Source organism: Choloepus didactylus, chromosome 1, assembly GCF_015220235.1.
Source record: "Choloepus didactylus isolate mChoDid1 chromosome 1, mChoDid1.pri, whole genome shotgun sequence".
Classification (NCBI taxonomy): Eukaryota; Metazoa; Chordata; class Mammalia; order Pilosa; family Megalonychidae; genus Choloepus; species Choloepus didactylus.
The window spans coordinates 226,964,758-227,103,729 of NC_051307.1; the positions used below are offsets into that span (position 1 = coordinate 226,964,758).

The following is a 138,972-nucleotide window of genomic DNA, read 5'->3' on the forward strand; positions in this document are numbered from 1 at the left end:
AACATGAGGACTGCCGGTTTGATGTGCCGAGCCCTCTATCACGGGACTTGCCCTTATGAAGCTCGTTACTGCAAAGGAGAGGCTAAACCTGCTTATAATTGTGCCTAAGAGTCTCCCCAAGTGCCTCTTTGCTCAGATGTGCCCCCTCCCCTTCTCTAGCTAAGCCACCTCGGCAGGTGAACTCACTGCCCTCCCCACTACATGGGACCTGACTCCCAGGGGTGTAAATCTCCCTGGCAACGCAGGATGACTCCTGGGGATGAATTTGGACCCGGCATCATGGGATTGAGAATATCTTCATGACCAAAAAGGGGATGCAAAACTAAATGAAATAAAGTTTCAGTGGCTGAGAGATTTCAAATGGAGTCAAGTGGTCACTCTGGTGGACATTCTTATGCACTATATAGATAAGACTTTTTGGGTTTTAATGTATTGGAATAGCTAGAAGTAAATACCTGAAACTCCAACCCAGTAGTCTGGACTCCTAAAGACGATTGTATAACAATGTAGATTATAAGGGGAGACAGTGTGATTGTGAAAACCTTGTGGATCACACTCCCTTTATCTAGTGCATGGATGGATGAGTAGAAGAATGGGGGCAGAAACTAAATGAAAAATAGGGTGGGAAGTGGGGGATGATTTGGGTGTTCTTTTTTGCTTTTATTTTTTATTTTATTCTTGTAAGGGAAATGTTCAAAAATAGATTGGGGTGATGAGTGCACAACTAGATGATCATACTGTGAACAGTTGATTGTATACCATGGATGATTATATGGTATGTGAATATATTTCAATAAAACTGAATTGAAATTTTAAAAAAAAGATGCTTTTGTGAAATGACAGCTTCAGTAGAATGGTGTGGCTGGGTTTGGTATAGAGATATATGTAAAATTAAATGTCAGCAGCCTCTGCACCCACCCCAGTTTTTTGTCTCTGACGTTAACTTGACAGAAGTTTGAATATGGAGCCCTGGAACCTGCTGCCTGCAGGGATTGCCTGGTTGGAATCTCTCTTCCCCACTCCAATCCATTTGGTTTTCCTTGAACACTAGGCCCTTCCAGCAAGACCCAGCCCGAATTCCCTAGGACAGGGCCAGCTATGTCAGGGATAGTGCCCAGAATGGGAACTTCGGTGATTCCCTGCTAGCTAACCTCCCACCTGCCATTTGATCTGAGCCCAGAAGGCATGGGCCGAGAACACTTGTAATTCAGGGTTGGAGAGAGAAGGCAACAGGAAAAAAAAAAAAAAAAACAAAAAACCCACAAATATCTTTGCTGATTAGACAGGACAGGAGGTGCCCAGACTGTGGGGAAGGCAGAAGAGGAAAGACAAGTGGAAGCCTCCTGATTAGAAAGGCAGTAGGCATCATATTCAAAATAATAAGGGAAACCAGATTGGTGAAGCAAGGAAGAAAAAAAAAAGACAACGGGGACTTATGCTAGGTGGGGACTTGAGGACATTTGTTCATTTAAGCCATTTAGTTGTCTGGTTGTTGTTTGGTTTTTCTTTCAATAAGTGTTATTTGAGAGTGTTCTATGGATAGAGCACTATAGTAGGTGCTGTTCAGGACTCAAAATTGGAACAGATAATGGAGCTTGTACTCTGGTAAAGGAGATAGGAGTTCTGGATGCACCAAGCAGAGAGCAAGTTCTCCGAGAGATTTTTATAAATTGTTACAGGAGTTCAGAGGAGGGAAATATTTCCAGCCAGGATGAATGAAGGTGGACCTCCTGGAGGAAGAGGCACCTGAATGGGGCCTTGAAGGATGGGTGAAATATGAATGTATGCAAATGAACGGGGAGGGAGAAGAGAAAGCAATGCATGAGCAAACAAAACACAAAGCATGAAGGGAAACATATGTAATAAATATTTAAGTATGTACTATGGGTGAGGCTCTACAAGCAAGAAACCCTGGCTTGCAATGGGGCTACTGTTTTCAGGGGGCTTCTGGGCTGGCAGGCAAACTGCTGGAACTAGGTATGGTAAGCCCAGGCCAAGGACTTCCAAGCTGGTCCGCCATTCCTGCTGCTGCTTACAACATCAGTCAGGAAATGTCTCCTTGGAAATGGCTTCAATGATAATAGCATATCATTGCAAACACTTAAAATACCAGAGACAGAGCCTTCACACACAATCCTAGCTAAGAATGAGGTGTGCATAGCAAAATCGCTGCCCCCAGCATTTTGGAGGCAAAAGTACTGCAGACTAATCTAGTGAGATATTTCCTGGAGGTAAATTCCTTCTTCTTCCTCTTCCTTTTTTTTTTTTCCCCCCAATTGCTTGGGCATCCAATTCCACAGTGATCCTTTTCCTCTAGCTTATCTTTTCATGACTTTGGAGAGCAGTCTTCCTTATCTAGGAAACAAATGGCCTCTACGGAGAGCTCAAAACAGCCAACTCATTTATCTGTTTGACATGTGTTTCCCTGTTTGTTTTCTCCAGCCTTGAGACAAGAGTTGTGTCAACTGTGGATGGCTGTGCCCCAGTCACTTGAAAGGCATGAATCAATTTCCCAGCTGCATTTACCACTTGCTGCCTTAAATCAAGTCTAATCAATGTCCCTTCGTTTGATATGGATTGAGACGATATATAACACACTCAGAAAGAGGTGGGAAAAGGAGCAGATCACAAACAAAAATTCCTTCAGGGATTTAGGTGGAATGATGTTAAAGAAACATTTGCAGTATTTGATTTGTTTTAATGGTACAAATCAACCTGACCAAACAACCACAATTTGTGTTTTTTGATGCTTAACTCGAATTTACCTGACATGTAATGACATTACATGACAAACGGCTTTTTATGCAGAGGGATTGCTGCATCTTTAAAGATTTTATAATTAATACATTCTGAGGGGTTAGTGTATTTTTAAAATAGCATTTTAATAACTCATTTCTATTTCTTTTAGACGTATCTGTCTTGCCACCATTGACTATATAGGTTAAGTTCAGGTTATAACATAATAATAATAAAAACTTCTCCGTAGCAACATGGATATCCAGGAGTCCCTCTGATTTAAAATAATCATTTTATAAAAGCCTAGAACTGAGAAAATTTGACCCTCTTTCTCTTCCCCCAATTTGTGGTAATAGGATTTGATCCACACAGCTAAAATGGATTTTTCATTAGCAGGTGTGAAAACCACCCTCCCAGCTGTTCACCCAATTTGGAATATGGTCCAGAGCTGCCCCATTTCATTTGTAAATTAATCTTGTACCAGTGAAACATGATACCAGCACCTAAAAACTACATGCCCGCAGCTAGTACTTGCATTATTCTCCAAGGGTAATAAAAGAGGAGAGATGGAACACGGAAAAATAGGTCAATGACTATGCCACCCCAGAAGAAGAGGCAATGCTGTGATTCATTGATTCATTGATATAATTAATATTTGTCTTATCTTGTGAACTGTGTAGACTTTTAACAATAGCATGCCTCTGAAGCATTTACCAGGGCCAACTCACATTTTCAGCAACCTGTTGTCAGGTAGCTGAATCTATCCCTGTAAGGCTCTGGGAAGCCAGAAATAATAATAAACCTTTATGTTGGTTTAATACTTTCAGTTTATAAAGTGTTTTGAACACACAGTCTCATAATCCTATAAGATAAGCAAGAAAAATAGTTGTAGTCCCATTTCCAATGGAAATATAAGAATCAGAGGTTGGCGTGCCCCATGGAGGCCAGTTGTGCTTGGGCCATGGCACTGGAACTCAAGTGTGTGTCTCACCAACCCCAAAGCCTTGATTCTTTCCACTAAGCTTGACTACACCATCACTGAGGTCTCCTTTCTGTTCTTTCCCTAACTTATTTGCTCCCCCATCTCCCAGGGTTCTTGGAAACTCATATGGTTACAGGGAATCCAGTTGTCTGGTAGGGTGTCTAGTTTAAAAAAAAAAAAGAAAGAAAAAAAGAAAAAGGCAGCACCTTTGGATGTGTTTTGGGTTATAGACCTGGTATAGTATTGTTAAACCATCTTAAACAAAGAGTAAAGTGATATAACAAAGCTGTAATCCCTCTGGACAAAGAGAAGGTAAAAGAAACACTGTGGATATGGGGTCTGAAATTAAAGAGCTCACTCATGTTATCAGTAATACTCATGAGAACTGTTTCATGAGCTCCTCTCTTTTGAGGATATCCGTGAAGGATCATGTTTGCTCTTTTTTTTTTGAGGAAGGGAGTAACAAGTTTTTCCACCCAAGACAAGTCTCACCAAAGTAGGTCCTGTTACAATTTCCAAATAAGGACAGAAGTTGATGAAAGGCAGAAAACTTCCATGGTTTTAAAATTTTAGACAAGACTGGATTTGTGCAACTGGCCTTTAGTGGAATAAATAAGAGATAATAATGCTTTTTTAGAGTTGCTTCATGTAATGTACCTCTGAAGAGCAATGAATTTTTGATGGTCAAAGGGATTTTGAAGCTCTCCTGGGAGACTGAGAAAAGTCTTTAATGTACTCTGACAAAGCTGTTATGGTGTTCAGGAGTTAACATGCATGTCAAATGGCAGAGTCACTCCAACTATCACGTTAATGCAAATTGGAATTTATACCTGAAATACAAATACTCACAACCTTTATAAACCCAAAGTAAAAGGGATCATACCCTTTCCTGAAATAAAAATGATCCCAAGATGAATACATACCAGACTTCATTTTATTTCTTCCCCAAAGCAAATTGGTTTATTTCATTTGACAAATATTTATGGAGTGCAGAGAATATGAGCAGTGAAGACTCAGTGGTAACAAGACAAGACAGATTCCATTCCCTAGGAGCTTACACTTAAGAGGGAAAACTTACATTTAAAATATTAACGGTAGGATTATACTTCCAATCAAGATGGAGTAATAGGCACCAGATTTACCTTCCCACCTGACATAACCATAGAAAGAGAAACAGAAACAACGGTTTTCAAGACACTGGACATCATCAGGCAATGAAAGAGAGTGATCCCTGAAGGATGGGAAACAAACAAGGCAAACCTTTTGACTAACCTATTTACTGCCTTGAAAGACTTTCCAGGTTGTACAGATGGAATCCAGCGCACCCCTGGAGTTCATGAGACAGGGCTGAGAGTTTGGGGAAACCCAGGCAGCAAGAGTTCACAGAACCGATTATCAGAGAGGAGAGCACTGCACAGAGAACCCTGGAGAACCTAAGAGGGTTCCCCTTGAGTATTCAACAGAGTACTTACCAATCAGGGAACTTAACAAAAGACCCAAAGGAATCAAATTATTTCCAAGTAACTTACCTGCATCCCCAAACAAAGCTAAAGAGTAGTTACAGAAATACATACACAGCACCCAATAAGGTAAAATTCACAATGTTTGGTATCCAATCAAAGATTACAAGGTGTGGTAGTTTGAAGCTGTTATGTACCATAGAAAAGACCATATTCTTTTAATCCATTCCTGTGGGTACAGATCTATTGCAGGTGGGACATTTTGATTAGGTTATTTCAATTGACATGTGACCCACTGCATTCAAGGTGGGTCTTAATCTGTTTACTAGGGTCCTTTATAAGAGGATGAAACACATACAGAAGCTAAGAGATGAAATTCAGAGAAGCACCCAGAGAAACGGAGAGGTGGAGCAGCCAGAAGCTGAAGCAGTGAACCTGGGAGAGAAGGACCAGCAGATGCTGCCATGTGCCTTGCTATGTGACAGAGGAGCCCAAGCTCACCAGTAACCGGTCTTCAGAGAAGGCATCATCCTGTTGATACCTTAACTGGGACATTTCCATGACCTTAGAACTGTAAATTTGTAAGCTAATAAATCCCCACTGTTAAAAGCCAGTCCATTTCTGGTTTATTGCATTTCGGCAGCTTCAGCAAATGGAAACACAAGGCATACAGAGAAGCAGGAAAGCACAACTCGTAATGATAAGAAAAATCAGTTGAAACTGTATCTGAACTGACCTAGAAGTCAGAATTAGTGAACATTAAAACAGTTAGGATAACTATTCCATAGCTTCAAAAAATTCCACAAAGGCATGGAGGATATAAAAAATTAAGAGGAAAAAAAGAGACCCAATCCAATTTCTAGAGATGAAAACTTTTGTCTGAGATGAAAAATACACTGGATGGGATTTATAGCAGATCAGACATTATGAAAGAAAACATAAGTGTACTTGAAGATGTATCAATAGAAACTATACAAAATGAAACATGGATGAAACATGGAGAGGCTAAAGTATTGAAAAACTTGAAAAGAGCATCAGAAAGCTGTGGGACTTGAAGTGTTCTAGTGTATCTGCAATTAGAGTCCCTGAAAAGGAAAGAATAATTGGCTGAAAACTCTCCAAATTTGATGAAAACTATAAACCTACAGATTTAAGATTCACAACAAACTCCAGGCATAAGAAACATGAAGAAAATTACACCAAGGCACACCACAATCAAATTGCTTATCACCAGTGATAAAGAGCATATCTTAACAAGCAGCCAGAAGAAAAGGACACATTATATACAGAAGACCAGAGACCAAGATGACAGCCATTTAAAACAGTGCCATTTATAATAGCATCAAACAATGTGAAATGCTTAGGGGCACATTTGATTAAAAGATACAAAAACTACAAACCACTGCTCAGAGAAATTAAAGAAGATCTACACATATGGAAAGATACACTGTTGGCAGAATCAACATTGTTAGGGTGTGAAATCTACCCAAATCGATAGATACAAAAAGAGAATGATAGTCATATGGACCAAAGCAATCAAACAGAGTCCCAAAATAGACTGACTCAAAATGGTCAATTGACTTTTGACAAGATTCTAACAGCCAATTCAATGCAGAAAGGACAGTCTTTTCAACAAATGGAACCAAAGCAACTGAACATTTATAAGAAAAAGAAAATTATTCTCAACCTCTATCTCACATTGTATTGAAAAATTAACTCAAGATTGATCATTGACCCAAATGTAAAACCTAAAACTAGAACTTCTAGAAGAAAATGTAGGGGCAAATCTTAGCAACCTGGGGTTAGGTAAAGATTTCTAAGCTACAACACCAAAATCACAATCCATAAAAGAAAGATCTGATAAATTGGGCTTCATCAAATTTAAAAACTCCTGTTCTTTAAAAGACACCATTGTGAGAATGAAAGAAACAAGTCACAAAGTGGGAGAAGAAAATATTTGCAAAGCATGTAAAAGACTTGCATCCAAAACTTAAAAACAACTCTCAAAACTCAAAAATAAGAACAAAAAATCCAGTATAAAAAATGGGCAAATGACTTAAACAGACCTTTCACTAAAGACATATGGATGACAAACAGGCATATAAAAAGATGCTGAACATCATAAGTTTTAGGGAAATGCAAATTAAAACCACAAGATACTCTTACACATCTATTAGAATGGTGAAAATTAATAAGACTGACCATATCAAATGATAAAAAGAATGCAGAGGAACTGGGACTGCCATACATGATTGGAAGGAATGTAAAATGGCACAGCCACTTGGGAAAACAGTTTGGCAGTTTCTTTAAGTCAGCATATGCCTACCATACAACTCAGTTCTTCCACTCGTAGACATTTACCTAAGAGCAATGAAAGCAAAAATCAATAAAAAAACTTGTGCACAAATGACCACAACAGTTTTATTTGTTATAGCTCCAAACTGGAAACAATGCAAATTCCATCAATTGGTGAATAGATCAATCTATTCAATGAACTACTACTCAGAAATAATAAATCAGTAACAACAAGCAGCAGCAAACTTTAGGTACATGCTATCACATGGATAAATCTCAAAATAATTATACTGTGTGAAATAAGCCTGACAAAAAAAAAGAGTACATACTACATGATTCAATTTACATAAAATTCTAAGAAATGTATAGTGGTGGAAAGCAGATCAGTGGTTGCCTGGGGAATGGGGGTGAGAGACGTGTGGGGAGGGGCAGAGGGAGGGATGACAGTGGGGCAGGAGTTCACTGGGGATGACGGATATGTCCTTATCTAGCTTGTGGAGATGCTTTCACAGGTGTGTACATAGGTCAGCACTTACCAAGTTGTATACACCTTAAATATGTGCTGTTTATTGCATGTCAAGCATACCTCAGTAAAACTTCTAAAAGTATTAATAGACTCTACATTCTAGAGATCCTGGCAGCAGAACTATGATTTTCAACCTGCAAGCCTTAATTACAGTTTGGTAAAAATACATCAGAACTTTATTTTTAAAGTTGCAATAAAGAAACCTAAAGGTATCAACATCAGATCACTTAATGTTTTATGTATCAAAAAAAAAAAAAAAAGTACAGAGTGAAAATGAGGGATTCTACTTCAATAAATGAAACCAAATGGGACACATTCTCAACAACGAATAAATCCAGAGTCAATTACTTGGGTCTGCCAGTCGCTCACCTCTGTCCTGCATGTTGCTCTGATTTCCAGAAGCAGAGCCCTCAGGTTCGGACACCTGGATCGCAGTCTTTAGTTGTTCTCCAAGCTCCTCTATCAGAGGCTGAGACATTCCGAGAGCTGGTAATGGGGCACATGGTTGTCCCTGACTAACATCAGACTTCAGGATGGCGGGGTTTCTGCACACCTCACCATCATCAATACACAGGGTCCTGCTTTCTTCTAGAAGAGGACCTTGCAAAGAATTTACTGTCTCAGATTCGCTGTCTCTGAGCTCTTCTTCTGAATCTGAGTCTTGGGTTCCACAGGATGAGTTTCTGTCAGATTCCTCGGAATCACCTGCCTCCGAACCAGAGCGAGGTGTCTGTTGCCTGCAAGCTGAATGGGCTGCTTTGGATGCATTTTCTTCCTCCTGGACAAGAAGTGCTGCTGCTTCCAGTTCTTCCAGTTCTAACCCCAGCTGGGCCTTTGTAAGAGAGACTTTCTTTAAGGCTTCTGCAAGAGCCGCCAACTTTTTGGACCTTGAAAAACATTTTAAAAAGAAATATTAGGACTATTAGTTAAATGGCCTGAGGACAACAGAGTACATAGCTTAAAAGACAGCTGGATCCTTACTTCATGTGGTGCATCAGGATAAATTGCAAAATGGAGCAAAGATCTATAGGTAAAAGACGAAATTATTAAGGTATTGTGAGGAAACACAGGAACATTCCTTTATAACCCTAGAATGGGGAAGACTTGTCCAACAATGACTCAAAATTCAGAAGCCACAAAGGAAAAGACTGATAAATTCAACTAAGTAAAAATCAACAACTTCTGAAGGACAAATAGACCATTAGAAGCAAAGTTAAAAGATAAATGTAAAATTAGGAAAACTATTAGCAACTCACAGTGCAGACCACAGCCTATCAGAGGATCCTAACAGAGTTCCTAAAAATGGATTTAAAAAACAGTAATCCAACAGAAAAAAAGGCAAAAGATACAGGCACACAATTCCCACAAAAGGAAATACAAATGACTCTCAAATATATGAAAGATGTCCAACTTCAGTCAAATGAGAGAAATACAAATTAAAATCATACTAAGAGATATTTTTCATGCTTCATACTCACAAAAAATGCAAACATTTGACAACACTCTGTCAGCAAGGCTTTGCAGAAGAGATAACATGGGTATAAATTCCTATGAAGGAGAATTTGGCAATAGCTTTCAAAATGGAAAATGTACATACCCTTGACCCAGCAATCCCACTTCCGGGGTTTAACACCTGCTGTACGTATGCAACATGATACAGTTACAAGGTTATGTAGCACAGAACTACTTCCTAATACCCAAAAATTGGAAACAACCAAATGTCCATCAATATGGAGCTGGTTAAAAAGGTTATAGTACCTTTACACAAAGAAATACTCTACAGCAGTGCAAGTAATGAAGCTCTCCATGGGCTAATCCAGATACACTGTTTTACAACAACACAAAAGGTGCACAATATGTATATGTTACCTTTCAAGTAAAAAAAAAAAAAAAAAAGGGAAAGGAAAAAAACACATACTTTATTTGCCTGCATATTTATCAATAAACTCAGGAAAGCTATAGAAACAATGATTTATGGGTATGGTATGGTGGGAACCGGAAAGATGGGGGATGATGGAGAATGACGGTGAGAGGGAGAATTTTCACTGCATATTGTTTTATTTCTAAAACCATGTGAGTGTAACACCTGTTCAAAAATTTAAAATGTACAAAAAACAAAAACAAAAACAAAAAATAAATAAAAGAGCAATATTAGAGAGCAGCATAGTGCGCTTTTTCTTTTTATCAGAAAATCATTTCATATTATTTCAGAGGGTATTTTTCTCTGAATTACCTGCTAGATTTACAACATTACATTGTACCAAATAGGTACACTTTTTCATTAACTTGAATGCACTGAGATTTGTTTTGTTTTGTTTCTTTCTAAAGAAGCAATATAAAGCATGCTGCAGTTCTTCAAAGACTGTCTCTTTACTATTCTATAGAGGAAAATCTACTGATGTGACAACTGAAAAAAAGGTGACAATGAGAGAAAATGGTAAATGTGCTGACTTGTCTTCCATGTTTCCCTAGCTCCAAAGATCAAATAAGTATTCAAAACATTCAGTGGCTTTGAGACAAACTGGATGAGGGTGAGTACACGAGATAAATTCTCACTTGTAAAAGTGCAGGCATAGTCCATCCCATAAGGTGGAGACAATGAGGCTTTACTTTAAGAGAGCTGACATGAACAGATGGTGCACTGCGAACTGCTGAACAAAGATGGTCTTTTTTCACCTAAGTGCCTAGATGTATCAGAGACCCTTTTTTCTTAAAATATTTAGAGTAGCACTGACCTCTGCACAGGAAGGCTATCCCCCTGCTACTCTTCACAGGGGTAATCCAGGCCACGAAGCACCTGGGCAGTCAGTGTCCAGGTGGGCTGGAGGACAGTGGGGTGGATCAGCCAAGGGCAGCAGCCATTGGTAATGGCTTAACTTCCTCTTGAGCGACAAAAAACTCTGAATTTCAGTATGGGAATTTCCAGAGAGCTTAGCAAAGGGAAGGTGGGGCTAGCGCAAAGAGGAAAACTTTGCCTTGCCAAAGGGTTGCAAACCCTAGTCGAACTTTTATCAGTTGGAGATATTTTAAAAAGCACAGCCATGGAATAAGATGGCTGTAATATCATTTACACTCTGGTCCAAGATGGTTGTAGACAATGTCCACATGTATTTGGAAACCTTCAGTACCAGTGGCAATGAATATGGTTAGAGTTGGTGACCCAAGGCCCATTGGCCTAGGAACTAGCTCACACCATGCAGGGGTGTCCTCTCTGGGTAAGTGCATGCAGTAAGGAACAAAGAGTGATAAACTTGGAAAGATGGCAATGCCTCTTTAACTTATAAGGAATAAAAATTTAAAATAGAAGCTTTCACTTCAGGGACCACACATATCACATTTTTAATAGCCATGACAAACACTTCGGATAATACATAAAAGTTGATATTCTGCAAACATCACCACACTTACGCCTAACAGCCAGCCTGCAAATCAGTTTCATTATTACCCCCACTTTACAGATGAGGCAACAGAAGTCTGGAGGGATGGAGAGATCTGCTGAAGTTCACCTAGCTAGCAAGCCAAATCTGGAAACCCAGCCGCCAGTGCTCTTTCTAATCCACCCCAGAGTCTCCTTTAAATATGCACACTCTTAAAAGCTGCATTTCTTAAGACCACATTCCTCATTCCTTCTCAATGTGAGCTCCACTCAACATCTTCCAAATAAACAAGTTCTGCCTTGCACAAGACCCAGAATTCTCCAAAGGGGCGCTGGTGGCCAATCTCTTTAACTTAGCAACCTTCAATGAAGTATATAACTAAACTTTAATTATATGTTGGGATAGGAGGAAAAACTTTGAATTATTTTTGTGAATACTATTGAATATATTAGATACATCAATTATCAAGTTGAAACCACTTGGATCTTTGTTATTGTCTACTGTAATAATGTTACATCCCAAGTGTCTTTTATAGCAGTATACATTTGAAATTTCAAAGCCCCTGACTCTGGCTCTTTTCAGAAAGCACACATTCTCAGGTTGGTTCTAAAAACATCCCCCAGGTAGTCCACATCCTCTGAGACTAGAAAGTGGTGAGGAGGAGCCAAGGAGCAACCTGGCCCAAACAGGAGCTCATGCCTGGCTGAGCTGATGTCAATTTTTATTTTTCAAGAATTAGTTTGCTTTTCACTTTTAGCATCTTACTACGTTTAAAGTGACCAGTTTATATGAGGAATGAAAAAAATTATATGTTCATCTTTGATCATCAGTCATTACATTACCTTCATCAAGCTCATTCTTATTATCCCTCTTTTGCTACCTGAATTAATTTAGGCTAGTTTCCTAAATTAATATTATAGTTCTGATAGAAACCAAACACATATATAAGAAGTATTTTGAAGGCTTCCCCCCCAAAAAGGCCAGAAGAAAAAGTGCTTACAATTTTCAAAATATCATTGGTGTAGAACATGACTCAATAGTCTAAGGAATGAAAGGTGCATTTGTTTTTATTCAGTTATTTTACCAATTACTGTTCACAAAAAGGGAAATCATACCTCTGGGGGAGAAATTAAGCTATGAAAAAGGAATCGTTTTGTTCTTTCAACCACTGGTACCATTAGAGTTGGTTCCAAGTCTGCCACTCCTAGTAAATTCTAGAAGCTACCTCAGCAATGGCCTTACCATTTCAGAAAACACCTCATTTAAGGTAGTTAGTAGTTTTTCCCTGTCATACTCAAAACAGACTAGGCTACTTCACGTCAAAAGCCTTGCCAAGTGACTGTTAACAAAAACTCTTAGAAAAAACCAGGTACATTTTGACATATTCAAAGAGCATATAACACTGAATTACTAGTTATAGATTATGTCTATGTGAAGAACACCTACCTGTTAAGAATGTGTTAATTACAGAGTGAAGAGACTCAGCATTTAAGAGAGACAGGGCAATAGAATCATACCAATGTCATATTTTAATAAAAGTACACTCAAAAAAGGTTTTTTCTTACAAAATCTAATCCTACCATGTAACAATGACAACAACAACAACAAACAAACAACTTTCATTTCATTCATATATGCAAGATAATATCCTATTTGGAGGCTTTTTAAAAATTAAAGTTCAATTTCTGACAAGTTAAATTAAATACAATTACCGTGAAAGAGTAATGGTAACAGCTGAGAGTGCATGCCTTGAACATGACTAAGCTGATATAAAATTTCCTCAATTATTTTATATTTGGTGACTGGGTTTGAAAAAAAAAAAAAAAAAAAAAGACCCATAGCCTTATGAAACAGCCAAAACAAAGTGTAAAGGGACCCCTGAAACGTTGGAAAAAGAAAACTGGGTATAAATAGAAAGCATACATCCTGTTTCTTGCTGTAGAGTTTTGTCTCAAACTATCAATCAACTTTTCAGCACTTGCTGCAATAGCCAGACTACCATCAATCTTGTAGTAACTGACTAGGTTTCCTTTTCTCTGCCCAAACCTGCTAACCTGTGAGGCATGACATAATGACACTAGAGCCAACAACTGATAATGTAAGACAGGACACCAGTGAAGTAATTCAAGAAGCATTTCATACTGGATGATGGGGTATACTTGCTAACTTAGCCTTTTAATTCCAAAGGACACTCCACACATAGTCACAGAATCTCAGGTTCTATCTGGGACAGACCACTGAACACTGCATAAACTTTTTTTGAGAAGGGCATCGATGATAATGATACATACTGCAAAGAGCCAGTGCCAAAGTTCAAGACCCTCTGCCCAAAATGCATTTGTGTAGCCTGATCTAAAGCATTATCTTTAAGAAATTGCTAGTGATACTATCTTGAATCTTAGAGAATCTGAATCTGAGAGTTGCCATGAAAAACAAATACCAATTAATGCCCAGATGAAGGCAGAATTGTCTGCTGTTATTCCTTAACAGTGAAAACCATTTCCAGCTCAGTCATTAAAAGAAAAATTCTATCTTTTTGAGCAAGAAACTACTGCATTAATACAGGAAGACTGAAAGGTAAGAATTATTTAGGGAGAGCATATTTAGTTTGGGCCAATGAAATGACTTTTCTCCCAATCTCCAACTGGATTTTATGCCATTTTGTAGGCCTGGTCTATGAAATACAACAACCAGTCCATGCACATCAGTAGAATAATTTTCTGCAACCCTCCTATAGCTGAAAGAAACAGTCATTAATGGTGAATAAGTAATACCAGGGGATAAAAAGGTCACAAACTAAATTGACTTAAAATGGAGGTCAAAATTTAAAAGTAAATAGTGACAAAAAGAGTGTCTTCACTTTGAAACAAAACTACACACTACAAAAATATGTTTATGATGCATTTAACACTGATAACAATATTGAGGACACAGCTACAACTATGCACTGATTCTCAAAGAATGAACCAAATATTAATTGTATTTGTAATTATAACTGTACTAACAAAATTACATTATAGTACCATATGGCATGCATCACTTCACGCTGGACTTTTACACCAGAATCACAGAAGATAATTTTTACAGGAAATAATCAAGGACATCATCAGTTTTCTCAAGGGTCTCTGTCATGTGATGGTCAAATCAATCTTTTGATATTCAAAATAAGGACTTTCTATGAATGTCATTATTATTGTAGAATTTTCTTCTTCAAGTGTTAACTGATCTCACTCCTCTGGGCTCAATGTCAGTAGTTTTGTGTGATTCAAGCACAGCTTCCATTTTCCTTCCACTTCCTTCACAAAATCCTGTATCTTTTACTCAATGTACAATTTCAATTTGCAATTTATTTGCACTGTATAATATCAGTGTTCAACAAGAGGTCAAATAACGAAAAGCTGCAGGTTGGGGTGGGAATATACTAGGGAAGGAAATGATATGTTAGAATAGGGACTAAATTTATTAGGTAGTTTGATCATTAGTGAATATTTTTGTGTTTAGATGACTATCTCCCTTTGTAACTATGTAATTGCAAAAATTCAAAGAATATTCAGAAATAAGGGTCCCCTGTACAACACATATAGGTGGTTGTACTAGAGAGATCCACTGGGGGTTTATTCTTGAAGGGAGCAAAAAAATCATCTATTCCACTCCTTCCATTATATAAATGAAGTTGTTATGATTGTCTGCTTTGATGCAGTTTCTAAATCTGTGTGACTTAAATTGGAAGATTTGGAATTACATCCTAATCCCAAAGTTTATAAGCTTAAAAAGCTGTTCTCTTTCACCTTTACTAGAGCAGTCAGTATGACAATAATAGAAATTATTTAACCTTTGGAAAAAAAAGTAGAAAACTTCAATGCTACTTAATTCTTATAAAGAAGACAACTTGACTCTGATCTAATGAGCTTATGAAAAAATACACTGTGAGGCAAGAGAAGCTAGAAAACAATCAATATCAAACCATTCTTTAAGGACATGATATTTATCATTTCACAGAAGTCCTTGGAAAAAATAACTGCTGTCTTCTTGAAATATTATAAAGCATATCAAGCTAAAAATCACAAAATTGACCTACGTACCCTTTTATGAAAATTAAGCCAATTATAAGCATTGTATAATTGGAATAATAAATGCTCTCAGAGGGACAATTCCAACCATTTTACAATTATGCCAATGACTTTCTAAAAAGTTTATGGGCTCTAATCCTGAAGCAGAGAATAAAAATATCCATTAGCTCATTGATATATATTGATACATTGGGCTACAAATTCTGCACAACCCTCCTCCAACAAAAATAGGGGAATAAAATCTTCAAATGCCCTTGAATAACAGAGTCAGATTATTACAGCAAACTGCTACTCAGAAAACTCAACCACTTCTTGGTTGCTGTGTAAAGGGACAAAAGTTCCCCAGTAGCACATTAATAGTAACAGCTCACCATCCTGTTCCCTCATTCAGTGCTACCCTATGAGACAGGCACTATTGGTTCAATGAAGAGACTCGGAGGCCCAAATAAGTTAATTATCAAGGAGAGACCATTCTAGAGTCCCCAAGCAGAACAGTTTTCCTTTTTATGTGTTAATATGTTTATAAACTCACACACAGTTTTCTTTTGGTTCACAAAGATATAGAGAATCATTTAGTTTAATCTTCAAATGATAAACTGCTGGGGTGCATGTCTAAAAAGTCTGTACCAAAAGCTCTTCTGCACAGCAGAAGTGAAAGCAGCTGAGCTAAGGGCCAAGAGATGGGTGTGGAACCAGCAGTTAGTTGAGAGAGCAGTCTGAAAGTCAACTCTCTCTTTCTCTCTCTCTCACACACACACATTTTTAGAGCAAAGTACATGATTTTATGTAAAAAAAAAGAAAAAAGAAAAGCTATAGCATTGCTACAGACTGTAGCAAACACCTCTAGCAGGAGTGAAAGTTTGCCCAAAGCTGGAGAAGCTGCCACTGCGTGGCCTCATCACTGACATCCATCTGAAAAGCAGAAGGATGAGGATGATAAAAAAGGCTAAGAAAGGCACAATGTTCATAAAGAACCTTCTGAAAGAAATGCAATCCATTCTGTCTTCAAAGTAGTTTTACATTCATGCCAGACCAAATCAAATAATCTGAGGCTCATAAATTTGACACATTTCCCAACACAAACCCTCTCCTGTCCCCCACAACAGCAGAACTGTTTTCACTGAAATGTGCTTCACTGTAATCCCAAAAGCTGATGTTCAGGGCTGATTTAAAAAACAGCCCCAAGAAACTCTTTGAATTGTGCAACTCACAAGGTTTCCCTTTCTGGACTGGCTGTTAAGGAATTCACATCTGCAACCCACCCAACAGTATGGAATGTGCTTGTACCTCCTTCCTGCCTCCATTTTCATTTTACTTCTCTCACCCCTACCTTTAATCATACCACCTAGTTTTACACACACACACACACAAACACACACAAACACACCCAGAAATGCTTTAAATAATTTCTGATACAAGGCAGGAAATAAATAATTTAAGAATGATTAGATAAAACAAAACAAAAACAGATGAACAAACAAAACATTTGGAGGACAGAAAAGGATATGGGAAAATGGTGACGACAGATGGATAGATCTTGTCAATCCATTTCCTCCTCTATAATTGTTCCATGAAGCACAGCATTTGGGTATGTTGGACTTGAACAATCCTGACAACATTTCTATATTTCACCTTATGTGAAAAGAGCAATTTCATGACAGAGGTGTAGTATGTTGATCTATTAACTTTTCAGATGAAATGGCTGGTGGGATTCAACTGAACCAAGTGGAGGTCAATCAACAAGATGGAGAAGATGTTACTCTGTGCAGGTGGTGCTGAAAGCAGGGTGTGATGGGACCAAGATTTTCAGAGCTGATCAGAAATTAGAAGGCAGCTCATCCAAGTCCCTGACTTCACAAATGGAAAACCACCAACCAAAATATCAACAGCAGCAAAGCACAAAACAGTCTTCTTCATATAATAAAATGAGAGGAAAGGATGGGTTTTTTCCTAATTCCCTCTGAGCGTCAAATGCTATGGTCTACACTTCTACAATATGACCATGATACTCCCGTTTAAAAACCTGCAATGGCTTCCTGGAACGCAGAATAAAATCTAAACTCCCCTCTGAGGATGAAACGCACCATTCCAGTCTAGTTCCCTGTGCTTTGGCTCCTCTGCCTTCTCTCTATCCCTGGGACACACTAACTCACTCTCACATCAAGGCATTAGTGCTTGTTGTTCCCTCTTGATGGAACACTCTTCTCCCAAATCTTCACATGTCTGCCCTACTCATTGAGTACTCACGGAATCCTTGCAAGAGCAGCCTCTTTACAGCAATGCGTCCCAAGCTGTTTCATGCCACGGGACACACAGAAAATACCTGCCTGGCATGGTGGCAGGGGGACTGACGAGGCTGGCCCACATGCTGCCTGCCACCCAAGGGCTGAGGGGGGGCAATATCTCCATTCATCTGTAGCCCACTCGTGGTGCCATGGAACACCAGCTGGGACGCTCTGGCCCTCACCCTCTGGCTTCTTATGGCAGGATTTACTACTGAGAACTTTACTACTAAGTGTAATAGGAGAGTTTGAGCTCTAAACAAGTATAAGTCCTGGCTAAAATTTCAAATATGTCTTTTTGTCTCTGTTTTCCCACCTTGAACACAGAACAAAAATGACCACTACCATTGAGATGGGAGTCAAAGCTTTGAAAATTCAGAATATTTATCCAGTCACTCTTATGACACACAATGAAATGTGTTCCTAAATGAATATCACAACAGCATGTGTCAGCTAAATTAGAACCATTCTATGGTCCTTAATGCCAATCCTGCTGTACAAAATGAATGAAAGCAAGGTGTGGCTTGCTCAGTGGTTTAAGTTTTCTGGAATTATTGAGCAGCTGACATGTCACATAAGCTTTGGCTTTCTTTCTGTTCACTCTGACCAACAGTTAACAGGCTCCCTAAAGAGAGTCGGGAGCTCTGCTTTCCTAGGGACAGGACCGGGACAACATGATAGGATATGGTACAGAGAGGAAGTACAGATTTTCACAGCAAGAGAGAAGGAAGGGCCTGGCACAACCCTAAGTGGCCATCTCCTGGGGCAGAGCTGCTGGTCTTGACTATATTCTTATGTAAAACACCCCCCCCACCCCCACCCCCACCGCAACCCGCCCTTACTGCACCAATCAGTATAGCTCACAGATTTAATAAGGGCAGCTTTTAACTCATCTCCCCTCTGTAGGGGAGCCAGGCTTAGGAGACTGACCCGAGGAGCCCCCCTTGCAGCCTTCTGGAAGGCAAACTTACTGCACTCCATTTAGTGGCCAGGTGTTCTGATGGCCGTGCTTTTTGACAGATCAGCAACAAAGAGGAATGTGCTCAGAAAATAAACCCACCTTTAATTCAGTCAAAAACTCAACTCTCCTCAATGTCTGACTTCATACTCCTTACATCCTACATTATCAGCTGCATTCCTTTTTAGGAGTTAAAGATCTTATGCCAGTCGTCCAGGAGATTTCTTTTAAAAGGTGCCCTAAAGAAATCTTTTTAAATAAGCCTCACTTAAATAACACTGAATGACTGAGCTATACACCAAAGAGTACACACTGTATATGCCAGTTACATAAGTTCAAAACCTGGGAAAACTAATGGATGGAGAGTACCAGAAGTGAGGATGGGAGTTATAGGGTAGGAATCATAACAGAGAGAGCACAGGGAGGGGCGTAAGGCACGATTTCTTGATTTGGGTGTTTCACCTTATGAAAATTCATTATTTATTTATTTGTTATCTGTGCATACTTCATTAGAAATTAACTTAAAAGAAAAAAAAAAAAGAATGCAAGTCCTGGAAAGGAAACCTCAAGTTTCTGGCCACTTTCTCTGGAAAAGGGGTGGAGGCAGAGCAGGAAAGAATATTAGGGGTGGATGGAATCCCAAGAACAGTTCCAACTTCCCCTCAGCAAACCGTCGGGACTTCTAATACTACGCCTCTTGTCTCCAACTTCTCTTTAAAAGACACGGCATGTTCTACCAAACACAAAGAGAATCTCAAAATATTCCTAGAGAAAGATCCATAAGTCATCTTTTTCAATGTGCGTGTTGTAAACAGAGCTTTTCTTGGCAGAAGTACAGGGTTCACTACTACAGAGGTTATTCCTGTGGTATTAGTTAAAACACTATCTGGATGTCATTTCAAAGAACTTTTAAAGGGCCTTTTCCTCCCAGGACATTTGACTTACAGACCAACCTTTGTACTTTTGGAATTAAGTATAAAATAAAAATTTCTGTTAATATTGCTTTTAATACTGTCTCCAAGCCGCCAATACTTTATCTTACCTATAAAAAATCTGAAAACCACCAGGAGTCTTTATACCACTCGTATGAATACTTTACTCAAAGTGAGCAATTTTATCTATTTTGTGTACTATAGAATAAAGCTTACTTTGTCAAAATAGATACTGTTTCTTCAAAATGAACATAAGGGTTTATGGGACCTCATTATATGTCTACAAACACAATTAAAATTTATATAATAACAACAGAAAACCTTCCCCTAGGGAGAGGGAAAAAAACATGACTCAAGTTTTCAGGTGCTTCATTCGTTACTGTTGTTGTTAAGAAACGGTATAAAAAATTTTTTTTGGTAGACGTCAGCTGCTTGGGATTGTTTTGCTTCAATCTTTGGCATTTTTATTTTGTTAACAGAAGGGCATGTTTTACCAACACATTTCTACATGAAACAATAGTTGATTTGGACAGACTTCTCTTTTTAAATAAATTCTGAAATTCAAGAGATCTTTTTTTTAAAAAAAAAATAAACTCCACCCATGTGCCTAATACCTGCATGCGCAGATACAGGAAGGACTCAATTATTTTGAATATATATAATGAAGTCTTAAAATTAATCAGATTGTCCACTTTCATTATTTAAGCTACCTATTCATAAAAAGAGACTGTTCTCACACTCTTCAAACCTGCCCTGGGGCTTTACTCTGCATGATGTACCCTCAGGACCTCTGCCATCAGATTATCTCACTTAATTTGACTCTCACCACCCAGAGACTACAACCATTTCTACCTCTGGCTAATTCTCTTCTAAACCCTCAATTTCCTCAAATGAAATTTCTATGGAAAATCTCTAAGTTCTCCTACAGGTCAACAATGCCTTATCTGAAACATTTGGACCTGGACGAGTTTCAAAATTCCCACTTTTTCTGCATTTTAGAACGGCAGTTCTGGACATATACCATACATTGCCTAACACCCCAGCAGTGTCCTGTAATCAAATACACTCACATTTCTGCAGCAAAATGTATGATTTTTCACTCTGAATGGGATATAGTTTCAGGTCACCAAACAAGTCCAGGCCAGCCAGAGCTGCCATTTGCTCTGAAAATACTTTTGTTTGCAGCACTTTTTGAATTTCAGAATTGTGGGTAAGGGATCGTGGACTAGGACCATAAACTCAAATGCCCGAGGCCAATCTTTTAACAAATATTTACTGACCACCTATTATGAGCTGGGTTTAGCGGATATAATGGACAAAACATAGTCGCTGTTCCTACCCAACTCTTGGAGGGCTCAGGTTGGCACAGCCCTAAGACCAAAGAACACACCAGGCACACAGTGGGTATTAGGACTTACTAACAGGAGAGGATCCTTGGTGGCGGCCATCCAAGGAAAACAGAATTAGTGCTCTGCAAGGGTGGGGTGCGAAGGAACAGCTTATAAGGGTTTAGGACAAAGACATTCCATGGGGTATGAGAACAGAGTTTTAGCAGGGTCTGGTGACACAGGGGTCTGGAGATTTGTACCAACAGTGATCAGGGGAGGGGAGTTTTAAAGCTTTGTTTACAATACCATCTGTACATTTTTTCTTCCCTGGGGAGGTCTGATGACCTTCAGCTTCTGTCCAGGTCATGCAGGCTGCTACATGCTGTGGGGCCTTATTCCCTAGTAGGGATGGGGACCCTAGGCCCTGGGATACCACAGTCTCTGTTGTCAAAGATCAAATCATCTCAGTCTGTGGTGGGTAAGAACAAGCCATCACAACACAGTCTCTGAGAAGGATAAGCACAGGATGCCCTGGCTGGGCAGGGCCAGATTAGGGCCCTTAGGAGCCCTGGGCACTAAGACGACTGTCCCTTTCCACGGTTAATTCTAAATGAAAGTCATTCTGAAATTTAAAATGAGAGCAAAATCCACCAAAGTCCTAGTTTTCCCCAGGTTGACTATTTCAATGCTTTTTTTTTTTTTAACGTTTCAAATATCAAATCCTTTGAGGAAAACTTTTTTTTTTTTTTTTCCTTTTTTGCCCTTCTTGTGTTCCTACTGGACCCTATACTGATGTTTGGTCTGCCTATAAGGTAATTCAGTACTGGCCGTGAGACTACAGAGGAGGGGCAGCCATTTCAGGCTTGGAGTGGCAGGAAGGGGATCAGGAAAAAAAGGGAACGAGGGCGGACAAGGTTTCTGGGACTAGAAAATCTAAACTGAAACTTTCTTAAGAACAGGAGCTGGCAGGGGAGAAAGGTGGGAAGCAGTTAGTGAGAAGGGAATTGTGGAATTACTGTACTAGGTTTCCAGAACCATCCTCAGACTGCAAGGATATGCCTACGGCCTTGTATAAAGACTTAAGAAAGTGAGATGCATAGATGATCACCTATTTACAAAAGACTATTAGAAAACAAATTCCAAAATATCCATGGGTTTGGGTCCTCCTTTTTTCCCATTAAACACTCCAGGATGGTGGTTTTTATAACGCATGGTGAGCCCTTCAGAGTCAGTCAGAGCTGCCACCCAGTCTATACCACAAGAGCAGACCTCTCCTAACCCCGATTCAGATCCTGGTGGGACCAGCCTGACCAGGGCTCAGCACTCACAACCACTTCCCAAATGCCATGAATTGGCTTGGTCTGCTGAGGCCTGGAGTATTCTGTGGCTGCTTTAGGCAGTCTTGGACTTGAAAGTCAAAGGGGGAAGAAGGGGGAATGGGGGGCGGGGACACACAACAGTGCTGGCAGGTGTTCATTTCTAGAAAATCAAAATTGGCAAAGGCTAATTTTCTTAACGTTTGCCTCTGCTCTCTCAAAAACTATCTGACCTGAAGTGAAAAACATTTGTTTATCAGAACATCCTTACATGGTAGTCCCTAGCCTATCCAAGGGGAGTTTAAATATTTTTAAAACTAAAGTCAGTTGATATCAATTACCTAATATTTAATTTCTCTCCTTGATTAATTATAAAGCCTTACTGCATAAAGTGTAATCCCTGGACCAGCAGCCCAATCACCAGGGAGCTTGATGGAAATGCATCACCCTGGACTTCTGAAACAGAATCCACATTTTAAGAAGATCCCCAGGTGATTCGTGTACACAATGAAGTTTGAGACACACAGCTCTTGTGACCCAGGTGAAATGACTGTCATCACCTTACATTGTTTTGACTTGCAGCGTTGCCGACTCGTGGTCTGATCAAACACCTAAGAGGGAGGGGAGTGGTGTGTGGCTCTCCCCCACTCCTGGGTTACCTCTTGCGAGCTAAGCATTTGATATCGCTTCACACATCTGTAAAGAACAGCCTAACTGTGCCTCCATCTGGTTCTCACCCAGAGCATAAATGTGAACCTCTACCCTGTATTCATTCATCAATCTTGGCTCTAGATAAAAGGATGCAAGGAGCCCTCCTCTCACAGTGCCCTGGCTTTGAGTTCTCTTCTGGCCTCTCTTCTGGGCCAGCGTGAGCCTGAGGCCCAGCCTCAGGAAGGTTTCATCTCATGACCCTGACTCTGCAAAGCCCATTAACTACTCTCTTGTGCAAAATCTTCCACTTCTTTGGGAACCTCTCCTGAGACCACGGTCCAGATGCCTGCTCCTGAACCCCTTTCTGTCCATCAGACCCTCCTACTTGCCTGCCTGCCCTGAAGTCTGCACATTACTTCCATATCCCCATCTATGCCACTAGCCTCCCATGTGTGGCCTCTACCTCCAGATCCCACTGAAACAATACATTAGATCTGTGTTTTTTTTTAATTCACTCATTCATTCAATAAATATTTACTGAGAGCCTACTATGTGTCCAGGCATTGAACAAAACAGGTAAGAAGTCTTGTCCTCAATGGAGCTTATACTCTTATGCAGGAAAAGATAAGAAAATAAACAAAACCAAGCAAAATACAAAGTGTGCTAGATAGTGTAAGTGCTATGGGGGGATAAAAGTGAAGAAGTTGAACAAGAAATGCTCAGGGTTGGGGTGCTCAATTTTTTATGAATGTTCAGGGAAGGCCTCACTGAAACGTGACATTAGGGACTATATACATTGAATAGCTTGAACCCTGAGAACTAGCCTTATTTTCTTGCCTCTTATTTTTTCATTTAAACCATTTCTTCCTGGCCTGATAACAACATTCACATCTACCCCCTGTTCCAAGTCCTAAATGCCACCTGGATGTACGTTCTCACGTGGCTATTTCTAGTCTCCGATCATGCATACATCCCTAGACAACTACTTCTCATACCCTCTATCTACTACTGTGGGCCAACCTGGGCCCCCAAACTCCAGCTGCCTGAGTTCATGCCATATCATCAGTTCTGACAAGGAAGCCCACAAGGTTTAGTGTAAGGGTATGAAGTAAGAGTTAAGGCTTAGTAAGTGTACATAAACTAGATAAAGCTATTGGAGGGTTCAAGAATGTATCTTTCTGCATCTTATCTCTTCTAAGAAACTAGACTGTAAATATGTCATAGGGAGGTCTCATGCTCAGCCACCAAGGAATGAGGGAGTAAAGATTTGAGTACATCCAAGTCCCTGGTATATACACCAGGGGTCAGGTAGAAGCACAGCTCTCCTTTAAGGATTGAACAAGCCACTTTGCTGAAGTCTACACAATCTCAGCATGTAAGAAACCTGACAGGCCTTTGAGTCCAGGGCTGCCCAGGATGGGTGGATTTCATCCATCGTGAAGCCACCATGATGGAAATGTTCCATTTATGTGCTGTCCAATATGGTTGCCACGAGGCACATGTGGTTACTGAGCATTTGAAATGTAGCCAAGGGACTAAGGAACTGAATGTTTAACTTTATTTAATTTTAATTAATATAGCCACATGTGGCTATGGATACCAAATTAGACCACACAGATCTAATCTCAAACCCTAATTTTTTAGAGGAAAAATTAACTGAGTCCTAGACAATTTAAATGACATAGCTAAGACCGACCACAAGCCTAGCCACAAACCCAGAGTACTAATACCCCACATTTGCATCAGACTTGCGGGTTTTCAGATTGCTGTCACATGCTCTATGCTGTCTGATCCTTTCACCAGCAGAGACATGGGCTAAGCAGGTGTGATTCTCCACATCTCACATCCTCAGAGAGGCATTCAGCACTTGCCCAGTGCCAGCATGTTCATCCCTGGCAAAGCCAGATCCAGTCTGCCTTGCTGGGTCATGCTTGGAAGCAGTGACACCCTCTGGGTAAAGAGTTTATCAACTACATAAAAGTTGAACAAGCTGTTGGAAGACAACACTTGCCAGCAGAACCACGGGAGAATCTGTCCTATGTCATAGGACCCAGTACTTGACCAGACATTTATATAAATTAAATCTCCTAGGGTATTTTATTAGGAAGAGAGCTATAATTTGTCTATTCCATGTTTTAATGAAGTGATTTTTGTGCCTCAAAAAGTAGGACTCAACTAGTTTGTTGGACAACTCTTTAAAAGAGATTCTATGTTCACTCTATCCTTACAGGGAAAACCACTTCTATAAATGTAACAACTGAAAAGTTGCCAAAATGTCCCAATCAAACCCAAATTACTATGTATGAAAACTACCAATGACTGAAAATAAGAATGAAAAAGTGGCTCAAAGATATTATGTTACTAAATACAGGAATATATGGTATAACTTTAACCTCCAGTTAGACAGTCGTCAGAACTAAACCTGTTGGCTGAAAAGCATTTCATGTTTCTACAAGAACTGGATGCAAAAGCCTAATTATTGTTTGATTCAAATGATGTTATCAAAACGCTTCCTGCGTGGGCAGAGAGATACAAGTGCTTTTCTCCTGTCATTCTTTTGTCAGGGCATCTGGGTGGGTTTTTTCTTGGAACCATCTCACTCCACAGAGAGAAATTCAGGCCTAAAAAGCAGAGAATGCTACTGGCAGGGAGCAAAGAGTGTAGCTTTGATCACAGCTGCAGATTCCACCTGCTTAAAGATACAGCGCTTCATTTCCCTGCTCAAAAACACAAGAAATCTACAGAGATGCACTGACAGGGAAAACATTACACAAACCACTGACCCTGTTTGCAGGCACAGAAGAGCTGCCTCTGCTTGGCTTTGATTCTCCAAAGCCTGAGCCTGAGGGGGGGAAGCGGTTTGACTTGCTTCTTTCCTAGTGCTCCCGATGGCAAGGTGCATTCATACGGAGCCTAGAGGAATACCAGCTGCACACGAACAGGAAAGAAATAAATAAACAAAACAAGAACACAGGTTAAACCATGGAGGAGAGCTGCCATCCACAGCCAGGAAGAAAGATCATATCCCTAGTTTAAAGCAACTAGCTTTTACAGGTTTTTGAGAAAACACACAGAAGCCTGAGGCTCTGGCTGTGATCTTTGTCATGCTGTTGTCCTGCTGTGCGAGGCAAATAAATATGTGCCAAAGGCCTTACTCATGCATTTTCTATTCCTATTATTGTTTATTGTGTGCCCAAAGAAGAAGAGAACAACCATAGGGTTGCTAACTGTGCCTGAATGTGAAGCCAGCAATAGAGCAAGGCTGGGCCAGTGGTTTTTTCCCTTAACACAAATACATAAAGATCATTCTCTGCTTTATACACAGCCAATTTGCTGCCAGATGGTCAACCACAGTTTACCTTGAGAACAGGGTTCAAAATGAGTCACCAGGTTGACTGGCGTGTGCTCAGTTGGTTTCGCTGACAAACATTCTAGAGCCCCACTGCACCTCCCTAAACTGACTCCGCTCTAACACGGTCACTGCTGCCATTCAAGTGCCACTGGCATCCTGCAGTCTGATTCAGCCCACATTTATTGAATGCCCAATATTTGCTGGGCATTTTGCTAGATCCTTGCAATGGAGGACACATATGGAAAATAGGGCTCCTGCTTGCAAGGAGCCTGACAAGTTTGGCAGGAAGAAAGTACATGATCATCGGGCCCAGTGTCAGAGCTCTCACTGGTCAGGTCAAGGTCACACACTCTGCTACCCTCAGCAGCCAGGCAGATGGCACAAGAGGGGGGGCAGGCCAGAGAGCACTTGTCCTACATAATGGAGGCAGCTGGTGCCAGCTCCAGCCAATTGTTACCATGTGGGGCTGTGGGCCCAGCAACTGCCAGACCTTCCACTCTTTCAAGAGCAGCTGTAAATCCAGACTTTTACAAAAAATTCTTCCAATTTTAAGTGTTGACAACTACTTCAAAGTTTTTAAAAGCTCAGTGAGAGCCAAATACAACCCAAGGGCCATGAGACTGCAATTTTTATATTCTGCAGACTTACTCCCTTCTCCCCAGTTCCCTAACAGATTCCACCTATCTCAACACATCTCAACCTTCTACCCCAGTGTGACCAGTTTACCGCTGCTCCCACACCCATCACAGTTGTTTTAACTTTTGTGATTAGCCTCAAGCTGTGTCCCTGCCCAACACCTCTTCCCCCTTTCTGCTTTCTGCTTAGTTGGATCTTACCCAGCTTTAGCTCCCAGTTCAAGAACCCTACTCCACTAAGCTTGAGACCACTCTGAGTTCTCCCTTCTCTGAATCATCATCTTTCTTACAACTCTATCCCTGGGAATGGGGTGGGGGTCCCCTCAACAGTCTTCTACTCATGCTATCTGCATAGCTTATTTCCCAAACCAAACTGAATGCTCAGTATCATGAGCAGTGTTCATGAGGGAGTCACATGCTCTGAAGACAAAGGGGGACCAACAGATGGTTAGAGATCAGGTTCTGAAGTCAAACAAGTCTAGGTTACTTAATCTCTCTGAGCCTAGTTTCCATATCTGTAACCTGGGCTATTATATAATGGTAACATAACCTAAATTCATGTAGAGCCTATGAGTATAAGAGAGAAAATGAATGTAAAGCCCTTACACAATGCCTAGCATGCAGTAAGCACTCCATAAATATTGGCTATTATTATCATGGAATGATTGCCTGATTTAGCCAATGTTATTGTTAAAGCAAGCCTTGTACCAACAGAGCTTTGTTGTTAACAGACATTTATTGACCATTTACTCTGTGTTAGAACTGTTGTAAACATATTGCACTTGTTAGCTCATCTAATTTTCATAATTATCCCCATTTAACAGATAACTAAAACAAAGAGAGTTTATGTAACACAGAGCAGAGGTCTGAAACCACCCTTCTGATTCCAGGGCCCATATTCTTAACCATGATACACTACTGGCTCCCCTACATTTTGAATGGCAGGGGACAACGTTGTGAGCTCAGCCTTCTCAAATCAAAACAAGGATTTGGCTTTGTGGGCCATGGCTTAAGATGCAAGAATGATTGGGGCCTGGATTGGAACAGACTACATCTCAGAAGTTCTAGGAAAAAGGAGTTTGCTTCTCTGTCAGTTTGATCAACAAATTGGTAATGATGAAGAAAGGAGAAAGTGCCCCCAAAGTGCCATAAAGTTATAGCTGTCATTATGGAAGGCAAAAACCATGACACATATTAATACTACTAATACAAAAGGTTTTTGCTGATCACCAAAAAAATAACCTAAGCAGGAATCAGAAACAATGGTTCTAACTTCTGGTGTTCATGAAGAAGGCCAGAAGGAAGCAAATGTGGTAACTTGCAAAGAGGTGAAGAAGGAAACTGAGGAAACCATAAAAGTGAACTCAAAATCCATGAAGTTAATTCATGAACTGGAAGAGCTGAAGTGGATGATCCCCAGGAGCTGACATAGGTTCATGAAAATTGATGCCTTCCCTTGGGCTGTCCTGATCCTGGGAACCCTGTGCATAGACTGTGTCTGAGTCTTGACAGGGCATATGACAGTCTCCTGTGGCCTCTTTATGGGCAAAATATAGAGAATGGGGTACATGATTATAAAGTTGACTATATACAAGAGATTGATCTCAACCTAAGGGAAGGTATCTAGTAGAAGAGTGCAAAGTTCTGACCTCAGACTTCCTCAGTGAACAGTTTATTCACTGGCTTGGGTGAAAACAGCTAATATGCTTATTCTTACGCTTAAAAGCCAGAAGCTATATCTATTTCTTCTTCAGTTCCCAGTGCCTTGTCTATGCTTAGCACAAAGTAACTGCTCTGAAAACTATTTCTGAACTGGATTTCATGACTCAAGTTTACAAACAGTATTACAAAGGTGAAAAGGTCAGCAAATAACCTGGACGACAGATTCTAGTTCCAAAGAGATTAAAACAGGCTGATGAGATAAGCCAAATCCAATAAGGTGAAAGTGATCAGGGACAAGTGAAAAATATTTCAATGATTAGTACAGAGGAGGAATTACAGTTAAACAACAGTATCTGTGACAAAGACTTTTAAGGGTTTTGGCTAATGGCAAAGTAAGAAAAAGTTATGTGCTGAGGTTTCCGAAGACGAGTAGATGAGCTCCTAGACTACAGTAACAAAGAAATGTTTACAAAAATAAAAGGTATTGTATTTAACCTGGAGAAAATTTTAAGAGAGGACAAAGCAGAGTTTGCCTAGAAAGAGACGAAGATGAGTAAAAGGTTGGAAATTTTGGACCTTCAAGAATAATTAAAGGCAGAAGAAATTGATTTAGAAAACATGGAAGGGACATAACAGTAATCCTCCAGATATTTGAGGACAAGTATTTGAAGAGGGAACAGACTTATTCTTCACGGGTCCAGAATCAAGACTAATGTGAACAAAGTGGATTTCAGTCCAGTTCAGAGAACTTTTGAGAAATCTAAATTGCTTCAGAGCAGAGTGAGTTCTCTCATTCATTAGGGAGTCTCTCATTTTGTTCATGCTAAGGCTAGGCAATCATATAGGGGCAATAGTCCAGAGGGATTTGATCCATAAAATAAAAGCTTACAAAAGATTTTGCCAGACATTTCAAATCTATGACTGTACTACAGTACAGTACAGTATACCACACCAAGAAATGTGACGTCAGTATTAGCTTCAAGACTTACAATGAAGAGACAACTTTGTTGGGGGTCATGAGAGAAAGTGCCAAGCAAAATGTACCATTTATTGTGGAGAGAATGGAATGCACAATGAAAAACTTATATCCATGACACAGATAGGGAAAGGTGAGCATATCTGCTTGGAAGGAGAGCGGGACAGTGCTTGATCAGCAGGAGTGAGGGACAAAGCTTAAAAGATGGGGAGCAGGATGCAGAGGGTATGGAACCAAGCTCAGGCATTTAGGTTTCATTCTGTGGGCAAACGGGAATCACCAAGAACTTCTGAGCAGAACAGATATGATCAAAATGGCAATTCAGAAAGATCACACTGGCATTATTATAGAAAAACAAAAAGAGGAGGAGTAAGACTCTGGTGGCAAGGAAAAGAGAAGACACTCTGGAAGGAAATGAAAAAAATACAGGCCTAAATTAAAGGAGAGGTCAGTAGAATAAAAAGAATTAAAAGGAGTTGGTGATTGATTCCATGTAGAGGGAAAAAAGAGAGTGGGTAGTCAAAGACAGAAACGTATGTATCAGGGAACCCAAACATGTCAGCCTGTAAAAGGACAAGACCAAAAAACACAAACATCTAAAATCACAGCTGGTTCCCAAATTACTGATTCATCACAAACTCACATCGTATGTTCAGACTATATTTTTCATACAACAAAAGCATCAGATTTTGTGTTTATCTTTCAATTTACTGGAAAATAGTCATCAAATGTTTATTGAAACAATGTTCATAAAAATTAAATGGTCAAAGGACAGAAAGAAAACAAACTAGGCAAATATTAACCAAAAGAAAGTAGAGGTAGTCATATTAATACCAGACAAAATAGACTTTAAGACAAAGAAAGCATTATTAGTGATAAAAAGGTCACTACAAAATAAAAGGTCCAAGTCAACAGGAAGACATAATAATTACAAACCAATAACACCAAACAACGTGTCTCCAAATATGAAGTGAAACTGACTTGACCACAACCTAGGAGATTTTCACATAACTCTGTCAATTCCAAAATTGATAGATTAAATGGACAAAATAAATCAGTAAGGATATAGGAGAAATTAGCCAACTGACAAGTTGTATCCATTGAAAAGACGCAGAACATAGTAGCTAACAACCAGAAAATACACATTACTTTCAAGTGTAAAATAGAAAATTTATGAAAATTGACCACATGCTAGGTGTTAGGTTAATTCAACAAATTTCAAAAGAATGGTTTAATTCTCTGACAACAATGCAATTAGATTAGAAATCAATAACAAAAATATTACTATAAAAACCCATCCAAATCCTTGGAAAAGGAAAAACTTATTTCTAAACATTTCAGGAGTATAATCTAACAATATTTAAAATGGAATAATAATGAAAATTCAGTACTACATTTAAATTACTTGTGAATAGCATACAAAGTGGTACTTGGGAAATTTGTAGCCTTAAATGGAGAAGGCCCAAAGTTAATGAGTTAAACATCTACATAAGAAGTTGGAACAGTATAACGAATTTCCAAAATGGAGAAGGCGTAAATAATACAGATAAAAGCAGAAAGTAAAGAAACAAAAATAGAATCGAGAGACTCAAATACTGGTTCATTGAAAAACACTAATCAAGTATATTCTCCTGCAAGATTAATCAAGGAAAATTAACCAAGAATTAATCAATAAGAAAACACACTAGGAATGGAAAAAATACATTCAGGCAAAAGAGATTACAGGATATAAGAACAACTTTATGCCAAAAAGTTTGAAAATTTAGATGAAAAGAACACATTTCTGGAAAATGTAAACCTATCAAAAATGACTCAAGGAGAAATAGAGAACCAGAATAGTTCTATTACCCATTAGAAAATTTGAATCAAGAGCTTAAAATCTTCCCACAAAGAAAACAAACCAAGATGGGCTCTTTTGGTGATTTTGACTTTCAAGAACAGATCATTTCAATCTTAGAAAAACTATTTCAGAGAGCAGAAAAGGCAACATTCCCCAACTCATTTTATCATAACCTTGATCATGGCATAACCTTGATAATGGATCCAGAATAAAAAACAGTACCAGAAAAAGAAAATTCAGGTTAGTGGCGTTCTCTCTCTCGCTCTGTCACAAACACACACAAACAGCTAGCAAGCCAAATCTAGCATATTCTTAAAATACATAATAATGAAGATGGGTTCATCCCTAGAATGAAAGGTGTAATTTAAGTTACAAATTTTATAAATGTTACTCATTATACTAAAAAATAAAATGAGAAAAATCTTAATATTTGTCGGAAATAAAGCGGTTCCTGTAAGGGAATAAACGCTCACTCGGTTTTGGAGGAGAAAAGAATTTATTTACAATCTTGCAAGATAGGGCGTCCAGCCAAACACATGGAAGACTGGCGCGCCAGAGGAAGAGAATGGCGATCTTTAAATCTCCTACTCCTAATTCGCAAGTCCCTCCCCTGTTTCCCCATTGACTGGGTACTACAGAGGTTACAGCCTATCCGAGAACACTAACTAATTCATCTTTTGAGATTTTAATTTGTACAGCCAATCCCAGAGAGCCAACTAGCTCATTATTGAGATTTTGAACTGATCAGCCTATCCCCCTCAAATTTTTATTTTTTTTTGCTGTGAGTTCCCGCCTCTGATATTACCTCATATCTCTTTACATTCCAGTAACTATGGTTACTTTTCCATATAAGGAGCAGGCAGATTCTCTCTTCTCTTTGTCTGGGGCTTGTTTAAACTGGTTTTGCCTCCATTTCCCTTATTCCATGCTGTCTCTATGTGAAAACTAAACTTATCCCTTTCTTACAATATTATCTCAAAAGATGAGGAAAAAATACACAATAAAATTCAATAACCAGTTGGGATCAAAAACTCTTTGCAAACCAAGAATAATAGGACATTTCCCAAACTTGACAAAGTCTATCTAAAAAAACTTGCAGCAAACATCACATTTAATGGTGAACTATTGAAAGCATTTCCTTAAAGATTATCAAGATAAGGCTATACATTACCACCATATCTATTCTGCATTGTACTGGAGGGCCTAGCAGGGGTAGGGGGTGGGGGTGGGCGGTGGGGGGGTTGACAAGGAAAGAAAGGATAAAAAGACAGGAAAACAAGAAACCAAACTCTCATTATTTGAAGTTACTATATATACAGAAAACTAAAGAGAATATATATAAGGTAATAAAAGAGTTTAGCAAGGTAGTAGGATACAAAATCAATATTAAAAAGTCAACTGCATTTCTATATATCTTAAACAAGCAGTTTGAAAGCAAATTTTCCTAAATGATACCATTTTATAATAACAACACAAAATATAAAGGGATAAATCTAACACAGGAGGTACAAGCCCTTTATATGATAAACTACAAATTTTATGGAAAGACATTAAAACTTAAAGTAGAGAGTTACACCACCCGACTGGAAAGAAAGAATAAATGTTTTTAGTCTCCCCAACTGATTAACGGATTAAAGCAATTCCAATCAAAATGTTTTCATGGAACTTGACAAGCTGATTCTAAGGTATAAAGCTATAGTAATTAAGACAGTATGATATTGGCACATGACAGACAAGGAAGTCAGTGGAACTGAATAGAGAACCTGGAAACAGACCCATGCATGTATGAAAACTTGATTTAACATAGAGTGAGTACTATGAGGGAAAGGATGAACTATTTAAAAATGAATCTGGGATAGGGTTATTCACATGAGAAAAAATGAAACTGGATCTCCCATTTCATGTTATGTACAAAAATCAATTACAAGTGGAACAAAAGACATAAACGCTAAAGGCAAAAGAATGAAAACTTTAGAAGATACTACAGGAGAATATTTTTATGAACTCCCAAACAAAGAAACTTTCTTTAACAACAAACAAAAAGTACAACCCATAAAGGAACATATTGATAAATTTTATGTCACTAAAATAAAAAAAAATTCTGTTTTATGAAGATACTATAAGGAGACTGAAAAACTACAAAGTAGGAGAAATGATTGCTACATATTTAATAAATAAAGGAGTACTATCCAATATACTGGAAGAATCCTATAATCAAAAAAAAAAAGACAGCCCCATTGAAAAATGGGCAGCACAAAAAAACAGAGGTTTCACAGTAGTGGAAATACCAATGGTGCATAAATATATGAAAAGACACTCAGTTTCATTAGCGAGCAGGAAAATGCAAATTAAAATTATAAGAGTAACTATATCACACCCCTTCCCATTGCCAAATCTTAAAATTTTGAACACGAGAAATGTAGGCATGAAGGTGGAACCAAGAAAATTCTCATAGATGCTGGTGGGAATAGGAATTGAAAAATTGGTACAAACATTTTGGAAAACCTTTTGGCATTAGCAATTCTATTACTAGGTGTAAAGCTGTGGTAGGTTGGGTTACGTACCCCAAGAAAACATGTTCTTAATCTTAATCCCATTCCTGTGGGGGTGAACCCACTGAAATACAATCTTTTGAAGATGTTATTTTTAGTTAAGGCGAGGCCAACTTATTATGGGAGGCCTTATAAGAGAGAGAGCCCTGGGGAGGAGCCAGGCACTGGAAGTCAAGGGAACATGAAAGAGAAAGAAGAGGACACCACCACGTGATGGGAAAGTCAAGGAAGCCAAGGATTGCTAACCAGACGAACACTACCGGCCTCAGGAAGAAGCAAGTATTCCAGTTCCAAAACCTTGAGACAACAAATTCCTGTTGTTAAGACAATCCACTGTGTGGTATTTGTCGTAGCAGCCAGGAAACTAAGACAAGAGCTTACACAAAGAGTTGCCAAGAGCACCAAGAAACACATACAATAATGTTCAGAGTAGAGTAGGATTTTTCCATTGTCCAAACTAGAAACCATTCATTAACAGTACAATCTACAGAAAAATAAACAAGTTATAGCATATTCAGGCGATGGAACAGTTGACAGCAGAAAAAAAAGGAACAAATTATACCTCTATGTATCATCACGGATAAATCTAAGAGAAAAATAACAGTAAGTAAAAAAGCAATAGAAGAATTTTTCAATATGATTCTATTTACATAAAGTTCAAAAGCAAGCAAAACTAAAGAGTAACCTGGGATACATACACAGATAGGAAAACCATAAGGAAAAGCAAGGTAATAACACAAAATTCAGGACTATGGTTACCAGAGGAGCCTCTAAGAAACTGGTGATATTCTTTTTCTTAAGATTGGTGGTGGGAACATAACAATATTAAGTTTATTATTATTCTTTAAACTATACATATACATCTGATATACTCTTTTTATATTTAAGACAACTAAATTCCATAAACAAAGCTTATAAAAGACAACCCTCAATAAATAACTGAACCCAACTGTTAACAATAACAGAGGCAAAGAAAGAAGTGACCATTACCCAAAATTACAAACTAAAGTACAGATTATCCAGAAAAAAAGGGTGATGTAGATGAGAATGTCTAAGTTCTATAGAGAATTTCTCTATCAAAAGCACAATCTGAGAATTATTTTTCCAAAATGTAGGTCTCATCATCCATTCAGCTATGTAAGCCACAAACCCAAGCAGCATCTTCTAAATTGCCCTCTCTTCTTTCTCTCCTAATCCATTTAAGCTCCTAAAACTTACTTCCCAAGTCCAGGCTATACACATTGCTCACATGGCCACTTTTAATCATCTTTGTTTTAGTTTCCTTGGCTGCTCAAGCAAATACCGTGAAATGGGACAGGTTAAAATGGGAATTTATTAGCTCCTGGTTTTGAGGCCAAGAAAATGTCCACATCAAGACATCATCAAGGCGATGATTTCTCCCCAAAGACTGTGGTGTTCTGGGACGGGCTGCCAGTGATCCTTGGTTGTTAGCTTCTCCGTCACATAGCAAGGCTCATGGCCCTCTCCTTACCTGTCCATTCACTTCTAGGTTCCACTGAATTTCAGCTTCTGGCTGCTCCCTGTGTCTCTGAATTTCATTCCACTTATAAAGGACTCCAGTAATAGGATTAAGAACCATCCTAACTGGGCTGGGCCTTGCCTTGTCAAAAGGTCCTATGCACAACGGATCCATATCCACAGGGATGGATTAGATTTAAGAACACGTTTTTCTGGGGGTATGTATAGCTTCAAACCACCACAGTATCCAAACTGGTCTACCAAGCCCCAGTGATCTTCTCAAAAGCAAATTGCATCATATGTTTAAAGTCCTTCACTGGCTTCTCAACTGCTTTTAGTTAAAATAAAAATTCATAACATTACTTATAAGGTATTGTACAATCTGGGCCCTGCCTAAATCGACAGCCTCATCTTGACCCCTCCTCGTCCCACCCCACAACACACAAGCATTCTTTGTGATTTAGCAACCCAGGACTCCTTTTAGCTCCTTGAACACATGCAAAATTCCCTCTTGTCACAAGGTCTTTGCACATGGTTGATCTGCTACATCTTCCTGAAATGCACTACCGGTCTCTCAAGTTAACTCCTACTTGTACTTCAGTTCTCAAAACAAACATTTCCTCAGGGAAGTCTTTTCTGATAACATCTCCCCCCTAGGTCACCCCTCCCCTGACAACATCCCCTGCACCCCACCCTCACCAGCTATTATAGCTCTCATAGTAACATGAATCTTTTCCTTTGTAGTACTTCGCAGTGCTACAGGTTTTAATTTTACTTTTTTTGCATGTGATTATTTGACTAACATTTCTCTATCATTAGACCATAAGTTACATGAAGGCAGGGGCCATGTCTGGTTTTCTTTACCATCGTAGGCCCCAGCACCTTAGCACAGTACCTTGCACACAGCAGGAACACATTAATCCTTGTTGAATGAATGAATTGATGGATGAACAGATACTCAAGCCTAAAGCAGTAACAATATAAAAATCTCCACTTCTGCCACTTAGGGTAATAAGAACCCAAAAGATATTAAGCAAAGTAAATATCTGGCATCACCTCTCAATTCCAAGCCTGAGGAGAAGAGCCTATCTTATACTAGCAGGTGATCTTTGAAAAAGCAGGATTTGTGGAACATGTTATATTGATCTACAATGATGGGAAGATGTGGGTGGCTTTCATTTGAAAACAAAAACAAAACTATTCTTACACAAACGTGGAGCAGTGTTGGATCTTTTGATAAGTAGGTAAAATAAACCTACTATTTACCATGTAAAAGTTTTAGAGTTGAAATTATGACTTGAAACCATGGATTGTAATAAAGCTTCTAAAACATAAGAATACATACTGCTGCTGCATTAGTTTTGCTATCAGACATAAACACCACAATTTCCTGAGTTTTGAAAGCTTAGTTTTTAACATTAATCCAGTATTTAACCAAGTGGGGAATCCTTTGCCAAATGTTTCATTCAGATGGCTTTAGCTAATACGGTGCAAGTGAAGTCCCTTTTACTGTTGCATCCATTAAAACCAGTAGATAGGACATACGCTGACAACTGTAATTCTAAACATCATCTTGAAACTGAAGTCAATTTCTTCCCCTAAGAACTAAACCCTGATTTTCCTGAAACATTAGGATGATCTAGGATAGAAATAAAATCTAAACTGACTGTCAAGCTTTCCTTGGAACAGTGCAAGGATGTTTAATTCTATATATGTGAGGTGTTTCATTCTTTGCTCAAAAAAAAAAAAATGTCTTTGAGCTCTAGTAAGATATCAAAAATGGCATCCCCAAAGGACAGCTTTGGGTGTACATGTAACCTGGTAAGTTTATGAAGCAGGGAAAAGTCTGCAAAAAATCAGGACATCAGAATAGACATCACTTTTCACATTTCACTAAAGTACACTGTATAATTAGGACTCTGGAATGTATAGGAAGTGATATTTCAAATGATACCAAGATTAAGAACAGTTCAACCAAACAAAGGGCAAATATGCCCTGATATTAGAGGGGTATTCTGTCTATAGCATGATATATTACAAAACTCCAAGAACACATGCACATTAAAGACTTTTAATGGTTTGGCTTCTTTTTTTCCTCTTTATGTAATTTTATACAAATAATAAAAAGGTGTACCAAAACAATGGCAGAAACTCCATATTTGAAAATAATGTCAAATTACTACTTGACTTAAACATTAAGCTTGTATTTGAGAAAATTCAGACAAGTACTGATGGATTATCTAATTATCATGTTAACTTCATTCGGGGCAGAAGGGCTTTCTTTTTTCCTTCATTTCATTTATTTTAGTTGGGCCTTGAGTTCAAAGCACCACACTTTTACTTTAGTGGCTTCTATAATATTCTGTTACACCTGAGAAAAAACATTATAACAAGCATTTATATCACCCTTGTAATTTCTTAAAATTCATATCTGGGGAAAATTTAAATACTTGTTCACCGTAAAAAGTACAAATAAAAAAAATAGGTATAAAATAGAAATAACCTATGATTCCACAAACCAGAGAATAACCTTTAACATAAGTGTGCTTCCTTCCAGCATTTTTTTTCCTCTGTGAATACACATATTTTTAATGTGATTGAGCCAGTTCAGCATGTGCCACTTTTCCCAGTTAGCTCTCCAGTTACGATTTTTCATGACAGTACTATATTGTCACTTCCTGAAACAACAACCTCCAATAAACCCTCCTAGAAAGTGGGCTTCCTGATAGCATAAATCTTGACATTGGTCTTCTTATCTCCAGCCATGAGTATAATGCCTGCCCCACAGCAGGTACTCAATAAATACTGGATTCAATCAGAATCTAAACTCATTTTTAAAAATAAAGTATAAAGAACAGAAACATGCTTATAATTATAAATATTTCATATGAACACAGCTTGAGCTAAGAAAGTCTCTTATTCATAGGTACCTATCTATGGGAAACAGGACTAAGATGAATGGCTCTACATGAGCCTTTCCTTCAGTTACACTGTAGATCACTCAGTTTGTCTCCTGCTCAGGTGCATAACTTTGGGGAAATGTCCTGGACTTGAAGGGTGAAGAATCTTCTTCCTTCTCAATGAGTTCACAATTCTCTCTTGACATGGTGACAGCACATGGCTGCAGATCCTAAGATTGTCAATTCTTGAGTCTGACTCTTTGGGGAAGCTGCCTGGCAGCCCCAACACTACACTTTGGGCAAATATTGCTCAGCCATAAGTAGGTGACAAGCAAGTGATTCAAACATCCATCTGACTGACCATCCAGACATCCATACACATATCTTTCTGTGTCGCTCTCTCTTACACACTTCCAACCTCTTTTGACTTTCTAGGCAAATAAGCATTCACAGAAAGTTTTGCTTCCTTTGTCAATTATCTGGACACATAACATCTGTGTATGTAAGTGCATATGTCCTTGCTTTATGACTAGGATATGAAGAGTAGGACATGCACTGACGCTCTAGAAGAGATAAGTTTAGCACCGTGTAAAGAGAAGGCAAAACTGCGTCTTTTTATTGAAGCTCTATGTTGAGTGAGAAAGAAAATTTTCAGTTTGACAAGCATTTATTGAGTGCCTAATAAGTGTCAGGCATTTCTCTGAGAGCTGGGGTATCAAGCTGAATAAGACCTTTGCCCTCTAGGACTTTCAGAGTACAGATTTTTTTTGAGGCTCTTTTCCCTTGGATCAGTAATTGACAATGAAATCACCAACTCATTCGTCATGGGACCACATACCTCTATCCCACCCTGCCCCCAGACGCAGGATCATCCATTCCCAACTTCCTTTTCTTTCCCCTCAAAATGATAGTTGGCTTTTGTTCTTTAATGTTTGAAATGAATATATAAAATTCCCCAAAGAATAAATAAAGCCAAGTTGTTTGTGCCAGGGAAATATGTATTGCCATCAAGACAAGGCTCTGCTTTCAGCAAAAAAAAAATACAACTGAAAGTAGGAAGTGAACATTTTGTACCTGGCATAAAATCTCAAGCTCTGGCAACTGAGTTCCTCGTGTTCTAAGAGTTTAAACAACTGACAGTGACTGAATAGGGTCCCTGAATCCCAACTCCAATTTTTTTAGTAGAGACAACCCCTCCGCTGCCATAATTCAGGCATTAAGAATATAAATGTATATGTTTCTCTTTGGAAATAAGGTTGGTAGTTCCATGAAGCAATGACTTTTTGAACTTTCTGATCACTAAAAAATGTCTGTATCACACCCACAAAATATGATTTTTGCCATCAACCCATATATTGACTATTAGTGAAGTTTAATTTAATTTCTTTGTTAAGAAATAAACATAAATAGAGGGTTTATTATAATTGCCTCATGCTTCAAAAGATTGTTTTATGTGCTCTCTGGCATAAATGCACCTCACTAAGGAATCCACTGCAATAGAAGATTTGGAGAATAAATGTATAAATCAAAATCAGAATTTAAGAACATTAGAAAACTCTCTAGGAAAAGGACGCAAGACAGATAAAATAAAGTAGAAACATGGGCTGCTTTATGGAAGTACTAATCTATCATTTTAAGTTTAACAAAAGCACAAAGCTCCTATGAGAAAAAGATAACACAAACCTAACAGCTAATGTTTTCTTTAGTTTAAACCTTCCAAAAGGCTCCTAAATGAAAACATCTAAAAATGGATAAAAAATTTGCTGACATACATCCATTACAATAGTTTGTCAAATCCTTTCAACACTGCTAATATTTTATTTTCTAAAATTATTTGCTTGAAAGCTGCTGAAGTTGAGAATAGTTAAAGAATAATCGATGATAAATTTATCTAAAATAAATACAGAAATCACTTAAAATATGGAAATATATACCGCAAGGTGGTCCTTTCCCAAGATCATTTCTCACCCCATGCCTGTCAATACATTCTGAGTAGCTCTATTTATTATTTTCCTAGTTTCTATTTATTCAAGAAAGTAGTCAGAGCAGGAAATGGGACAAGTCAAATGATTACAATCAATCTCATCACCTTCACAACATGCTGTGAATGTAATTAATCCTCTATTTATTTAGGGGACTTCACACCCCTTACATTAAGGCAGCAACTCCCTGCTGGCTTCAGTTGAGATAATTATGTTATAACAAGGATTGGGTTTCAATCATAATAGGCAGAAGAAAGGGGAAATTGTACTTGAAGTTGTCAGTTTTAAAAAAAGCTTTCTTGTGACTCCATTCAAAAGACTCTTGACAAAGCTCTCCTTAAACAGAGCACTTTCTAAGTATGATCACCACACATATGCCACATTAATCAATGTAAGCCTCTTCTCTGAGTTAGATGTTAAAGCAACTTAAGCACTGTGAAAATTCTACGTGAAGTAAGAGAATACTGGTTTACGAAACCAAACTAAATCAGTTGTCACTTGAACTCACCTGTGGGTCTCTTCCAAAGAGAATCAGAGCTTTGAGGTACAAAAATACATAAGAACAAGGAGGTGAAGAGAAAATACCAATTTGCTCACACGGTAGCTAATTGCACACTGTAAAAACCCATGGCTCCAGCAAGTCAAAACCAAGGACCTCAGAAATCTGAGGCCAAGTATTAGGGACCAAAACTGCAAAGAATAGAAACAAATCTAACACCAGCACCCAATCAAAGCTATAAAATGCACTCGATGCACACAAGGCTCCTTGGATGAAGACATGGCACTTTCCAGTTTGGGAGCTACCGAGTCTCCTTTTATCTATTTTATGAGAACTGCTATTCACACTTTCTCCTCTAACCTATTCTACTTTGAGAAAATTAATATAAAAATATTTTAAAGCTTTGCCCAACTTTTTATGAACCTTCATTATTATCATTAATATATCATAATCATGATGTCCACAGCATCATAAGAATTCTCAAATACGCCAAACCTATCTTTTTCAAGGTTTAGATTCATGATGATAATAATATCTGTAATGTTTCAAGCTGCTCAGAAAGGTATCCCAATATCTCAATAACATTTCACTGACTTTCAATAGCATTTAAGCTCTGCGATAATCAACATGTCTGAGAAACTGAGCACTGCTGATTTGGGTTGCAGATCTTAGTAAAACACAAAACGAAATGTGGTCTCCCTGATGGGACCTCGGAACAGGAAAAGGACAGTAGGCATAAACCAAGGAAATGCCAATACAGTATGGATTTCAGTTAAGAATAATGTATCAATAATGGTCATGAATTATGACAAATGTACCATATTAATGTAAGATATTAATAATAGGGAAAAATGGGTTTGAGGTATACGGGAACTCTATTTTTCTAAATTTTTCTGTAAATCTAAAACTATTCTAAAATTAAAAGTTTATTTAAAAAAATGTAGGATAGAAATAACAAACAAAACAAAAGCACCAAAAAACAAAAACAAAACAGCAAAGTCCACAAAACATTAACATTCAGGTATATAATTCTTTTGCTATTTTTCTCAGTAAGTATATTTATAGGAAGGCTTCATATCTTTACAAAGGGTTATATTAGACTTAAATCTGTGGGAACATTCATGACCGTATGATTTATTGGTACATTTCTTGTAAGGGAAGTCTAATGAAGAGTGGCAGTCCCCTGGCACCACTGCTGAACTACTGGTGATAAGGCAAAGAACCATTAAGTTCCTTCTGTGGAAGCTGCACTGAATGAATACAAGTGAATGGATACTGGCACGTACTAATCTTTTCTTATGGAGATAAAACCCACTTCCATCCAGGATGAATTTATGGATTTGATTAAAAATAAACAGTAAAACTAAAGAGCAACTTGATATGTTCCTTGAATAAGCACCTGACCAAGAATGATTTCAGTTCAAGGGAGGTTTAACTTGCCTGAAATTATGCACCCTTATTTCTTGAAATTTCTATATGCTAATCATTAGCAACCATTGTAACACATAACATTTTACTGTTGAGAGAGAAGTAATTTTCTGTTCAAAAGTTAAAAAAAACACAAAACACCTAGAATGCCTGATTATCACTGTGTATGGCTGAATTCGGCAGACCCTGAGATGCCTTCAATTCTACAGACTTATGAACATTGGAGACACAGGTGATGGGAGGGGTCAGGTCCCGCCCACAGCTATGGTCCAAAATAGTGCTGTGGAACTACACAGTGTTCTCTTGAGGTGTCTGAGCGGCTCACATGCAATCTTCTCTGAGAAATGCCACTCACCCACCTACCGAGTGGCCCCTGGGGTCATGTGTGAACTGCTTAGGGGAACCCCCAACCCCACAACTTACATAGCCAAACTGGACCAAGAAAAGACATTGACCCAGGCAGGGCCAATCATATTTTGCTCCCCTGCAGTTAAACATAAGGGACTCTAGTCCATCTCTACTGAAACTGAAGGACAGCCATCCTCCTCCAGGTGCACCAAGAGAGAATGATAGAAGAGAAAGAAGCACCATAGAGACCACATGCCGTCAAGAGGGCAAGCAAGCGGCCTCACTTCCTTACGACAGGAGCTCTGAGGCCCAGCTATACTTCCAGTGCCTACATTCCAGAACATACCCTGCAGCCTCCTGATAAAGCCCACATTTTTACTGCAAAAGTTTGAGTACGTTTCCCTTATGTAACCAACTGAGTGCTAAATCGAGAATATTGACAGTCTCTAGCACAAAGAATGGAGAAATAAAGATTTTATATCTGGCCCTGTCACTAAAACATCATGACCCCATCTAACCGTAGATCCTCTTTTTAATAATAAAGAGCTACTGTAAGAATAGGTAAAACAAACTGGGATCGAAATGTAAGAAAGCCTCACATTCTTGATACCTTCCAACACACCATAGCTACAACCCAGGAAATCTGTTCAGCAGTTGCAAACATGTTTTACTTGTCTACTCCCCTGGATGATGTCACTTCCCCAACCTGGAATGCATCTACTCCTGATGATTATTACATGCATATGTGTAACAATACTATGCAAACAGCATTTTTTTTTGGCTTTCCTGTTATTTCATATCCCTTATTTTCCCAAACCCTTCTCCACACATCTTTCCCAGCTGTGATCCAAATGTTCCTGGCCACCTCTTTATGATAATTCCTCAGAAATCTTAAATCAGTATTTCCAAAACTGAACACCTCATCTTCCCTTCCAATCTACACCCTCTCTGATATTATCTAATCTCAGCAAATGTAACACCAACAGCCCAGTTAGCTGGTCAAGTCAAAACTTAGATCTCACCTTTGGCTCTTCCCTTCTCACTCTCATGTCCAATCAACTTCTAAAACATATCCCAACTCCTCCTATATACCTCTTAAAACTGACCGCCAAGTCTCCTTCCCCACTCTCACTACCCCTGCTCAGGCTGCTATTGTCTTTCACTTGGATCACAAGGCTTCCTAACTAGCCTTTCAGTCTTGGGCTCTGAGCTCTGTCCCAACGTGATTAATTCTCCACAATGTGATCTGATGGTTCTTCCCAGAATGTAGATCACCTCACATCTTCATGCAGCTACTCCACAACTTAAAACTCTCGAGGTGCTCCACACTCTCCCAGGACAAAATCTAAAACTCCTTATGTGGCCAGGGCTCTATGTGATCCAGCCCCCGTGAACCTCCACGGCCCCATTTCTCTCCTTCCCATTTCTGTAATATGATCCATCATTCTGAGCTTTTGAGGTCTTTAAAAGGGCCATATTCTCTTGGCCCTATTGTCAAATTCTTTCAGGGGCCTTGTTTTCCCTTTATAATGAGGAATAAATTAGTTATTAAAAAATACTATGCTATGGATATTATGTGGTAAAGGGAAATGATGTATAGGGTACTATTATAAGTTATAAAGTATGTTATAAAATGATACGTGCAGTATTATTTCCACTGGTTTAAAAATAAATGTGAAATAAGTAAAGAAAACACCTCAAAATACTAATACTGGCTGCATTCAATGGAGTGATGAAGTAACTAGTTTGGGCAGAAGGCCAATGAGCAGTAGCGCTGGACGCTATCACAGTTCATTCATTTCTACCCCAGTTTATAGAAAAGGATGTAAACTGCTAAAATTTCAAAAGGACAGAACTATCACTACTACTGAAGATGGAATCAGGGGAAGGGGGACATTTTATACTGAATATATCCAAATATTTCAATAAAAATAACTTAGAGCCGATCTATATTTTTTCAAGTGATATAACTTTTTTTAAACCCTGAGAAATGCTCCTTTAATCAACTCTATAGCTGTGCTTGTGTGTGATGGGTAGGAATCCGCGCTCATTCACATGGACCTTAACATTTTAGAGGGGGAAGACGTGCCTAAATTACTACAATGTGAGGCAAGCAGTGAGATGTGTCCAAGTGATCCATAAACCAAGTGGTCTGGAAACATCCAGGAGGAAGGTAAAGGTAAAGGAAAAGCTCTCTAAAGGGAGGACTTGTGTCTTTTTGTTTTTCTTCCACATACCACTGTCTAAGTAGCATGCCTGGAGAAACATGGAATCTGGAACCAAAAGACTAAAACTATCTCAGATCTACCTCTTACAAGCCACATAACCTCGAGCAAATCACTCACACACACTGACACCCAGGAAGCATTTGCTGCAGTGGGCACCACAGGCAAAATTCCCAAGGAAGCTTACAGGAGGACGGCAGGGAGATCTTGTTTTTAGAAAATAATTTGCAGAGTCTGTAACTCATAATAAGAATCCAGAAGCTTAGATTAAGATTTGTAACTAAGCTCTATAAGACACAGATCTCACAAGGAAAAATAATTACCTAGTACTAAAGCAAAACTTACAATAATTGTTGCCCTAACTTCATTAATTCGATGAGTGACTCTGCTATCTGCATCCCATTAAGTTTAAAGTTTTTGCCAAAGTAAATGTCTGACTGTAAAAATAGGATGCTGTTCTTTGTGTTCATTGGAATTTAGCATTTGTCTGGTATTTCAAAATAAAATTTTACAGTCTTTATTTTTATAATCAAATCCATCAAATACAGCATAAGGAAAATACAGAACTTTTAAAACATGAAAATAAGGTATTAGATTTCACTTATATATCATATGTGGAAGAAATAGACCAGAAGGTGAAAGGTGAGGACTAAGAAATTAGTTATGAAAATCACAGACATAAACTGCAGCATAATTAAAGCCAAGAAAGTTCAAAGTAAAAATGATACTAGTAAGCTTCATTATGCTGTTCTTGACCAAAAAGAGATGAAATTACAATATTTAATAAATATTAGATAAGTAAGAAAATCTTTTAGTTCAAAACTCCTATAAAGAGGGAGAAAAAAATAGCTGGGCTAGACTAGGTTAAATTTAAAACGCAAAGTGAAAACATCCTATTTAGGGAAAGGAGAATTATATTCAAATTGGTAAAGCTGAAAAACAACTTTTGCAAAGTAATTTTTAGATAGCTCCTGCTGGTTTTTCTCTACTTCACTCCCCAATACATTATCCCTTTAAAAAAAATTACTATCATCACAACAATTATTAAGAACCTGAGAATTCTGTTTCATTTCCCACAACTTAAAACCAAGGGAAAAAACGTTTTAAAAGTGAAAGAAAGTCTAATAATCTCCACATCAACTTGAGGGTATATATACCCTTCTACTTTAATGAAATAAGATCTCTCTAGTTAATAAGGAATGCCATAAATAGAGAAATAAGGCATTCATGGACATGAGATCCTAGCACAAATCTCAGTGCTCACTACATGTTTATAAAATCCTTGCCCTAAAAAGAAAAAGAAAAAGAAAAACCCAAAGCCAAACAAATAGACTACTTCAATTTAATTTTATTATGAAAATGAAAGTAACAATAGGAAATGGCAGCAGGGTATTTGATAAGCTCAATTAGCAGGAGGATCAAATGAAGTGACGACATGCCATTATGACCTCAGGGGTTAAAGACGCAATTTTCCATCTGGCTAAATCTAGATTTCCAACACAAATGCTGACACCACCTGCTGTATGTTATTATGTGTTATCTTTAATAGTCCCTAAGCTTCTTTCATACAACAAGTATATCCTTAACTTTTTTTTCTTATTTTGCTCTGCAATATAATTGCTTCCCCATGAACAGAAATAAAAAAATAAATCCTGTACATGGCTCACTCAAAACAGGCATTAAAAGCCATACCATAGTATTCATTTACCAATCATGGTAACAGGAAAAACATCATGACAAGTTTTCTTCTAAATCACAACTGATACTTGCCTTCATTTTCTACAGCATCTAAGAACCATTCCAACAAAGAGCTCTTTTGGTATGTTCTCAAGTCTTTTGCTACTGAAATGGATAATTGGGCCATATCAGAAAGAATCAGATTCATAGTTCACAAATTAAAAATTCAGTGCATTTTTAAACTTAATAGGCAATCTATTATGTTTCCTTGAGTGAGGCAATGGCAAACAATTTTTTAAAATTTTACATAACAAATGCAAGTTGCCAATTTGTGAGTGTCCCACAACTCTTGGATACATGTGTTACCAAGAACTATGCTATTAGCTTCTGACGAAGTCTGCCCTTCTGCTCTGAATACTGGACCCTGTAAGCCAGTAGTTAGCTAATGAATGTCCAGTTCTCATTTAAATTAAGCTTGATTAGGACTGTGTCCTATGATATTTACACACACACACACTCACACACATTCACCCCCTACTATAGACAAACTATAGACAGGTTCAAATAGCTAGTCTTGAGATTCCATATTGGACAGTCATGGTACTAACAATGAATACTCACAACTGTCTGTTTTAATACCAGTTTTTCAGGCTGTGCACAGTTTTTTTTCCGGTAAAATTAAGTTTTCATCATCTGCAACTCCCTCCCTAAGCAAGCCCACCAAGCCACCCAATGTTGCTCTAGTTACTTCTTAGCATTTGGTAGCTAGCTATTTGGGTGGATTTCCTTCTCATTAAAATTCATCCCCCAAGTTATTTAATTTTCTTATGCAAGCATCTTAAAGTTCATTAGTGACTCAAAACTTACTTGGCTTTTTGAATCCATACACAATAGTCGGAGATGTAGAGATCATTTAGAATGTAAGCTGGGTCGTTTTCCTGAAAAATTTTGTGAATATCCAGGAGACACTTTAAAACTGCACTTTTACCTGAAGGAAATTTAAAAAAAAAAGACCAAATCATCCTTAGGAGAAAACATCTGATTTTTTTTTAATATTTAAACTGAGAAATTCAGATACTTGAGAGGTTAATAAATTTAAAGCAGCTCAGAGTTTTATGCATTTCTTTAGAGTATTTTTAATATTCCTTTATTGCATGAGAACATATGAGACTTATTATGTTCAAACCCTTTTATTTCTTTTCTTAAAAAGCATGTATAATCTTTATATTCTACTGTTATAGCTGACAAATTATGGTTACCATAAAAATGCTATGAAACACAACAAGCTACATTAAATGGAGAGGACAGAAGTTTTCCTAACTAAATCAAAACACTATAAGAATACATAAATGCATAATTTCAATTAGATTCAAGCCTTTAAAATACCATTGCAAATTACGCATTTTACTTTTCAAACTTCTTGATTTTTTATGCCAACATTTTTTGTCAAGGAATTATCTAGTACTAATTTAAATTTTTCCACTTTAAAAAATGAAGAAAACTCAGATTGAAACTTTTAAATTTTATAGCACTACTTCAAAAATAAGCTGACAAATAAAATCACTTGGAAAAAAAACCATCAAAGTCTTGTTCAACCTAATTACTTTCTAATTTTAATACCAACCAAAGTCTATAAAAGGAACCTCTCACAACTCAACAACAATTCTATAGGTGTTCCAAACTTCCTCACATTCCCTGAAATTTATTAACCATGGGGAAAATTACTAAATCTAAATCTATAGTAGTACTCCTTCCTTTGATCTGTGAAATAAAGCATTTTCAATTTAACAGTTTCATTCTAATCTTTACAGTTCTGAAACATGAAAATACTGTATTCTGATACCATGAAGATACTGATGGGTGTTCATGGACGTTTCCCACTTGACTTTGAGATAATAGGATAAAAGAGTCATGAGCTAGATAATGACATCTCAAGGTCACAAAACTGCTGCCACTAAATTTTTAACATAATTAACACTACAAAGTAAGCTTCAAAGGAGCAGGGACTTCTGTTTAAAGCAGGATTAATTGTGGGTACCTAGAACAGAACCTTGCAGTAGAAGGGTTTCAGTAAGAATGAATGAATGAAAGTCACGGTAATTGCCTAACTTTAAACCTTGCAAATTCTTTCATCCCATGGCCTCACACAAGTCCTGATGGTTTTTTTCTTGAAAATGCCCCTTGTATCTGCCACTGCTTTAGGGTCTGCTCTGACTGCTATACTCATCAACTCGTATCTACATTACAATAAGAATCTTCTTCCTCATATCTGATACCAGGCTTTCTCCCCTCTAACACTTCCAGCACACACTGTCAGATTCATTTTTTTATGTATTGCTTTTTTCAAGTCCCCTCCCTGCTTAGGTTTTCAAGGGTCTCTACAGACACACTATGGTCTCCAAGGCCTTTCTTTGCTCAACTGGTTCCCTTCACCTGGAGTGCCTTTTCTTCTGTGGTCCACCCAATGGCATCTTAGCCTATCTTCAAGGCTCAGCTCAAGATTTCCTTTCAAGAAGCCCTGGGCTGACTTCTCTAGTTCTTGGAGTCCTTTTCTAAACACTGCAAATGAAGAAGTGGAGGGAAAAGTAAGCTGAGCCTCCCATGACCCTTCTGCTCATTTCAAAAGAGAAGAACCTGGGGTTACTGTGAATTGTGGTCTTACTGGCTCCAGAGACTATCCCTTGTGCTTTGCCACCCATATATTCTTGGCCCATTCAGTCTGTATCACAAGATTTTTATTATTCAAGCGCTAACTAGGTAGTAAGTCCTGGAAAGCAGAGGTGATGCTTTTTCAAAAATTTTAAATTATTTATGTACCTTCAACATATGCAGATGTGAAGAAGGCCAATAAAAGCTCCATTGCTAGATTGGTTAAGAGAAAAAAATATGTAGAGGTCTAAAACTACAAGATGTCAACTACATTTGGTTATGTCAAATTCAGAGCTATGATTTAGCAAAGTGGCACAGATTAACTACATTGAATGATTAGAGTTGATTTCCCCATTCAGAAATATTTTAATAACAAAGTAAGCAATGTTGAAGGCAGAGTTTGATGGTGAGGAAGAAATACAATTAAAACTCACAGAAGTGAAGAAACTAAGTCAGCCAGGTTACCCAAGTAGAAAAACCCAAGAGAGAACTAACATGAATCTATAAGAATTTTTTGAAGAGTTTTAATTGCTACAGAAGAGAAAATTGTCAGGGCAAACATATATCAGTTTCTCTCTCTCCTTTTTTTTTTTTTTTTTTTGCGGCAGGGGAATGGAGTTTAGTTGTATAACTATCAAATTAAAGTTTTAAAAATCAATGATAATACCATATATAAAAATTGACTCAAAATGGATCAATGACATAAATACAAGAGCTAAAATTATAAAACTCTTGAAAGAAAACCTAGGGATATATCTCCAGGACCTTGTATTAAGCCATGGATTCTTGGATTGTATACCAAAAGCATGAGCAACAAAACAAAAATAGACAAATGGAACATAATCAAAATTAAAAATTTTTATGTGTCAAAAGACATTATCAAGAAAGGGAAAAGACAACAAACAAAATGGGAAAAAATATTTGGAATCATATATCTGATAAGGGTTTAATATCCAGAATATATAAAGAACTCCTAATACTCAACAACAAAACAAAAACCAATCTAATTTTAAAATGGGTAAAAGACTTGAATAGACATTTCTCCAAAGAAGACATACAAAAATGATCAATAAGCACATGAAAAGAAGCTCAACATTAATCATCAGGGAAATGCAAACCAAAACCACAATGAATTACCATTTCACACCCACTAGAATGGCTACTATTAGAAAATGGAAAATAACAAGTGCTGGCAAGGATGCACAGAAATAGGAAGCCTTGAACATAGTCGGTGGGTGCAGCCACTGTGGAAAACACAGTTTGGCAGCTCTTCAGAAAGTTAAATACAGAATTACCATATGACCCAGCAATTCCACTTTTTAGCATATATCCAAAAAATTAAAAGCAGGGACTTGAACAGATACTTGAACATCAATGTTTATAACAGCATTATTCACAATAGTCAAATGGTGGATGCAACCTAAGTGTCCATAAACAGATGAATGGATAAACAAAGTGTGGTATATACAACACAATGGAATGTTATTCAGCCATGAAAAGGAATAAAGTTCTGATACTTGCTACAACATGGACAAACCTTGCACACATCATGTTGAATGAAATAAGCCAGACAAAAAGAGCAAATATTGTATGATTTCACTTATATTGAATGACTAGAATATGCTAATTCATAGAGACAGAAAGTGGATTAGAGATTACCAGGGTGGGCAGGAAGAAGGAGGGAAGGAATGGGAATTCATGCTTAATGGGTACAGAGTTTCTGCTGTTTGGGGTGATGAAACAGTTTTGGTAATAGATGGTGATGATGGTGGCACAACATGTCAATGTACTTAATATCACTAAGTTGTATATGTGAAAGTAGTTAAAATGGGAAATTTTATGTTGTATATGTTACAATAAAAATTTAAAAAGAAAAAAGAAGTCAACAACAGGTTTTTACCAGAAAACAACTATTCACTTGTCATTGCCTATAAGTTTCTCTACAGTGTGAGACACCAGAATACTGTCTCTTAATACGATATTCGTTATTCACACAAGTAGGCTGGTAGAAAATACAGGATTCGGAGGTAGGCCTCAAGACAAATAAATCAGACAGACAGGAGGACAGCATGAAAAGAACTTAAAATGGGGTAGGTTTGGGGAACAATAAGAAAGTCATTTGGCTGGAACAGATGGTTCACACAGGGTCATAGGGATCATAAGGAGATGAGTTTGGTAGAAGTCAGATTGTAACAAAGAGGAGGAGAATAATGCAATCAGCCAGGACTGAGGTGAGAAGGCCTAAATTTAGGTGTGGGCAGTAAATTCCTCTAAAGATTTTTATGAAGAACAGTATGGGGTAAAAGTCACATGTTGGTGAGTCTCCAAAGGAAATGTTATCTAAGGGAATAATATGGTTTCATTTTGCAGACATGCATAAAGTGAGGTTGCCCTGTCACCAAGGGCCAGATGCAAATTTAAGTCTGCCAATTATTACAAAACAAGGATTACAATAAATGTCAAAGACCAAATAAGTATTTTAAAATTTAAAACGATATTAAATTGTATTTATATATTTTGATCCCTATTTTCTCAAAAAAAAGAGACAAATACACTTTAAAAATAAACAAAAACAAAAATCACACACAAACGATATTGATAATATTTATCTCTACATTCACTGAGGGCCTGACGTGTCAGACACTGTTCTACATAAGGGATTACAGTTGTTTATTCTTCTTTGCACTTTTCTCTATTTTCATAATTATCTACAATAAACATTTATAATTTTTATTTAACAAAAAGTTAGGCATACTTGCCTACACAGCCATTGACAACTGTATGATACACATTTTAATTCACAATGAAGATTATATTTTTGGACAACTAAGAAGCAATTTTTAGATCAGTTAATATTAAAAATCACATGGAAGACAGTTTTAAAAAGGAAAGCTGTGTGTTAATCGTAAACCTTATTCAAACTATTTTCACAGTATGCTATGCGACAAACAAGGTGAATGATAACTAGGTTACTGGCGGTTGACAGGCTAGAACAAAATGTACATTAAAACCATCCTCCTAGCAACAATATGTATTGTTACCTGGAGGTCATATTTGATCTCTTTTGTTCTGATAAATCACCATAGATGATTACAAAATCACAGCTAAGAGACTCTTGAAGCATCAGGCTTTTTTTTTTTTTAAATCTCTTTTGTACTGACTGCTCTTTCTATCAGGTTGTCAACCATTTATCTGACAGCTATCAGCAGAGGAAAAAAACTGGCTGTCTTCCAGGCTGTCACATGGCCAGTGTCCAGAAGCCTACAGGGATTCAAAGTACCTGGTTCCTGTTGGGACTTCATCCAGCTGTGGGCCTGTCACATAACATATGGGCATAAAAAAACGGTTAAGGACTAAATCCAAGAGAATTATTTATGCTCAAAGGCACTGTGGGAAAGTGACCATTTTCAGGCAGTTCATTGCCCAGTCCAAAGCAGAAAAAGGAAAGCACTTTGCACAGTAACCACAGTTACTATTTTCATTGCAGGAATGCACTAACAGGTTAGGGCCTCTCTAGGATGTTAAATCCCTGGAGTTAGGGATTCTCTCAGATCTACTTGGTCCTCACTTACGCCAAACCCATTCATAGAAGAAAAGCTCCTAAGACCAAGATCTCTCATTCATTCATAGGGGCTGTGTAAAGCAGGAATCCTGGTATTATAAATGACAAGTGCCATGAATGTTTCACATCAGGGAAAATATGTAATGACAATATAGAGAAAATATGGATGACAGTAGCAAGTAGGTGGGCAGGAAACAGTTATTTAACACACCCCCTGGTCACTTAGATACCTATTCATTCTCCAGCTTTCCTTTAAAGGAAAGGTAAACTAAACAACACATTTTCCTGTTCTGGACAGATGTGGCATCACAGGTTAATGTATCTTAAAGACAAGGTTGAGCTGTTCTAAATTAGAATCAATTGGCTATTGGCAATCTTCCTATGAGGAAACCAGGTTTGGCAATAATCTCTCACTGACAGATCAGATCATGGTTGGAAGCATTTAAGAAATGGCTTCCATCTCTAGCAAAGAATCAGGATATTGGATGTTTTTGCTGGCTAAAAGTCAGCACAGAAAAACTAATATGTTGCTAATTCTATACAGTAGGAGCTACATTTCAACTGTTGGTACTCTGTAGGTGCTACATGGCTGTGGTTTTTTGGGCATCTAGTTCCACCTTTGAAAAATCTGAGAGACAGAAGACAGGGACCCAAAAAAAGTAAAGGAAAAAGAGGTGGGTATTCAAAATATCAGAAGGACAACACTGGTTAATCTTTATTTGTAAAGGCATCTCAAAATATAAGACAACATTGCTAGCATCTTAAACCACACAATTTAGTAGATTCCTAGCTAGAATTATGGAATTCAGATGACAGCGTATTATCAGGAGGGATATGTTATGAATTATTTTAACATTATTTTCATATATCATTTGACCATTAGAAGGGATAAGACAGAAAAATTGTGTCAAATTAATTACAATTAAGAGAAAGTGTGGTAATTTGCTTCAATACCAGGCCCCGTTAGGAAGTAGCATAAAGACAAGTCCTTAACGATTAATACACACACATACAATAAATTTAGCACTATGAAAGCTTCTCAATCCACATAATTTTTTTATTCTCAAATTTCTCAGACGTTATTTAAGAGCTAACATTTCTGAGTTGTAATAATAAATGCATACTTGAAGCAATAAGTTATTTTTTGAGCACAAATTTATAGTACTATGTCAATTTTTAAAATATTTTTTGTTATTAAAAATACATATATTACCCATACAGTCAAAAACAAAATTAACACAAAACAAACAAACTTTGTAGTTGTTTCCTTCATCTAAAATGCACAACCCCAATCCAACCCCTAATTTATCACTCAAGTTTCCAATCAGACATTATTTCCTCTAAGAAAGGGGCTCCAGTTCTCCCTCAAACTGGTTTAGGGTTTCTTCATATTGCCTGACATACCCCTCTATTACTTAGTTAGCAGCTCTCCATTTGCTGTGCACTAAGTACTTTATATACATTATATCATCTACCCCTATGAGTTAGGTACTTCCTTCCTCATTTCATATACAAAGAAACTGAGGCTCAAGGATACAGAGTTAACCAAGATCACAGCAAGTAAGCAAAAGTCAGGATTTGAAAATAAGTATGCCTGACTCTGAGCAACTCTGCAAAAAATACCGTGTCCATATTTATCATTGTGTGCCATGAAGTATTTGACAGGAAAAGATATGACTTTTCATCTTTTCTCCCTGATCTGGAACAATGTCTAGGAAGTTGTATGGTCCTGTTCGACAGTATGGAATTCTCAGAAGCTAACTTTAAAAATACTTGGTCAAAATGCTTAATGTGTACTAGTTATAACACCTTTGTGATCTGTAGATTTTACCTTAAGCTACTGTGTCATGACAAATGTGTAATATACATTTTTGTGCTCCTTCCCCTAACATATCTATTCCCTGGCAAGAAAAAATATAGCTGTAACAACTGTCTTACGTCACTGTACCATCAAAAGTTCAAGTAATGGATTTAACCCAAGACTGCTTTTTGCCTTTTCTGCTTAAATCCCTGTAAGATTCACTGATTTAGAAGGCACAGCCTTGACATTAACTCTATCCTCCTCCTTAAGTCACCAGCGAAAGCAGTGATTGTTTCAGTTTAGAAACACACGCCGGATGTCATCTAAATTACATAATGGTAGTGTGACTAATTTCAATTTCTTTAGACAGCTAAGAAGTGAGGCATCCAAGTCCAAGGTAGAACATAAAAATCACCCATCTATACAGTAAGTGCAAAAGCAGAAAGGTTAAGAAGTTGAAAATAGATGGAAAAAAGCTCTTGAAGGCAGTGGCAACCTAAACCTGAAGGATTTTTAAAAACTCAAAGCATTTAAAACTTCATAATTCTGTGGGTAAGGTTTTAATTCAAATATTCCAGTTTAAAAATACAGCATGTATCTCAGTGCCTTGTAGCTCAATTTAAAATAAAACCTTTGCTTCTTTGTTTCCAAATGAAGACTATCACATTTCATTTTTCCAATAGCTACTACTTAATATTATGAGTTCTGACTAAGTGTTTGGAATTAGTTTAGTTTCTAATTGGAAAACCTAAACTATGATGAAGTCAGAAAGAAGAAATATAAGTTTAGAGGAAAAAAGACAAGTGTAGACTTTAACTGGCTTGTAAAAGGAAAAAACAAACAAATCCAGTCCTACCAGACTTATGAGTCCCTTTCAGTGATCTGAAATACTGATAAGCATGTCAAGGTAGAAGGGAAGGAATCAAACCTTTTGAAACTTCACTGTGTAAGTATTTGCTTACTGCTAAAGGATTTGCACACTGGTAGAACCAAGTTATGCTTCTTTATAGTTTAATCACTGTAAAGTAAATGCAATTTAGCAGAAACACTCAGATATCTAGATCTACACGCAAATTTAATTTATATTAAAACGGTATATGAAAATTTTGACTATGAAATTAAGATCTTTAAATTTTAAAAGGCCAAGGGAAGATCATTAAAATGCTACACATAAACAATTTTATGCTATTCTTAGCTAATTTCCCACAAAACACAAATTATGGCAATTGTAAGTGCTCCACTGTGGAACAGTTCTGCAGCTCAGAGCCTGCCTGTTCCTTGCATTATTTCTTAGCTGTTTGGTACTTTATCAAAATCTATTTCCACATGTGTAAATTGAGGGGGAAATTCGTCAGAGTTGCTGTGGGAATTTAATGAGTTGATGCACATGTATGTACTTTGTAAACTCCAAAACATCCCTGCCTATTCCGATTCTAGTTCTCAAGACAAGGAGGACAAAGGTCATAAGGGATGAAGAGAACCAGGCCTCCCTTTATTTGTTCCTTCCCCACTACCTGGGAGGCACCTGCGCATGTATTCCTTCCTCCTTCAAATCACTGGACTGCTCTGATCCAGACCCTATCACCTGTCCCCAGGCTACGTAGCTGCGAGCAAGAATAACAGTCTTCTCTCTTCTCCCAGCCATAATACTGCTCCCTCCAACAACAAATCTATCCTACATGCTACTGCCAGATTAATGTGATTTCCTGAGCCTATCACAGACCCCCACAGCCAACTCATCAATGGTTCCTCACTGAAGAAGTCCCACTCTCTTAGCAAGACACTACCGGCTCTCCTCCATCCCGCCCAACACACTGTTCCCACCTTATTTCCCACAATCCCCCTTCACACTGGCCACCAGAGTACTTACCACTACTTGGACATAAACCCTTTTATTTTCTTCTCTCTGACTGTCTTCACCTTCTTCTTTCTCAGTGAATTCTCCTTTCTCACATCTTCTTTTCTAAATCCTACACATTTCTTAAGAAATAACTACCACTACCTCGCTCATTAGGCCCCTGCTGATTGCTTCTTGTTGTCAACCCCCTCCCTAGAGGGTCAGAGTGAGGCATGGCGCTGGACTCCTCTGACTCATCCCCCTCCTGTCCACAGGTGCTAGCTGACAAGAGTCACAGTGCAAAGCAAGTCAAAAGAGAGTTAAGGGATCTGCTTATTTTAATTAAAAATTTTTTTTTTCTTACGACTTTCTGGTCACAGCTACCTTAGAGAATGCAGGACATCCCCTACCTCCTTCCCCTGACCTTATCTTGGAATCTGCACAGGGCTGAGACCCAGAGTTTCAAGCCTTCACTGCAGCTAGAAACTGGCAGGACCAAGAGGATGTCAGAAAGGCAGGCTGGGACTCAGCTTGCTTCAGAGCAGAGATCAAAAACTGGGGTCCCACACAGGCTGACTTGGGCTCTCAAGATAGGCTCACACAGAAAAATTTAAAATCTTTTATTCATTGTTCATATTTAAACTAAAAATATTTTTTAATTAAAGATGATTATTTTCTACTTCTTTTAAAAAGACCCCCAAATTGGCAGTCTTGCATATCCACATGGCAATGACAGGCTACACAGGGGGCAAATGTACTCCCCAGTTCTCACAGTCCTCATCCCTCCCTATTCTCTTAAATGTGGAGTGAACCGACTAGATCAGCTACATCTCTTCCTGAAGGGAGGAGTGAGAAAAAAGCTGAAATTGTCCTTCACTGGACACTATTTGGGATGGAAGCCAGCCAAAGACCTCAGCTCACTATAAGGGCTCCCCTCCAATCCTTGGTAACATACTTAAGGCAGAGGTTGGCAATTTTCGTCTATAAACAGCTGGGTAGTAAATATTCTTAGCTCTGCAGGCCATCTGGTCTTGGTTGCAACCATGCAATCCTGCCATTATAGTGCAAAAGCCACCATGGACAGTACTTAAGTGGATGAGGAAGACTGTGTTCCAATAAAACTTTACTTTAGACACTAAAATTTGAATTTCATACAAATTTCACGTCAGGAAATATTATTCTTTTAATTATTTTCAACTTTAAAAAATGTAAACATTATTCTTAGTTTCTGGGACATACAGGATGGATTTGGCACATGAGTGGCAGTTAAGATATTTTCTCCATTGTATCTTAATTATAAATACTTACATTGTGTATCTTATCTTTTGTCTTATCACTCCTATAACACAAACTCTTGAAGAGCTAAGACCAAATCATGTTTACAATAACTCTCACTGATTCTGTTGTAATACTTTGCTCAGAGAAGGGATTTGAGTTGCTTCTGTTGAATAAATGCCTGCACTTGTTATTTTTCAATGTCAACTTCTTAAACTCTAAATTGCATAAATATAATTCTTACATTTTTTCCAGATAACATACAAATTATTATTCAATCTACTTCATCTAGATCTCAATGTTAATATTGCAATAGGACCTTGATTCCTTGGAGTCAAATAAAATTTTTTCTCTCTGTTGTCCCCAAATTTCTCTCAAATATATACAACCTTCTGCCATGATACTCATAGAAAGTAAACTTGAAGTTACTTCCATAAAAATTCAGATCCTTAAAAATAAACCTTTAAAAGATTTTTTTAAAGCCATACTATCAAATCATGTAACTAGCCTCCCACGTTACTCTATATTAACACAAAAATTAACAAAACTTTTTTTAAGTGTAAACAGTACAGAAAACCAATATAGATTTAAACTTATTATGTATAGGTAAATATTTAAGAGACAGTTGATTTACAGACATCATCTATAGTTAAGCTTTACTATATGATACAAATTTTCAAAAAAGACTGACATTTAAAAATATTTAAGTGCTTTTTCTGCAGCCATAACCACAAGCTGTCACTTATTCATGGCAATTTACTATTTGTAAACCACATAGGAAACACTGCCCCTACAGCATATTTTAGAGGTCAAAGAATTTTTTCATATAAATGCAGCCTAGAAATTTCCATGATAGCAATCTAAAAATCTTTAGTGACTAACAATACTTATGATTAACAGGATTACTGGGGGTGGGGGGGGTGCTATGGAGATAATTAGAACTTGATTTTTCTCCCCATTAATGAACATGCTGAAATGCAATATCCTTCTCGAGAAAAGCACATGTATAAACCCAGAAATGCTCTGGGGAATAAAGGAATTACATAAGTGGGAAGAAAGTGCCAATTTAAGAGATTAGGAACATAGATTTGGGCTGTAAGGAATAGACAAGAGCAAAAGGAATTTGCTTTGCCTCATGGAAGGCGAATCCGGGGAGCGCGAGCCCGAGAATGGGCTCCGTCGGGAGTCTGCACAGCAGTGATCTAGTCTGCCCTTGTAGAACAGTCCATGCTTTCTAAGAGTAACTCCTGCTGCTGTCCTCTGATGCCCGCCCTCTCCTTTCTTGGATTAGTTGGCATTTAAGTGGTCAGCAAAAACAGGTACAAACAGCACTTCAAAAACTGACTCATATTCCATTCTATTTAAATTTCCTGAAAGCACTGTGATTGTTCAGTTCTTAGAAACATTTTAATTGCTATGGGGAATTAACTCGGAAATAAAAAGGTTCAAGAACAATTTAGACTGAGGAAAGAAGCAGAAAGTAAGAATTATCATCTCCTGGATGGAAGCGAGGAATTCAGTGATAGCATTAAAGAAGTAAAGAAACAAATGCTGGTGACCAGCTAACTCCTATAGGAAAGAACTATCAACTTTTAGAAGTTTCATGGCAAATCTTGGGTTCGGATAACATATGGAGTTATCTGGTTCCAGAAAACAAATTTTCATTGACAAAACTGTGCTATTCCATCAACTTTCTCATGCCATCCATTCACAAGGTATGGAATACTTCCTTCAATCCTTCAAGTCCCAACTGAAATCCCAGGTTCTACATGAAGTTTTTCCCTGAACCTCAATGAAACATCACTTTTCCCTTTTTTGAACTACCTAATCCACATATCTTGTAAGGTACTCACTACTGTCTACTATGCATTTTATATTTTTGATGATCTTTAGATACAGTACACAGGTCTAATTCATCTTATATCCACAGGGTGCTTTGCACATAAAAGCTTTATAGTAGTACTGAAAATATCTGTTCAAGGAATAAATTAATAGGTAAATTCATCAGCCAATTAACAAGTACTTTACAGCGATAGATAGGGAATTGTGATAGGAGCTGAGAATAGGAAGTCAAATAAGGCAAAGCCTCTCCTCCATAGGAGGTTACGTGTCTCAAATGACTTATGCGTAAGTCAGCTTCCCCGGCTTTATATTTTCATCCTCTGTACATCTCCTTTGAGAACTTAATACAAATGCAATTTTAAAAAATTGGGTAGTTGTGTGATATCTGTGGACCCCTCAGAATTTTAATCTCCCTGAGAGCATGAGTCACATCCCTTTTTTGTTTCATGTATTGCCAGGACCTAGCTGAGCTTTGACATAGCAGGTGCTCAACAAACACTGAATAAATCTAAAAATAGTTTTTTTTCCACTTTTTTTAAATTAATTTTTATTGAGATATATTCACATACCATGCAGTCATACAAAGCGTACATTCAATTGTTCACAGTACCATTATATAATTGTGCATTCATCACCAAAATCAATTTTTGAACATTTTCATTACCACACACACAAAAATAATAAGAATAAAAATTAAAGTGAAAAAGATCAATTAAAGAAAAAAAGAACACTGGGTGCCTTTTTTTGTTTTTTGCCCCCATTTTTCTACTCATCCATCCATACACTGGACAAAGGGGAGTGTGGACCACATGGCTTTTCCAATCACACTGTCACCTCTCATAAGCCATATTTTTATACAATTGTCTTCAAGATTCATGGGTTCTGGGCTGTAGTTTGATAGTTTCAGGTACTCACTGCTAGCTATTACACTTCATTAGAACCTAAAAAGGGTTGTCTATATTGTGCATATGAGTGCCCACCAGAGTGACCTCTCGGCTCCTTTTGGAATCTCTCAGCCACTGAAACTTATTTCATTCCTTTCACATCCCCCTTTTGGTCAAGAAAATGTTCTCCATCCCACTATACCAGGTCTAGATTCCTCCCCAGGATCGAAATAGTTTTATATAACGTACTTAGGGAACAGAAATCAAAAGGCCTAACAATTCTTTAAAATGTTCTGAATTGAGAATTTACAAAAATTAAATATAGATAATTGTCCTCAATGGAAAGTCCTACTGGAGAATTCATCTTTTTGGTTTTAAAGCTTTGGGTACTCTCCACTGTATTTCTATAAAAAGAAGCAAGCGCTAAACTGACTCTGGAATAAAAAGAATTTAAATGCTAAAAATAAATTCATCTTCAAGGTTTCATCAGGACTTAGAGCTCATACACAGTACATCTGCCACACCTCAATTTCGTGAATGGCAGTTCTCTTAAAGAAAAAGATCAGACCAGCCCTGCACTTGGTTATGCCTCTTTTCTTTCACATTGGTTGTGTTATTAAATCTAAAGAAGAGGATAGTAAAGCAGTCATTTCTGGAAAATTGATTATTGAGCCAGTTAATGATGGATATGGAGGGCTATTAATTATCTGAAGTAAAACCAGCCTTTAAGTGGTGATGATAACTAGTCTCCTGAAAGCTGTTTCTTGGATTATAGCCTACCATGCAGCTACTATTCATCAGACTTCAAATAAGAAAGGTAGGTATCTATTAGCCTTAAAAACAAAACAAATGAAATAGCCAATTTCAAATGTCTGGGTTTTATTACCCAAAAAAGGTTTTCTACAACTATCAGATAGATAATTACAATGTTTTCTACAAAATGATGAGTAAATTTAAATTTGGAACACAGAAGTATAGTGTAGTGGTAAAGGGCCTACATTTTTTTTTTTTAAAGGTGACTTTTTACAAAGGATAATCACAACATGTATAGAAAGAGAACAGTACGGTGAACATCAATGTACTCATCACCTATAAATTATCAATTCATGGCCATCCTCGTTTCATCTGGGTCCTACCCACATTCCTGTAACCCACTCTAGATTATTTCGAAGCAATTCCAGACTTCCTGTAATTTCATTCATAACTATTACCATATGTAGAAGGGCACAGACTTTGAGTCAGGTGGATCTGGAGCCCAATCCAGGCTCTACCAACTACTGGCTGTGTGACCCTGGGCAAGTGGCTCAGCTTCTTTGAGCCTATCTTCTGCTTGTAAAATGTGGGTACTCCTCTCTGCTGCTCTGGATTTCAGTAAGGATGAAATGCGAGTGTATCTAAAGAACTGAAAGCGGTTAGCACACAGCAGTTGTGGTTATTATTACTGTAACAGCATATTAAAGCAGGACTTATTCAGACTCATTTCCAGTGAGGCTCACAAAAGACAAAATATGTATCAAGTGTCCCGTATTTTAAAGAAATGGCTAAACTCCCTATACTCACATGCAGAGAACAACTAACAGCTGTTTTGTGACCACTTAGCTCAATATTCACCTTCAGGAGCTTAAGGATAAGAGGTCCAGAAAATCTCTTTGGATAAAGTTGCAGGAGTGTAGGGCTTTCCTACCACCCTTCATGGGGAGTGGGGAGAAGCTTTCCTGTCACCTTAAACCAAGAGAAAGATTTTAAGAGAGGCCCTAGTAGAGCGGTGATCATGCGGTTCAGAGACTGGTGACCGCCCCGCCCATGCTAAAAGCCCTCATGTGGAAGCTAGAGGCAGCAAGCCCTGGGGACTGAATAGGTGGGGCTGCTCTGGAAGCAAGCAGCGCCTCCTACAACAGAGAAGAGGGCCTGCAGTGGGGCTGGCTTCCCGATGTGCCTCCCCAAGGGTGGCTTCCCGACACGTGGCGCGGCAGGCCCAAGCCAGGGAAGGGAAGATTTACTTTTTTAATCAAGTTTAAAGCGGACGTATTACGGACAGCAATTAGACTCCTCTTGACTAGAAGTGGTGACAGAACTTTTGGTAATCTAAAAGCGACAAAAAAAGTTATAGGAACCTGCCTATTATTCCATCTAGAAGCAATAAGAAAGAACCCACAGAATGAGCTCAAAGGGGGAAACGGAAGAAAAGATTTAAGTTGTTCTTTCCTGTTCACCCCATTATGTTCAGCCCTTTCAACATAATTGTTACATTATTACTGTATGGTTAATAGTTGAGCAAGAGTATGGAAGTTGGGAGAGGGATACCTTTACAAAGATTAATGAAATTAATCAGTACAAATGAAGACTCAGTAAATTGTATTAACAATGTATAATCAAGTATTAAACTATGTCCCTTCTAAATAGAATAAAACTTCTGATTAGAAAAACTTCTCTTTTTATACCTTTCTCATTTATTCTCAATTGACTAATAGTAGTTAAACGATGCTTTGATGAAGGATTCTATCCACTCTTCCCAAAGAATACAATAAGGAGGCGGGAATGAAAGTTGTAGCAAAACAAGGACAGGGGAATAAAAGGGGGATGAACACATTCCTCAGGGTAACAGAGAGCAACTCCACATGCAATACCCTGAGCTGAGCATTGAAACAGTACTTCAGTGGGCAGACCAGGATGTCCTGCCCTTAAAGGAATTTGGGTTAAACATAAAGCAACAGTGAGAGATAAATGTAGTCTTTTGGCAGTGACAGATAAATGTAGTCTTTTGGAGGGGGAGGCAATGGGAGAAGGAACACAAAACTGAAAATAGCCAAAAGCCTGGTAAAGAATCCTTATAAAGGCTACTGTGAAGTCAGGTAAAGCAAATTCATGGCTCTTTGGAAACTCAGATCCTGGTCAATTAGTTCTAATAAAATATCCTATAGATGCCAAAGCATTCCTACATCGGTTTTGGAAGCTCATTCCATGTAAGACCAATATTTCTTTGGGGGAAAGAGTTATTCATTACTTTTAACTATGGAAGCACTATACTGACCTTTATAATAAAAAGTGTGATCACTGTGGTTGCATGTGAATTGTTTAAGTAGGCATAAATTCATTCTTGGAAAACATTAAGTGCCAAACCAGAGCTACCCCCACTTAAATTATGGGTTGTCCAAACAAATGAAACTCTTGGGTGGCAATAATAGTATCCCTATGCCATCCACTTGTACAAATACAGGTTACTATCCTCATCCAGAACTTGTCACCAGATGGCTTATAGTGTAAATTTGAGACAATCCAACCCTCTGTTTCACAACTAACTAGCTACAACCCAAAGTAGCCACAGAACATACTGTGTATGGTTTATAGAGTGTTCAGATTCATTTTCAGCAGAGAGGCCTCTAGCATGTTAATTCAAATAGCTGTTGCTATCATAGAACAGCTGGTAAGTCTATTTCTTGTCAGACTGATAATGATGAAAAGTTAAGTCTAAACTTCAATTCTGACCCTACTAAAACTTTTTGAGTAATTGATTACAGTGTAAGTCAAAGCAATCTAATTTATTTTTGGTTATGCAATCACAGAATTGATTACTTTTCAAGTGAAATCCAGAGAACTAGATTATTTCCCAGAATAAAAAGTAACAAGTAATTGTGTGTGTGTGTGTGTGTGTGTGCACGTGCATACATGTGTGTTTTGCCACAGTCTCCATCTGGCAGGAATGATGTAACAGGACAACTGCAAACTGCATTCTCACCGTTTAAATCTACAAATAATGCCCAGATAACCTACCATGACTTACACAAGAAATTAATTGCAACGTGGAACTGATTACTTCTCAAGCTCAAAAATCAGTCATTTATAGTAGACTGATTTTTCAAGATAATTTTAGCAGTTCAGGAAATATCTTGAATGGAAGGCAAGAAGGAATCACATGCAAAGAAACAAAACAGCTTGTTTCTCACTGTTAAGTTAAAGATAGATTTCTTAATGGTTACAATTCTGCTAGCCTATAATCAACAATCCCTCAAAATAAAACACAGCCAGTCTAAGCCAGCTGGTGGTATCTTTCATTTAACTATGATTCATTTTTATACTTAATGTCTACTTTAAAAGAATCTACTTCAAACACGACTCCCTTCCTCCCCTCCCCCACCCCAGGGCAAGAAGGCTATTTGGGTTACACAGAAGGCAAAGAAAAAATCACGTACACCTCTAGGTAGGACAAAACATTAGAGATGTGATTTTCCCCTTGGAAGCAATGAAGTCACCTGGATAAAGAAGGAAGAAAAATTTCCTTTCTTTTCCCTACTTGTCCTGAAGTCTGAAAACTAACCTCCCAGAAGCACATTTATCTAAGGCCAAAGAGATAACAAATAACGAAAGTGAGTTTTAAGTAAATGTGCCAGAACTAATACGTACAAATGGATGTTGCCCCCTTCAAAGTCATTACCTTGGAAATTATATACTTATTCCAATGATGCTGTTATAAACTCTTTAGAATCTTTTTCAGAGCCCAGAATTTTCCATTTCCTTAAAGCTAGCAAGTATTTCTCTTTCAGGCTGGAATTAGCAGTAGTCAAAGGTCCTCAGAGTTTAGTTGTGCTTCTCTCTGGAAAGCCTTTCCTCACTTCCCAAGTCTAGGTTAGGTGACCCCTCCTAAATGATCCCAGAGTAACCTACACTTCCTCCAGCATAGCACTTTCCACTCGATATAGGAAGTGCTCATCTGTCTCCATCACAAAACTATAAACTTCATAGGAGCAGGGAATTTATCTGTCTTATTTATTATTATACTCAGAGACCTAACATAGTACCTAGAAAATTATAGATGTTCAAGAAATACTGAATGATGCAATCAACTTTACAAAAATATGGTTTACTAGACTGTGTCTTCACTATTGAGACCCTCTCCACCCTGCTCAGAAAAGAGTACCACACTTCTCTATGTAATTACACAACTATGTAGAGGAACTATTACTTAATTATACCTGGGAGGGGGGACCTGGTTGGATTTGGATGATTTTCATTACTTTTTTTATGTAGAGAGAAAAACAAAACTCATGATTACATCATTACAGACTAAAACTTATAACTTTTTCTACTCCCAAATTTGCACGCACACCAATATCTTACCTAGTTGCAATATCTTTATAGTATCTCTGTAGACTTTCATCACCAGCTTGAAATGGCGATAAAGTGGATAGCACAAAACTCTTCTTCCAAAAGACACCAGGATTTCATGAACATTAGTCCAAGTCTGTGAAGTGCCATTTAAATAAGTGAATTTTCAGAAAACATATTACACAAACAAGAGTACACAATGAGATATGAAACTATTTCCCACTAAAAACTGTAAGTTTGGGTCATCATGAAGTCAAGTAGAAGAGAAATACAAAACCATGAAATGACTCTTTTTGTGCCCCTTACAAGAAAATATTTAAGCATTGTCTTTATAATTTCTCATACTATAGCAGCATGTTACAAATGCTCTTTAAAATCACCCATGTAGCAGGAAAAGTATTTAAAGTCTTTTAAGAATTACAAATAATAACCTAAAACACCTGGCATTAACAAAATACAGATGCATATAAAGGACATTTTAAAATGATATATGTTTCATGTTTTTGTCTTTTAGGACTATTCAAGGTACCACAGATACACAATGTAAAACTCTTTAGTGAAGTATGTTCACTGCCCACTCTCACCCCCACCCCACCTGTTTTTGCTTCGGACATGAATAATACAGGCTATTTACTTGAGTAATTTGCTTTCACATATCAAAGAGCAAACACTGCACTACTGATTTCTGCAAAAAAAAAGTGTTTTATCTTGAATGGTATCAAAGTGAGAATTGATTCAAAACTTACTGAAAACATAAGAGAGGCAATTTTGTAGAAAAATTGTTTTTAAACTTTTGTTTGATAAGCAAAGTATAAAAAAATGTAAACAATACATAAAACTTAAAATATAAAATGAAAACTAAGGGAGGGTCATAATTTTTTATCCTTAACACAATGAGAGATCTGATTAAGAATACTGAGTATTTGGCCAAAAAAAAAAAAAAGTTTGTATCTAAAAAAAATTATGAACTTTAAAAAATGAAATGCTTATAAAAGTTTAAAGTAAGTAATTAACATGTCTGGCGATTTTAAATTATCTCAGAAGCAATGTAAAGTTTTCAAAATAAAATCATAAATTGGAGAATTTCCATGTAGATTTGTAAAAATGGAATTAATGAAATTATCTAGCCACCAACTACTTTGTTTTCAAAATAAGTAATCCATGCAATTATTACAAAAACCAGTCCCTATATTCTGTGTTGATTATAGCAATCTGTAGAAGCCAAGCAAAGCCTAAAAAGCAGTGCTTCTCCATTTTTAACATGCATACAAATCACCTGGAAAGCTTGTCACAGATTCTGATCCTGATTCAGTAGGTACAGGGTAGGGGCAGAGATTCTGTCTTACTAACAAACTCCCAGGAAAGGCTGTTGGTCTGTATCCCATTCTTAGGGTAGCAAAATTCTTTGATATAACAATTTCAGTTCCTATTTACATCTTTATTATTTGAACACAGAAATGTCATGAAAACAACCTTGATTTCATAAATTAGAATGTACTATATCTAGGATTGAAGCTTAAAAAGAGAAATATCTAATTGTTTTAATTGATGATACAATTATCAATGGTTAAATTGACACTTTTTAAAAAGCATCTACTTTTAATTACTGTTTTGATGCATAAAGTTTGTTCAAAATTAGTAAATTTATAGATGCCATCCATTCTTTGATACTTATCGTAAGACCTAAGACAAATTATTTAACTATATGATCTAAGTTTCCTCCCCTGTAATATACCGATAGTACCTACCTCACAGATTTATTGAAAGGAATAGATAAGGTAATACATGTCAAATGATGCTTAGCATAATCCCTGATGGTCAATAAGCAGCAGCTCTGGGTCTCAATATAAGCCACCTTACACACATGCCTCAAACTCCACCCCCAACACCTCCCCCACAAACCATGTCCTCAATATTTCTCCAAACTGTGTTTCCCTTCAACTTCCAAACCGCTCCCCCGCCCCCCACCAACTTTGTTAGTATACTATGATTAGAGTAACAAATGGAAACCAAATTTTATGAGAACAAACTTGTACAATAATGCTTCCACTTTAAAAAAAGTCAAGGAGTTGCTTGACTTACCCAAAAGGAAAAATAACAACCACAGAAAAATAACTCTCACAACAGAATCTAAGAAATTGCAACTGGAAATCATACCTCAAACCAGCACAGTGTGGAACTCAATTTTCTGATATTCCATGCAGATTCAACCTTTATTTGTTTTGGAGAAAAGAATACTGTCACATTAGACATAAAGTCACGTAAAAATAAAGCAAATATACCCATTTACTCAAATAGTGTCTGAGTATTAATGTCTGAGAACTGGTTCACAGCTGCAGAAAATAATGGCTTTACTAATGGAGAGGCTATCAGGGACAACTTTCTGTCTACTTTCCTTGGGATTTTATAAAATAAAGCTTTTCCACTGATAGGAGTAACAGAAAACAAAAGTAAATAACCAAGGGCTTTGAAACTAAAAATTAAAGCAAAGTGACGATAACTCAATTTCTGTCCTTCTCAAATAAAGTAGCTGCCTCACAAACATTCTATAAATAATCTAAGGAAACAAAAATAATATTGAAGTGTAGCCTTTGACACTTAAAAAGCTAATCAAGAATTTGGCTTATGAGTAAATTCTAGAGAAGGTTTCAAAGTTGCAAGACTTCATGATTTCAAAAATGCAAATACAAGAATCAAAAATGGTAAATTGTATCAAGTGTAGCGAAACAGTCTCTAATTTTTCTCAAGCAATAATATAAAACAACTTTTGTCAAGAAAACATTTTCTCCAATTGTAGTGTCTTTAAAATGAGTAGAAACACAACACATTTTCAGTTATATTATGCCCTTGATACACTTATATACATATTAATATTCATTTTTGAGTAAAATACAATCCTCTAGAGTCACTTTAGAAATTTTCAGAAGATAACAAAAAGTTTGGCACATATCAAATTCTAATTCTAATACTATGCTAACGCTATGATTTTGAGTGACAAAAACAGATTAAGCAAAAGTGTATATGTTACGGTCCAATGTAAATACACATATACATACATAAATATACAGGTGCACACTACAAAAAGACTGGAAAGAGATATTTCACTTTGTAATGGTAGTTATTTCTGATGGCTGAAATTACAGGAAATTTTAATTATATTCTTTCCTTTTCAATGATATGAAGTATCTGGGCAATTTTAAAAGAGGAAAGAATATACTCAAGTCAGAAATAATCCCTTGAGCAAAGAAAATTATAAACAGGTGTGCATTAACTAAAAAGACTTTTTTGAGTTTTCCAGCCTTTCTGATATATGTTCAGAAATATAGATGAGAAAAAAGTTAAGCTTTTCATTTACAAAATCAAATGTGGTTGAAGAAGAGAGGCAATAAAATCTATATGATTACAAAAGATCACTTCAAAGAAATGATGCATGTTTAAAATATATGATTCATGTACAACTTTTTAGAAGCACACATGCTGTATAAATTGCAGGATATTTGTAGGTAAATGCTAAGATTCCTTTTTTTTTTTTTTGGAAATGCTATCATACCTTCAATCTGCACTGACCGATAACTTGGAAAAAGAATATAGATGGGCAGGTAAAGTTCACCCCCTTGCCAAAGCTAAGTGTCCTGTGACAACAGCCCTCTTTGTTGGCCAGTCATCTCCTAAGCGAGAACTATCCTTCTTCTCCACCCTCAGCTTTAACTCTTAGACTTCTCCACTCTACTGTTTTGTAGAAACTAATGCCGAGAGAGAAGAGAAAAAGACCAAGTAGTACCATGCCTTCACGTCAGTACCCACCACCAACACACACTTGCACCTCTGCTTGGAGCATTTCCTAAATAACTAACTGCAACAGTTTTACTGTAAAGATTTCATGTTTTAACACAGTAATACATTAACAGAGATTGATCACTTAGTGCAGGAACCTATGTCAACAGGCGCACACACGTGCACTTACATTTTTCTCCCCTTCAGTGACACGCATTTCATAGCAATATGCCAGAAGGATATCAATCAGACTGCAGTACACTTGATGATGGGCTCTCTTGTCCAGCAGGTAGGATTTATTGACAAATTTTCGTAGCTGATATTTCTCTTCTTCAGAAAAAGACACTAGAAAAAAATGCTTTTAAAAATTAGATGTTTCATTTCATTTGTAAAACTCCCCAGTGTGGAAGATTTGTCAAAAATAGAACTTTGATTATAGAAACTGAAATAAAAGCTATTTCTTTTTAAGTCTGGTATATAAACAACCTTTTAACTAGTTTGCATTCTTAGTTTATTAAGGGCTCTGTATTTGCTCAAACCCTAGTAGGTCTAAAAAAAGAAGAAATTTCTTAATATGATATACTCCTTATTTCCTGTTTTTTTTTGTTTTGCTACAGTATTGAAGGCATCTAAATTCAGGCCATTAAGTGGCTTTAAAATTAAGATAATACATTTGACAACAGAAAACACATAATAGCTAAATAAAACACTGAAAATATGCAATACCCATTTTGAAAGTTCTGTACAAAAAATATAGGAAAATTCCTATATTTTAAGGGCATAGTTCTTATTTTTTAATATTCTTTACACATGTACACAAAGTTTAACATAAATGCATAAATATGACTATATGACACATATTAGACTTGTGGGAAGAAGATGTTTCAACAGTCTTTCCTTCGTTTTCTTCTTTTGCTTGGCACCCTCCCCATCTTCATCAGTAGCTTCCTTCACATTAAAAACCTACTATATATCATTCTGTATTTTATTTCACACTCATGTAATCATGTACAGACACACAAACATGTATACAAGGAAATTTCTACCCTTTTTTTTTTTTTTCATAAGAATTGGGTCATTTTTCTGCCTCTAGCCTCACTCAACAATACCCCTTGCAAATTTCTCCAAGTCAATTAGTAGTTAGCTAATTTTTGTAAACATTCCGTGTGTGCCGTGCTTTATACAACCACTTCCCCACTGATGGACATTTACTTTGCTTCCGGTTTTCTGCCACTGCTAATAATGCTGCAATAAATGTCCTTGTCGTATGTTCTTGAATATAGGATGTTTTATTTCTATAAGGTGGATTCCCAAGAGTAGGTTTACTCGGTCAAAACGTATATTTTTTAAAAGATGCTTTACTGAAGGCTACAATAACTCTCCTTTCCAACAGTCATGAACAGAAGTTCCCTCTCCTACACATATTTCTTAATCCCTCCTGGCAAGAAAGGTAATAGCTTCTTAAAAAATCGTTTCCAGTTTAATGGATGTAAAGTGACTGTGGTAGGCAACATTCTAAGATGACCCCTGATGAGTCACATCATTGTGTGGGGAGGGAACTGTGACTTGCTCTATCCAAATAGAATACAGCAAAGGCGAAGGGACAGTGACTCCCGCTGTTACATTATGTTATTAGCAGCCTGGAGCCAGGGATTCACCTGCTGGCTTTGAAGAAATAAGTGGTCATGTTGTGAGAGGACCACGTGGCTGGGAACAGTGGGGATTCTAAGATCTGAGAGCAAACCCCAGCTGACTACTCTCAGCAAGAAAGCGGGGACCTCAGTTCTACAGACAAGAGTATAGAACTCTGCCAACAATCGTGTAAGCTTGGAAAAGCTCCAGAAAGGGACAAAGCTTCCCACACCTAGATTACAGCTGTGCGAGACCCCAAGCAGAGGAACCAGCTGAGCCATCCCCAGGTTCCTGACCCTTGGAGACAGTGAGACCGTAAATGGGTGTTGTGTCAAACTGCTAGGTTTGTGGTAATTTGTTATGCAGTAAGTAACAGGTAACTAACACAGAGGCATAACATGGTTACTTCAAATAGCATTTCTCTAACTGTAAACTTTGAGTATCACGTTTGTTGGAAATTTGGATTTGCTTTACTGGTACCCATTTCAATGTGTTTTGCCCATTTATTTTTTCTATTGGATGGTTTCTCTTGTCAAATTTGTAAGAATTCTTTGTACATTACAGATATAAATCCTAGTCATCTCTTTAAATTTACTGCTTGTCTACTACTGACTTTGTTTATGGTATCTTTTGCCATTAAAGGTTTTGTTTTGTTTTTGGTGGCTATGGAGGGTTTATAGATAAAATTAATTTTTTTAAAAGTTAATATGATGGAACACTTGAGATACGTGCATTTCACTCTCTGTAAACTTTACCTCCAAAAAAAAAAGCAAATAAAAATTAGAAACACAGGTTTAAAAAAAAAGTATATTTTAGGTAGCCAAATATGTCCATCTTTTCTTCTACAGATTCTGGATTTATAGCTTTGGTTAAGGTTTCCCCCACCCCTGGATTGTACATGAAGTCTTTTAGATTTTCTTTAAGATTTATTGTTTTATTTTTTACGTTTAAGCCTTTAATCTATCTGGAAGTTATTTTTTCATATGTTTTAAGAGTTCAGCTTATTCCAGATGCATAGTTAATTGTCCCAGCAGAGTTTATTAAGTAATCCATCTTTTTCCACTGTATTAAACCACCACCTTTGTCAAATAGGTCTGAAACTTTTGTTAAAAATTATTTGAAAATTTTTTTACATTTTGTCACCATTGTGAACACAGTATTTTCAGCATTTCTTGTTGACAGAAGAGAGAAAAGCAATTTCTTTTTAGACAGAAAAAAACAAAATACTTTATATCCACATTGGTAAGTCAAGTAAGTCTGAGACTGTGGTTCCTTCTAAGTTTCCTTTGAAGTGTATGATAAACACAGTCTCTCAACATAAAGTCTTCCATATTATAGACAAAAGGCAATGTAACATGCTATCTATTCAGTTAAGTATTTTCTTATGTTAACCAAACATAAGTGTTATTATTTCCTTTTTACAATACATACATAGTGAAATTCATCTTGTCTTAGAGCAAGATTTACAGGAGAGTAACAGCTAGAACCATAGAGGTACCTAAGTCCTGGCTATTTTAAGTAAAACGTGCCTACCACTTGTCTTACAGCAATTTTTTTTTTAATGTAAGCATCCAGATATGTAAAGTTACCTCTATATAAAAGTGTTGTCAATCCCTTACCTCCCAAACTAATTCTTAATTTTCCTTTCAAGCTGTACCAAGAACCACTTTCAAATTTACTTAAAAAAAATTTTAAGCTCTATAAGAATTCAGCTTCTAGTTCTGGTGCTTTATAGCAAGTATATCAAAATGCCTTTCACCTCTTTTTCTCCAGCTTTTAGGATTGCCCATTATATTTAGGTGGACAGGCTAAGCTGTTACAACAAAGAGACTGAAAAACACAGTGGCTTAAATAAGATGGGAGTTTCTTTCTGGTGCTATGATCCTGAGTGCAAGATCCAGGGCTGCTGGGGTAGGAACAGCCCCATCTCTGGGTCCAAAACAGCCACTCCAGGTTTTTTTCAATTTTCCAACTAATGGGAATAAGACAAGAATGGCAAGCACCTTCTTAAAATCCTGACCCAGAAATCACACATTATCATTTCCACTCAGTTTCCATCAGCCAGGACTTAGTCGCATGCCCACACCCAGCTGCACGGAAGGAAAGGAAAAGTAGATTCTAGCTGACCCACCATGTGCTAAGCTGTAACGCAGAAAGGCCTCCTGCTAAAAGAAGGGGACAAGGGATAGTAAAAGACAATTGGCTGTCTCTGCCACTTTATCAGAGGTCAAAAATTATTAAACTGTCTTGTTAACATTTCCAAACTACTTTCTTGATAGTGAACCACCAGTCTCTTTTTGTCTCTGCTCAGAGAAAAAGACTGCCTTTCTGCTCATCAAACTTGGCAAGAGCCAGAAGGAAAAGAATATGATTATTCACACATGCTGGACCTTTTTCACACGCAATTTTCTAAACTTATTCTGTCTTCTTATGAGCCTTGAATTTAACATGGTCTCTTTTTGTTTTAAAGCTTCCAGCAATTTTGAAACTTGTCCTCTGTAAAAAAATCTTAAAGACATTTATTTCAAATTACTAAAAGCAATACTCCTTTTACTCACTGAAATACACTTAGTACAAAAAAACAGGATTTTGCAATAAATGTCTATTTTTCACCCATGTGAAAAATCCTATTTAAAAAAAATGAGAATGAAAGAAAAAATGTATTTGTACAAATATTGTTCATATAAACCACAAAGAGCACTATGGATGTATTTAATTTGCTGGCCAGCAAGGTAAAAAAAATGTGTATATGTGTGTGTGTGTGTGTGTGTGTGTGTGTGTGTGTGTGTGTATATATATATATATGTTTTTTCACTTAATGCAATTAGGTATCTGATTGACATAAAAAATGAAATTAATAAGATAAACTGGGTGTTGATTATCTCATTAAAGGACTTATATGAAGACCCCTGCATTTAAATAGAAGCTCTCAGTTCACTTTAAGTGATTGAATTTAAGGAATCTGTCCAAGAACATTCTCATTTCATGAAGAAAGTATCCCTGACAAAGTATTTTAAGACCCCATGTATTTAGCAAGGTTTGAGAGAGACTATTCTCTTGGGAATGGCTTTTGAGATGTTCATTAATTTAGCTAACAGGCAAGTGCCAGGTGTTCATGGTGATATTATCTCACAAGACAAAAGGCTTTATATCCTAGTTGACTAATAAAGATCTCTGCCTCCACATAATTCTGAATCACAAAATAAGCGTGCCTAGAACCATGTAACAAAACATTAACTCGCCTACATGTTTATTCCTCCATTCTTAAGTTATAATACCTGCATATGTTTAACGATGTTTAAAGGGTGATGTGGGAACTGTAAGTTCTGAAGTTACATTACTCACGTGTAAATGCGTCAACATACGATAGGTAACTTTCAATGACTGTGTACATAAGAAAAGCCTACTTGAATGTACTCTTCTGAATTCTTGGCTGCTAGGTGCCACTGAAACACCTTAGAACACTACCAACTTTTTTCTGAGTGTTTTTTAAGTTGCATTTTGGCCTATTTAGTTCATTAACAATACAAAACATATGTAAATTCTGAATCCAAATTAAGAAATTAGGGATGACAAAGAACAACCACCACCACCACCACCATCACCCAGGAAATCACTAGAGAAACCGAAAGTCTGAGCTCCCTAAAGCCTTTTTTATTAGAGCTGAAAATCATATCACCCAGAGGGGAACCTGGGGAGGTATGCACATAACCCAGGTCTAACCAAGCAGCAGTACTAGAAATAACTACAGATGCAGTGCCAACAATACTTGGATGATTGCCACCATGAGTAACATTTGTCAAGCGTTTGTATGACTTAGCTACACTACAAAGCAGCTTTGCTATATAGTTCAGTTAATTATACTTCCAAAAATAATCTACAGTGAAACAAAAGCCAGCTGAAAGCTCAATTCATTTGGGGAAGAAACGATTGCTTTTGCATTGAAGAATGTAGCCTAGGACCACCTCCCAACATTAAAAACCCCATCCATTGACCAAAAGGGGGATGTGAAAGGAAATGAAATAAGCTTCAGTGGCAGAGAGATTCCAAAAGGAGCCGAGAGGTCACTCTGGTGGGCACTCTTACGCACACTTTAGACAACCCTTTTTAGGTTCTAAAGAATTGGGGTAGCTGGTGGTGGATACCTGAAACTATCAAACTACAACCCAGAACCCATGAATCTCGAAGACAATTGTATAAAAATGTAGCTTATGAGGGGTGACAATGGGATTGGGAAAGCCATAAGGTCCACACTCCACTTTGTCTAGTTTATGGATGGATGAGTAGAAAAATAGGGGAAGGAAACAAACAAAGAAACAGACAAAGGTACCCAGTGTTCTTTTTTACTTCAATTGCTCTTTTACACTTTAATTGTTATTCTTGTTATTTTTGTGTGTGTGCTAATGAAGGTGTCAGGGATTGATTTAGGTGATGAATGTACAACTATGTAATGGTACTGTGAACAATCGACTGTACGATTTGTTTTGTATGACTGCGTGGTATGTGAATATATCTCAATAAAATGAAAATTAAAAAGAAAAAAAAAAAAAACCCATCCACACCTTTGAGAACTGCAAAGGGCTCCCATCAGGAAGGAAACAATGTCAGTCAGGTCTCTTTCTCTCCTGAATATTTTCTAGTTCTGTTACTTTGAAATCTTCCCTTCCTCTCTAGATTCCCCTTCCCAGACATCCCTGTCTTCTCTGAGTCAACGATTAAATCATTCACTATCTGGCTTCTCTCAGAGCAATGCAAATGTGCCTACTACACTGTACACTTACTGGAAACAGATCAAGGAAACCAGAAGGAAATGTGCTGCATTCAAACCTTCGGCCTAAATGGGTAGCCCTGCAGTGTTACAACTTTCAAAACTGACACTGACAGTTATCTCTACAAACACTGAAGAGCTCATTGGTGCCAAACAGGACGGCCCTGCTAGGAAGATCATTGACTATAAATGTTATGTGGTGTCATAACAAGCAATAATGTGCCAAGATTCTTGGGCTGAGATTAACCACTGAAAGACAACATGGGAAATGTGGTGAGTCCGTCCTCATGAAACCAGAGCTCAATGGGAGCACAGCATTTAACACTTCCGTTTACAAGCCTTTGGGGAGGAAAATCGGGGTCATTACAAAGCTGAAGATGTTAATAGAAGTCTCAGGGCTACAATGAAAATGACAAGAATCCTAACCACGGTGAAGACAGGGACCATGGTTCATCAATCACCTAAGACTTATCTGGAATTCAAAACAATCCAGGTTAATACTTTATGATGAAGGATGAATAGAAATCCACCTGTCACCTGCACTGGTATGTCTGGCTGCCAACATCTGATTGAGGGAGCATTAAAAACATAACACCCCACTGCTATGATTCAGAGAAGAAGCAGGCCGGGAGGCAAGGAAGAATAAACAGGAAGAGAGGGGGAAAAGATATAGCAGCATTATGCTCCTTGCATAAATAGTGAAATTTTGGGGTTATTTCTTTTCTCCCATATTTTAGCCTCATTCAACACAATTCAATACATTCTTCCAATTTCAGGAGTCTCAAATATTTGAATGAGAAAAAAAATACAGAAAATTATCAATAAGAGATTTCACTTAGAAAATGTATAAATTTGCAAAAATTGTAATTTCACAGAGAAGCCATTCAATTCCTACCTTTTGTACCATTGATTTTTCTCAATAATAATATCTAACATTTATGATATGCTGAAGCTTTTATATATATTATATCATTCAATCCTCAAGACAACCCTATGAGGTAGGCATAATAGGATTTCCACAGCAAGATGTTAAACACCAAGCTCATCTTCTATTTAACCCCATAAGTGGCATACTTAGAAGAACTCAAATTGTTCTACCTTCCATCACTTGCCCTTGCTATTTTTAAACTGATTTTTAGAATGAATCACCATTATATCTTAGCAGACTATCACTGTTCCTGAAGCATCGTCTGGATATATGCCACGGGTCAGACAAATGGTCAGGAGGGCCGGTGGTTAAAAGGACGGACAAGCTCAATCTCCTATTAAAATTATACCCAGGAAACTAACTCAAAGCATTGCTGACACAGGAAACAGGAGTAAGAACAACCCACAAATTATCAAAGTAGAACAAATTAGAATTTAAATCAAAGGTAATGCTGCCTTTTGATTTTTTGGGCAACTAGCTCACCCTTGTGGACAAAACACTCAACTACACAACCAGCGATTTCCTCCCAGACCACCTCATTAAAATACTGCACTAAAATTAGGGTAACAGATGCAGGCCAATGTATGTCATTGATGATTTAAGTCTGAGCAAAGTTTCTGAGCAGAGCTACGTGGCATCAACAGTTAACTACCCAAACTGCATTAACAACACTAAAAATCTGCCTGTGTAATTAAATCAAATATAAAACCGAGGTTCTGGTATAAACAATGTATTTATGAAAGTCGTTATAAATGAGTTTCTTTTGTGCATTAAAGTCAATTCTCTATTTACCAAAAGACGACAAGAAGTAATTTCTCAAACTGGTAGAAATAGTCTAAACCCTTCACAAAACCTAAATAACTTACTTAGCCTTTCCTCTCAGTAATCCTGACAGTGTTTTTCTTTAAAATTTTAAAAATGATCACGACTGGCAAAAGCCAATCCCAAAATGTTTACTACAATATTTATTTCTTCTATATATATTTATTGAATTCCCATTATATCACAGGCACTATACTAGACACTGGAAATACAGCAGATAAGCTAGACAAAGTCCCTGCTTTTAAGATGTTTTCTTTCTTATGAGGAGAGATAATGAACCAATCAATGAACAAACAAGAAAAATATTGAAGAGTGATAATTTCTAGACAGTGAATCAAAATAGTGTGATGCAATAGAGACCCTTTTGCTACTTCAGACTGAGCAGTTAAAGAAGACCACTGCATCATTTATAATATTCATAAAATTGTAAACAGCCCAAATGTCCATCAATTGTGATACAAATATCCAACAGAATACTTAGCAGCCATTAAAAGATTCAGGAAGATCTGTAAGTGCTGATAAAAAATCTGCAGAATGTATTACACACTGAAAAAAGCCAGGTAAGGATAGAGCAAAAATGGGTCTAAATTTCTTAAATATTTAGATACAGGCATATGTATCAAAAAATACTATAAACTAGTTAACAGTGATTACATTTAGGAAGTGATTATGTAAGGGTGGGGAGATTCTACATTCCATTCAACTCATCCTTGAGACTGTATGTCTGTCTATGTGCACAATTGTATGTATTCCTTTCATTTAAACATTAAATTTTTATTTTTAATATATATACAAAGGCCAAATCTGTATAACAGAAAATATGGGCCTTCTATACTTGATCACTCTAAAATTGTTACAATTCTAACTTAAAGACTTAATATATCAACTTCCCACTTAGAGAAAGCAGTAATAAAATGACCATCTAAGAAAGGGCTCTTTGCAGATAACATCTGTCTTAATGTTAGATATGGCACAGCCATCTCTTACGGTTCATAAAACTCCTCAGTTCAGCTTTTCACTGCTCAAGTTTGATCCCCCTACTCTCTGTACGGTACAGATGAAGATAACTGCTTTCTCTTAAAACCAGTTGTGAAAACTGGGGAGGACAATTCAAATTCATTCAACAATGGGGAGTAAGAACTGGGTCTTTTCTCACTATTAATAATACTAAAATATCTATACCACAGAGGCATGTTCAGATCTCTCAAGCAGATTATTTAATAACTACCAATATCCTGTGTGTTCATTTCCCTAAATTTACTAAAAAAATTTAAACTCTTCAAAAAGTATTGCTATGATTCAAAAGGAAAAAGTACTTCAAAAGATTTTCCCACGACATGTTAGTCTAATTACTGTGTGGCATTTTCCAGTCAGAAACGAAGACTCTTTTCCCAAAATGAGCAAACCAAATCATATCTTCACTTTATGAGGCTATTACAATTGTATGCTTGATAAACAGGGAGGGCAACAAGCTTGGTGTACCATCAGATTTAAAAATTAAACAAAAGAGCCTAATTTTGAAATTCTTACCTAATGTGGCGAGATTGTCCTGCTCCTGACTCTTCCCCAAAGAGGCCATCATTTTTGAATATATATCACTCCACCAAGGATTATACTTCAAAACCTGTTCAATGGCCTCATCTTCAAAAAAGTCAGCTCTGGAAGAAGAAAAAAAAAAAAAAATTGAATGGGCTTGTTACATAGGATAAGGTTGGTTTTCATTTTTTAAAATTTTACTTCAACTCATCATTGTCACACTAGAAATAAAAGTTGTTACTTCAGGGAAAGAGCGAGCCCTGTATTTACTTTCTTTATGGTCACCTATCACCATCAAACAAAAGGTAAGCAGGTGACTAAAGGGATATTTGACATTTCTGATCTCTTTAAACACTAGGTACAAAAAAGACTATCACAGTCCTATCCTACAGGCCCACTGTAGATACACTGATTTTTAGCATGTGCATTCACATTTTCTACCAAGAGGCAATCTATTTTACTTTGCCATGCTAATCTTAAAAGTCCCTTGATTTTAAACTTTTGAAAAAGAAAAATGTAACCTATGCAGAGAACAGAAAATTAATTTTCCTGCACTTTACTCTTAGTCTTAACTAGAAAAGTAACAGCTACATTCAATATATACCTCTCACACTTGGAGGACACTTATTCAGAAAATATGCCATCTTGCATTCAAAGTTGGAAATTAGTATTCTTGGGAAAAGAATGACAAAAAAGTATAACTTGTGATGAAAAATTCATTTATAGTACTACTTCAGTTAATTAGAAACTCAAAGAATTGTTCTGATAAATTGAGTTTGCTAACTGATAGTTTTATGATCTTAACTACCTTTTCTTTCATTTGAGATGTCGAAATGGTTCAAAATTAGAAGGATCACAGCTAACTTACTGAGTTCTTCATGCATGCCAGGCACGGTGCTAAGTCCTTTTCATCCACTATTTCGTTGAATTCTCCTACTATCACCATGGGCGGGGGTATGGTGAATACCCTCATTTCACATGGGTCAAAGCTGCAGCTCAGAATAATTGCGTATCTTGGCCAGGGTAATAAAACCAGTAAGGAGGGTGGCCAGGATTTGGACCCACTTAAGTCTTACTTCAGAATCCAAGCTCTTAAACAATTTAAATATTCCATTTTTATTCCTGAGGAAATGAAGGACCTATTGAACAAAACTGAATAGCTAATACATAGGAATCGTAATACTGATTATCAGTTTCTGTCAGGTGCACAAGGTTTATGACAAAAGGATGAAGAAGGGTTGCTTTATAAATGATTCCTGATAAGAGCCTATTTTCTTATTAGCTGTCTTTCTCTTTAAAGTGAAGGAAAACTTTTTAAATTGAGGTTCTACTATAGACTTTCCCTCACGAATCAGGGTGTTGACTTTTTCTAGGAAAAGAGTTTCAAAAAGGATAATAAGAGGAGAGTCAATTGTTAAAATGCTAAATAAGTCATTTATTTAATAAAAAGTATTGACTTTGTGCCCTGTTCCAAGCTCCAAGTTTATACTGATGGCCCTCACAGAACTTGCAGTCCCATGGGAGAGTCAAATGATTACCATATAGCATAAGTACAATGATCTAGTTAGCACAAGATTCTATGGCAAAATAAAATTGGGAGAAAAGGCAACATTCCAGGAGAAAATGTTATATGAGCCAACAAGCTGAATGATAATTAGCAGTTAACCCGATTACAAGATGGACGGGATAGAGTATTCTGGGCTGAAAGAATAGTGCAGCAAAGGCTAGGAAACAAGAAAGCATATGTAAGAAAAAAAATTTTTTTACGTTGAGAGAATAGCTGAAAATAGTTTGCTGTGGTGGTCATAACCTTGTCAGCCATGTTAAAAATACGGAGGATTTTTATCCCTAAGAACAACTGAACATTTAAAAGGTTTTACATAGGGTATTGACATCAGTGTGTTTTAGAAGCATCATACTCACTGAGGTTTAGAAAATTTTAAAGGGACAAGCCTGAAGGAACAGAAATAACGGTGGCCTAGAAGAAGATGGTGGCAGTGGCTATGGAGCAAAGTGGATGGATGTGACATATGTTTAGAAACTAGACTCCTCAAGACATAGGGGTTGAGGGAGCTGAAGGAGTCAAGGCGCGAGTCCAAGATTCTGGCCTGAATAACTCAATGGACAACAGTGGCCTTTGTTGAGACAGGAAGACAGAAAGCTAACAGACATGAGCAGAGAGAGAATGACTTCTGTTTGGGAACGGCCTTTAAGGAGATGTGAAAAGAGACCTGTCCAGCAGGCAGCTGGACGCACAAGTTTGATGCTCAAGAGAGAGACAAGGAAGTTGTGAGCATTTAGACCAATGAAAAATCCAGATGTCTCAGGGAAAACTGGCACAGTGAGAGAAAAGGGCTGTGGACAATGGAGTGCTGAGTACACTTGAGGCAAGCTAGGAGAAGAGGAGCACATCTGAAAAGAAGCTGTTTTCACCCCCAGGGGTAAAAGAAACCTGGCTTTGTAAAGCAGTATTTCTACCACCTCCATTTCCCATCCCTCCCGCCCCCAAAATTCAAAATTCTTAACAATGCAGTCAAAACAAGATGAACTACAACAAGGGAGCAGTGAGGAGGACTTCCTATGTTAGCTTGAAAGGGAGGATGCAAGGATAAGTAAAAGTTATTTAGGCAAAGTAGGGCAGGGGGAGAAAATAGCTGGCAAAGGATACCATGAGTAAAAATTAGTAAAATTAGTACATGAAAAATAGTGTGGTGTGAGCATGGAAATGTACAAGTTCATTATTGTTGCAGATTAAAATGTGGGCAGGGAGTGGTGAAAGAAGCTACAGGATCCTGATACCGAGAACTCCCAGGCTAAGGAGTTAGGAGCTTATGCTTTAAGTACAAGGAGAACCAAGCAAGGGATGAAGCTGATTTTCGTTTTCAGTACATGAGACATCACACCGGTGGTTTCATGATTGACAAATTTGAAGAGGGCCAGATTAGAGGTAGAAATACTAGTCACTCAGCTGGGAGAAGGCTGCAATAAGCCAGACAAAGATGAAGGCCAGAAATAGAAAAAATAAAGGAAATAACTTCAGGCTTGATTGGATGTGTGGGATAACAAAGTAGCAGTCAAAAATGAATCCCAGGTTTCTAGCCTGGGTGACTGGAGTGAAAAAATGGGGCACTCAATCAAGTTAGAAAATTCGGAAGACTTTACAGGTAAAATGATGAGTACAGTTTTAGACATGTTAAAATAGAGGAATCAATGGGCTGCCCAGTCCCTCTAAAAACCCTCAACCTGTCTTGTCTTAATAGCACTTATCACAATAGAAATATTATCTGCTTCCCTCACTAGAATGGCGGCTCCATGAGTACAAAGATTTTGTGATACTTACAATAGTGTCCCCTCTGTGCCTGCAACGCCATCTGGCATGCAGTACATTCAAACAAGTATTAATGCATAAATAAAAGAATGAGTGAATGAAATTTTATTCTAATGTTTTTTTCCTAAGCCTGGTGTTTTGAATAGAAAGTCACCATGGAAGTATGTGATCATCTTCCTATCTTCACAATTACTGCTTGAATTCTTGAGATCACCTTGATAAGTCCAAAAGCTTGAGTAATTTTGGGCAGTGCAACATTCTCACAATTTAAAACGACACCCCAAATGTTATATTACCATTTTTGATAATATTCTTATCTCACAGATATTTAGAATGCTGACTAAATTATTTTACTATTTCCTCACAAAGAAATAAATAGGCAAGATTTTATGAGTTAGTTAAGATAAAAAAAAAATAATATGCCAACTACTAAAAAATAATTTGCTTTGGGAGGGAAAAAAAACACTCTCCAAAAGAAATAGGAAGGCTTGGTTGTAGTAAGCAAAAGAGAAAAGACTATTACAGAATGATTCAAGATATCTGTAACATATTTTATTGTAAAAATAAATGCCCCAAGTCATTAATATGTGACTTTCAAATGTATAAATTCTCTATACAATCAATTTACCTCACCTACCATGTTGTAAGAAAGGGTTAAGTTCAGCTTTCACATAAAGGCCATAGGGAATAGGGAAAAATGGAGATTGGGCGGAAATGCTGGCTTAAACTAGCCCCGTGGTGAGGGGGAGGAAAGAGAGAGAGCGCACCATGATGTAAGTCTAGAATCAGCGCCAGTTCCTTATATGGGAAAGATAACCAGGGTTACTGGAATGTAAAAGGATGTGGGGGTATGGTCAAAGACAGGGACTCTCGGCGTTAACTCTCTCTGATAGGCTGTACAAGTCAAGGTTCCAAAGGCGGGATAGTTAGCTCTCTCGGATAGGCTGTATCCTCTGGCGTATCCATCCAGTGGAGAAACAGGGGAGGGACTTGCATTTTAGACCTAGAATATAAAACTTTGCTATGTTCTGTTGTTTGGCATGCCTGCCACATTTCTGGCTGTGCGTCAGTTCTTGCAAGATCGTAAATAAATTCTTTTCTTCTCCAGAACCCAGTGAGCATTTATTCCCTCACAGGTACCACTTCATTTCCAAGATGTTTCACTTGGGCTGAATTAAAAGAAGTTTCTTTAAGCCTAAAAAATCCTGACAGCATGAGGCGATATAATGACTTATAAGGACAAGTCAAACAACTAAAAATTTGTTATATATCATGTTAATGTAACACATAAGAGGTAAGACATTACATATCACATACATATATATTACATATTTATACATGTAATTTATGTACATAAATATGTAATGTAGTACACACAATGTATTACCTGCATAAGAATTTAAAGTAAGCCTTTTTCCTCCACTAACCACAACAAAAAAGCATTGAGCTAAAAAATTTTCAACTGAAAATTTAAAAGAAATTTATTTGTGTTTCATTCAGCTTTTTTTTTTTTTTTAACATTTTATTTTGGAATAAATTCAAAGTTATAGGGACAGTTGCAAAAACCATACAAACCCCATACACAGAACTCCAGCATTCCCTGATCCCCCCCGATCCCCCCCAATCCACAAACTTTAACATGTTGTCCCACTGCTATTTCTTTCCCTCCCTACCTCCCTCTCTCCCTATCTATCATCCATCATCTATTGCTCTGTCTTCTGAACATATGAGAGCTAGTTGCACACCTCCTTGAACAAACACTATAATTCTCATATATAATTCCCATGAACAAGAACATTCTTTTATGCAATCCCACTAAGCGCAGCTAAGAAGTACAAGAGATTGAACAATGATACAAAGCTTACATTCTATATTTCCTTTTCCTTATGTCTCAACTATGTCTCTTTGAGCCTCCTGTCCTCCATCATCCGATCCTATCCAGGGTCATCCTTGGCATTCAATTGTTGTCTATTTAGACCGTTTTTTTTTTTTTTTCTCAACTGTGGAAACATATATACAGCCTAAATCTTCCCATTCCACCCCCTCCCTAGCATAGTGGGATTAATCACATTTAGAGTGTTGTAACGCTATCACCTTCCCACCCTCCATTGCTAGAAATTTCCCTTCACCTCAAACAGCAACCCTATACTCATTTCTTAACTCCCCATTGCCCCTTCCCCCATTTCTCTTTGATAACAGCTTAACTTCTATAGGACTCATAGACTATGTTCCTATACTCCTCCATTCCCCCACCTTTATATAGTTCTTGTCAAAAATTACATATTTTACGTTGAGTTCAAAACCACTGATTTGTCCTTAGAGTTTGTGTATTTTATATAATGTAGGAAGTAAATAGTGGAGTTACAATTCAAACAATTATTGACTTCTATTTGTATTCCATTATGGTTGGAGTATGTACTTTGACTATATGCAATTTTCTTTTTTCTTCTTAAATTTATTGAGGCTTGTTTTATGTCCCAGTCTATGGTCCCTTCTGGAGAAAGATCTGTGATCCCTAGAGAAAAATGAGTGTCCTGGTGATTTGGGATGTAAGGTTCTATATATGTCTGTTAAAATTCTCTATATCTCTTTCTACTTTCTTTGCTTCTCTGTTGGTAGGGCTCTCTTTAGTATCTGGAGTAGGGCAGGTCTTTTATTGGCAAACTCTCTCAGCATTTGTTTGTCAGCAAAAAATTTAAGCTCTCCCTCAAATTTGAAGGAGGGTTTTGCTGGATAAAGTATTCTTGGTTGGAAATTTTTCTCTCTCAGGATTTTAAATATGTCATGCCACTGCCTTCTCACCTCCATGGTGGCCGCTGAGTAGTCACAACTTAGTCTTATGTTGTTTCCATTGTATGTGGTGAATTGCTTTTCTCTTGCTGCTTTCAGAACTTGCATCTTCTCTTCAGTATTTGAGAGTCTGATCAGAATATGTCTCGGAGTGGGTTTATTTGGATTTATTCTATTTGGAGTTCGCTGGGCATTTATGCTTTGTGTATTTATATTGTGTAGAAGGTTGGGGAAGTTTTCCCCAACAATTTCTTTGAATAATCTTCCTAGACCTTTACCCTTCTCTTCCCTTCTGGGACACCAATGAGTCTTACGTTTGGACGTTTTATTTTATCTATCGTATCCCTGAGATCCATTTCACTTTTTTCCATTTTTTTCTCCATTCTTTCTTCTGTTTTTTCATTTTCTGTTCTGTGGACTTCTAGGATTTGAGTCTTTGTTCAACTTCCTCTAATCTTGTATTGTGAATATCCAGAATCTTTTTAATTTGGCCAACAGTTTCTTTTATTTCCATAAGATCTTCTATTTTTTTATTTACTTTTGCAATGTCTTCTTTATGCTCTTCTAGGGTCTTCTTTATGTCGCTTATGTCCTGGGCCATGGTCTTCTTGATGTCCTTTAAATCCTTTGCCACGTTTTCGTTCCTCGATTGTAGTTCTTTGATTAATTGAGCCAAGTACTGGGTGTCTTCTGATATTTTGATATGGGTGTTTGGACTCGGGTTCTCCATATCATCTGGTTTTATCATATGCATTGAGATTTTCTGTTGTTTTTGGCCTCTTGGCATTTGCTTTGCTTGATAGGGTTCTTTCGAGTTGTTAAAAAAAAAAATGCCAATCTAATTTTTCAGAAACACGGGTTAGTGGCGTACACTTTCTCTAGCTAACCAGCAGGTAGCGTCTGTGAGTCACGTATACCCCTCAAGTCAGCTCTCCCCAACCCTGTCCCTGTGATGTGTGGGGAAATGATTCTTGTGGGGGTTCAGTTGGTGAACTCAGTTTGGGTGTGTTGCTAGAGCCGTCCGCCCTGAATGTGGGGCGTGTGTCCGGGTGGCCAGGGAGGCAGGGCAGTTTTGATATTCAATCCCCCCAGGTGTTCCTGGAGATTCAAGGCTGTCACTGTGGGCACGGCCCCAGGCAGGAGTTTATCCAGCCCTCCGGGGATCCAGCTACAAGCCACGGGGCTTCTCCCTCCCTCCAGCTCTCCCCTGCACTCCCCGGTCCTGAGGGTGTCTGCCGCAAGCTATCCTCCACGGCCGACACCAAGAGGCCAGCTCAGCTCGCTCCTGTTGTGTTTCGCTGCACAGTTTCTACCATCGGCAACTGCGGCCGCTCCTGGGTTTTTCCCTTTTTTTCTTTTTTTTAAAGAACCAGTCTGTCTCCAGCCGCCAACCGCCAGCTTCCCCACACCGCAGCATGGCTGCGGGTCTTCCAGCCGGCTTACTCACTCGTTTCGGAACGCAGACTCCTGGTTACACCAAGTACACAGCCCCTGTGGTGCTAGGAGGCCTCATCCAACTGGCGCATCGCTGAAACTGGTACTCTGGGTCACCTTCTGGTTTTTTTCTAGTATTTTTCATGGAGATGTTTTTTTTGTCCTGTCTCACCTAGCCGCCATCTTAGGTTCTCCTTCATTCAGTTTTAACACACACTTGGTGTGTTAAAACTCACTCACTTGGGTGAGTCGGTTATATAAATAATGAGTAATGAGTAACACAAAAATTACAATCAGCCAAAGTCTTACAGCTACCAGAAAAGTCTCAAAGAACTTTTTATCTCATGACTTCCACTTTCCTGATTTAGCCCGTGACTGAATTTAAACCACTTGCGTAAGAAGAACTATCCCTTGAGAAATGGAAAGAACGTTTCATGCATACTATTAAAGAAAATGAGCTTCTGGATAAAAAACAGAAGACGGAGAAAAATAAGGTTGCTTATAATATCACACTTCTAACTATAAATTCCAATTTCCTAATTCTCTCAGGCCATATAGCTATTCTTCTACTTTGAAAAGAGAAGTGATAGGCAGTTCTTCTAATTAAGCTCCCTCCCACTTGAAATCTCAGTCTTGTAAAGCTCGTTCTTTTTTTATGCTTGTCCAAGAAATTTGCTGACAATGAAATTTCCACTTTAAATATCAGCATGATTTGAAATGGGTTTCTTCAAATTATTCTTCAGTGGACCTTTAAAACCACAATTGGAGAGATAAAGGTAATTAGAAATGGTACTGCAAATGGAGTTGAATCTCCTTGATTCCTCTAAAATATAACATATCCTGCTCTTACCCAGTTTCTCTTAGGATGTTGAATAGTTCAACCATTTATCACTACACATCACTCAATGCATTTGTACATCACAAGATATATTTCTGCCATTCCAATTAGCATACTACTGTGTCACAGGAGAGAGAATGTTAATCACAAGAGCAACAGCAGTTAAACTTAAATAGTGCACATGAAAAGGAAATACAAAATGGCAAACGGAGGCTCTTATCAAGTACACTTAGTGGTGGTGTGACCTTGGGCAAGTCCCTTAAGCCCTTTTCCTCATCTTTTGTAAAAACTGATTTAAATAATCACATAAGGGCACTTGATAAGCAGGAAGAATTATACAAATATAAGGAGATATGATTATTATAGCTGCATCCAACTGTTTGTAAATTGTTGGCCCAGAACTGGGGAAGAATAATTGAGGTCTCTATCAACTTACGAAACCCGTCCTCCACGCATCCTGGGAGAGCCAAGTAGCCACAAAGGCTGGGTGACAATTGTCTCTTTGTAAGAGGTGCTGCTTTCCTGGTCAATGAGAGACATCACCGTCTCTCCTTCAAGTGACTATTTACTTGACGATTAATTGGACTAGTCCCTTAAGCAAATATAAGCCTGGTAGAGATGCATTATAGCCAAGGTACAATCACTGCAGCAACAGATAGGAAATACAGCAACAATTAAAATTAGATTTTATTATTTATACTCTCCTATGGAGAATAATTATTTGTTAACTTGAAACAAATCCTTGATTATAGGCGGTGGGGTTAGTGTTAGTGCTAATGTTAGGAAGACCCAGTATCAGCCAAGAAATGCAGTACCTATAGATTCAAAATCTTAAAGACATTGAAACATTTTTATTTATGTATATTATTACTCAAGACAGAAAGTCCACTTAAAAGAAGTGTAACTATTCTCATGAATTTAATCTACTATTTTTCAGCCTGGCGAGCACAAAACTTAAGAAACATGTAGAAGAGTTCTGTTGCTAGGAGGCACAACTACAAAGCAACATCCTACAAAGATCACAGATGTACAATGGTGGTAGCTTAATTTGAATGTCAATTAAGGTTTTGAGCTGCCAATAACTTCTAGAGTTCAAAAAGGACATACTTAGCACAGTTAAAAAGACATTCAAATTAAAAAAAAAAAAATTCCAAGTAAATTATTTACCCCTCAAAAAATTTCATACTCACAGGTAATGGTCAGGATCAAATTTGGCCAACTCAGCAGCCACACGTTTCTGCCTGCGTTCAGCTGCAGGAGTGAAATCTGGATCCTTGATATCAATAACATCACTCAATTCATCCTAAGAATACCCAGAAAAGAATAACTGCTCTCTCTTATTTTAACACTTAAAAATCAAATTCTACACAAAATGCCAAAATACAGGAGAAATCTATTTGATCAATATTACCAATGATGTTTAGATTCAAATCCAGCAAATGTTTATTAAGCATCTACTACTTGCCAAGCCTGGTAAAAGCCTTCACATAAATTATATCATTTAATCTTCACAATAAACAAACTGATTAGTATATATTAAAACTATAAAAGTTTAAAAAGAATGGAATAAACCACTGTAAGCAAGCAGGAACATTTAATTCTCCATCAATTCCCCATGCACCCCCTAGATATTTGAAACTTATTAAAGGCAGAATGGTTTGACTATCAGACCTACATATCGACTTTCCTTTTGTTTCTTCTTATACTCTAGCTCAGCTGGTTTCAAATAAGAATTACCATTATGAGGAGATTAAAGACTTTCAAGGGCAATTTTGATGTATATGACTTTCCACTTGGAAATTATTAAAACTAATCCCAAGTAATATTCAACTCTATTGTAATCGTCTCTACTGAAGATGTGTGCATGCTGATATACGTATTTCCCAAGCCGAATCCTAAAGAATGCACATATATTAAGAAAACGGTCTAGGATACCACTTGGGTTTATTCTTTTAATCGGAATTATGAAGAAACTTTATACAATACAGAAAATTCCTAAAACTGCCTTTTTTGCTTCTTCAACCTTCCCACTCCTACCACCAACCCCCAAGCAAGGCAAACACAGAAACTGAAAGAAGCTTAATGAATATTAGCTAAAAAGAAATCAAGGGAAATAACTTGGTAGAGTCACAGAGGCAAATTGTTAAGACAGATTTGTAAATAGAATTATAGGTTGGTGCCTAATCAGCCAGCTTAAAGTAAACTGCTGTAATGAAGAATCACCACAATGGAAATGACACACACTGAATTAGAAAGAGAAATCCTGGGGTACAGACTGCCCACACAATCAAAATTTCTTCTGCCTAATAATAATAAAAATCTCTCATCTCTACCACAATCCACTTAGTTCAAGCAGTATCAATAATAATTTAATCTAAGCACATTCACTTACAATGAAAGGATCCAGAGAACTTTTCGGAATTCATTTGAATATCCAGAACATCTTACCACTTGTAAGTACAAATATTCTGGACAAAAAACAGACTTACTAGCTATCCCCAAACTTATAAAAATTGGCATTCCAAACATTCCTTTGCATTTTAGTTCTGGAGACTTAGAACATACTTTCTCATAAAAATACTATTATAAATAGTAGTTAGATTCCCAGGGCAACCCACAAGTCTATTCAATTCCTAATACACTATTATAATAGAGTCCTAATGATACAAAGAGCTTAACAAGCACACAGCAACTGTGCCATGGGAAAATAATTTCAGGTTGCAATTCAGTCCATCAGAAGCATCTCTTCCCTGCCCATGGTGACCAGGACTGTGTTCTCCCACTTCCTCACCAAATGAAATTAGCTTCTCCAGCCACAGAGCTGGAAAAGGAAGTTCATGAGTATCTCTGAGGAAAGAAGGGACTGGAATACATCCACAGGACTTACCTCAAGGTAGCTGGATAACTTTGAGAACAATTTCCTGCCAGTCCCTCTCCCTAGCACCCTAAGTCACCTGCTTCCTTTCCTTCTAGCTCCAAGGAGTTCCACTGGCCCTCGCTCTCCGTAAATCTAAAGGTAACCTGATAAAGTAGAAAAAACATGACTTTGGAGTTGACAAACCTTGATTTAAATCCCAGCTGCAGAATAATGTACAACCTCTCCGAACCTCAGCTTCCTTACTGTAAAATGAGTCTAGTGACACCTCCATCATCGAGCTGTGTATATTTTTCCATTGCTGCTGTAACAAATGACCACAAATTTAATGGCTTAAAACAACACAAATTTATTATTGTACAGTTCTGGAAGTCAGAAGCCCAAAATCTCATTGGGTTAAAATCAAGGTTTCAGGAGACCTGTGATCCATTCTGGAGGTTTTAGGGGAAAATACATTTCCTTGCCTCTTCTAGCCAGGCTGTCCTCATTCCTTGGTCTGTGGCCCCACATCACATCACCCGACCCTCAGCTTTCATCATCAGATCACCTTCTCTTTCTTTACTTTAATCTTCTTGCATCTTTCTTATAAAGACCCTTGTGTTTACATTGGGTGCACCAGAATAATCTCCCCATCTCAAAATCCTTAACTTAATAAACACATCTGCAAAGTCTCTTTTGTCATGTAAGGAAACATAGTCACAGGTTCTGGGGACTGAGATGTGGACATCTTGGGGGGAACATCCTTCTGTCCAGCAGGTCTGTTGTGAGGATTAAATGAGATAATATAGGTAAGCACAGGGCTTGGTATATTTAATAATTTCCTTCCTCTGTTTCCCTATGCCACTGCAACTCCATCACACTCACTGGGTGACTTCCTACTAACAGTATTTATCCTCCCTCAGCTTCAGTTTCTTCACTTGCTAATAGTAATAAAAAGGCATACATGGGGATTAAATGTCTCACTTCATTATTTCATCTGGCCCTGACATACATCATAAATGGGAATAATCTGTGAGTGTTGTGGATAACTCTACATATCAGAGGATAAAAAGACTTCCTTCCATTTCTAGAACATGACATTTCAGTTCCAGCTCTGAGCCTTTCTGCATTTACAGTACCTGTCTCATCATTCAAGACTCAGTGCAAATGCCACCTCCTTGAAGAGGCCTTCTCTGGGCATAGCAGCCAGAGTGGAACCCCCCAGCGACATCTTTTTCTTTCAGTTGTCACTATCTGCAATTATCGGGTTTATTGGTTTGTTTAAATGATGATTCTCTGTCTCCAATTACAATGTAGGTTCCATGAGGGCAGAGGTCTCCTCTACCTTCTCCCGCATTGTATCCCCAGCACTGTTGCCTGACATTCATTATTAAATAATTCATTCAGCAAACAGTGCTTGAGAGCCTGCTATGGGCTAGGCACTATTCTGAGTACTGGAGAGCCAATAATAAACATGCAGACAAGGTCCCTGCTCTCATGGGAATGAGAATCAGCACTGAGAAAGCAGGTATCCTTCCTTTTCCCCTCTCCTTCCTCTTTGCCTCTGGACTCAGGGCTTCTACATGGAGTTGTACAACTTGTACACAACAGAACATGAATGACACTCCCTCCCATACACAACCACTGTACTATGCACAACCATTACAGTGGATCTATTCAAAATGGACCCTGAAGAGAAACTGGAAAAAACCAAAAAGTATAGCTATCTTGGGGTACAGAAGTCTTTCTAAGGCATCAACCAACCAAAGAGAAAGATGAAAAGAGGATGAGAAAGATTAAGCTTCTGTAGCTTAACAGAAGGAGGAAAACGATTTAAAAAAAAAAAAAAAAAGCATTGCTCTGGACACCAGTTATTAGAACTACTTAAAAACGGGCATTCCCAAGTAAAGGTCAGGTAGGATTTAAATCAAGTTTATGTGAGCTTAGACATAAATAAGGCAGAGACTCTCCAGACAGGAAAGAAAGAACTGTGTGCATATCTGACCAGTGGGTCTCCTAGAAATAGCGGCCTCGGGTTTCCTGGTGCCGCCAAGGAAGGAAGGGCCAGCAGGCCAGATGTCCTGCGGCCGCTGGCAGCGGTGGTCCCAGAAGCTCACTGGGTTGGTGCCCAGAAGCTCTAGGACTCTAGGATTGTTGCTCCTGGCAGCTGCCAGGAGCTTGTTGTGAAGCCTGTCTTGGAGCAGCCGGGGCACAAAGGCACCCTGGCACTGGCAGCAATTTCAGAAAGGAATAAAGGAAGTGTGTGTTTGTGTGTAGGGGAGGTTGAAAGAGAATTTGTTTCAGCAAATATAATTTTATTTTTCCGTAATCAGTATAAAATCCAGAAGATTACAAGCAAACGCTGTGTAAAAGGTTGGAGGAAAGAAATATGAAAGGCTTTAGCCCAGACCCTATAAAGGGTTAAATTATTCAATTAAGATATATGTGTGCTGGAATTATGAATTTTTTACTTTCTATTTTATCTGTATTTTTACAATGAATAGTATTTTTTTTATCACCAGGGAAAATAAAGCTAGTTTTTTCTTAACACAAAGGAACTTTGCAAGTGATACTAATTATGTAAGATTTTGTGGCAGTATCTCATAAAATACAGCTACTTTAATACTCCAAAAATAATTCTTGGCATCTTGGTTTATACATGATTTCCAAAAGTTCTATTAATTTTCTAATTGTCATCAAGGACACTATAGTCCTCAAATTTAATTCATACAAGAAACCACAATATTCTTTAAAGAATACATGCAACAATATGTATTCTTGAGGACATTATGTTGAGTGAAATAAACCAGACAGAAAAGGACAAATATTGTGTAATTTCACTGTTATGAACCAATCAAAATAAACAAACTCATAGATTTAGAATCTAGAATACAGGTTACCAGGAGATAGACAGGGGTTAGAGAACGGGGAGTTGATGCTTAACTTGGACAGAGTTTCTATTTAGGCTGGTAGGAAAGGTTTGGAAATGGATAGTGGTAATGGGAGCATATTATTGTGAGTTGTAACAGCACTGAACTATACAGGTGAATGTGGTTAAAAGAGGAAACTTTGGGATTGTATATTATTAGAACAAAAGTTAAAAGATACAGCATGGGACTGTACAACACAATGAACCCTACTGTAGACTAGGGACTATAATTAATAGTCTTAACAATTATAAGAATGTTCTTTCATGAATTATAACAAATGTATGATACTAATACAAGGTGGTAACAACAGAGTGGTATATGGGGAGAAAAAACACCTCATGTAAATAATGGGTGATAGGACTATCTTAATAATCTTTCATCAATTGTAACAAAGATAACTACTGTTAAAAAAATAGTACAATTTATTTTTTTATATATTGCTATCATTAATGAGAACAAATGTTCCATACCAATGCAAGGCGTTGGTGGTGGGGTGGTGTACAGGAATCCTGTATTTCCTGCATGATTGTTTTGTAAACTCACAATAAAAAAAAAAAGGAATACATATATCTACTGGTAAGATGTGCAGATATAATAACAATTCCATGATGAAACAGTAATGCTGAGTTAAAACACACAAAGGACTCAGCACAGTGTCTGACTTGGGTATACACAATAACCATTAGCTGCTAATGCTGCTGCTCCTGCTGTCTCTGCCGCTGCAAACACTGCAGACCCACATCTCTTATAGAAATCCCTTGGAGCGAGGTGGGTTTCAGAATCTAGACTCTTTCAGAGTTTAGAAAGGTACCACATTTTATTTAACTCCCTCTAAGAAGTCTAAGGGAGTACCTCATATTCAAACACATTTTTATTTCTACAGCAAACTTTTTGAATATGCACACCAAGTGGAATAAAAAATGAATATCAGAAAACATCAGGGCCGGTCAAGTTTGGCCACCAAATTAAATATAAAAAAACTTACTTTTCCAAAATTTTTGTCATCCCAGTATTGCACACATGGGACTGTAAACCTATATTATTAGGATTACTCTTTATATTACCCCATAGAGTTTCTCACATGCACAGCTTTTTTTTTTTTCTACATTGAGGAAAACAGGCATTTAAATTGTTTAGAAAAGCAATGTTCATTCAATTAAAATTCAAAGGACAGTTTAATGATTTCAGACAATTAAGCCAAATGTTCAGGAATGATAAACATTAGACTCAGTGGTTCATTTCTTATGGGGAAAGAGAGAGATGGAACCAGGAGGGGTTACACAAGGGACTACAACTATTTTGGTAATGTTTTATTTTTCAACTTGGGTAACTGGTATCTAAGTATTTGGTATACTAGTTAAGACATTCAAAATAATACAAAGAATAATTCATAATAACTTTTAAAAAAAATCAAGTTAAGTTACAAACTTAGTGAACATTTTCAACAGAAATACAAGAACTTCTGCCCTAATAGGGACTCACATTATGGAAAACCTGCAACTTATCAGCAACCAGGCAGAAATCCCTCAAGAGGATCTTCATTAAATACCAGCAGCAATTAAGAAACCAAGTTCTCTTGCTCAGGAAGCACTTCTAATCTGAATGTACAATCTGAATTTAGCTTGTGTGACATTTACAATCATTCCTATATAGCTTTCACCTCACAAGCCCAAAACAGACTGACCACAAACTAACTCTGAGTCAAACAAGTGAAGTCCATTCACTGTAGTTCCTGTTGTAGACAAAACTGACCCTATTCTAACTACTAAGAGATTGCCAGAGAATGTGAATAGGCAAAGAGAAAATATGGGGAGACCATAATTCAGCAGAAAAATATAACAGTTTTGAAGGATATTGTTCATCAGCATTATTTGTTCCTAAGCAAATTCTAGTTTTACTACCTTTAAGGAATCTTGATTCTTTGAGTTTTCACATACAGAATCTCACTGAAATTTCAAAATGACCTACCATATAAAGTAGATGAGCAAATTTATCTCTATTTTACAAAGAGGAGATGAAACATAATAGTAGTAAAATAATTGGCCTAGCAACACAATTCTTATCAAATGTAGAAGGGAACAGGAACCTAAGTCCCTTATTTTTTCCTGGTACATTCAAATATGTCTTACTATAAAAAAACACAATCTAACAGTTTTACCTTCCTCTATCGAATCAAGGGTGAAAAAACAGAAACTGTTCATCCCCGTTTCTTTCATTAAAAGAAAAAAAGTTAAGACTCCAAGTCAGGGTTCACAAACACTTCCATCATATAACATTCAAGGGGATACATCTTCTGTGAAACAACATATGTAAGAACTAATGCAAAACCTCTCCTATCCATTGCATTCATTTCAATCTCCCCACACAGCCTCAAATGTTGTAGAATTTTCTAAGTTTGAGGAAGAGAGAAAGAGCAATGCCATCCATTTTTAGCACAATTGAGAATTGATCAGGTTTTAACAGAAAACGCACAACTTCCATCAAGAGTAAATAGGTAATTGTCCCTACTGTACACCAAGAACCACACAATTTCATCAAAAGATACAATCTCATTCTCACAAACAACAGTCAGTCCTATCGGCATAAATAACATGTCATTAGGAACTTCTGAGGAAGATGGTGGCGTAGGAGCTACAGGATTCATTCCTTCTCTAAAAACAGTTGCCAAACAAGCAGGAACTGTCTGAAACAACTTTTCTGGGGCTCCAGAGGCCAGGGGAGCACTCTACAGCATCCAGGGAGAGTGGGACAAAGAGGCTGAGAAACAGCGGTAAAGATCTGTGAGTAGCTTGCTTCACGGCAGCTACCAGCACCCACCCCCAACTGTCAGGGTGAGCCACCTCAGGTCTGGTACCTGCTGTGGATGGAGAGGGAGGTGGACGCCCTCTTCCCCAAGAACAGGCTAGGGGGCCACGGCTTAGTACTGATCATTGCTTTTGATCAGCAAATTTAGATTGCTGAATTCCAGCTCTGAACTGCTGTTTTAACCCATCTGCCACCACTATTGCTTCAACCCTGCCCCCAACAGGGGCAAAGGCAGTGGAGGTTTTAAGACGCAGGGAATTCTTAGGGCTGAAGGGAACAGGTTGCTAAACAGTGCCATCTGCTGGGCAGGCCAGGAAAGCACAGCTTCAAGGAGCTGTCAAAAAGGCTATGGCATCTTTGCTGACCTATCCCCAGAGCACTTAGGAGTTGGTCTACACACCCTTCATTTTGGCTGGAAAATACTGACTTGGGAAAGTCCTCTCTAGGGTGACCCTTCTCCCAGAATTTGCCCTCTAGACAAAAGCAGCCAGAGGCAACAAAAGGAGAGTAAAAAACTACATTGGCAAAACAAAAATAAACAGGACAGCTTAAGATACCTGGAGAAGGAATAGAGGAAAGGAAGTTTTCTCTCCTAGGGGTGAAACAATTGTGCAAATACCACAATTTTAAAAACTATACCATATACTCAGGGCAAGATTCAGATGAAGAGCTGAAAAAATCTATCAGTTAAACATGGGCAATTATAAGTCTAGAATAAGTTGAACCAAGTATCAAGTAAGAGCCTTAACACAAAGCCAATTAATAATAAAGCCCTAGGCAAGAGAGAAAAACCAACCTTTAGAGTAAACTCATCAAGATAATCAGATGCCTAAACATTAGAAAAAAATTACAAGCCATACTAAGAAAGAGAAAGATATGGCCCAGTCAAAAAAACAACTTAAAACTTCAGAGAACACACAGAATTTGGAACAACTAATCGAAGATGTTCAAACAAATATCCTGTATCAATTCAAAGAGATGAAAGAAAATATGGCTAAAGAGATAAAGGATATGAAGAAGACACTGTGTTAGCATAAAGAAATATATGAAAGTATGAAAAGAAACATAACAGAACTTACGGGAATGAAAGATACAATAGAGATTAAAAATACATTAGAGGCATACGACAGCAGATTTGAACAGGGAGAAGAAAGAATCAGTGAACTAGAAGATAGGACAATCAAAATCTCTCAGACAGATGAACAGAAGAGAAAAGAATAGGAAAAAAATGAGCAATGTCTCGGGGATTTGAAGGACAGCATGAAGTGCACAAATGTACGCATCATGGGTGTCCCAGAAGAAGAGAAGGGAAAAGTGCAGAAAGAATATCTAAAGAAATAATGGCAAAAAATGTCCCAACTCTTATGAAAGATACAAATATGCATGTCCAAGAACTGCAACGCAAAAACAACAAATCCTAACAGACCTACTCCAAGACATATACTTCCAAGAATGTCACATGGCAAAGATGACAAAAGAATCCTGAAAGCAGCAAGAGATAAGAGACTCCTCACATACAAGGACTCCGCAAATAGACTAAATGCCACTTTCTCATCAGAAACCATGGAGGCAAGAAAGCAGTGGTATGATATATGAACCCAAGTGGAGTTCATTCCTGGCATGCAAAGGTGGTTCAAAATAAGAAAATCAATCAATGTAATACAATACGTTAACAAATCAAAAGGGAAAAATTAAATGATAATCTCAATAGACACTGTGTCGGTTTGAATGTATTGTGTCCCCCAAATGCCATTGTCTTTGTAGTTTTGTGGGACAGACGTTTTTGGAGCTGGTTGGATTTGCTTGGAATGTGCCCCACCCAGCTGTGGGAGATGACTCTGATGAGATGTTCCCATGGAGGCGTGGCCCCACCCATTCAGGGTGGGCCTTGATCGGTGGAGCTATATAAATGAGCTAACTGGGGGGGGGGGGGGGTGAGTGCAACTGGGAGTGATGTTTTCAAGAGGAGCAAGCTTGCTAGAAAGGAACGTCCTGGGAGAAAGCCGTTTCGAGGCCGGAGCTTTGGAGCAGATGCCGGCTGCCTTCCTAGCTAGCAGAGGTTTTCCAGACACCACTGGCCGTCCTCCGGTGAAGGTACCCGATTGCTGGTGTGTTACCTTGGATGCTTTGTGGCCTTAAGACTGTAACTGTGTAGCAAAATAAACCTCCATTTTATAAAAGCCTATCCATCTCTGGTGTTTTGCATTCTGCAGCATTAGCAAACTAGGACAGACACTGAAAAGGCATCTGACAAAATTCAACATTCCTTTTTGATAAAAACAGATCAAAGGGTAGGAATTGAAGGGCATACATAAAGCCAGCATAATATTCTATGGTGAGAGGCTGAAAGACTTCCTCCTAAGATCAGGAATGAGTTAAGGAAGCCACTGTCACCTCTATTACTCAATATTGTGCTAGAAGATCTAGCCAGAGCAATTTGGCAAGAAAAAGAAATAAAAGATATCCAAATTGGAAAGGAAGAAGTAAAACTGTCATTATTTGCAAATGATATGATCTTATACTTGGAAAATCCTGAGAAACTGACAACAAAGCTACTTGAGCTAATAAACAAATCACCAGAGTGGCAGGATACAAGATTAATGCACACAAGTCAGTAATGTTCCTATACACCAGCAAGGACCTAACCGAAGAGGCAATTAAAAAAAAAAAAAAATTCCATTCACAATAGCAACTAAAAAAATCAAGTGCCTAGGAATAAACCTAACAAAGGACATAAAAGACCACTAAACAGAAAACTACAAAACTTTACTAAAAGAAATAAAAAAGAACCTAAATAGGTAGAAAGATATTCCATGCTCACAGATAGGAAGGCTAAACATTGTTAAGATGTCAATTCTACCCAAAATGATCTATAGATTAATGCAATTCCAGTCAAAATTCCAACAACCTACTTTGCAGACTTGGAAAAGCTACTTATTAAATTTATTTGGAAGGGAAAGGGGTCTTGAATTGTCAAAAACATCCTAAAAAAGAAGAATGAAGTGGGAGGACTTACATTTCCAGACTTTTAAGGCTACTATAAAGTCACAGTGGTCAAAACAACATGGTATTGGCACAAAGACAACATATTGATCAATGGAATCGAATTGAGAGTTCAGAAATAGACTCCCAGATATACAGTCAACTTATTTTTTATAAGGCCCCCAAATCCACTGAACTGGGACAGAACAGTATCTTCAAGAAATGGGGCTGGGAGAACTGGATATCCATAACCAAAAGAATGAAAGAGGACCCCTACCTCACACCCTATGAAAAAATTTAACTCAAAGTGGATCAAAGACCCCAATATAAGAGACAGCACAATAAAACTCTTAGAGGATAATAGAGGTAAGCATCTTCAAGACCTAGTTTTAGGAGGTTGCTTCTTAGGCCTTATACCCAAAGCACAAGCAATGAAAAAAGAAATAGACAAATGGGAACTTCTCAAAATCAAAATCTCCTGTACCTCAAAAGTTTTTCAAAAAGGTGAAGAGACAGCCAACTTAATGAGAGAAAATATTTGGAAACCATAAATCTGATGAGACATACCCTGCATATATAAAGAAATCCTACAAATCAACAACAGTAGTACAAACAGCCCAATTATAAAATGGGCAAAAGATAGGAAAAGGCATTTTTCCGAAGAGGAAATACAAATGGCTAAAAAACACATGAAAAGGTTGGGGGACAGGGTGGGGGATGGGGAGGAGTTGGGCCATGAGGATCATGATTTAGCGGCCCACATCCACAACAGAGATAATGGCAGGCAGCAGGCGGCTGAAGAGGCATTAGAGGCATCTTGTGAGGCAAAGGTGTCTACAAAACTGTGAATGATAAAAGAACTTTACTCGAAATTTAAGAGTACCCTGATAATGAGGTACAGAAAAACCAAGTACTAATTCTGGAAGACTGGCAAGAAAAGTGGGTGAGCCACAACATTGCATTTTATCAAGAACAAGGACATCAGCTATTAAGGAAGCATTTGGATACTTTTCTTAACAGCAAGAGTGGACTCAGGATATTTTTTCCTTTTTGTGGAAAAGCAGTTGAGATGAGATGGTTTGCAGACCTGGGACACAGCATAGTTGGTGTGGAGATCAGTGAACTTGGGATTCAAGAATTTTTTACCAAGCAGAATCTTTCTTACTCAGAAGAACCAATTGCTAAAAACACCGTGGCAAAGGCAGAGGATAAAAGCAGAGGCAGCGGGAAGAAAGGCCTGAAACTAAAAGCCACTTCCCAAGAATCTCAAGAGACAGCAGTCACTGGGGATGGGGCGGCGGAAAGCGGGGTTCAACCCCTGAAAGCAGCTGCCTACCCTCCAGGCTTCAGCATTTCAGAGACAAGAATAAGCAGCGGCGACACTTAATATTCACGCAGTGGAAACAGCAGGAGCAGAAGGAAAAGTTGGCAGCTAAGAAAAAATTTAAAAAGGAGAGAGAGGCTCTTGCTGATAAGGCTCCACCAAAGCCTACACCCAAGACCATCGACAATCAGCGAATACATGATGAAACCACAGTAGATCCTAATGACAAAGAGGTTGCTTATGATGAAGATACAGATGAATTTGCTTCTTACTTCAACAGACAGACTTCTCCCAAAATTCTCATCACAATATCAGACAGACCTCACGGGAGAACAGTATGGCTCTGTGAACAGCTGTCTACAGTTATATGAAACTCACATGTTTATTACAAAAGAGGACTGGCTCTGAAAAAAATTATTTCACAGTGCATCTGTAGAGATTTCACAAATCTAATTGTTATTAATGAAGATCGTAAAGCACCAAATGTACTTATTTTGAGTCACTTGCCACATGGTCCAACAGCTCATTTTAAAATGAGTAGTGTTCGTCTGCGTAAAGAAATCAAGAGAAGAGGCAAGGACCCCACAGAGCACATTCCTGAAATAATTATGAATAATTTTACAACACGGCTGGGCCATTCTATTGGACATATGTTTGCATCTCTGTTTCCCCATAATCCTCACTTTATCAGAAGGCAGGTTGCTACATTCCACAATCAGTGGGATTATGTTTTTTTCAGATTTCACAGATGCATATTCAAGAGTGAAAAGAAAGTAGGAATTCAGGAGCTTGGACTACATTTTACCTTAAAATTAAGATCTCTTCAGAAAGGAACCTTTGATTCTAAATATGGAGAATATGAATGGGTGCATAAGACCCGGGAAATGGATATAAGTAAAAGAAAATTCCATTTATAAAGTACTGAGGAAATAGTATTGGATTTATTTATTTATTTTTTGGGGTGTATAGTTTTTTGGGTTTTTTTAATAATTTAATTTTATTGAGATATATTCACATACCATACAGTCATACAAAGCGTACATTCAATTATTCACAGTACCACCATACAGTTGTGCGTCCATCACCAAAATTAATTTTTGAACATTTTCATTACCACACACACAAAAGTAATAAGAATAAAAATTAAAGTGAAAAAGAACAATTAAAGTAAAAAAGATCAAAAAAAAAAAAGAACCAACTGCTGAAATTCCTGGATCCAATGTATTTAAGAGTTCTTCAGGGAACATTTCATTGTACTGTTGCATCATTTTTTTATCTTTTCAGAGTAAATATTGGCAAATTTGACAGGATTTGGGATAGAGGTACCTTAGTCGCTGTTAATCCAGGTGATCGGGAATGCTATGTTGCTACAATGTTGTCCCCAACAAGAAAAAGTCCACTACCTGGCAACTGTTGTTTCTTATGATCCAACTAAACATGCAGGCCCACCATTTTATATTCCAGACACTGAAATTAACAGGTTGTTTGGCACAAAATGCAATATTATTTGCCTTGAGAAGGTTGATGCTTTTGAAAAATGACATAAAAGTTGGGGAATTGACTCATATTTGAAAAATTATATCTATTTACAGATAAATAAAATCTAGCACATCAACATGTTCTTGGGCAATTGGAAAATTACACTCAGGCATGAAAATATACCGAATGACTTAAAAAATCATTCACCAATCACATCACAGAGATCTTTGTTCAAAAATGCATATTAACTTTTTAGAGAAAAGCATATTCTAAAATGTTTAAGTGACTACCTTGAAAAGGAGAGTGCAATTAGGGGTTAAAGCAGACTACCTGTCTGTCTGACTTACAGATTGTAACTAGCTTTTACCATCAGCATGTATTACTTGTATAATTAATATTTAAAAGGGAAATACAATGCATAACAAAGAAATAAAAGAGATGTAGAAAAATTAACATTGAGTGTAACACTTTAATAAGGTGCAAGGTAAAAAGAAAGTAATCTAAGAAGTTACATAAAATAATAATTTTTACTACAAACATCCCTTATGTACCACTTTTCACATTTTGTCTCCTTATATAATAATTTTATGTATAAGAGAAACAAATTTAAAAGTTTAGTTAGATGAATTAACGTATATGGAACCAAGTGTTTTTCCTAAATTGTAAAAATTTTAAAAATATTAAAATTAAGTTTTTTTCTGAGTTTGGAAGTTTTTGTTTCCTCTAGGTTGATCTTGTTTAAATTATAGTCTTATGAAGTACACTATGAGTTTAGATGAGAATCTGTTTTTTCATTAACACTCATGTTATTGAATCAAACAGTCTCTTCTACCTACACTACCTGAAATCTAAAAGGTTTAGATTGTTTAGCTCACGTAAACAGAATGATGTATTTTATTAAAAATAAGTTACTTGTGTGCAAAAAAAAAAAAGAAAAACTGTTCATCTTCACTAGCTATTATGGAAATGCAAACCAAAACCACAATGAGAGGACTAAGGCTGAGGTACTGGTAAATAGCACTGACAAGCAGCCCCTCACGCGGCTGAGGAGGGGCTGCCCAGAAGCATGAACAGAGACCGCACAAGTTCCGAGAGCTGCACCTGAAGTGGGGAAGTTAAGGGGGTGTTATTAAAGGTGTTAAAACCCATCAGTCCCTGAGACTTTTCCTCAACCTAATCAAGATCAAGAGAAATGATCCCTGACTGTTCAAGATGGTGGAACTTCCAGCTCAGTCCACCCTCAGAAGCACTGAACAGCCAATAACAACTGGCAGAAACATCTTTCTCAAAGCTCCAGAAAAGTTAAAGGACTACAGTAACAGGGCAAGCACTGAATCAAGAAAAAGGCTCTTTAAAAGTGGTAGGATCTCATGCCACCCTGGCTGCTCCGTCCCCCACCCCTCTCACCAACTCAGCGTGGAGCCGCCTGCACTCCCAGTGTAGATCCCTGGTCCGGGTTCCAGAGGGTACAGGGAAACCCTCATGTGTGTACTGAGAGTATGTATGTCAGGCCCATTCTGGTCGTGGTCTGAGGGATTCACCATCCTATAACTCACCCTATACATAGAAGGCAGCTCATGGAACTCTTCCACAGAATGGCCATGGGAGAGCAGTCAACTCATGTTGTCAGGGGCAAGGGACTGGTGGCTGTAGGACATATAGTGTAGTTACCCAGGGATGTGAGAAAACCATTTCCTAGAGAAGGAGAGAACAGGTACATGGGGAATTTCTAGGGCCACATGTGCATTCCCAATACAATCTGCATGGGCAGAAAAGATCAGGGAGACCCCTAACCTTTGTTTGGCCTGAGCTAATCTCTCATTGCTTGGATGAGCACTTGCATAGGTCAATCTGCAAAGACTGGGAAATGTTTTCTATCTTTCTTTCTTTCTTTTTTAGCTCCTGGCAATCAAGGAAGCTCTTTCATAACATTAGCCGGATACCTGTTTACAGAAAAGACACTTTCGAGTCTAAACTTCAGCAATAACAAATTAAAATATCAAAATGTCCAGGTTTCAACAAAAGATTACAAAACATACAAAGAAACAGGAAGTGATGGCCCAGGCAAAGGAGATTAAAGCATTAGAAACCATAAATGAGGAGGAGCAGACCTGTGACTTTCCAGATAGACTTTTAAATATGGTCCTAAATATGATGAAAGAGCTAAAGGAAAACACGGACAAAGAACTAAAGGAAATCAGGAAAACAATAGAAACACAGAGACTATAGAGACTATAGAGAGATGGTAATTATGAAAAGGAACCGAATAGAACTGAAGACCACAGTAACAGTGGTTCTGTTTTAACAGAAATAAAAAAATTTCCTGGGGGGTTTCAACAGCAGATTGGAACTGGCAGGAAAAAAGAATCAGAGAACTTGAAGATAAGACAAATGAAATCATTCAGTCTGAGAAGCAGAAAGAAGAATGAAGTGAACAGAGCCCAAGGAACTGGTGGGACACCATCAGGTATACCTGTATATGCACTGCAGGAGTCCCAGAAGGAGAAGAAACAGAATATTGAAATAAATAGAGGCTGAAAACTTCCCACTTTAATGAAAAACATGAATATACATATCCAAGAACCCTTAACAAACTCCAAATAGGATGAACCCATGTCAAAGAGAAATTTGGAAGTCGCAAGAGAGAAGCAACATGACACAAGCAAGGGAACCTCAATAAGATTAAACACTGATTTCTCATGGGAAACCATGGAGGTAAGAAGGCAGTGCGGAGACATTTCAATTTCAAGCAAAAAAAAAAAAAAAACTGCCAACCAAGAATTCTTTATTCTATATCTGGCAAAACTGTCTTTCAAAAATGGATAAATTAAGACATTCCAAGATAAACAAAAGCTAGGAGAGATCCATTACCACTAGACCGGCCCTAAAAGACATGCTAATGAGAGGTCTATAGATGGACAGGGAAGGACAGTAGACTATAGATTGAAGCCACATGACAAAATAAAAGGTCTCTGGTAATGGTAACAACATGGGTAAATATAAAGGCCAGTACTATTGTATTGTTGGTTTTTAACTCTATTTTTAAATTTCTATAGGATCTAAAAAGCAAATGAATAGAGATATCATGGGCAAGATGGCGGCATAGAGAGGAGTGGAAGCTAAGTAGTCCCCCTGGAACAACTACAAAAAACCAGAAACAACTAGTAAATAATCCAGAATAACTGTGGGGAGACAAACGAGACTGTCCACTCATCATACACCAACCTGAATTGGGAGGAATGCCTGAGAACACAGCATAAAATCTGTAAGTAAAACCTGCGGATCCAACTCACGATACCCCCTCCCCCATAGCCCGTGCTGCAAAGCCTGGTGGTGCCAGAGAGAAGCTCTCTCCCAGCAAGCAAATATAGCTCAGCTGAGCTCCAACTGGGGTTTTAAGTAGTGCGTGTGAACTGCTCACTACAGGTACGAATCCCCCAAAAAACAGACAGAGGCTTTGGGTGACGACTGACCTTGGAGAGCCGGAGGGTTGCCTTGGACTAGATCTGAAGGGGACTATCTGTTTCTTTTTCGGCTCAGTGGAGAAGGCCCCAGTCATTTTCAGTTTCCAGGGCTGTGACTCAGAGAAGGGTGTAGACAGCAAAAGCAGAGAGAGAGACCATTGAAATGCTAATGACCTCCACCTGGGGGGTCTGTCTTCTCTAGGAGGAAAGGGGTGGGGCCCTTTCCATTCAGAACCAGACCCCAGAGCCTGGGGGAACACGGCCACACCTCCTCACACCAGTCAAGAATTATAGGCTAACAGGCGTCACCTGCTGGGCAGAAAAGCACAGTGACCTGAGGCATCAAAGGGTGGAGCAACTTTCTAAGACACACCCTCAGGGAAACCAGATACTGAATATTTCTTCCCTCTGGGACCTGAGCCTGTTCTGGTCTGGGAAAACCTGATTTGGATAACCAAGGAAACCATGCCTAGACAACAGAAAATTACAACCTACACTAAGAAAAACAAAGTTATGGTCCAGTCAAAGGAACAAACGTACACTTCAACTGAGATACAGGAATTTAAACAACTAATGCTAAATCAATTCAAAAAGTTTAGAGAAGATATTGCAAAAGAGATAAAGGCTGTAAAGGAAACACCGGGCATATATACGGCAGAAATCAAAAGTTCAAAAAAACAATTAGTAGAATCTATGGAAATGAAAGGCACAACACAAGAGATGAAAGACACAATGGAAACATACAACAGCAGATCTCAAGAGGCAGAAGAAAACACTCAGGAACTGGAGAACAAAACACCTGGAAGCCTACACACAAAGGAGCAGATGGAGAAAAGAAGAAAAAAATACGAGCAATGTCTCCGGGAACTCAAGGATGAAACAAAGTACAATAATGTACGTATCATTGGTGTCCCAGAAGGAGAAGAGAAGGGAAAAGGGGAAGAAGCAATAATAGAGGAAATAATTAATGAAAATTTCCCATCTCTTATGAAAGACATAACATTAAAGATCCAAGAAGTGCAGCGTACTCCAAACAGAAGAGATCTGAATAGGCCTATGCCAAGACACTTAATAATCAGATTATCAAATGTCAAAGACAAAGAGAGAATCCTGAAAGCAGCAAGAGAAAAGTGATCCATTACATACAAAGGAAGCTTAGTAAGACTATGTGTGGATCTCTCAGCAGAAACCATGGAGTCAAGAAGGAAGTGGCGTGATATAGTTAAGATACTGAAAGAGAAAAACCGCCAACCAAGAATCCTATATCCAGCAAAGCTGTCCTTCAAATATGAGGGAGAGCTCAAAATATTTTCTGACAAACAGACAATGAGAGACTTTGTGAACAAGACACCCGCCCTAAAGGAAATACTAAAGGGAGCACTACAGAGTGATAGAAGACAGGAGTGCGTGGTTTGGAACACAATTTGGGGAGATGGTAGCACAGCAATGTAAGTACACTGAACAAAGATAACTATGAATACAGTTGAGAGAAGAAGGTGGGGAGCATGTGAGACACCACAAGAAAGGAGGAAAGATAAAGACTGGGACTGTGTAACTTGGTGAAATCTAGAGTATTCAACAATTGTGATAAAATGTACAAATATGTTCTTTTACGAGGGAGAACAAGCAAATGTCAACCTTGCAAGTTGTTAAAAATGGGGAGGCACTGGGGGAGGGATGTAATCAACATAAACTAGAGACTGTAACTAATAGAATTATTGTATTATGCTTCCTTTAATGTAACAAAGGTGATATAACAAGGTAAATGCAGATAAGAGGGGGGGATAGGGGAGGCATGTTAGACACTTGACATTGGTGGTATTGTCTGGTTCTTTACTCTACTTTAATTTAAGGTTAGTTTTCCTTTTGCTGCTTCCTAGCTGTCATTTTTTTTCCCTCTTTCTTTTGCCTCTCCACCTTCTTTGACTCTCCCTCCTGCCTTGTGGAAGAAATGTAGATGCCCTTATATAAATAGTGGTGAAGGTGGTGAACACACAAATATATGACCATACAGAGAACCATCGATTATTTACTTGGGATGGAATGTATGATGAGTGAACAAAACCATATTAAAAAAAAAAAAATGGGATGATGACAAAACCTCGAGGGCAATATACTGAGTGAAATAAGCCAGATACATAAGGACAATTATTGCAGGGTCTCACTGACAGGAGTTATAATATGTAAACTCATAGACATGAAATATAAGGTACCAAGATATAGGACGAGGCTTAAGAATGGCGAGCAGTTGCTTAGTATGAGCAGAATGTTCAAGTAGGATGAACTTAGATGTTTGGAAATGAACAGAGGTGTTGGTAGTAAGATGTGAGAATAACTAACAGTGCCGAACGGTGCGTGGATGGGGTGGAAAGGGGAGGCTCGGAGTCATGGATGTCACCAGAAGGAAAGCTGGAGGTCAGAAGATGGGAATGTATAAAACTGAATCCTATGGTGGGCAATGTCCATGATCAACTGTACAAATACTAGAAATAGCTTCCATGAACCAGAACAAATGTATGACAATACAACTCGAAGTTAATAATAGAGGGGCATATAGGGAAGAAATTTATACCTATTGCAAACTATATACTACAGTTAGTAGTATTTCAACATTCTTTCATAAACAGTAACAAATGTACTATACCAGTACTATGACTCAACAATTGAGCAGGGTTGGTTAGGGATAGGGGAGGATTAGAGTTTCCTTTTCTTTTTTTCTTTTTTCATCTTTCACTTTATTTCTTGTCTGGAGTAATGAAAAGTTTCTAAAAATTGAACAAAAATTAAGTGTGGTGATGGATGCACAGCTGTATGAGTGTACCCAGGGGCAAGTGATTGTACACTTTGGATCTTTGGATAATTGTATGGTATCTGAACAATCTCAATAAAAATGAAAAAAAAAAAAAAAACAATTTGCAGAATCACTTTGGTAACTTTATTATGAAATATTTTTTTTAAATGTGCCTTTATAAAGTTTCCCTAAATTATTAAAGTATTATTTCTCAGCAAAAGGTTATAAAAATGTAAAAGGCAAAAAATCTGTTTTATCAAAATAACATTTTGATGTTATGTTATGAAATCTTGCACTTCATGTTAACTTTATCATGTCCTTGGTAGTTTAAAAATATTATCTTCTCACTTTTAAAACAGCTAAGTCTTTTCCTTAACTTTAGTTAAATAACAAAAAAAAATACTGTTTCAAACCTGACAGCTTTTAACAATTTGCTTTCTCAAGGTCGAGCCCTAGAAGATATCTTTTTATTCCCAACAGTTACAAAGAAATGTTTGTTCACCTTGGAAAAAAAAAATGAAGTGCTAAAAATGATTAAATTCATGTAATATGTTATAATTTGCAAAAAAATGTTTAGACAATGCGATAAAAATTAAAAACTTCTAACCTTCTTTGGTTACTGATGTGCATAACATCAAACAACAATGTAATACTGCTAGCTATAATTTTAGTTATTTTTAAAGTGTTATCTGTCACAAAAACAGCCAAATTTCCTTCTAAGTTACATTGTCTTACTCTAATGCTTTTCTAAAAGTGCTTACAGTTCACTATAAGTCAGAGCTTCATCTTCAACAACAACAAAAAACAACAAAGACTTTTAAAAAGAAGCAAAATAACTCTGCCATGCTTTGTGAGCAATTATCAAAAAATAATCTGAATTCTGCCATCAAATTTCCTTAAAAACAAAACTGTCAATAATCAACACCATGTCCCAAATATGAAGAACTGAAGAAAAACTCATCACCTTTGTTGCCACAGATCTGTTACAAGCCCTTCTAATTGCAATATAAAATTTTTAAATAAAACAGGGGGATATGTGGGAATTCTGTAGATAAAATATTGTAAACTAAAAAAAAAAACACAAATGAATAAAATATATCAATAAATCAGTGGTTTGAGACATTGGGGGGTAGATATAGGAACAAAGTTCATCTACTATTGAAACGAAGTTGGAATCAAAGAAAACAAGATTGTTATAGATTTAAGATGTTATAGTTAAGCCTCATGGTAACTAAAAAGAAATCATTAGAATATGAAAGCTCACAGAGACGGGTTGTCAGGAGCAAGTATGGGGTGTTAACGCATAAATGGACGTAGGGTTTCTGTTTGGGGAGATGGTATTTTGGTATTACTACTGACCCAACAGATATAAAAAGGATCATAAGAGGATACTATGAACAACTGTATGCCAACAAATTAGACAACCTAGATGAAATGAGCAAATTCCTAGAAACACACAAACAACCTATATTGAATCAAGAAGAATTAGAAGTCATCAATGGGCCAATCACAAATAAAGAGATTGAATCACTCATCAAAAACTTCTCAACAAAGAAACCAGATGACGTCACAGAGGAATTCTACCAATCATTCCAAGAAGGGTTAATATCAATCCTGCTCAAATTCTCCCAAAAAACTGAAGAGGAGGGAACACTACCTAACTCATAATAAGAAGCTAACATCACATTATTACCAAAGCAAGATATAGCTAATAGAAGAAAAGAAAACTACAGACCAATTTGTCTAATGAATATAGATGCAAATCCTCAACAAAATACTTACAAATTGAATCCAGCAGCGCATTAAAAGAATTGCAGACCATGATCAAGTAGGTTTTATCCTAGTTACTCAAGGGTGGTTTAATGCAAGAAAATCAATAATGTAATACACCACATTAACAAATCGAAGGGGAAAAACCATACGATCATCTTGATTGAAGTAAAAAGGCATTTGACAAAATCCAGCATCCTTTCTTGATAAAAACACTTCAGAAGGTAAAAATAGAAGGAAACTACCTCAACATTAGAGGGCAAACATGAAAATCCCACAGATAACAGACAAGAATGCCAGTGTCACACTGTTATTCAACATTGTGCTAGAAATTGTAACTAGAGCAATTAGGCAAGAAAAAGAAATAAAAGGCATCCAAGTTGGAAAGGAAGAAGCAAAACTTTTCACCATTGCAGATGACATGATCCTATATACAGAAAGTCCCAAAAAATCTACAACAAAGCTACTAGAGCCAAAAAAAACAAAAAAACAAACAAACAAACAAAAAAATGAATTCAGCAAAGTGGCAGGATACAAGATCGACACACAAAAATCAATAGTGTTTCTATACACTGCTAATGAGCAATCTGGGGAGGAAATCAAGAAAAAAATTCCATTTACAATAGCAACTAAAAGAATCAAATATCTAGGAATAAATCTAACCAAGGATGTAAAGGACTTGTACATAGAAAACTACAAAACATTGCTAAAAGAAATCAAAAAAGACCAAAATAAATGGAAGGACATTCCACGTTCATGGACTGGAAGACAAAGTATCATTAAGATGTCAATTCTAGCCAAATTGACCTACAGCTTCAACACAATCCCAATCGAAATTTTAACAGCACACTTCGTAGAAACGGAAATTTATTTGGAAGGGTAGGGGGCCCAGAATAGCCAATAATATCTTGAAAAAGAAGAATGAAGTTGGAGGACTCACATATCCTGACTTTAAAGCATATTACAAAGCTACAATGGTCAAAACAGTATGGTACTGGCATAAAGCTAGATATATTGACCAATGGAATCTAATTGAGAGTTCAGAAACAAACACTCAAATCTCTGGCCAATTGATATTTGTTAAGGCTGCCCAGTCCACTCAACTGGGACAGACCGAACTCTTCAATGAATGGTGCTTGGAGAACTGGATAGCCATATCCAAAAGAATGAAAGAGGACCCCTATCTCACACATTATAAAAAATTAATTCAAAATGTATCAAACACCTAAATGTAAGAGCCAGGACTATAAAGCTACTAGAAGAAAATGTAGGGAAGCAACTTCAAGATCTTGTGGAGGCAATGGTTTCTTAGGCTTTATACCCAAAGAACAAGCAACGAAAGAAAAAAATAGATAAATGGGACCTCCTCAAAATTAAAAACTTCTTGCTTCAAAAGACTTTGTCAAGAAACTGAAAAGGCAGCTTATTCAATGGGAGAAAATATTTGGAAACCACATATCCAGTAAGGGTGTAACATCCAGAATATATAAAGAAACCCTACAACTCAACAATAAAAAAGGCAAACAACCCAATTAAAAAATAGTCAAAAGACATGCATACACATTTTTCCAAAGAAGAAATACAAATGGCTAAAAAGCACATGAAAAGATGCTCAACATCACTAGCTATCAGGGAAATGCAAGTCAAAACCACAATGAGTTATCATTTCACACCTACTAGAATGGCCACTACTGAAGGAAAAAACCAGAAAACTACGAGGGTTGGAGAGGTTGTGGAGAAACAGGAACATTCATTCACTGCTCGTGGGAATGCAAAATGGTGTAGCCACTGTGGAAGACAGTTTGGCAGCTCCTCAGGAAGCTAAGTATAGAATTGCCATATGATCTGGCAATCCTGCCACCAGGTTTATACCCAGAAGAACTGAAAGTAGGGACTCAAACAGACATTTGCATAACTATGTTCATAGCAGCATTATTCAAAATTGTTAAAAGACAGAAGCAACCCAAGTGCCCATAAACCAAGAAATGAATAAACTAAATGTGGTATATGCATAATGGAATATTATTCAGCTGTAAGAAGGAATGAAGTGCTGGTACATGCAACAATATGGATGAACCCTGAAGACATTAAGTTGAGTGAAATGTACGATCTCACTGATACGAACTAATTATATAATAAGCAAACTAATAGGGTTAAAAACTAGAATACAGGTTAGCAGGGTATAGATTGGGGGTAGAGAATGGGGGGAGGTTTTGGGTCATGTATGTTAGTAGAATGAAATTTAGAGGATAAAACATGGGACTGATAACACAGTGAACACTGCTGTGGACGATGACTGTGGTTAATAGTACAAATATAAGAATGTTCTTTCATGAATTATAACAAATGTACATCATTATTACAAGGTGTTATTAATAGGATGGTCTATGGGGGAAAATACACCTAATGTAAACTGTGGACTATAATTAACAGTAATGTTTTAATATTCTTTCAATTGTAACAAAGGTATGACAGCAAACCAAAGTGTCAACAGTAGGGGGAGTATATGGGCACGCTGTATTTTTTACATGAATTCTATGTAAACCTACAGCTTCTCTAATTAAAAACAAAAGAAGAAAAATTACATGCAAAAAACATATTAGACTAAGTGAAAGAAACCAGACACAAAGTACTGCATAAATACAAATTAATCTATAGAGACAGAAAAAAAATATGCCATTAAGTACATGATCTTCATTTTTAAGAAGTTTAAAATATAAAGCTTTCTAGAAAGTATGAGGAGAGAGGGGTTCCATTTTGTATTTTGGAAATTTCATGTCTAGAATACTGAATGAAATGAAGGAAAAAGAAAGCAACAAGATATCTGTAAAAGCAGTAAAAGTGGGCAGAACAGCTAATGTAATAGAAGGGAATGAACATCTGTGTAACGATCATGTGCAAAGAGCTGTGCTACATGCTTTAAGGACATTCCTCGTGTAACTTTCATAGCAATCTGAGGACGCTATTATTATTTTCATTTTAGAAGAAATGACATTCACAGATAAATATTGGAAAAAAAAAAAAAGGGTGGTAAAAAATCTCCAAGTATAAGCAGAATTGGATTTAAAATATCCAAATGGTAAAATCCTGTCTACCAAGGTCTTTTAGAAAGATGACATACCTGTAACCTCTGAAACACGCCTGAACGTAAGTTTCCAAATCCGTAGTAGCACTGTGGATTCAAAGCACTTTCTGATACCTCTTCATAGGGGGATTGTTCAATTTGCCAATCAAATTCTTCATCGTCATCATCTACTCCTTCCTCAGAAACTTCAGAAGCACCTAAATGTGTTAAGTATTAGTTTTTTTGTTTGTTTGTTTTGTTTTTTAAAGTACTGAATTTCCTACCTCCAACTTGGGGAAGAAAAGGTATAGAACAAAATGCCTGCCCATGTGCACCAAAAGACATGTACAAGAACATTCATAGCACCATCATTTGTAATAGCCAAAACAAGGAGACAACCCAAATGTCCACCAACAGTAGGACATACAAATAAATGTGGTATATTCCTATAATGGAACGTTGTATAGCAATGAAAGCAAATGGACCTCAGCCACCATATAGCTAAATCTCATAAAAATGTTAAGTGAAAGAAGCCAGACCAAAAAAGATCATATACTGTATGAATCACATATACAATTCAAAAACAGGCAAAATTGGGGATAATGGTTACCCTGGAGAGGGGGGAGGGAGAAGTAATTAAGAGGAAGTAATTAAGATTACAGGGTATTGGAAATATTCCGTTTCTTGACCTAGGTGGTATTCACATTATGTAACTCATTGAACTATACACTACTGATCTTAGCACAAGAAGCTAACATTGTACCAAAGACAGAGAGGTTATTTCAATTGGTCCAAAAATGTGACTGAACTAAGGGTTCAACAGAGTTTTTTATGTCTTTAAATTACATACCATTAAATGAGATTTTTACGTGTCTACTTCCTTATTTTGTCACCAGATGTATCTTTTTCCAATTTCCTATCCACTATATCTCTTCTCCCCTACAAACACATAGCGTTCCAAATACTTCTGTTCATGTTTAGCTGTTCCCAACTGCAATGAACATACCTATTTCTTCCACGAGTGGTTTTGCAGTCCTGGATTTTCTTGGTGCTAGAAGAGCAGTTAACATGTTCAGCCCCTCAAAATGCTGTCCAGGAGTTTCTTTGGGCAATCGAATGGTAAAAATTCCTTAAAAATAAATTTGTACTATGCTCAAATACATTATAATATTCAAAGACTTCACAAATATATCTAAGAAATATATGTTTTGGTAAAATATAATTCTATTTCATAAAGCTCCATAATTATGCTTTAATTAGATTTAGTGAACAAAAATCAAGATAGAAAAAGACACAGGTTTTTCAAAATCACTGATTTAGCAGTAACCTCTATAAGAAATTAATGTACTAAAGTTGCAGAATGCCCTTGTCTTAAAGACATCTTAACCTATTAATAATATTAAAAAGTCCAAGTTAAAACTTCTAAACATTAATGGCCAAAGAAGGTAAGAGCTCAGAATTAACCAATAGCTATTTATAAAATATATTTCTGGGCCAGGAAAAAAGTATATCAGGATACCTAATCCAATGGAGAATAGCAGTAATTTCAAAATATACAAAATCTTAAATAAAGCCATTATAGGTTAATAAAGTTTCTTTGATATTTCAAGAGATATAACCCTAAAGAATGTCTAAGGCAGACTCAAATTCTATCTATGCTGGTCTTTTCTTTCTTTGAATGGGTTTACCAATCATACCTAGGCTTCTCTATGAACTTACTACCTTATTTACAACTACTACATTTTAAAACATTTCACTTCTTTCAGTGTACTGAACTGAATTCTATTATATCAAATACAATTCAACACAAATATTTCTACACATACAATCTTCCTAAATCTGCATACCTTTAAAATTCAATAACTTTTGATTCAATATGCAACCTATCTGCAATTAAAAGCAGATTTAACCTTTCTGTATATGTTATACTTCACAATAAGGAAATAACTGAAATTGTGGAACTGTAACCCATAACATTCTTTGAAATTTGCTCCCTAACTACTTGTTAAATCTCACTTAGAAAGTCAAATCACTTTTCTGTATATATATATGTTATATTTCACAATTAAAAAAATAAAATAAAATAAGCAGATTTACTACCTAACAATGTAGTTTCATTACACTCCAGTATCATATTAATTACATTGCATTTTGGGTTAGAACTTTGTCGTCAAACTTTTTTATCCCATCCTCCCTCCCTTTCCCTAGATCGTTCAGGTCAATAAATATTCTTTGAATAAATTACACAAGAGTACACAAGGCATTCAAATCCAGGGATAAAGGAAAATCCAGTGGCTTCTGTAAAGGGAAAATAAACTGTTTCATGGGTAGCTGAAATGAGACAGATCAAGGATGAGAAAAAAATTCAATCAGCCTTTAAATGCCTCCCATGGACATGTTCTCCCTCACCCACATGTTATTAAATTTTAAGCTTCAAAATTATAAAAGAAACATTTGGCAGCTTAAAAATCATCCACATCTCTTATAATCAATTGCCTTACACATTCTAACTTTTACTTTTAAACACTTCCTAAATGTTGAAGAAGCAGGAAATAAAACATCTAGAAAACAGAACTAGATTATTTAACTTTACTTTGAAAAACATTGTGAAGTATTTTTAAACACTACAGAAAGTATAGTTCTCAAGAAGTCCACAAATAAATGGCACTGGAAATTAAGAAATGTAAAAGAGTAACATGGGTAAGTTAGCACCTATTATATGCTTTATTTAACATGAAGGATCCAAAGAAAAAACTAAAAAAAATTCCAAAGGCAATACCTTTATCTGCATCATAGGACCCTCGCTCGCTTCCATTCTCTACAATTCTTCCAGGAAGGGTTAATCTGCAGATTTAATACAAAGTCTCATGAAGTCCTTAAATTACAAAGGAGCAGAAGTGATCATCAGTGATAGCGTACTTTTACACACTGAAATCTACCCACCATTTTAAAAGGAAATTCCTCAGCCTTTCTTTCACATTTTACAAAGTTAAGTAACTTAGATTCTTTCCCCAGCTAGGGAAAAAAAAGAGATGACTCATCTTTGCATATGAATACCCTCTAGTCACCAATAAAATAGATACTTAAAAAGAAAAACCACAATAAGTATTAGATCTCACTTTTGTTTCAATACTTTCCCCTTCCTTATGAATGAGTTATTTACATACCTGGTGCATGACACAATAGGGGCTCAATACAAACTTACAAATTGGTGTCATATTTTTTTAAAAGAGTCAAAAAAGAGGAAACAATCACAAAGCAACAAAACCAAATGCTTATATTAGGCAAATTATTAATTTTAAAAAAAGCAGAAAACAAAGGTGTTTTTCCCAGTTGTCATTATGACTCATACGTGGATTGTCCCCACTTCCATACCACAGGAAATAAAGTGATTTCCCTGCTTCCAGTTTCATTCTGGTTTGATTGGTCTTCTACTGAGGTCCCAAATGAATTTTTCTAAAGCAGAAATCTGTCACTTTTATATTTGGAAAAGCTTCTATGGATGCTAGATGTTGACCAGATAATTCAAACTCATCAGAATGGTATGTCAGGTCCGTTCCATTCCATTCTAAACTTAAAATTTTAGCCTCCTCTCCTCCCAAACTCCTCCTCCTTGCTTCCTACTCCAAGAATATAAAAATCTTGGCAGACTCGAGCAAGGGACTTGCCCTTATGAAGCTCATTACCACAAAGGAGAGTCTAAAGTTGTATGTAATGGTGCCTAAGAGTCTCCCCCTGAGTACCTCTTTGTTGCTCAGATGTGGCCCTCTCTCTCTCTAACTGAGCCATCTCGACAGGTGAACTCGCTGCCCTCCCCTCTACGTGGGACCCAACTCCCAGGGATGTAAATCTCCCTGGCAACACAGAGTATGACTCCCGGGGATGAATGTGGACCTGGCATCGTGGGACTCAGAGTATCTTCTTGACCAAAAGGGGGATGCAAAATGAGACGAAATAGTTTCAGTGGCTGAGAGATTCCAAATGGAGTCGAGAGGTCACTCTGGTGGACATTCTTATGCACTATATAGATAACACCTCTTAGGCTTTAATGTATTGGAATAGCTAGAAGTAAATACCTGAAACTACCAAACTCCAACCCAGCAGTCTGGACTCCTGAAGACAATTATAGAATAATGTAGATTACAAGGGGTGACAGTGTGATTGTGAAGGCCTTGTGGATCACACCCCCTTTATCTAGTGTATGGATGAGTGGAGGAATGGGGATAAAAACTAAAGGACAAATGGGGTGGGATGGGGGGATGATTTGGGTGTTCTTTTTTCACTTTTATTTTTTATTCTTGTTCTGGTTCTTTCTGATGTAAGTAAAATGTTCAGAGATAGATTGTGGTGATGAACGCATAACTGTTATCATACTGTGGACAGTGGATTGTATATCATGGATGACTGTATTGTGTGTGAATGTATTTCAATAAAACTGAATTTAAAAAAAAAAAAAAAAAAAAAAAATCTTGGCAGACCCAACAAGGTCCAGGGCTTCCCACCTTAGTTGTCTTTGATACCAATGTTTCCTCAAGCTATAGTGCATTTTCTAAACCAAGACCCCTTCTAAGGCCAGCACAAGGAATCATTTATGAATAAATTAGTTTATGATGGTTCCAAGCACTAACCTTGGAGTCAGAATGTGTCATTCACCAACAGTATAACTTTCTATGGACAAGTTAATTAACTGCCTCAAGATTCACATTCCTTATCGGTAAAAAGGGAGGACTAACAGTACTTATCTGAGGGTTACTGTGAGAATGGGATGATAAAAGAAAGTGCTTAGTGGCTGGCACTTAAATGCTTAGGTGAGCATTCAGAAAATGAGCTATTATTATCAACTCCTTTATCCTAAGCTTTAGGCACATGGAGTTAAATGCCATAAAAGTGAAACTCCATAAAAGTGAAATCGTATTTGTTTACAGATCCGCCTCCTCTGCTAGATTCATAATTCCTCAAAGAGACCAAGTTTTATTCATCTTTGTTATACAGTAGCAAACAGCAGTTTAAAAAAATGACCCATCTCACACTCTCTTGTAATAACTTGACTTCCACACTCTTCCCAATGATGGGGTCTATGTCCCCTTCCCTTTAAGTTGAGTGGGTTTCTGGAACTGTTTTGACCAATACAGTACAGCACAAGTGACATGATATGACACTTAGAGGTGAAATGGGTTCCGCCTTGCTTGCTGGAGGACTCTCTCTCCAAGCCTTTAGTCACCATGTTAGTGGTCCAACCCACCTAAGGAAGAACAAACTAAACATGCAAAGAGGCTAAAGAAATAGAGATTCCCCATCAGCTACCAGCAGCTTCAGCCCTTGCTATTCCAGGTCCAGTCACCACCAGACAATAATTGCATTGATGACCTCAAGCCAGAACAGCCCAGCCTGAATCACAGACAGCAGGACAGAGAGTAAAATGATTGTTGTTTTATTCCATTAAGTGTGAATGGTTATGCAGCAATAGATAATTGGAACAAAAGGCCCTTGTGCTGGTTTGAATCTATTTTGTACCCAAAAAAGCCTGTGTTCTTTTAATCCAATCTTATGGAGGCAGACCTACTGTGGGTGGGACCTTTGGATTAGATTGTTTCCATGGAGATGTGACACCACCCATTCAAAGTGAGTCTTAATCCCATTGCTGGAGTCCTCTACGAGAGGCTAAAAGGCAGAGACATCTTGGAGAGAGCTGAGAGATTCTTAGAGAGAAAATGCCCAGAGACATTTTGGAGACAGCCATTGAAACCAGAACCAGGAGAGAAGCTAAGAGATGAAATCCAGAGTTTGCCCCAGAGAAGCTGAGAGGACCCACAGACACTTAGAGAGAAACACTCCAGGAGAAACAAGCAAGGATGCACAGGAACTGACAGAGCATTGAACAGCAGACATTGCCATGCGCTTTTCCATGTAAAAGAGGAACCCAGGATGCCATCGGCCTTTCCTCAGAGAAGGTATCTACTTCTTGATGCCTTAATTTGGACATTTTCATCGCCTTAGAACTAAAATTTGTAACCTAATAAATCCCCATCGAAACATACCCATTTCTAACAAATTGCATTCCAGCAACTTTAGCAAATCAAGACAGCCCTCAATAAAGATTAATTCCTCCCATTTTCTGAACACATAGTTAATTACAAGACATGATAATAAGCACTTTATATGTATATCTCAATCCTCACATCAACTCCTTAAGAGCATTAATATTAATCTCATTTAACAGATTAAGAGACCAAGGCTAAATAGCAAGCAGAGTAAACAGAACCTAAGTGTGCTGAGACCCAGATGTACCCAATAACAAGCCTCTGTTACCCAAGGAATAAATAAATCCTAATGTGTGAAGAGTCATCTTTGAAACTGCTTCAACTGTATCCTCTTGTTTCGTCACCATTAAAACTCTCAGGTGTAAAGTGGTTTTTATTTTTAAATCTTCATTATACTGTATTTGTTTTATTTTACAGTCTGTGCCAGTTTGGATATATGATGCCCTGCCAAAAAGCCATGTTCTTTAATGCAATCTTGTGGGGGCAGACTGATTAGTCTGTTGGTTAGTTATTTCCTCTGATTGAGTAATTTCATGGAGGTGTGGGCCACACCCATTCACGGTAGAGCTTGATTAGTTCACTGGAGTATTTAAGAGAGAAGCTAAGAGTCAACACAGAGACCCAGATGCTTGCTGATGAAGAGAGATGGTTGGAGAAGCAGACAGAAGGACATCTGGAGATGCTAAACTGAGAGATGAAACCCACAGTTTGCCCAAGAGAAGCTAAAAGAGGACCCCCAGATGCTTAGAGAGAAATGCCTGGGAAAAAGAAGCAAGGATGCACAGGAGCAGAGAAAGAGGAGCCCTGAGAAATTTTGAAGAAAGTCATTTTGAAACACAGCCTAGGAGCAAAGGACGAGCAGACACCAGCCACGTGCCTTCCCAGATGACAGAGGTGTCCTGGATGCCATTGGCCTTCTTTCACTGAAGGTATCCTCTTGTTGATGCCTTAGTTTGGATGTTTTCATGGCCTTCGAACTGTAAATCTGTAACCTAATAAACCTCCTTCATAAAACCCAATCCATTTCTGGTATTTTGCATAATGGCATTAGCAAACCAGAACACAGCCCTATTCCATTTAACCAGTCTCTTTTACAGGAAGAAAGAAACCAGTCTGTATGACACAAAAGGCTATGTTTAAGAACTCGTCTTTGAACCTATGATTCCTCATCTGTAACATGGGTACACAATAGCACCTCCTTTGTAGGACTGTCCCAAAATCGAACGAGATAATCCAAACAAAGCACTAGCCTGGGAGTAAATATTCAATTAATGTTTCTTTACCACCATCTTCATCCCATTCATCTCTTGGCTGAAATACCTCCTCTTCAGAAAGTCTTTCCTTAATCACTTTACATAAACACTGGGCCCCTTTTATTCTCTTATCAGTGCATTTTCTTCTTGACCGTCATAGCACTTACCAGAATTTGTAGTTGTATGTTTACTTTTTTTTTTTAATCGTTTTTCTCACCCCACTAAAATTAAACTACATAAAGGCAGGACTCTGTCTTGTTCACCACTCTATTCCCAGTCCCATAAATAGGGTCTGTCATATATTCCAAGCTCAATAAATAAACTGAAGAAATAGAAGAAAACTGAAATAGGAAAGTACAGTATATTCAAGTAGGCAGATCAAGTTAGGGTTTAATGGAACTTTAAGGAAAACCATTTCAGGCACAGTGAAGGAAGCAGCTTGAACAGAGGGAAGGTTTGTATTACAAAAGTACTTGGGTAAGAAGGTAGGGTGGAGTTAAACTTGACTGAGAAAGACTAAGAGAATGGATTTCATATAGTTTGAAAAGGGAGGACAAAGGATTGACAATGTTTTAGAAAGAATCATCTGACAGAGTCCTCTGTAAAATGGAGCTACTGGCAGTAGAATAATCGTAAAGGTTAAATGAGATAATGCACATAGAGCACTTAACACATAGCTTGCCCACCACACTAAAGATGATCAGTAAGTGTTAGCTATTAATGCTGTTATTGTTATGGTTGTGCAAGCAGAAAAAATATAAACACAGAAGTGTTGATGGGCCCTCATTGAGTCTTAGGGGACAAAGACCACATTTAAGAGGCAAACCAAACAAAGAAGTAGCAGACAGAAAGGACGCAGGAGAAACAGGGATATATGGTGTCATGGGGACTTAGGAAGGAGGGAGCTTCAGCCAAGAAGTCGGTAAACAGAACGTGGTCTGAGAATCAAATGGACCGATGACTCGGGAGGTCATCGAGGATCTCAGCTCGGGTCATTCTGGTGCAGATAGGTTAGCAACAGAATAAGCCAGGAAGGGACGAAAACTAGGGCGACAGGACAAAGATGGAAAGGCAGCAGGGTCCCAAATGCCACGTTTTAAAGTGACTCCTAAGTTTCTTTAGCGTAAGGATTTAAGTAGAGAATGAGCTTCTGCAGTACCGAGAATGCACGCCTTGAAAAGATCACTTCCTCAGCACCGAAAGAAGCTGCGAAAATCCCGGAATAAGGCATTCGTTAAAACCACAGCTGCGTCCCGCCATTTATTTGCTCTTCCATCCTCCCTCAAAAAGCTATTTTCGAATGAGTAAATGAACGAATCCCCAAAATACGCTCTTCCTCTGGCCAGGCACCCGAAACTCGCCTGAGGAAGTACGGCTTGGCGTAGAACTTGAAGTCGACCCCTTCGAAGTAGACATCGAATTCGGAGACCCGGGCGTAGGGCACGCGAATGGCTACGGTCAGGAAGTCGGGATCCTGGCTGAGGTCGAACGCGGGTGTCAGCATAGCCAAGCCGGACGCATGTGCCCGGGTAGGGCACTCGCACGCCGCCACTCAAACTCTCTGAGATGTCCCCACACGCCGACGTGCGTTCTGTCAATCGCGGTGCTTCCGTCTCGGGGCGGAAGTGCTCGCACGTCAAGAAGGAAGTCCCGCCCAACGCAGCTCTCCATAGAGACGGGACGCTGTTAAGGTAGAGGTGGAGTTTTGAGAACAGCCGTGAAGAATCAGGGTGTAGCAAGTGGTGCTTCCGCGCAGGAGCAGAACCTACGGGAAAACTTGTGGAAGAAACAGAACAAGAGTCCACCTTAGACCCCTGAAGTCTGTTTCAAGGTTCTTCGAAAATTTTAATAGCACTGGCGTTGCAGGTATATAACATCTACGTTCGAATCACTTCTCAGCCACTTCCCAGTTGTAATACCTTGGGAAAGTTTCTTAACCTCTCTCTGATTCACATATCTCTTCTGTAAAATAAGGATAGTACTAAAACCCATCTTCATAGAGACACTGTGAGGTTAACATGAAATAATGTTGACAAGTTGTCAACGCTTGGTTTATTGGAGCGGCCACAGGAGCAGCATCGTTACTGTGGTTTTCCTTACTTCTCACCTGCCTCGTCAGCAAGTCCCTCTCACTCTTCTCTCCGTCCGTTCTCGCCCCTCCCCCGCCCCGACGCCTTCTTTATTTTATTTCTACTACTTCTTGGTCTTTTTTTATGCCGCGCTCTCTCCCCTTCTTAATTCCTTATTTGAATAGGGTTTTCTCGTTTACGAAGTGTCCGTCCCATTAACCTCATTTAATCTACAGTTCAAACTCTGAGGAAAACCGGGCCCAGAGAAGTTAAGCCATTTGTCTTGCATCACATATTTTACAATAATCAGAACCCAGAATTTTTGAATCTTAAACGGTGTCAGTGCCTGCCTTGACGATATGCGGTCCCTTTGTACTTCCCTCTCCTTGCCTTTCTCAATTTTATCCTTAAGCCTTTTTCAGTCTCTATTTCCTTATGCCTCTTGTCTATATTTTCTGCCTATACTCTGTGTCCCTTATTTCCTCCCAACACTTCTCCCACTAGTCTCTTTAACAGTCCTCTTCCCCTACATATTCCCTTTCCCTTGATCTTCCTTCTCTCTCATTTTTTAAATTTCCTGTTATTTCACCAATAACCAGAATAGGCCAATTGTGGTATTAATTTCCTATTAGTGGAAAAGGGGTGAAAATCATCTCCTAGCACATGACCAGATAAGAAGCACAAAAGCCTTTTCAAACTCCAATTTTTTATGACTCTAAGGAAATATTCTTGAAACTTAATTAGGACTCAGAAAAAATATTAACAGGAGCTAACATTAATTGATGGCGATTGTTATGTGCCAGCACTGCACCAAGTCCTTTGTAATCATTTCATTTTCCCCTCCTGACAGCTCTATGAAATAGGAATTAGCATACCTCCCCATGGTTTGCATAGTATGACATAGCTAGGGTGCAATGGGAATTGAAACCCAGGTGAGTCTGATTCCTGAGCCCAGGCTCTAAACTACTAGAGATAACTCCCTGTAATAGTAACACCTACCTACCCCTTTGTTTCACGTTTTAACTTATCCCAGTCTATGATTTAGACTATACTGAGCCTTAAAAATAAAATCACACTTAATATTGACAATGAATTGAAAATTTGGAGTTAGTAAGACCCTTAAAAGGTCCCTCAGGATAGGCCTTTGGCTAAATCATTCCAAATTAGTTACTCTAGAAGGAATCTTTACACCTGCCATGGGACTTCATTCCTGTAGGCCACAAGCATTAATAATGTTAGAGTGATTTGAGACTGAAGTCATGCTATCCAAGATAAATTGAAAGCATTTTACAAACTGGAGCTGTGTACATTTAGATATTTTATTACACACATACACACACAAGAAAGTGTATTGCAACACAGAAAAACATAATACCTATGAATCAGTGTTGCTATTATTTATAAGAATAGATATTGCATCTGCTGCATCACAAAGTATTGATAGTTGCAACCATAAAATAGCTTTTTTTCTGTTTTTCTTTCTTTCTGCAAGCACCAATTCACTTTATTTTTGTATTTTTAATTAGTGGCTAATTACACAAGTTAAAAATTCATTTAAAAATAAGATATTATAGATAAAGTTTCCTTTGACTGCCATCCTAACTTTGGTCCTCTTTTCTGCTTCCCTCACAGCAGCTTCTTTTTATAATTTTGCATACATTTCTGTGAACTCTGTTACTTTGTGTGTGTGCGTGCATGGGTGCATTATCACACTACAAATGTAATTCTGCAACATGACATTGTTTTGAACTTTGGTATGATTTTTAAAATATATCAACATTGATTCATATATTCAATTAACTCCATGTTTCTGGATACAGACATTGCTTGTAAATAAAGGTACTATTTCAACATTCCATGTTAATTATGAATTGGAAAGAAAAATGAACAAGAATGAAATTTTTCTTTTTCTTCTTTTTCTTTTTTTTTTTTTTTTTTTTTTTTTTTTTTTTTTGAGGTTTCAGTGTCCTCTTTTTGTTTTTCCATTTACTTGAAGCTTACTTTTGGATGGCCTTTCACTATTTTAAAACTAGTTTTTTCCATGGCCAACTTATTGAAAGCAAGAATATAACCTATCAAATATCAAATTAAGCCCTCTCTAGTCTAACAAGTTTGACAGTGATTTTCCAGGTTAAATAAAATAGTTTTTAATAAATCCAATCTAAGCCTTATTACAAAGTTCTATTGTTAGAAGTCTTTTAATGCTGAAATACTCCTTGTTTCCAGAAGGTGGCATGCACATTGGTGATTAAGACAACCCAAGAAGAAAAATTTAACCTATATTGGAAAGAGCTTCCTAAAAAAGCCATTTATAACTCTAGTTCATTCTCTGAACCATTTTGGGGAGGTGGTGGGATCTTGCCCAGAGCTTGCAAATTACCTTTACCACTGTTATTTTGGTATACATCCTCTCAGACTCCTATTCATAAAAGTATAGAAAGATTTTTAAACAAAACTGGGATGATAATTTATATTTTCACTTTTTTCACTTAAGGTAACATTACCATATTTCCACTTGACTACATTGTTTTGTCAAAAATAGTTATATCCATAATTTGGTAATTCTTATTTACTAGTGTTAATGTAACTCAAAAAAACAGAAACGAACAAGATTTTGAGAGAGAGAAAAAATTCATTTTGAGAGAGAAAAAAATGAAACAGAAGAATCATAAACATAAAGATTCAGAGTTAGAATACAAACTAGATAGCACATTTTGAAGTTTAAAAGAAATTATCCTTTTATATAACAATAGTAAGTATAATGGGACTAGATACCCTGAGAGTTTGAAATTACAAGCTATAAACTGTTTCTAAGAATGGCTTGGATGAATTCATGAAAGATAAATACTGGAACTGTAGAAGAGACTTAAGGAATAGTTCCAACAATGTAGATGAGGCAGACCATGAGTCAGCCACTATTGATATCTCCAGTGTTGTTTAAACTCCTTTATTTTTACACACAGCTATTTTTGTCCTCGCCTCAATCCTTCAGCCCATTCAAAGCTATAGTTGTTAGAACTAAGCTTTTTCAAGAGCACGGTGTTGGCAGTAACATAACACAATAATGCGTATTTCAGGTAGGATTTCTCCAATTCAGATTTTATACAAGCTCATTAAAGCTCTGAAGAAAATCCAAATGGCTACAGTTGACACCAGTAAGTTTTTTGACATTTGTGCTGTGTAGCTAAGGGCTTAGCAATAGAGGTTAAGATGCTGGTCCCATTCCTTAGATGAAATGCAGGTTCACCTAAGAAAGCTAACCATACAGCATTTCAAGCTTCCTTCATTGTGTAACATCATATTTCTAAAAGATTTCTGCAGAAGGTGCTATTTTGATGCCCTGTCTAGATATCCTTTATGGAACCAGGGAACCCACCTCTCAGCGGCAGTTAAGTATTCTTGATGACTGGCTGCTGACCCCTTCTCCAGAAAACTGCACTATCCCAGAGTTTCTCCATCTTGGTTATTTGGAGTTAGATAATTATTATTTTTTTAAATAATTCTGTCCTGTGTATTGTAGGATGTTTACAGTATCCCTGGCCTCTACCCACTCAATACCCATATCAGCCCCTGCTGTTGTGACAACCATACATATATCCAGATTTTGCCAAATGTCCCTGGGGAGTAGGGCAAAATTGCCCATGGTTGAGAACCACTGCCCTAGATTAATGGACTCCTCCAAGAAGTAATTACCACCTCCTCCAAACCCACAACCATAGTTGACTGAAATGGAATATAGCAGGCTGCCTCAAGGGAGAGAAAGACTCTACAGTGTGGCTTATGGTCCTTACAGAATCAGACCAAGGCTAGATTTTACCTAAGCCCCACATCCTTCCTCGGCTCTTCCCATTTTCCTATCCTACTTCATGTACCTCCCCCACTTCCCCTTACATGTTTCTCCTGAGAACCTTCCCTTAACAAATCACATACATCCAAATCCCTATCTCTGGCTCTGCTTCTCAGGAATCTGACCTATCATCACATTTTGTAGAACCACTTAACACTCTTTATAATCCATAATCCTGCAAAACTACTGGAGAAAATTATCTACAATATCCATGGCAGAATACTAGATTCAACATTTTTTTCTTGTTTTTTTAAAATACTTACTGTCTGTTTATCCTTAGCCTAAATAATCTTTTTCTTGATTCAGAGTAAACACGTTTTTATTCCCTCCAGCAAGAATACTTAGTTGCACCACTTTAGGCCTCCAAATATGGTGGTGGGATGATAAATTGGCAAAAACACTTTGAAAAATTGTTTGCCAGTGTTATGTGCAAGTCCTGACCTCTGGTCCCATGAATGTGACCTTATCTGGAAATAGGGTCTTTGAAGGTGAACTTAGTTAAGATGAGGCCAAACAGAATTAGGGTGGGCCCTGATCCAATATGACTGGTGTCTTCATAAGAAGAGGGAAATTTGGACACAGACGCTTAATAGGGGAGATGCCATGTGACGATGGAGGCAGAGAATGAAGTGCTGCAGCTGCACATCAAAGAACACCACACATTGCTGGCAAACACCAGAAGCTAGAAGAGGCAAGGAAGGATTCTCCCCTACATGTTTCAGAGGAAGCATGGCCCTGCTGACACCTTGATTTTGGACTTCTAGACTCCAATACTAAAGAATAAATTTCTGTTCTTTTAAGCCACCAGTTTGTGTTACATTGTTACAGCAGCCCTAGGAAACTAAGACAGGCAGTTTCTAATTGAAGCTAAACATACACATTCCCTAGTACTTACAATTCCTCTCCTGGCTTTACAACAGAAATGAGAACTAAAGTCCACCACGAAACATGCGCAAGAATGCTCAGAGACACGTTATTCACGATAACCAAGACTGATTAAAATCCAAATGCCCATCAAGAGTAGGATGGACAAATTAAGTGTAGTATATTCATTCAATGAACGCTGCATAGCAATAAGAAAGAATGAATTACTGCCATACACAACAACTTATGTGAATCACAGGCATGTTAAGTCAAAAAGGATTTTCTGTGCCTTCCTGAATGCCTTTTGATTGCTACAGCCACTAGAAGGAAACCAATCCTGTGAAAAAAAAGGATACTCAACAAAAACGCTGAGCTCTAAGTAGGGGGAAAATAGGTTCTACTTCAATTTTGAGCTATTTCTGTTGATTATATGTATTGTAAACTCATTACCGGTACTTCTCTGAAAGTTAAAATAGGATAACTGGTTTGTTTTATATTCTTTTCCTGGAAGAGTTCATATTTGTCACTTTTTTCCTAAAGAAGGACCTTTCAATGAGATGACCAAGTGTTTAAAATGCAGGTAGTAATCATGTTACTGTCAAGTGTAAATAATCATGACATAGCTTTGGGACCCTCTTCTGATTCTCTCCTTTTGCTTTGCTACATTTTCCACTCTGTTTTTTGCATATTCTCTGTAAGTAGTCATTCATCCTTTGATTAACTACACTTCTTTTTCTACATTGACATTTTCTTTGCTTCATATCAATTTCTTTTTTTTCTTTATGGGTTATGTTTATTTACACTTTTTTTCATGGTCATTTTCCCATTTAACAGCCGTTTGTGATTTTTTTTTTTTAAAGAATCAAAATTAATAGCCAATTAGGTGTATTCTCTCTTTAAATAAGACATGAAGAAATAAGGATAAAATTCAAACTTGTCTTCATGGAATCAGAAATCTATAGCCAGTGACAAAGTGCCTCAGTGAACATTGTAAAGCCTGTTGCCTCCATCATTGAAGTTGGAATATTTCTTTTCATTCTGGAAAATAATGCTTGAGTCCCTCCCTTTCCTCTGGGCAACATTGCCCCAACTCTTCATAAACTGGTGGTATAAAAGTAATCAAATATAAAATTTGGTGTTTTCTGATTGCTTATTATATGCTAGCCATTTTGGCTAAGTGACCTACAAGTAAAATCAATATTTAATCCCCATATCAGCTCTCTGAGCACAGTGCTATTATTCCTGTCCCCCTCATTTTATAGATGAGGAAACTTGGAATTAGAGAAGTTATAATTGCCCTGACTCATATGGATAATAAGTGACAGAACCAGGATCAGAACCCCTGAATTTATCCTGCCTCCAGCCCATTGTCTACAAAGCACATTTCTTTTCTTGATGACGTCAGAAGAGAGAAAGACGAGAGAGTGGAGATAATAAGACATGCAATAAATGATAGCTAACTTCAAATAATTTAGACTTCAGTTATGAAAATAAAACACAGAAGGATTACCAGTCATGGGAGCCAATTACCAAAGATGCCCATTCTCGCAATGAGCCAGCACTCTCTGTCTTAGTTTGCTGGCAGCTAAAACAAATAGCATACAATGAGATGGATCAACAATAGGAATTTATTGGCTCATGGTTTCAGAGGCAAGAAGGCTTGCTTCCCCCTGAGGTCTGTATCTTCTGGCTGGCCGACAACCTTTGGGATTCCTTGGTGTCCTGCTTTGTATATATTATGTCCTCCAGAAAAAGCTATTTTCTTTAATGTAATCTTGTGGGGGCAGATTTATTAATCTTTCTGATTAGGGTGTGACCGTGTGATTGTTTGCATGGAGATGTGACTCACCCAACTGTGGGTAATATCTTTGATTAGATTATTTCCATGGAGGTGTTACCCCACCCATTCAGTGTGGGTCTTAATTAAATCACTGGAGCCCTGTAAGAGCTCGGACAGAAGGAGCTCAGTGCTGCAACTGAAAGAGATATTTTGGAGGTGGCTGTTGAAAGCATTCTTTTGCTGACGCTTTGGAGATGCTAGCCCAGAGTTTGCTCCAGAGAAGCTAAGGGAGGACAAAACGCCCTAAGAGCAACATTTTGGAGAACACCATTTTGAAACACAACCTGGGAGCAAAGGAAGAAGACACCAGCCACGTGCCTTCCTAGCCAACAGAGGTGTTCCAGATGCCATTGGCTGTTCTTCAGTGAAGGTGCCCTATTGTTGATGCCTTAATTTGGACACGTTTATGACCTTAGGACTGTAATTTTGTAACCAAATAAAACCCCCTTTATAAAAGCCAATTCATTTTCTGGTGTTTTGCATATCGGCCGCATTAGCAAACCAGAACACTTGGCTTTTCTGTCATATGGCAATGTACACGGCAGTGTCTTCTTTCTCTTCTGGGTTCTGTTGGCTTCCAGCTTCTGATTGCTCCCCATGGGTTTTCTCTCTATGTCTGAATTTCATTCTGCTTTTAAAGGACTCCAGTAAACAGGATTGAAGCTCAACTTGATTCAGTTTGGGCACATATTAATTAATATTAGTTGCAAAGGTTCTATTTATAAATTGATTCACACCCACAGGACCAGGGGTTGGGATCTGAGCATGTCATTTGTGGGGAAATGATTCAATCCCCATTGCCAACTTACCATGCCTGTGTGTAGTCCTCTTCCACAGTGAACTTGGGCTAGCCCTGCACAACCAATAGATTGCAGCAGGAGCAAAGCTGTGTGCCTTCTGAAGCCTTGCAACTTCCACCCCAGACTCTTGGAATGTTTGCTCTGACGAAAGCCAGGCACCATGTAAAAAGTCCAACTACCCTCAGACACCAGGCTGTGGGGAAGCCCAACTTAGCCACACAGAGCAGCTATGTGGAGAGGGAGAGATGCTTGGCCAGCCACAGCTGTATCATCCTGACCAGCCCAGATACCATTCACACAAGTGAAGAAGCCATCTTGGATGTGCAAGTCCCAGCAGATGCACGTGGACACGAATCCAACAAAGAGCCAGGACCAAGTCTGCAGACCTCTGTCCCCAGTCCAGCCATCTCAGCTCAGTCATTCAAGCCACCCTAGCTAAGTACACAGAACTCAGAAGAGAGACAAGCCATCTCCACTATGCCTGCCCTAATTCTTAACTCACAGAATGGTGAGCTTAATAAAATGGTTATTGTTTTAAGTCACTAGGTTTGGGGGAGGTTTGTAGTGTAGTGATTGATAAACAACAGAGTGTACAAATAAATGCCAGAGAGATACAGAGATAGAGAAATGTTTGTGGGTTGGAACAATTAGAAATAATCTCATTTCTGATAAGAAAGTCTGGGGCAGGAGCAAAGGCTCAAGGGAGAAAAGTGTAGATAAAAGGGGTGGAATCAGGTCTGCTTATCTGATGTGCAGGATATGGGTACCAAAGAAACACACAGCAGGATTGGAAAGGAGTCTAGGGCAAATTGTTAAGGGTGTTGAATGCCAAAGAAAATAATTCTACAGCTGAATAGGACTATAAAAACCATCTTGTATAACCCACTTCTTTTACAGATAAGGAAATTGAAAGCTTTAGAAATGAAGTGACTTGGGGAGGGCACACAGCTGGTTGGTGGCAGCTGTTCCTACTCAAGGCTAACACTTAGTTTCTTTCCATCAAAACCCACAGATGGTTAGGGAAACAGGATCACTGTTCTATATGTAAATCTAGATAAGCTTTCTCCCCTGGCCTCAGAAACACCGTGGTACATCTATCCTAAATACATATACAGACACTGTAGTGTTTAAAGCCAGGTTCTGTTATTTTGTAGTTGTGAAGTCATTTATTAGTCTCTCCTCACCTTTTCCCTTCATATTAAAAACAAATAAAAAAGCACTCTAAACCTCTTTATCGCTGAATTTTCACCAAGTTCTCCATTAAATTTTTAAAAACCACTTTATTGAGGTATAATTTACATTTCACAAAATTCACTGTTTTGAGTCTATAGTTAAGTGATTTTTACTATAGAGTTGTGTAACCACTCCATAATTCAGTTTTAGAGCATTTCCGACAGCTCAAAAGATTTCTCTGCCTGTTTACAGTGAATCCTTGTTCCCACTCCCAGCCCCAGGCAACCACTGATCTACTTTCTATCTCTATAAATTTTCCTTTTCTGGACATCTCATATCAATAGAACGGTATGTGGTATTTTGTGTATGTCTTCTCTGGCCTAGCATAATGTTTTTGAGCTTTATCCATGTTGTAGCATGTATCAGTACTTCATTCCTTTTTTTTTTAGCTGAATGCTATTCCACTGCATGGATGTGCCATATTTAGTTTATCCTTTTACCAGTTGTTGGATATTTGGCTTGTTTCAGCTTTTTGGCTGAGTAAGGCTGCTTCTGTTAGGTTTTTAAATCAGTAAGGATTGCTTAGTACAGATAAGTCCATGTGGAAGTTTTGGATCTTATTGAGAGGATTACTAAATAAAATAAGAAAACACTGAAAAACATGAAGAAGGAAATAAATTCATCATTCAGAGATAACCATATTGTTAACATGTTGGTGTATACCCTCCTAGACTTTTTGTGTGTATATATATAAGCCTTTTTATAATAAGAAGACTAAACTGTACATGCTTTTGACAGCTTGTTTTTAAATTAATTTTGTTATAAATAACTTTTCTATATCAGTAACACTTTACTGAATGTCACATAATTTATCTAATCTGAACTTTTAGATAATTCAATTATATCCAATATTTTTGGCCATTATAAATAACATTGATTGTTGCTATATTTAGAAGAGAATCTCTGATCTAGAAATGTAAAACTATTTACTTCTATTTTCTTTCACTTCTTTTATGGTTTATTGTTTATATTCAACTCTTTAATCCATTTTGAATGTATTTTGGTATTTTCTTACCCCAATACTATTGTCCCACACTGATTTGAAAGTGTACTTTACTGCATAGCCAGTTCTCTTCCTAGGTTATCTCCTTCATCGATATACTCCAATTTGCCAATACCATCCTGTTTTAATTATTATAGCTGACTAGTGCATTATAATACTTAGCAGTGTAAGCCTTCTTGCTACATTATCTTGTTCCATGTTGTCCAGTCCCCTCACTCCTCCAAAAATCTCAGGATGCCTAATTTTAGTTAATATATATGTTGATAGAATTCCTACATTTTAGTGGCAAAATCATTTTCTGAGTACACCAGAAGAGCTCCTTGTTGACGGTAAGCCTTGAGTGCTCTACTTGTAATACATATAATCTGTCTCCTTTCTTCCCTCATCTCTGTCATCTTCTAACCCCCCATTCACCAACACATTCTATCCAGACCGGAGTTCTGGCCTCCTTCCCGTCCCTGGGATGAGATAGGCATAAGCTGTGAGTCAGGATGTTCTAAGAAGTAAGTGGATTTTAAAATCATAGGGTACCTAAGGAGCGTTATTATGAGCTGTATTAGGCCTGAACTTTCAATCCACAAAACTCAGGTGTGCAACAAAAAAAAATCATAACTTTTCTTTTTCATTCTGTACTTAATTTCTCTCTCTAGCTGCAGTTTACAAGTCCATCAATACTAAACTCAGTCACTTCAGAGTTTTTTAGTCTCATTGGGGTAAATTAATGAAGTTAAGATTCTCTTCCTCCCCAGTTACTGCCCCCCCCCACCCTCTGGTATCATTTCATTTCTAGGAAGTTTTGAAAGAATGATGGCACTGAGGAGAGTGGGGTGGGCCTGTTAGAACATGTGCTCCTAAGGCACCTGCAGAAATGTCCTGAGGCATTTCTTCTTCACCTCTTCAGGCTGCCATCTACTGAGGCATCCAAAGACTTATCTGGTAGCTGTACAGTCCATTCCAATTTCTACTGAAGCACTCCCTCGTGGTGCAAGGACCTATACTGTCCTTTCACCCTAGCTGGGCTGGACCCCATCTTTTATGAGGCTCAACCTGGCCCTCTATGGTGGTGCCAAGGGAAAAAGTCCATCCAGAGCCCAAGCCCTCCCCCTTCTGGAACAAACTCTGCATAGCCATGACTCCATAATTCCTTATCTAAATTCCCTAGTGGTCCTAGGGAAAGACAGACTGTGCCCCTGGTGTACATTCCTTTAGACCTGAAGGATGGGCAAGGAGCAACTGTTTATAGGGGCATAGACAAAGCTTGGACATGCAGGCAGGTTGTCCCATACCTGCAGCCAGTGTGAAGAGAGAAGGGGATGGGCCAAAAGCTGAGAGCTGGAGATTGGCTCTCTACTACGTTCAAGTGTAGAACTCCTAAAGGTTGTTCTAGCCTTCCAGGTCAATATAAAAGCATATTTGTCTAGTAGGAAGATAGAATGTATGTTGTTTGACAGTAGTTGGTTTGATTTCTAACTTCTAAATATTTAAACATATTGTACTCTTGCTTCAGACCAGGAAAATACTAGGGGTGGTCCTGATAGGGCTCTATCTCTTAGCAAACTTAGTGCCCTCCTCAGAGCATAAAACATTTGACCATTCTTGTTCCTCTCTGGGTCTTGGGAGGCTACCTAGGTCTTCTCTTTGTCCACTGTATTTTACTGTTCTTGCTCCTCAGAGCTCAGGGAACACCTATGAGATTGCCCCCTACCAGAGTTCCAGCAAGAAAGTGGGTTCAGTGTCCTCCATTATCAGTCCCCACAAATAACTGGACGTTCTTTCACAGCCTTGGGTCTCTTGGAATTACAAGTTTAATGATTCAGTAGTTACTCCTAAATTTTAAAAAACGATAATCTTTTAAAATGTAGGAAAGCATACAGATTATAAGTATACAGCTTGATGAATTATCTCAGAGTGAACAGGTCCATGTAACCACCACCCAGCTAAAGAAACAGAACATCACCACCCTCCAGAGGCTCTCCCTCAAGGCCTTTCCCAATCACTATCTCATCTTCCTCCCTAGAGGAAGCCAATATCCTGACTTCTAATACCATGGATTAGTTTGGTCTGATTTTGAACTTCATATAAATAGAACCAGATACTTTGTACTATGTATATCTGGCTTCTTTCCCTCAATGTTATGTTAATGAGATTTGCTCATATGGTTGCAGGTAGCAGTAGCTTATTTAATTTTACTCATATGGAGTATTCCACTGCATAAACATACTACTAGGCTCTACTCTACTATTGTTGGGCATTTGGGTAATTTCCAGTGTTGAGCTATTACGATTAAAGCTACTGTGAACTTTCTCTTACATGTCTTTTGGTGTTCATAAGTATAATTTCTACTAAATATATGTTATACCTATGAGTGAAATTGTGGGTCATAGAGTATGCATATATTTAGCTATAGGAGATTCTGTCAAATAGTTTTCCAAAGTGGTTGGACCAATTACATTCCCATTAGCAAGGTATGAGAGTTTTGGTTACTTCACAATTTCATCAAGGCTAGATATTGTCAGTTCTTTTACTTTTAGCTATTCTGGTGGATATGTTATTGTAGGGCTTTTCTTCCCCCAAATTTTATAATGAAAATTTTCAAACATATGGAAAAGTTTAAAGAAATTTTACAGTAGATATTGTATATCCACTTACACCCTTAAATGTTTTATGTGCACATTTAAGATTAGCTTTGGACCCTGTTTTTAAAAATAAAGGCCTCTAACTTTAGATTTTGTTAGACAAAATATAATCAATATTTCTATCCTCCTCCTGAACAAACAAGGATTTTAATCTTTCAACTTCCCTCTGAACTATCCTCACCAATCTTCCATGATTTTGTTACATAGATGTTAGTCCCACATTGATCATAAACCTCTTCCAAAGTAGTTATGTTTTATGTTTATAAAGTTGTTGGTATGCTTTACCTATTGCTTTACTCACTACTGTTTGTTGTATCACACTCTTCTTGGGTTCCATTTCCTCTGTGTTGAAGTTCATCTTTTCTTACTTATTCACTGATGGTCTATGGGCAGTAGACTTTTAGTCTTTGTGTGTCTTCAAATATCTATTTTAACCTCTGCATTAGTCTTCTGTTGCTGCTGTAATAAATTACCACAAACTTAGTGGCTTAAAAAACACAAATTCATTCTCTTACGGTTCTGGAAGTCACAAGCCTGATAATCAGTTTCACTGGGCTAAAGTCAAAATGTTGGCAAGGGGAGCTCCTTTTGGAGGCTCTAGGGGAGAATCCCTTTCCTTACCTTTTCTAGCTTCTGGAGGCTGCCTCCATTCCTTGGCTAATGGCCCCTTCCTTGCATCACTCCAACCTGTTGCTTCTTTCATCATGTCTCCTAATTCCTCCTTTGACTTTCTTGCCTCTCTCATATAATGATTCTAACATCTAAGGCCCAGCCAGATAATCCAGGATAATCTCTCCATGTCTAAATCCTTAACTTAATCATATCTACAAAGACCTTTTTTTCCATATGAGGTAACATTGACAGGTTTCAAAGATTAGGACCTGGATATCCTTGGAGCCATTACTCAGGCTACCACATTCTGCCCTCTGCCCCCCAAATATTCATGTCCCTCCCATATGGAAAATATGCTCAACCTATCCCAACATCCCCAAAAGTCTCACCCATTACAGCATCAACTCAAGTCCAAGATTGCATCTAAATATCATCAGCTCAAAAATCCCAAATCTCATCATCTAAATAATCTAAATCAAGCATAGGTGAAACTCTGGGACTGATGCATCCCGGGACAAAATTCCTGTCCATCTGTGGACCTGTGAAACTAGTAAACAAGTTATGTGCTACCAAAATATGACAGTGTGACAAGCATAGGATAACAATTAAAGACATTCCCACTCCAAAAGGTAGAAAACAAGAAAGTAAGGAGTCATTGATTCTAAGCAATTTCAAAATACAACTGGGAAAACTCCATTTAGTTTCAAGGCCTGGGAATGATCCTTAGTGGCTCTCAGCTCTGCCCTCTGAGGCATCCTTCCTTTTTCTTGAAAATAAGTATATTTTGGCAGCTGAGTCGGTTTTTCAGGCTCTAGTATCCTACCTGCACAATTTTGAAGCTGTACAACTTTCTTTCATCTCATTCTTTCTCTGTCCCTTTTAGTTCAAGTTGGAAGTGTTTCTTCTAGTGTAGCATTCTCAAAAACCTTGTGGGCCTGCCATATATATCACAGGGATTCAGTCCATTAGACAAAAGGGTCTTTGACAGGCCTTCCCTAGAGAATCTCATCTCTATTCCTGGCTTCTGCTGGGATGGCTGAGGGGGATCCATGAATCACACACCTTATCTCTTCAAACAGTCCTCTGCATGATTGCAAACTCTGAATTTAGGATTCTTTTAGGGTACTCCAATAGAATGTCAGCCACACCCTTGACTTTCTCCACAGAGCATCATTTCCTGACCTTGAATGTCCTAATTTTAGCATCTTTTGCAATCTGGATAGGCTGAGAATTTCCCCAAACAAGCAAATCCTAGTTCCTTTTAGCAGTTCTTTCCTCATTTTTTTCTCTTTCCTCTCACATTAAATGGCAAGATGAAACCAGGTCTTACCTTTAACACATTGCTTGGAATACCCTCATCTAAATATCCAAATTCATCATTTACCTAAAATGATGATGTTTTAACCTAAAAGTTCTGCTTTCCACCTAACCATAGGACACAATTCAGTTAAGCTGGCTACCACTATATAACAAGGATCCCCTTTCCTCCGGTTTCCAGTAAGTGTTCTCACCAACAGCGTCTTTAACATCTAAATTTCTACCAATGGTCTGTTAAGGCAATCTAAGCTTTTTCTATCATGCCCATTGAAATGCTTCCAGCCTCTACCCATTAGCATATTCCAAAGGCATTGCGACATTTTTAGTTATTTGTTATACCCTCTATATTGAAGGACAATTTGCCAAGGTACAGAGGTCTAAGTTCACTTATTTTTCCTTTTTACATTGAAGATATTACTCCATATCTTCTGTCTATGCTATCAGTGATGAGTTTAATTTTCATTCCCTTGTACATATCCAGAATTTTCTCTTTGTGCATTTAGGGTTTTCTCTTGTTTGTTCATGTTATACATTTTTATTGAAATATGTATTATTTCTTTTAATTTATCCTATCTGGAAATCACTCTTTTTTTTTTAACCTAAGGATCCATGTCTTTCCCAGCTATTTTCATTTTTGCGATTGCCTCCTCCAACCCCCAGTCCTTCATCCTGGAACTCTAATTAGAAGTATATTAAGTATTCTCACTTTATCCCCCTGTCTTTTAGCCTCTTAATTTTTTTTGCATTTTCTTAAAATCTCTTTATGCTACTTTAAATTAACTTGCTTAGATCTATCTCCCAGTCTTTCTAGTTTTCCCTTCAGCTGGATTTTACATGATCTTTAACCCTTAAATTGAGTTTCTAATTTTAATTATTACATATTTTGTATTTTTAGAAGTAACGTATTTTTTCAAATCTGCACTATCCCTTTGGATAGTCATGTATCCACATCATACCTTCCACAATGAAAGACATATTCTTAATGTTAATCCATGTCCCTGTGGGTATAAATCCGCTGTAAATAGGACTTTCTGAATATGTTAGTTTTAGGTAAGGTGTGGCCCAACTGAATCACAGTGGACCTTACTCCATATTACTGGAATCCTTTAGCAACAGAAGATTTTTGGACTCAGTCAGAGAAGGCTACATGGAATCTAGAAGCTGGAAGTCAGCTGGCACTGGAAGAGCAGACATAAGGTGGGAAAGATCACCATGTGTGGAGAGGCAGAGGTGCAAGCCAAGGAACCCCAAGGATCACTGCAAGCCAGCACCAGAATGCCCAGGACTACCAGGAGAAAGCATAGCCTTCCTGAGACCTTGATTTTGGACTTCTAGCCTCCAAAACTGTGAGACAATAAATGCTTGTTGTTTAAGCCAGCCTATCATGTAGTGTTTGCCATAACAGCCTGGCAAACTAAGACATTCAGAATTCTCAATCAAATCTTTTTTTTCTTTTCTCTCCTCTGAGTAACGAGGTTTAAACAGGCAAGAATCTCTCCCATATACCTCTGTGAGATGGGTTGTTTTCCAGGTTCCTATTCAGGGTACCACCCTTTGGGGGAACCGAGCTGTGCTGGTTTGGAACTGTTATGTAATCCAGAAAATGCCATGTTCTTTTAATTCATTCTTATGGGTGCAGACCTATTGTGGGTGGGACCTTTTGGTTAGGTTGTTTCATCTGGGATGTGACTCACCCAATTCAAGGTGGGTCTTAATCCTTTACTGGAGCCCTGTAGAAGAAGACAAAAGGCAGAAACACAGAGAGCGAGGACAGAGAAATGAGAAACACCCAGAGAAGCAAGAAGGACCCATAGGAGCTGAGAGAGACAACCATTGAAACCAGAACCAGGAGAGAAGGACCAGCAGACGTCGCCATGTGCCTTCCGACACCAGCAGCCTTCCCTCAGAGAAGATATCATCCTCTAGATGCCTTAATTTGGACATTTTCATGACCTTAGAACTGTAACTTTGTAACATAATAAAACCCCGTTGAAAAAGCCAATCCATTTCTGTACATTGCATTCCAGCAACTTTAGCAAACCAAAACACCAGCTTTATCCAAGTGTCTCCAATCTAACCTTACACCTTGCTTGCACTTTGGGCTTTGTTTCTTGCTTAAAGAAAAGTTTGTTTCCAATGCTAAATAACCTTTCTGGTTTCTCACTTTCTTGCAGTTTCTGGCCTCAGAGAGTTCTCGCAGTTTCCCACCAGCTCAGTCATGCATATCCAAAGAAGTTTATGGGCTGTTGAAGGACACCAAATAAGATTTGTACAAATAAGAGATGTAATCTCTGTTGGATAGAAAAGCTCAACATTATGAAGATGTTAATTCACTGTAAGTTAATTTATAAATTTGTCTTGATACCAACAAACTATTTTTATTTTGGAATGAGACAAACTAGTCCTGAATTCATATGGAAAAATAAATAAGAATAGCCTGGGAAGCACTAAAAGAGAAGGACTTCATCCTACTAGATATTTAAATGTATTATAAATGCTAAGTAAATAAAATTGCATTTCCACATGAGAGACAGATTAATAGAACAGAAGAGAAAGCCCAGAAATAGTCTACAATACTCATGGAAATGTATTACATGATAAAGGTGGCTTCTCAAATTGTTGTGGGAAAGGATTGTTCAATATTTGTGTTGAGACAACTGAGTAAACCATCTGGAAAAAAAATTAAGTTGGGAAAACTCAACCAGGAAAAACTCCAAGGTGGT

The 138,972-nt window shown here is 37.7% G+C and overlaps 1 protein-coding gene and 2 pseudogenes across 1 annotated transcript; 2 read left to right on the forward strand and 1 right to left on the reverse strand.

Moving 5' to 3' along the window:
• Nucleotides 1-7,577: 7,577 nt before the first annotated feature.
• SHQ1 (SHQ1, H/ACA ribonucleoprotein assembly factor) lies at nucleotides 7,578-121,626 on the reverse strand. Its single transcript, XM_037800377.1, has 11 exons — nucleotides 121,390-121,626; nucleotides 115,514-115,578; nucleotides 113,741-113,863; nucleotides 112,792-112,952; nucleotides 88,462-88,574; nucleotides 78,876-79,003; nucleotides 69,386-69,540; nucleotides 67,579-67,632; nucleotides 65,434-65,557; nucleotides 47,336-47,456; nucleotides 7,578-8,886 (listed from the first exon to the last, which is right to left on the reverse strand). Exons 1-11 carry the CDS (start codon nucleotides 121,530-121,532, stop codon nucleotides 8,340-8,342), a joined length of 1,734 nt encoding a protein of 577 aa, XP_037656305.1. The 5' UTR covers nucleotides 121,533-121,626; the 3' UTR covers nucleotides 7,578-8,339.
• Nucleotides 93,748-101,766, forward strand: LOC119510288 (annotated as a pseudogene).
• On the forward strand, nucleotides 100,032-101,083 carry LOC119510297 (annotated as a pseudogene).
• Nucleotides 121,627-138,972: the final 17,346 nt, after the last annotated feature.

Bases quoted from the DNA above. Each gene is read 5' to 3' on its own strand.
- SHQ1 (XM_037800377.1), bottom strand. From the start codon at position 121,532: ATGCTGACACCCGCGTTCGACCTCAGCCAGGATCCCGACTTCCTGACC. The intron at 69,541-78,875 runs GTAAGAATTTCA...ATTTTTTTCTAG, and splicing joins GGACAATCTCGCCACATTAG to TGTCTTTTTCTGAAGAAGAG. The intron at 65,558-67,578 runs GTATGATTTCCA...GGCACTTCACAG, and splicing joins CCACACTGTGCTGGTTTGAG to ACTTGGACTAATGTTCATGA.